Raw genomic sequence first — 141,152 nt, 5'->3', positions numbered from 1 at the left:
GGAGGACAACAAAAATGATTAGGGGTCTGGAACACATGACTTATGAGGAGAGGCTGAGGGAACTGGGATTGTTTAGTCTGCAGAAGAGAAGAATGAGGGGGGATTTGATAGCTGCTTTCAACTACCTGAAAGCGGGTTCCAAAGAGGATGGATCTAGACTGTTCTCAGTGGGAGCTGATGACAGAACAAGGAGTAATGGTCTCAAATTGCAGAGCGGGAGGTTTAGGTTGGATATTAGGTAAAACATTTTCACAAGGAGGGTGGTGAAACACTGAATGCGTTACCTAGAGAGGTGGTGGAATCTCCTTCCATAGGTATTTTTAAGGTCAGGCTTGACAAAGCCCTGGCTGGGATGATTTAGTTGGGGATTGGTCCTGCTTTGAACAAGGGTTTGGACTAGATGACCTCCTGAGGTCCCTTCCAACTCTGATATTCTATGATTCTATGACTCAGGCCTGGCGGCTCTCCTGGTAGCATGGGGAGTTATGTTGCTTTCTACTTGGTTTGGACTTTCAGTGCCCTGGAAGGGGTAGCTCTGTAAGAGGCCTTGCTGGAGGTCTGCGTTTCTGCCACCCAGAAGGCACTGGAGGGTGGGCAGAGCAGTGGAAGACCACCCAGCTGGGAAACTGAGGCTGAATGGTGGCTGCCCTGTGCAGCGCTAGACAGGGGACTCTGGTGGTTAATTGCGACTGCGTTTACAGAGCTGTTCCAGTCCAGCGTGTTAGGCTGAATGTTTTAGCCATTCAGTTGCTGAGGGAAGGGTATTGTGCAAGTCCAGGGGAGAAACAGGCAGCCATTGCCAGTGGGTGCACACTGCCAGTATATATGATCTAAAATCTTCCAACTGGCCACAGCAGCAAAGGGAAGAGTGAAGGCCCCACCCACCCTCACTTGCAGCGTATCTGATCACTTTACAGCCGAAGGGATTGCGCTTTCCCCACAGACGGGAGGAAGGTCAAACCTCCGGTTGGAGCTGTCATGGGACAGGCACTGGCTGTGTTTGAAGCTGGTTTTGGCCACCTGGAGGTGACATCGAGGTTCTCGAAAGGAATTGTCCAAGCAGAGATGCCTTAAGCATGGATGGTGGATTAGACGCATCGTCAAGCGGGGGAGATGTGGCCCATAAGGGTGGGGACAGAAGGTGCTCGAACAAAGCCCCTGCCAAGGCCAGTAGGGAGGGTTGTGCAGGGACAAGCAGTTGACCTGGACAAGCGGTGCACTGGACCCATGACTGCCTGGGCTGTGCCCAGGGTCTGTCTGCACTGCAGTCAGAGGGGTGACTGCAGCACAGGCCGATGGCCCCGAGCTCGCTCCAGGAACGATAGCAGCCGGGGCTGTTCAGCCCTGCCTGGGGCCTGGGTACATATTGACCGTGCTGCTGCAGCTTCACTGAGAGTCCTTGGGGAGAAGGGACCCCTTGCCCCCTGGGAATGAGCAGAGCAGCCCTCCCATGATTCCCCCACTCCAGCCTGGCCCTGCTGTCAGGCCAGCACCACCCGGAAGGACCTGGGCTCAGCCAGGGACTCTAGTCTGGCTGATGAGGATGGTCCCATGCTCTCCTCCATTTATTCTGTTCCACTCCGAGAGCTGAGACGCCCCCTCGCTTGCCTACAGTTCACATATGTGAAGGCTCGGCAGTGGTCCCCAGCCCTGCGCTGAGACGCACACATGGGGCTCAATTCTTCCCTCACGGGTACTTGGGTTACACCGCTGCAGCCCCATTGACTCCAGGGGAGCTACTCCTGGTTGCTGTGTGAGTGAGGAGAAGGTCAGGACACAGCAGTGAGGCCCCCAGGGAATCCTGCTCCTCTGTATGCCACTCCAGGCCCTCTCTGCAGTTCTTACCCGGACCCCTCTGTCTGGAAGTGTTGACACAGCTGGAAAGGACCTTGCCATGCAGTGCCGGGTTTACAATGGTGCCAGTGGCTCCATGGAGCCGGGCCCATGCCCAGAAGGGGCCCCGGCCTGCTCCACTTGCACTGCGCCCCGAGACCCCGCTGGCTCCCCACCACCACGACCTGCTCCTCTTGGCCCGTCTGCCAGCTGGCTGAGGGCTCCTCTCTGCCCTCTGGCCCCACGCGCCGGCTCCTCTGCCCCCTGGCTGGACCCCAGTGCACCTCAGCTCCCGGCAGTCTCTGCTTCCCACCACCTGTGGGGTCCCACCCGTCTTCCTGGAGCTGAGACACCTGGGACTGGTGCAGAAACCTGGCCAGTCTCAGCCAGGAGGTGGGGAGGGGGCAGTCTGGGGGAGGACTTGGCTGGGCCCCTCCAGGCAAGTGGGTCCTGAGGGGGCCAAGCTGGGACAGGCCCTGGCCTGGCTGATTGCACCACTCCCGAGGGGCCAGAGCGATTCCCGGCCCTGGGACCGGCCCTGGCTGCGCTGCCGGCTCAGCCCAGCAGACAGTCACCTCCCAGCAGGGCCAGTGAGTGCAGCCAGGAGGCAGGGCGTGGGGGAGTGGGTCTGTGGGGAATCCGGGGGGTGCTGGGTTGTGAGAGGGTGGGGAAGATCTGTGTGTGTTGGGGCACTAAGGAGTAGCGTTGCCAACTTTCTACTTGCACAAAACTGAACACCCTTGCCCCAACCCCTGCCCCACCCCTTCTCTGAGGCCCCCACCCCCAACTCACTCCATCCCCTCTCCCTCTGTCGCTCGCTCTCCCCACTCTCAATCACTCGCTCATTTTCACCAGGCTGGCTCAGGGGGCTGGGGTGCGGTAGGATGTGAGGGCTCTGGCTGGGGGTGCGGCTCTGGGATGGGGCTGGGGATGAAGGGTGCAGGAGGGTGCTCCGGGCTAGGACTGAGGGCTTCGGAGGGGAATCTGGGCTGGGGCAGGGGGGCTTGGGGGTGCAGGCTCCCAATGGCACTTACCTCAAGCATCTCCTGGAAGCAGCAGCATGTCCCCCCTCCAGCTCCTATGCGGTGGGAAGGCCAGGTGGCTCTGCACGCTGCCCCGTCTGCAAGCACCACCCCCCGCAGCTCCTATTGGCCAGGAATCATAGAATATCTGGGTTGGAAGGGACCTCAGGAGGTCATCTAGTCCAACCCCCTGCTCAAAGGAGGACCAATCCCCAATTTTTGCCCCAGATCCCTAAATGGCCCCCTCAAGGATTGAACTCACAACCCTGGGTTTAGCAGGCCAGTGCTCAAACCACTGAGCTATCCCTCCCCCATTTAGCCAGGGGAGAGTGCAAACACAGTCCCCCAACTACCACAAACTATGTAGTCAATTTTCCTGCATTTGGGGAAATGGCAGGGATCAGCACACCCGCAGTGCAATGGATGAGCCTCACCCTGGGAAAACTACCTTTGTGATCATTGTACCTCCCCGCCAGGTAAGTATCACAGCCAATGGGAGCTGTGGGAGGCGGCGCTTGGGGTGAGGGCAGCGTGTGGTGCCCCCTGGCTACCCCTACACATAGGAGCCAGAGTGGGGACATGCCAGCTGCTACCCAGGAGCTGCGTGGTGTGGAGGCTAGCGGGGAGCCTGCCAGCCCTGCTGCATGGCGCCGCCAACCGGACAGTCAACGGCCCAGTCAGCGATGCTGACAGAGCCACTAGGATCCCTTTTCGACCTGGTGTTCCAGTTGAAAGCCGGATACCTGGTCACCCTACTAGGGAATGAGGGTTCTGTTTGGGGTGCTGAGCAGTTGTGGTGGGGTTGTTGGGAGGGGGCACTAGGCACGGGTGGTGTTGTACAGGGTGTTGTGCATTTGTGGGGAGGATTTGAAGGGGGTGCTGGGCATACTGAGTCTGAGGGGGCTCTGGCCATAGGGAGTCGGAGGGGTGTTGGGCGGGGGGGTTGTGTGGCGCGGCCTGGGCTCACCTCCGAGGGGAAGGGGCACGCTGGCAGCAGAGAGCCGGGCAGGACACTGTGCATCTGGCGGCTGCCGGTTTGTAAATAGTGCCCTCGCACTGGGCTGGGCGGAGCTGGGCTGCCCCAGCCATGCCAGGCCCTTTTGCCCCTGGCCGGCCTCTTGCTCTGCGGACTGACCTCCCTACGTCATGCTCCATTGCCTCCATGGGGGCCCACAAATCTGTTTGGGGCCGGGCCCACAAAAAGGTTAATCTGGCCCTGTTGCCATGCCTGGAGGGGGTTCATTTTCTGGACACCCACCACAGGAAGGGAACAGATTTATCTGCTCCAAAGGCCTAAAAATAGTCTGCCAGCTTGGGAGAGAAACATCCCGATGTGCAACAGGAGAACAAATACTGAACCCCACGAACAAAGGCCAGGGCAGGATCCACACTGGTGCGGGGGACTGGATCCCAGGTGGTTGTGCTCTGATGAGTGGCACGGGGGAAGTGAATATACATTGGTGCTGTAGAGGGCAAGGAGGAGCCAATTCATGGTGGCACCAGCCAGGCTGATTCATCAGTGCCCCTGTCGCTTTCTACAGAGTCTGAGGACCTTCTTCTTTTAAGAAAAAATAAAGATTCTTGGGTGGGATTTTCAAACTGCCCAAGGGGTTTGGCCAGTATTTTTTAATGGAGTTTGAGAATCCAAATCCCTTCAGCAGCTTTGCAAATCCCCTCCCTAGCTCTTCTCACTGCAGGGATCTCGTTCCGATGCAAGGTTCTGTCTGCGGGAGTTACCGTACCTCTGGGCCAAGTGCTGCTCCTCCCTTCCCATTGAGGCTTGGACCACGGAAGCTCCTGAGCACACAGAACCACTGCACAGCCCAGTTGGCTGTGCAAGGCGATTGCACCCAAATAGGAGAGGGGTTTGATAGAGGTGCTGCTGTGCACACCCCAGACCTGGAACCCCACACAGGAAATGTGCAGAGGCCCCAGTGCCACCAAATCCATCGGGCAGTGGGGCAGCAACACAGGTGATAACATGGAGTCGCTGAGCTAGAGGGTGGGAACAGAAGGTATTTGTCCTCTTCAAGGCCCCTTAGATTCTCTGTTCAAAGCTGTTCACTGGGGCTGTGGATGAGGTGGGAGGGAGGGGCCTGTTAGCTTCGAAGACAAGGGCGGACTCCCCCACTCAGCTCAGTAGGGCGTTGGCTGGCAATCAGGGCTCTTTAAATGTCAGGCTGCAGCTGTGCAGCGCTTCTGGCAGTCCTCCCCAAGCCTCATGGGCGTCACTCCCTTTAGCTCCCTTCCACATGGGTCCGCCACCCCCGCGCTTTTGTTGTTATTCCCAGCACAAAAAATGAATCGTGAAACCGAGGTTACAGAAAGAGTCGTTTGCACTAATGTCCCAAATCCCACAGCATCGTAAATGTCATTTCCTGGGGGAAGAGCATAGCAGGCATAATGGTTCAGCTGCAGGCTGCTTATTTAAAGTGACAGAATCTCCATCATTAATTACAAATGTGCTTTTATGCTGAAAAGAAAGTGCTTCCCCTGAGCATCTGGTTGTGTGTACGCGTCTCTTGCCCACTCTCTTTACTTGCATCGCTACAGTTCTGTTATTGGTTGCTATTCTGTTTGCATTGAGGTTGCTACTTCTCATTTCCATGTGGGCTGTGATGTCCGTATTTCACACTAGCAGAGCTCCCTGGCTGGAGGGCAAACCCACATCTTCAAAAGGCAAACACAGAAGAGGTAAAAATACAAGATGAAAAAGTTTGATTTTGGTTTTTAATGAATTGGAAAACTGAGTCCCCTTCTTGTTAATATCTGAGGACTCTGTTAGCAACACACTAAACACTTTGCTGGGCCAGTTTATTATTTACCCTGTAGTGATGGATGGATGGCAGGATTTCCCAGTTAGCAAGACTCTGGGATTTGCAACTCCCAGAATTCCACACTGCTGGAAGCTCTGTCTATGGCAGTGGTGTGCAAACTTTTCCACTCGCGCCCTCCACTTTCCATTAATGGAATCTGTCTGTGCCCTCCTCCATCACTGCACAGCCAAGGCTTCCTCAGCAGCAGAGCATGAGCCGAAGGTGGAGCTGGGGTGGAACTGGGGACGGGGAGGAGCTGGTCTGGGGGCGGAGAGGGAATGAGGGCAGATCTGGCCTGGAGGCGGAGCTGGGCCTGGAGGCAGAGCAGGACTGGGAGCTGAATGGGGTTGGGGTGGAACTGATCTGGGGGCAGAGTGGGGCTGGAAGCATGGCGCTCTGTTGCCGACCCCTGTGGGGGCTGGCCTGGGTCCCACTACACATCCCCTGCAAATGTTCCTCCGTGCCTCTGGTCTATGGACCAGAATGCATGGGGGAGAATAAGAGTGTGTAATAATTAATAATCCTTAGCTCTTATCTAGCATTCTTATCAGTAATCTCTGAGGTGGACGAGGCTTTCTTCCGGCAACTCGCAGAAGTTACTAGATCGCAGGCCCTGGTTCTCATGGGAGACTTCAAACACCCTGATATCTGCTGGGAGAGCAATACAGCGATGCACAGACAATCCAGGAAGTTTTTGGAAAGTGTAGGGGACAATTTCCTGGTGCAAGTGCTGGAGGAACCAACTAGGGGCAGAGCTCTTCTTGACCTGCTGCTTACAAACCGGGAAGAATTAGTAGGGGAAGCAAAAGTGGATGGGAACCTGGGAGGCAGTGACCATGAAATGGTCGAGTTCAGGATCCTAACACAAGGAAGAAAGGAGAGCAGCAAAATACAGACCTTGGACTTTAGAAAAGCAGACTTTGACTCCCTCCGGGAACTGATGGGCAAGATCCCCTGGGAGAATAACATGAGGGGGAAAGGAGTCCAGGAGAGCTGGCTGTATTTTAAAGAATCCTTATTGAGGTTACAGGGACAAACCATCCTGATGTGTAGAAAGAATAGTAAATATGGCAGGCGACCAGCTTGGCTTAACAGTGAAATCCTTGCTGATCTTAAACACAAAAAAGAAGCTTACAAGAAGTGGAAGATTGGACAAATGACCAGGGATGAGTATAAAAATATTGCTTGGGCTTGCAGGAGTGAAATCAGGAAGGCCAAATCACACCTGGAGTTGCAGCTAGCAAGAGATGTTAAGAGTAACAAGAAGGGTTTCTTCAGGTATGTTAGCAACAAGAAGAAAGTCAAGGAAAGTGTGGGCCCCTTACTAAACGAGGGAGGCAACCTCGTGACAGAGGATGTGGAAAAAGCTAATGTACTCAATGCTTTTTTTTCCTCTGTCTTCACAAACAAGGTCAGCTCCCAGACTACTGCATTCGGCAGCACAGCATGGGGAGGAGGTGACCAGCCCTCTGTGGAGAAAGAAGTGGTTCGGGACTATTTAGAAAAGCTGGACGAGCACAAGTCCATGGGGCTGGATGCGCTGCATCCAAGAGTGCTAAAGGAGTTGGCAGATGTGATTGTAGAGCCATTGGGCATTATCTTTGAAAACTCACGGCGATCGGGGGAGGTCCCAGATGACTGGAAAAAGGCTAATGTAGTGCCCATCTTTAAAAAAGGGAAGAAGGAGGATCCTGGGAACTACAGACCAGTTAGCCTCACCTCAGTCCCTGGAAAAATCATGGAGCAGGTCCTCAAGGAATTAATGCTGAAGCACTTAGAGGAGAGGAAAGTGATCAGGAACAGTCAACATGGATTCACCAAGGGCAAGTCATGCCTGACTAATCTAATTGCCTTCTATGATGAGATAACTGGCTCTGTGGATGAAGGGAAAGCAGTGGACGTGTTCCTTGACTTTAGCAAAGCTTTTGAAATGGTCTCCCACAGTATTCTTGCCAGCAAATTAAAGAAGTATGGGCTGGATGAATGGACTATAAGGTGGATAGAAAGTTGGCTAGATTGTTGGGCTCAACGGGTAGTGATCAATGGCTCCATGTCTAGTTGGCAGCCGGTATCAAAAGTGGAGTGCCCCAGGGATCGGTCCTCGGGCCGGTTTTGTTCAATATCTTCATAAATGATCTGCAGGATGGTGTGGATTGCACCCTCAGCAAGTTGAATGGCTCGGCAGCAGTTCTGCACAAAAGGACCTAGAGGTTACAGTGGACAAGAAGTTGGATATGAGTCAACAGTGTGCCCTTGTTGCCAAGAAGGCCAATGGCATTTTGGGATGTATAAGTAGGGGCATTGCCAGCAGATCGAGAGACGTGATCATTCCCCTCTATTCGACATTGGTTTAGGCCTCATCTGGAGTACTGCGTCCAGTTTTGGGCCCCACACTACAAGAAGGATGTGGAAAAATTGGAAAGAGTCCAGCGGAGGACAACAAAAATGATTAGGGGACTGGAACACATGACTTATGAGGAGAGGCTGAGGGAACTGGGGATGTTTAGTCTTCAGAAGAGAAGAATGAGGGGGGATTTGATAGCTGCTTTCAACTACGTGAAAGGGGGTTCCAAAGAGGATGGCTCTAGACTGTTCTCAGTGGTAGCAGATGACAGAACAAGGAGTAATGTTCTCAAGTTGCAGTGGGGGAGATTTAGGTTGGATATTAGGAAAAACTTTTTTACTGGGAGGGTGGTGAAACACTGGAATGGGTTACCTAGGGAGGTGGTGGAATCTCCTTCCCTAGAAGTTTTTAAGGTCAGGCTTGACAAAGCCCTGGCTGGGATGATTTAGTCGGGGATCAGTCCTGCTTTGAGCAGGGGGTTGGACTAGATGACCTCCTGAGGTCCCTTCCAAATGCTCTAGCTCCCCCATGCTTTGGAGCAGGTACTGGACCTTTGGCAAAGGAGAAGCCTTTGGACTAAAGATAGGCCTTCTGCTGTGTCTGTGAAAACCTGCCCAGATTGGTCCAAGTTATAAGCCTTTGAACAATTGCAGTTTGCACATACTCAGTAGAGACTTGAAAGAGCTCAGCAGTTAAAACCACTGAAGATTCCATCTTCACTGAGCATGCTGAGCTCTGAGCTGCTGCAGGCCATTCCTGGTCCACATGGGTGGTAGGTATCATAGGCCAGGGAAGGCTAACCCTTCCCTGACCCAGGCCATGGCCCTTTCCATGTTGCTTCCCAAGGCCCCGCCCTCCCTCTCTACATGATGCAGATGGGACACCGGGGGCTCAGCTCCAGCCGGCAGTAGGGTTGCCAGGCATCTGGTCAAAAAGGGACCCTGGCGGCTCTGTCAAAAGTCCGGTCAGTGACGCAGCAGTGCTAAGGCAAGTGCCCTGCCTGCCCTGGCTCTGCGCAGCTCCCAGAGGTGGCCGGCATGTCCCTGTGGTGCAAATGCAATCAGAGAAGCTCCACAAGCTGCCTCCACAGCTCCCGTTGTCCGGGAACCACGCCAATGGGAGCTGCAGGGGCAGCGCCTCCAGGCGCGGACAGCACGCACTACACAGAGCCACCTGTCCGTGCCTCCGCCTAGGGGGCGGACATGGCGGCTGCTTCTGGGAGCAGCGCAGAGCCAGGGCAAGCAGGGAGCCTGCCTTAGCCCCGCTGCGCCACTGACTGGGAGCCGCATGAGGAAAGCACTGCCGAACCAGAGAATTCCTGAACAAGGAAACTGCCTGAAATTGTTTGTTCCTATTGTGTGCAGGGGAAGATTACTCTGGGCACATTCTTTGTAAATAAATAGGATTGCACCAGAGAATGACCTGACTCATCATCATATCACTTCCTAAGGGAAAGAGTCCTGCAAAGCCCCAAGTATTGACTAACCGCTCGGGCCAATGGGACAACACTACTTATGTAGTCCCCATTACCACAGTATCTGAGTGACTCACTGTCATTAATAAAAAGAAAAGGAGTACTTGTGCTCTCTAAGGTGCCACAAGTCCTCCTTTTCTTTTTGCGGATACAGACTAACACGGCTGCTACTCTGAAAACTGTCATTAATGTGTGTGGAAAAGCCCCTTACCTGGAGATTGTGCCCAGCTTTAAGATGGTTTGTAATATGTTTTAACTATCAAGGTGACTGAGCTCCATCACTATGGATACAGTTACTAGAGTAACCAAGTCAGGAAGGACTAGCCTGTATGCACTTTCTTCCCATGAGACTCCCGTCTCCACTCACTGTGCTTCATCCTCCTCCCACAAGAAAACAGCCTTAGAGAAGCAAAATCCAAGGCTCTGGTTTCTACCTGGGAGTTGGTCAGAACAAGGAATGTTGCCAGACTGCAATTCTTGCCCTGGAGCCTTCTCACATGATCTGTAGTGCAGGGATGAAGGACAAGCTCTCGCACATCTGTCAGGAATCCATCACCAGCGGCTAAGAGTTTGCCAGAGGTGTCTTGCCCAAGTGAAGATAAAAACAGTCTATTGGCTTCCACAGAGAGACTGTTTTCTAGCCAAACAGCCTGGGAATTCAGTCCCTTCAGGAGGTGGATTAGCAGCGCCAGAAGGCCCCAGATGCAGTGGGTAGCAGCAGCATACAGGCCCTGGTGGCAATGCAGGAGGCATAGCCCAGTGGCTTAAGGGCAAAGGTGGCTCTAGACTCCCGTTGTGCCTCCCAAATTCTGGGCCCTGTCCAGCCCCTGTAGCAGCCGCAAAGCTCTTCCCACATGTTGTGATTGTGATGAGTCCCCCCCTGGAGTGCCACCTGGAACTGGAGTACAGTTGAGCCCTCTGTTTTACCAATCTGGGTTCCCTCTCATGCTGTAGTGCTGTTACAAGCTTCAAAGCCCTCCAAGCTTGCCCCAACACAAACATCCACAGGCAGGAGCCACACCCAGCTATGTTCATGAATGCTCTGCCAGGCACTGCATGAATCAACAATAGAAAGGCTCCGGCCAAAATACCCGCGGTGTGTGGAAATCATAACTTGGGGCAGAAAGCTGTTGCATATCTTCCTCCACACTGAGGGAGGGGGCGAATTTCACGAGCTTACGCTGTACAGTTCTCTGTGCAGCGCAAGATGGTATAATTTTGGGTTTACACTCCAGAGGGCGTGCATGCCTTAGAAACTGGGAGGTGCCTTTGGTGAGCCTTCCCATGCAGAGCTGATCTCAGCATGTGTGTAGTTCATAGATTCATAGATACTAAGGTCAGAAGGGACCATTATGACCATCTAGTCTGACCTCCTGCACAACGCAGGCCACAGAATTTCACCCACCACTCCTGCGAAAAACCTCTCACCTATGTCTGAGCTATTGAAGTCCTCAAATCGTGGTTTAAAGACTTCAAGGAGCAGAGAATCCTCCAGCAAGTGACCCATGCCCCATGCTACAGAGGAAAGTGAAAAACCTCCAGGGCCTCTTCCAATCTGACCTGGAGGAAAATTCCTTCCCGACCCCAAATATGGCAATCAGCTAAACCCTGAGCATATGGGCAAGATTCACCAGCCAGATACTACAGAAAATTCTTTTCTGGGTAACTCAGATCCCACCCCATCTAATATCCCATCACAGGCCATTGGGCCTATTTACCATGAATATTTAATTACCAAAACCATGTTATCCCATCATACCATCTCCTCCACAAACTTATCAAGTTTAATCTTAAAGCCAGATAGATCTTTTGCCCCCACTGCTTCCCATGGAAGGCTATTCCAAAACTTCACTCCTCTGATGGTTAGAAACCTTCGTCTAATTTCAAGTCTAAATTTCCTGGTGTCCAGTTTATAACCATTTGTTCTTGTGTCCACATTGGTACTGAGCTTAAATAATTCCTCTCCCTCTCTGGTATATATCCCTCTGATATATTTCATAGAATCATAGAATCATAGAATCATAGAATATCAGGGTTGGAAGGGACCCCTGAAGGTCATCTAGTCCAACCCCCTGCTCGAAGCAGGACCAATTCCCAGTTAAATCATCCCAGCCAGGGCTTTGTCAAGCCTGACCTTAAAAACCTCTAAGGAAGGAGATTCTACCACCTCCCTAGGTAATGCATTCCAGTGTTTCACCACCCTCTTAGTGAAAAAGTTTTTCCTAATATCCAATCTAAACCTCCCCCACTGCAACTTGAGACCATTACTCCTCGTTCTGTCATCTGCTACCATTGAGAACAGTCTAGAGCCATCCTCTTTGGACCCCCCTTTCAGGTAGTTGAAAGCAGCTATCAAATCCCCCCTCATTCTTCTCTTCTGCAGGCTAAACAATCCCAGCTCCCTCAGCCTCTCCTCATAAAGTCATGTGTTCTAGACCCCTAATAATTTTTGTTGCCCTTCGCTGGACTCTCTCCAATTTATCCACATCCTTCTTGTAGTATGGGGCCCAAAACTGGACACAGTACTCCAGATGAGGCCTCACCAATGTCGAATAGAGAGCAATCATATCTCCCCTCAACCTTCTTTTAGTTAGGCTAAACAAGCCAAGCTCCTTGAGTCTCCTTTCATAAGACAAGTTTTCCATTCCTCAGATCATCCTAGTAGCCCTTCTCTGTACCTGTTCCAGTTCGAATTCATCCTTCTTAAGCATGGGAGACCAGATCTGCAAACAGTATTCCAGGTGAGGTCTCACCAGTGCCTTGTATAACGGTACTAAAACCTCCTTATTCCTACTGGAAATACCTCTCCTGATGCATCCCAAGACCGCATTATCTTTTTTCACGGCCATATCACATTGGCGGCTCATAGTCATCCTATGATCAACCAATACAACAAGGTCCTTCTCCTCCTCCGTTACTTCTAATTGATGCGTCCCCAGTTTATAACTAAAATTCTTGTTATTAATCCCTAAATGCATGACCTTATACTTCTCACTATTAAATTTCATCCTATTACTATTACTCCAGTTTACAAGGTCATCCAGATCCTCCTGTATGATATCCCTGTCCTTCTCTAAATTGGCAATACCTCCCAGCTTTGTATCATCCGCAAACTTTATTAGCACACTCCCACTTTTTGTGCCGAGGTCAGTAATAAAAAGATTAAATAAGATTGGTCCCAAAACCGACCCTTGAGGAACTCCACTGGTAACCTCCCTCCAGCCTGACAGTTCACCTTTCAGTAGGACCCGCTGTAGTCTCCCTTTTAACCAATTCCTTATTCACCTTTCAGTTTTCATATTGATCCCCGTCTTTTCCAATTTAACTAATAATTCCCCATGTGGCACCATATTAAACGCCTTACTGAAATCTAGGTAAATTAGATCCACTGCGTTTCCTTTGTCTAAAAAAACTGTTACTTTCTCAAAGAAGGAGATCAGGTTGGTTTGGCACGATCTACCTTTTGTAAAGCCATGTTGTATTTTGTCCCATTTACCATTGACCTCAATGTCCTTAACTACCTTCTCCTTCAAAATTTTTTCCAAGACCTTGCATACTACAGATGTCAAACTAAAGCTCATGCTCAAATAAATTGGTTAGTCTCTAAGGTGCCACAAGTCCTCCTTCTCTTTTAACAGGCCTGTAGTTACCCGGATCACGTTTTTCCCTTTCCCCAGTTGCAGCTGGGTGTGTCCCTCCCTGTATGTGTGCTGGGGGGGCCTGAGGGGCTGTCACAGAGTACCGTGTAAAGCAGTGTTCTTCATTGCAAGGCCCACAAGCCAGTGGCAGCTCCCATTGACCCTAAGTGCGGCTCCCTGTCAATCGCGATCTCCAACGATCTCTGGCAGTGTAGCGGGGCTGCCGCTAAGGCAGACTCCCTGCCTGCCCCTGCCCCGGCCCCACACCACTCCCAGAAGCGGCCAGTGCACCCCCACGGCCCCGGGGATGGGGGAAAGGGGGAGCAGAGGTCTCCGAGCGCTGCTCCTGCCTGCAAGCACCGTCTCTGCAGCTCCCTTTGGCCAGGAATGGGGAACTGTTGCCAATGGGAGTTGTAGGGGTGGTGCCTGCAGAGAGGGGCAGTGTGCAGAGCCATATGCCACCCCCAGGGGCCACAGGTGTGCACTGGCCCCTTCCGGGTGTGGCAAGAGGCCGGGGCTGTCCCCTTCAATGGGCAGGTTCTGAATGGCTCTGCAGCATTAAGACCAGGAGTAGCATGAGTACAGCAAACCCAGCTATGCTGGACCAGCATTTCTCTTCCACCAGCCCACTGCAGCCTCCCGGGGCCAGCCCCCCATATCCCCTCCTACACCCCAAGCCCCTGCCCTAGCCCTGAGCCCCCTCCCAGAGCCAGCCAAAAAAAAGAGACAGGTACATGCTTTGGAAGATGAAAACCGAAAGTTTCAAGAAAAGTGGACTGATGAGTTTTTCTTTGCACTTTATGAAACATGCATGAGGCCTGTTTGTTTAATTTGTCAGCAGACATGTTCTGCTTTTAAGCGCAGCAATTTAGAATGCCATTACGCAATAGCGCATGCAAATTTCAGCGAAAATTACCCACCTGAAAGTAACCTAAGAAAAAGTAAAATTGAACAACTTGCTGCTTCACTAAAAGGCCAGCAAAAAATAATACAGTGATCGAGGTCCGTTGCAGAATGTTTGACAGGCATCTTTCAAAATCGCATGGATTTTTGCAAGACATAAAAAGGCATTTACTGACAAAGAGATTGTTAAAGAGTGTTTGTGACTTCTGTGGAAATCCTGTATGCTGATTTCAATAACAAAAATGCAATCCTAAAGCAAATAAAAGGGCTGCAACTGTCTGACACAACCATAATGAGAAGGGTGGAGGAAATCGGAAAAGAAATCCGACAACAGTTAATTGCAGATATTGTGGCAGCATGTCCCTCAGGCTCCTAGGTGCAGGGGTGGCCAGGGGGCTTCACGTGCTGCACCTACTCGCAGGCGCCATCCCCGCAGCTCCCATTGGCCGTGGATCCTGGCCAATGGGAACGGCAGAGTCAGCTCTCAGGGTGGTGCCTGTGGGCAGGGGCAGTGTCCACCCCTCTGCTTAGGAGCCCGAGGGACATGTCAGCCACTTTCTGGGAGCCACGCGGAGCTGGGCACGGAGCCTGCCTGCCCTGCTGTGGCCAACCGGGCTTTTAGCAGCCTGGGTCAGCTGTCGAAAATCGGATGCCTGGCAACCCTAGCAGCAAGCTGGCCCCAGCACCAGGCCAAGCTGCTGTCCGCCCTTGCCGGTCCCTCCTCCCCCTGCTGGCCTCAGCGCCACCCCTGGCCACTGGCCGGCTTGAGCTCAGGGCCACCAACTAGGGTTGCCAATTTTCTAATTGCACAAAACCGAATACCCTTGTACCACCCCTTCCCTGAGGCCCCACCCCTGCCCCACCCCTTCTCTGAGGCCCTGCCCTCACTTCAGCCTCCCTCCCACCCTCATTCACTTTCACTGGGCTGGGGCAGGGGGCCCGGGATGCAGAAGAGGGTGAGGGCTCCAACTGGGGGTGCAGGCTTCAGGGTGGGGCCATAAATGAGGGGTTCAGGGTGCAGAAAGGGGCTCCAGGCTGGAGCAGGGGGTTGGAGTGCAGGAGGGGGAGTGTGCTCTTGGAAGCTGCTTGGGTGCAGGAGGGGGTTCCGACCTGGGACAGTGGGTTGACCTCTGGCCAGGCAGTGTGCCCCAAGCAGCTTTATTTCTGTGCTCCATCTCAGGGCCATGCTGGTGATGTCTGCTGGCTTTTTCCTCAACATACGCAGCTTGCCAAACAGTCCCCTACCTCTGCATTTACAACCAGTCACAAAGGAACCACTCAGACCACTCTGCTTATCCTGATCAGGCTTTGCCATGTGGCCCTGTACCTTGGGTGGTACCCTCCTACAATTTCCAGATATCACTACATAAAGGGGCATTTAATTGCTTCTTCCATTTAACCTGAAAGAAGGGTGCTTAGCACATCCATCAGCTTTAACCAGGTCTGTGACTGACTGTAGAGTAAAGATCTCTTTGATGGCATCTTGTGACACTCTGTACCTCAAAGCAGCACCCTGGAACCATCATATTCATCACCATCATATAATTATATGTTTCAAATAAAGTATGCCTTGTGAGGTAACATTTTAAAAGTCTTGATCTGTTGAACATTAATATCCTATTGGATTGTATGTGCTATCACTGGATGTGGAGTTATGAAGTCTTGCCATGTGTGTGTTACTGAAATATGTTGTGATTTTGAAAAAAACACCCTCAACTAGCCTTTGAGGTACAACTATGAGGTAGCCAGATGTGCCAATGGCCCATTAAAGGGAATCCACTCTCCTAACAACCATCCCAGAAGACTTCTCAGAGTGAGCATGTAGACAATGGAGAATGTTTGACCCACGTCATAGCAAAAGATCTTTCCAGCAAGCTGGAAAAAAATATAAAAGAGGGGAAGTGACATCAGGATTTGTCCTCACTCCCCCACACAACTCAACACCTGGAAACACAGCTAGAGGACACAGACTTGGAACTGTAGGAGGGTGGTCTCGGGCTGGAAGGCAGTTCCAGCCTATATATTGAAGATCTGTGACCTGTCTCTACCATCTATCAGGGTGAGACAATGCTTGATTCAAATCCTGTTTAGTTTATAGGACTCAGACTGTGAATTTACTTTTATTTCTTAGGTAACCAACTTTGATCTCTACACTCACTACTTATAATTACTTAAAATCTATCTGTCTGTAGATAATAAATCTGTTTTATATGTTACCTAAAACAGTGCCTTTCAGTTGAAGTGATTGGGAAATCTCATCTCAGTTTACAAAGGCTAGTGTGTGTCCTCTCCATATCGAGGGAGGGGCAGATGGGTAATGGATTTACGCTGCTCAGGCTTCTGACCAGGGCAAGACAGTACAGTTCTGGGGTGTAAGGCTGGGCAGCTGGGGCGAATTGACTGGAGCCTCTCAGTTGCTGGTTCATGCGTGGTTGGAAGAAGCACTCATCTAACTCAACTGGGTGTGTCCCTGCTTGTGGATGTCTGTGTAAGTGCCTGCCAGTTGTTTGTAGCTTGGCAACAGCATCCCAGGGTGAGAGGGAGCTCAGGTTGGTGGGACAGAGGGCTCAGCCGTCCCACAGCCCAGGTTGCACCCCAAGGACCCTGTCACACAGCTATTAACACCTGCCAGCATAACAGCACCTGAGAGGAAGAAAGGGCTGGGTATGAATGGAGGTTCGATAGTTTGCACAATGCTGCAGTGTTGGAGTGCAGACCCAGCAGGGGAAGAGTCTCCTGAATCCTTGCTCACGTAGGTGGCATCATTGTTCTAGGGGACACCAGAGCTAAGACTGGGGCCCTTTTTCACACCCAGGGACTGCATTCAGCAGCAGGTGGAGCAGAAATGAGGGGAGAAGAGCCAGGAAGATGAGGGGGGTGCGGAGGGTTGGAGGGTGTTTGGGTCTCTCCTGCCCCGTCAAAGGGAATATGGCGCTTGATGCACCACAGATGTGGGGGGGTGTCTGTCGCTCAGGTGCCACTCGGCCGAGAGGGAGATTCCTGGCTGCCAGCAGTGGGTCTGGGGCGCTGGAGGTGGTGGGTTTGGGGGGGATGTGGGTCTGGGGCGCTGGAGGTGGTGGGTTTGGGGGGGATGTGGGTCTGGGGCGCTGGAGGTGGTGGGTTTGGGGGGATGTGGGTCTGGGGGCCTTTGGGTGGTGGGTTTCGGGGGGGCTGGGTGATTACATTACTGACCCCAGGGTCACCCCATGCTGTTGGTTACAATGTCTGCCTCCTTGCCATGGGGCTCATTCCCTGCCCTGAGCTGGGCTGCTGTGGGGAATGACGTGTGCTGGGCAGCAGGAAAGGTGAAATGTTGGCCCCACTAATTAACCCAGAGTGGGCTCAATGGAGCATTGTCTGCTGAATTGTTCCTGCAATGCCCTGGAGTTGGACTTACTGGCATGAAAACTGGGGATTCACTATTTGCAGCCTAAAGCCCATGTTAAAGCAGCAGTTGTTTGGATGGCCTATGGCTCAGGAGGTGGGGGAACAGTCCATGGCGAGGAGGCAAACACTGCATCCAGTGGGACAGGGTGAGCCTAGGGTCCATAACGGGGCCACCCTGTGTTGTTTGTGCAGTCACTGCCTGGCTGTTTTTAGGGCATTGGCCACTGGGGGGCTGGTGAAGCACCAGGACCATGGAGCACTCTGCACTTGGGGGCTTTGCACCTGTGAAGGAAAACTGGGTGCATGTGGGGAGGAGCAGGCCCAGCTGCTGTCCAGGGAAGGTTACTGTGCAGGAGGGATTGGGAAGACAGGCTCACACTGTAACCATTCCATTCTGGGGGATGCTCCCACCTCTCCAGGTGCATCCTCAGCTCCACTCTCCGTAGTGTCTGAGCACCAGGTAACTATCCAGGAAGTGACCTGCCCTAGGAAGTGGGGTCTCCACCGCAGAGCCACAGAGCAAGAAGGTCACTTTCCCCACATCACCCAGGGAGTCTGGGGCAGAGCTTGGAATTGAACCCAGCTCTTCTGGGCCTCAATCCCATGCCTCAGCCAGCGCTGTCCGGTGCAGAAGAGGGGCCTTGCCCAGCCCTATGGCAGCCCTGTTTTTGGGAAGTAGGTCCAGGACTGTTTGAAGTCCCTTGACCCCTGCTGGGGAGACCTGTGTGATGTGAAGGCTGGATGATCATGAGGAAGGAAATCATTTGACTCAGGGGCACTGGTTTGTGGGCATTTCCTTGGGCCCCTCCGCTTCCCTTCCTCTTTGGGTGGGGACCGTCTGCCTGGGGATGTTCGGCAGGTGGGTGTTAACCATTTTCACTGTCTTCATGTAAATGCTGCCCCTGGTTTCTTCCCTTGGAGACCGTTTGTCTCTGTCCACATGGCAATGGGTTGGTTTTGAAGGCGTGATTCTCAGCAATGTGACACGTTCCATGAGGAAATTACCGGGCCTTAGGTTCTCTGAGGTGCATTTGTTTGGTGTTAAAACCTGTTCAGCTTTGTTTTAACTGCATTTTATTTGGATTTTTACCTGGTGCTGGCCAACGCAAGTCTGTGGGGCTTTTCATTTCCTGTGGCAACTTTAAAAGTTCATTTTCTATTAAACAATAACAGAGTGGTCAAATGATCAGGCAGGGCTCCTCCCTGATCTGTGAATCCAACCACTAAATGAGACAATCGGTTAGTGGGAAACAGAGCTGAACACTCCGAGGAAAACCCAGGATCTGGAAGAAATGACAAACTCTCTGATGAAGAACAGAATTGTTTGTGCTTTTGACATTCTCTGTTCCGAGAGGTGACTGTGAAGAGATCCAGACTGAATGTTAACACAAGCAATGGGCAGCCTCAGAAACTACTACACAGCACATAACCCCCGGAAAAATCAGACAGAAAATAAAGCAGCAGCTTGAGTGGATTCATCAAAAAGCAACAGCTCTAGAGAGAGTGCATTCCATAAATGCATTTAGCAGAACCAGTGAGCAACTAGGGCAAAAGCTGGGCTGTGGGAAATGCGGTTCTGAGCACTAGAGAAATAAGGCGCCGACACAGTAAACCACTTACATTAAATCCAAACACATGCTTAAATGCTTTGCTGAACAGGGACGAGATGACTCATTTGCTTAATGTTAAGCATGTACCAAAGTGCTTTGCTGAATCAGGGCCTAAGTGTCCTACACTTGGAAATATCTGCAGAGACTGTCCCAGAAAGGCCCGTGATGAAAGAGACATGAAGAAAGAGACGTGCCAGCAGGCACAGATAGGCATGAAGTGAGGAGCATGAGGAATGGAAAGTACCTCTGGAACTGAACAGAGATGCTGGGTGAAGTCTTCAAAAGCACCTAGGTGTCTAAATACCTTTGAGGATCTGGGCCTTAACTCCCATTGAAAGCAAGGGGGGATCTGTGCCTACATGATGTAGGAGTAGGGTGACCAGATGTCCTGATTTTATAGAGACAGTCCCAATATTCGGGGCTTTGTCTTATATGGGCGCCTATTGCTCCCCATCCCTATCCCGATTTTTCACACTTACTACCTGGTCACCCTATGTAGGAGCCTGAGAAGTCAATGGGACATAGGCTCCTAAGTCACTTGAGTGGTTTTGAAAATGTTGCTTGCAGTGGTGGTGTAGCTGTGTTGGTCCCTGGAGATTAGTGAGACAAGGCGGGTGGGGGAATAGCTTTGACTGGCTCTTTGACTGAGAGACAAGCTGTTGAGCTTCTCAGGGCTCTTCTACCTGAAAAAGCTCTATGGAGCTCAAAAGCTCATCTCTTTTCCCAGCAGAAGTTGGTCCAATCACAGATATCACTTCCCCCGCCTTGTCTTTGAAAAGTTCACACTTCAGTGGGTCAGTGTAAGGCAGGAGCTGAAGTCAATGCAGTGCCAGGAAAGCTGGGAATAAATCTGAGCTAAAAAAGCACAAAAGAAATGTGGCTTGAGCAGAGCTCAGGAGGCCATTCCTGAGTAAGGCAAGTGACAAAGTCCGGTGACTACGGTTTGAAGAGGAAGAGGGACACAGCAAAAAAATGGCTGAAGTTTGAAAGTTGAAATTTGGAGTGGAGCCAGATCTCATGGTGGGCTCTGGGCAGCCTCTGACCGGCTGAATGAAGCCAGTTGGAATTGATAAGTTAGGAACATTTGAAAATTGCCTTGGGCCACATTGTGCAACCCTTATGCTGAGGAGTGCTTCTTCATGGGAGCCAATGGAAGAGCACTTGTGAGTGCGTGCTCACCAGCACAGTACAGGTGTGACCGAATGCACCCCTCTTTTCACACCCTCCATGCTAGTGTAATAATCTTTGTACCCAATATGCCTTGTGAGGTATCATTTGAAAACTCACCGCGCAATAATATCATGAGGAAATGCAGCAACATTATATGTAAATGTAAATATATGAATAAATGCAGCAACATTATATTATATGTAAATATATGAATTCCTTCTGTATGGTGTCAGTAGCACATGTTCAAACCCATGTAGCCCTGAGTAAGCAGGAGTGGTTAAGCAGGTCTATCTTAAGCAAAGGAATGTGTGTTTAGCTCAATTTACATATAAGTAGTAAACCGGGTCCTTGAGACAGCAAGGGGGAGACAAGGCAAATCTGCATTTCAGTATACGCAGGGGAGAAGAAAGAGCATGGGGGCAACTTCACCCCAGACTCCACGTTGCCTTTACTGCTTGATTACACTTTGCTTTGGGGTTAATTTTCAGAAGAATCCACTTCAGATGGGGACTGGACTATAAAAGTGAGGGGCAAAACACCCCAGTCTCCCTCTCTCTCTTTCACTGAAGAAGACAAAGGACCCGGACTTTGGGAGGGGTTCCGATCAGAGAATTTGGTCAGCCCTGTTGCTGGGAACATGTGCTAAAGATTTTACCTTGAACCAAGTGTAGTTTGTTAAGCCTAGAAAGAGTTTTCTCTTTATTTCTCTTGTAACCATTTCTGACTTTAATACCTTATACATGTCCTCACTTAAAATCTCTCTCTTTGTAGCTAAATAAACTTGTTTTCTTTTAAAATCAAAACTAATCTGGTGTTGTGTTTAAACTGAATGGTTTGGTAACTCCAATTAAAATAGCAAACTATTGTATATTGACCCCTTATAAGGGCAACTGATCTGTAATATCTGAACTGTCCAGGAGAGTGCAGACAGTGCAGAACACATGTTTTTTGGGGAAATCTGGGACTGGAAGTGTGCTGGGACTACCCTGCAGTTAGTAACCAAGGCTGCTGGAAGCCAGAGTGTGGCTGTTGTGTTGCTGACGGGCTGCTGGAATCAAAACTGCTGGACCACGGTTGCTGCTATACACAGACACTCAGGGTGTGACCGTCATGCTGGTGGGCAGATTGTGGGCAACACAAGTTGAGAGATACAACAGCAAATCATTATGAGATACCCTAGGTGGCAGGGCAAATGGTGTCACAAACCCTCACTGGTCTGTACTGCCTAGAACTGGAGTAGGGGAGGAGAGACCAGGGAACTGGGGCAGGGATGCTGGGCAAACAGGAGAGGAGTATGAAATGGACCCAAGCCACAGCAGCTTACAGTGAGCATTTGGAGGCTGGCATGGGCAGACAATGGATTTGTGGAGCAAACAGCTGTACAGGACAAGGGGGTTCCGGTTGATTCCTGGGGGTGCTAGTGGGACAATCTGTCTACACCAATGCACAGCAAAGAGAAATGCCCCTCCCACAGAATAGGGCCTGAATCGGGGGTCCTGGGCTCTGTGAACAATTCCAGAAGCAGAAGTTCATTTCTCGGATTGAAGGAATTTTCCAGGAATCTCCTTTCACTAGCCAGCTGCTAATGCTTCATCTGCAGCATTGGCAACATTCCCCTGGAGTTACAGGGAAACCAGCCTGGTCACTTCTCCCAGGAAAAAGGGCCAGTTCCTTCAACCTCCCCTTTCCAGGGCTCAGTAACAGGATGCTGGCATTTTCCTTACACTCACTCAGGGTAGGAGTGCAAGGGGCCAGTGCTGAAGAGCACTGAGAGACATAATGCAGAGGGAAGCCCCCAAAGACAAGCTGGAGGCAGGCAGTGGGTTATTAGGGGATGGTGCAGGGGATGGGGTCATAGGAGGGACCTGGCAGCTGAGGAGGCGGAGTTGCGATGGGGACAGGTATAGGAGGGTTTAGAAGCTGCTGCTTGGGGTCATGGGTGCTTATGCCAGGGGTGCAGGATGCTGAGGGAGGGTCCATTTGGTCAGCATGAGTCTTGAAGGAAAGGGAGGGCAGACAAGGTATTCATTGGGGTGCCAGGTGGCCTCCAGCTTCCCTCCCCTTCCTGCCTTTGGACCTGGACCCCACCCCCCAGTAATGTCTCTGGCACTTTAAGGGACTACGGGAGAGCTGCAGGTGGGGAAGGGCTGTGGATGGGGAGGTGGGTCCATGCCCGTGGAGCAGGAGGCACCAGACTATGGAATGTGCCTGTGGTTCTTTGAGATTGACTAATGGCAAGTCCCAGCTGCAGAGCATTAAACATGAACCAAGATCTCGCAGGAAATAGCTTTGATTGCACAGAACCCACATCTCCCCCCTCAGCTCCTGGCTCTTAGAATCATAGAATCATAGAATATCAGGGTTGGAAGGGACCTCAGGAGGTCATCTAGTCCAACCCCCTGCTCACAGCAGGACCAATCCCCAACTAAATCATCCCAGCCAGGGCTTTGTCAAGCCTGACCTTAAAAACTTCTAAGGAAGGAGATTCCACCACCTCCCTAGGTAACGCATTCCAGTGTTTCACCACCCTCTTAGTGAAAAAGTTTTTCCTAATATCCAACCTAAATCTCTCCCACTGCAACTTGAGACCATTACTCCTCGTTCTGTCATCTGCTACCATTGAGAACAGTCTAGAGCCATCCTCTTTGGAACCCCCTTTCAGGTAGTTGAAAGCAGCTATCAAATCCCCCCTCATTCTTCTCTTCCGTGGTTGGAAGAATTGGAAAGAGTTCAGCGGAGGGCAACAAAAATGATTAGGGGACTGGAGCACATGACTTATGAGGAGAGGCTGAGGGAACTGGGGATTAAACATCCCCAGTTCCCTCAGCCTCTCCTCATAAGTCATGTGCTCCAGTCCCCTAATCATTTTTGTTGCCCTCCGCTGGACTCTTTCCAATTTTTTCACATCCTTCTTGAAGTGTGGGGCCCAAAACTGGACACAGTACTCCAGATGAGGCCTCACCAATGTCGAATAGAGGGGAACGATCACGTCCCTCGATCTGCTGGCAATGCCCCTACTTATACATCCTACTTATACATACTATATACTTCTGGGGACTGGAAGGCGGGAGTGAAGAATGGAGGAGTTTGCTGTGTGGGCCACTTCAGGGCACTGACCTTCTGCTGGAGGCAACTCCCTTTAATGAGCAAACAGAGGTCAGGCTGCATTGGAATTGCTCCCCGCTACCAGAACAGCAATTCCAGCTAGTGCCAGAGGGCTGCCAGCAAACAAACAACACGCACAAGAACAGAACATAAGAACGGCCATACTGGGTCAGACCAAAGGTCCATCTAGCCCAGTATCCTGTCTTCTGACAGTGGCCAATGCCAGGTGCCCCAGAGGGAAAGAACAGAACAGGTAATCATCAAGTGATCCATTCCCTGTTACACATTCTCAGCTTCTGGCAAACAGAGGCTAGGGACACCATCCCTTCCCATAATGGCCAATACCAATTGATGGACTCATTCTCCATGAACTTATCTAGTTCTTTTTTGAACCCTGTTATAGTCGTGGCCTTCACAACATCCTTTGGCAAAGAGTTCCACAGGTTGACTGTGCGTTGTGTGAAAAAATACTTTCTTTAGTTTGTTTTAAACCTGCAGCCTATTAATTCCATTTGGTGACCCCTATTTCTTGTGTTATGAGAAGGAGTGAATAACACTTCCTTACTTACTTTCTCTACACCAGTCATGATTTTATAGACCTCTATCATATTCCCCCTTAGTCGTCTCTTTTCCAGGCTGAAAAGTCCCAGTCTTATTAAACTTTCCTCATATGGAAGCCGTTCCATACCCCTAATAATTTTTGTTGTTCTTTTCTGAACCATTTCCAAGTCCAATATCTCTTTTTTGAGATGGGGTGAACACATCTGAATGCAGTATTCAAGATGTGGGCGTACAATGGATTTATATAAAGGCAACATGATATTTTCTGTCTTATTATCTATCCCTTTCTTAATGATTCCCAACATTCTGTTCGCTTTTTTGACTGCCGCTGCACACTGAGTGGATGATTTCAGAGAACTCTCCACAATGACTCCAAGATCTTTCTTGAGTGGTAAGAGCTAATTTAGACCCCAGCATTTTGTCTGTCTAGTTGGGATGATGTTTTCCAATGGTCATTACTTTGCATTTATCAACCTTGAATTTCATCTGCCATTTTGCTGAACAGTCACCCAGTTTTGAGAGATCCTTCTGTAGCTCTTCGCAGTCTGCCTGGGATTTAACTATCTTTAGTGATTTTGTATCATCTACAAATTTTGCCACCTCACGGTTTACCCCTTTTTCCAGATTATTTATGAATATGTTGAATAGGACTGGGCCCAGTACAGACCCCTGGGGGACACCACTATTTACCTCTCTCCATCCTGAAAACTGACCATTTATTTCTACCCTTTGTTCCTATCTTTTAACTAGTTACTGATCCATGAGAGAACCTTCCCTCTTATCCCATGACAAGCAACATCCCACCCCGAGAGAACCCCCGGGCTGGTCCCCAGCACCACACCAAACCCATGCTATGCCCTGCCTGGGGACAGGAGCTCTCTGCCAGCCTCCTGCCCCAGGGAGAGCCACTGTGTCCTGCCCTAACCCAGTTCCCATGGGTTCGTTGGCAGGAGCTACCAATGGCCACATGGCTACACTGCTTGGGCAGAGAAGCCCAGGTCTCTGGAACCGCCCAGCCCACAGTGCCCAAGATTGTTGCTGGGGACAAGGCTTTGGAGATCAGTTCCAAGGGGAGGCCCTGCAGGCTGGGTACAAGCGGAAGGACCAGCTGATCCAGTTCAGGAGCAATGATTGCATTTTGCCTCCCACAGAGCTGTTAGAGGCAGCACCAGGGCGCGCAGCCAATGCTGCCAACAGGCTACAGCCCAGTCAGCTCTGGGAAAATGCCACAGCTGGCAGAGGTGTGTGAGTGCAAAACACTGCACAGGCATTGCACAGGCACTGCACGGCAGTGCACAGGCAGTGCACACACTCTGCACAGGCACTGCACAGGCACTGCACGGCAGTGCACAGGCAGTGTACACACTCTGCACAGGCACTGCACAGGCACTGCACGGCATTGCACAGGCACTGCACGGCAGTGCACAGGCAGTGTACACACTCTGCACAGGCACGGCACAGGCACTGCACAGGCACTGCATGCTCAAGGCAGTGACACCAATGGTTGGTGCAATATCTTTTTGCTCAGTGTAGAGACGCTCAAGTGTCAGCCCCCAAAACTGCTTCAGATTCCTTTGGGTTCTCTCCTGCCACCGGGACAGCCAGCTCCAGCTCCCACCTTCCAAGTCCCTTCATGTTGGGCACATTCTTCCAGCTCCTCTCCCTCTGGTTCTCTCAGTGCCAGGGGGAAATTAGCTGGCTTTTCCCTGGTGCCACTAACACCACGAGTTTGCACCCTGGCCAAGATCTGTACCTGTGCCAGTTGTCACCATCTCAACTTTGCTCCAGCCTCTACCTCCAGGGGAGAGACCCAGAAAGAACGGCTCCACTCTCCAGTCATCTCAGAGAGAGCCCCGCGGCAGGCCCAGAAGCTACCAGGCCCCGCCCCAAGGCATGGCAGTAGCACTCAGAGCACGGCTGGTTGGTTTAATTTGTTGGAGTTGCCCAAATTGAGACCTAATGTTTGCTGCGACTCCTCAGATGTCTTCATGGCATCCTGCAAGCTGGGTCTTGCTCCTGTGAGAAGGTTGACCTGCTCTGCTTGACACGAGGATAATGGTACAGACACACCAAAACCTGACGTGCTAGGCCCCGCTGCGTTCTCTCTACCCAGGGCAGCGCTGTATCCATACACGGCGCAGTGCATGGGGTGGGAATCCTAGGGGCAAAGTGGTGCTGCTAGGCTCTGTGCATTCTGGGTGCTTTTCGCAGTGGATTGTGGGTGCCGACAGGTGTCTAAGGGCATTGTAGGACTCAGCATCAAACTCCCATGACCCCTCCTGCAGTCTCTCAGGATTCAGCAGCGTTTTGCTATCCAGCGCCATTTGCGAACGGCTCCCCGGCGCATGGGGAAGCCCTGCTGAGCGCTGGGACCGACAGAGCAGGTGAGCCTGGGGAGCAGCAGCTGCTTCGCTGAGCAGCTTTGGCAGAGGCAGCAGCAAACCCTCACCAGGACGATTCACATGGGGACAGAGGCTCTTTCCTAGCCACTGCTTCCACCGCGCCAGGCTCGTCCCACGTAGCATGGCTGCGTCACTGCACAGCGCAGAGTCCTCAGGCAGCGCTGGACGATCGGAGGTCAACAGCCAGACTGGACCAAACTTCTCAGAGAGCATCAGTTCCCAGGGACCTTCCCCCCGGATCTCCACAGGATGTGACGCGGGTGCAGCGATGGGGGTGGCTGCAGGAGTTCCTGCTCTTGGCGGCTACTGGCAGCACACCATGTGCTGTGTCTGGGGGCGGCTGGGGGGCCTGTCTCTAGGAAGGCATTTGAACGCCTAATCCTAGGAGAGTAGAATGCCTGGGGCTTGGGAAAAGACACCATTTCTCTCTGGACACTCGCGCTGCCCTCCCAAGACATTTTTAAACTTGAGGGGTGAAATCTTGGCCCTTCTGAAGTCAAAGGAGGATAGGGATAGGGTCCAGTATGACCTAGACAAATTGGAGGATTGGGCCAAAAGAAATCTGATGAGGTTCAACAAGGACAAGTGCAGAGTCCTGCACCTAGGAGGGAAGAATCCCATGCACCGCTACAGACTAGGGACCGAATGGCTCGGCAGCAGTTCTGCAGAAAAGGACCTAGGGGTGACAGTGGACGAGAAGCTGGATATGAGTCAACAGTGTGCCCTTGTTGCCAAGAAGGCCAATGGCATTTTGGGATGTATAAGTAGGGGCATTGCCAGCAGATCGAGGGATGTGATTGATCCCCTCTATTCGACATTGGTGAGGCCTCATCTGGAGTACTGTGTCCAGTTTTCAGCCCCACACTACAGAAGGGATGTGGACAAATTGGAGACAGTCCTGCGGAGGGCAATGAAAATGATCAGGGGGTTGGACTAGGTGACATGACTTATGAGGAAAGGTTGAGGGAACTGGGTTTATTTAGTCTGCAGAAGAGAAGAGTGGGGGGGGATTTGATAGCAGCCTTCAACTGGGGTTTGGGGGGAGGGATAGCTCAGTGGTTTGAGCATTGGCCTGCTAAACCCAGGGTTGTGAGTTCAATCCTTGAGGGGACCATTTGGGATCTGGGGCAAAAATTGGGTATTGGTCCTGCTTTGAGCAGGGGGTTGGACTAGGTGACCTCCTGAGGTCCCTTCCAACCCTGATATTCTATTATTTTATGAACTACCTGAAGGGGGGTTCCAAAGAGGATGGAGCTTGGCTGTTCTCAGTGATGACAGAACAAGAAGCAATGGTCTCAAGTCGCAGTGGGGGAGGTATAGGTTGGATATTAGGAAACACTATTTCACTAGGAGGGTGGAGAAGCACTGGAATGGGTTACCTGGGGAGGTGGTGGAATCTCCTTCCTTAGAAGTTTTTAAGGTCAGGCTTGACAAAGCCCTGGCTGGAATGATTTAGTTGGGGATTGGTCTTGCTTTTAGCAGGGGATTGGACTAGATGACCTCCTGAGGTCTCTTCCAACCCTAAGAGTGTGTGATTCTATGATTCTAATACTCTCCCTCAGCTCCATTACCCTCCCCTATTCAGCCATATAGGTGATTAGCCAGATCATTATACAGGAAACTTCGCTGTCCTTCCCCAGATCCGCCCTCACCAGAGGTGGCAAAAATGCACTGAGCATGGTCAGTAGGTGATCTGAATTCACTCATTGCTCAGTCTGATCAGAGGCAATTTGCTCCAGAACAAAGCTGTGTGCTATTGCTCAGTGAGGGCTACTTCCAAGCCAAATACCAGCATCCAAACCGCAAGCGTCTCAGCTGCAGGCCTCTTCAGAAAAAGGAGGCAAGCGGTTTTTATTTATTCTGTTTTTAACCATTTCTTCTTGTGCTTTCCCAAACCAAGTCTGGAAAATTGCAGCCTGAGAGGTGAAAGTTTTATGAAGGTGAATGAAACGGGGGACTTGGAATGGAAACCACTGTGCAATCGGAACTATTCAGTGTCCCCTGGAATGCAGCTTTCCAAATCCATGCAAGAGACGCTCCCAAGTCTGATCCCATAATATTCTCTTCTCTGCACTAACGTCAGCGCTGGTGCCCAGGCAAGTTCCCTACCTACCGCAGGGCAGCCACAGCTTTGTAGAAACTCTAGGCAGAGAGGTCTCCTGAGAACAGCTGATGCAACAAACCTTATTCCAGGCACTTCTGCCTTTGCCGAGCACTATGAATATTGTAGCAATACTGTTCCTTTCATCTCGGCTTCCTTCCAGGGAGCCCCCAGCCCTTTGCACATTCACTTCCAACTCACTGTTCATCTGAATTATTCAGACTCTCCTTTCTGAAGTGGAGAACCGTCCATTACACTTTCCTCTCTGTGATGCAGCTGGAATCCTGGGGTTTGAAGCATTAATCTACCCCAGAGGTGGGCAAACTGCGGCCCGCGGGCCACATCTGGCTAGGGGTGGGGGCAGGGAAGCGAGAGCAGGAGGGGTGGATGGGGCAGGGGTCCCCGGGGGGCCGTCAGGAAACAGGGGGGGTTGGATGGGGCAGGAATCCTGGGGTGGCTGTCAGAGGGTGAGAAGCAGGGGGCGTTTTGGATGGGGACGGAGGCCAGGCCATGCCTGGCTGTTTGGGGAGGCACAGCCTCCCCTAACCAGCCCTCCATACAATTTCAGAAACCCAATGTGGCCCTCAGGCCAAGAAGTTTGCCCACCCCGATCTACCCTCTTTCCTGACCAGCATGTTCTTCCTATAGATTTAGCACAAAAGACTTCATCCTTCAATATGCACAGCCCAATCCCATTAACAGCCCAGTGCCTTGATTAGTTTTATTTTACATCGGGAGGCAGCCCGTCAAGATCTCAAGGTGTTTAGATTTGGGAAGGATTCATCAGGCTCTCGCAAACCTTATAACCAATCTCTCTGAAACCTGAAGGCACCTAGGATTGGCAGCGAACTCTCAAGTCCATTGGCCCTTGAGAGCCTGAGACAGAGAAGAGTCAACAGGTTGAGCCAAGGGCTGGCAGCCAGGGACTCTTGCATTTGTTCCCAGCTCCACCACGTTATATGGCTGTAGTGCATTGCATGGACACTGCACCTTTCGTCCAGAGCGCTGTGCAAACCTGAAGCAAGGGTCACAACTCCCCCACCCGCTGGAGAGATGCTTTATGAGGGCTGGGTGAGAATTTTCTCTCTGTTTTTTGATGGAAAACTGCGTGTCCCACTAAATGAAATTTTCATGAAAAGTGTCTGCAGAAAATGTTTAATACTCGTTGACCTTTTGGGCCCAAACCTGAAAGCTCTTTAGCTAGAACCCAGTATTGGTTTTTGCCCCAAAGGCTTCCAGTTTGTCAGCAAAAAGTTGAAAGTTTCTTAATGAAATTTTTTCCCCAACCAGCTCTAATTTTAGCCACGTTTTCAGATGCGAAAACTGAGGCCAGGGAGGTGAAGGGATTGGCTCAAGGCCACAGTGAAACCGTTGGGATTAAATCAAAGGCCTTCCCACACCACTAGGCCACACTGCCTCCTGCACAGATCACTTAACCCTTCTGTGCCCTGTTTCTCTGTCGTTAGAGTGGGGCTAATACCTCATGGGGATGAATGAGCTCGTGTGTATTTCTGCGGTTTGACAGTTGGACTGGCTGTACGAATGACTCTGTGACACTCAGCATAGACACAACCTCCCTGCATGGATGGTGCCTGCCAGGGAGCGTTGGGTGGGCAGAGTTATGATTCTTTGGGGTTCCCTGGTGTTGCCTTAACTCCAGTTTTTCCGGTAAGGGGAGTGTAGGACAGTGTTCCAAGGCTTCATGGCAAAGAAGATAGTTCATCCACGGAATGGGATCACCAACAATCAGCTGCCACTGGCAGTGCCTCAGACAGTCTCCAAAGTCTGCAGATTTGTACTGGTCTCCAGATCTCTTGATCCTTCACTTACTGCATGGAGAGCTGACAGATCCCAAGAGCATCTAGGTGCCCCATACAGCATGGCAATAGCCACTCACTGCTGTCTGCTACCTTACTGGTAAGGCCATGCTTCCCGCAGCTTGGGGAGTAGCTTATGGAAGGTGGGAGGAGAGATATTTTAGCGGGGGGATTGGCTCCTGGTTGTTTTCTCTGAGGTGAGGGGGCTTTGCCAAGAGGTATGCCCCATGTTTTGTTCTAGAGGAGGAGGAGGGACATGAGCCCTATGGCAGGGTGCCTGGCTGTCTAGAGCCATCTGTCGGAAGTGCCCTTCCCTGGCTCCCAAGACAGTGCTGGTATCCCGGGGGGGAGGAGCAGACAGAGCTAGCCAGGTCCCAGGCACCGGAAGGGAATCTGGGAGCGGAGAAGGAGCCAGCACAGAGCACACAGTATCAGTGTGGTGTGTTCTTGCCATGGGGCCTGGGTGGGGAGACGATCTGCAGCATCCTGCAGTGGTGGAAGCTCAGCCCTGAGTGGAAGACATTACCGTGGAGACAGGGGCATATGCCCTGTGGCCAGGCCTGTGTCTCTCAGGAGGGCCCGCACGCTGCTTGCCAACAGCAGGTGGAGAAATCCCCATCGGGTCACTGAGGCTATTTGGTGCCTGGCTTCGGGGGTGACTCCAGTAGGACTCACTGTATAAAGAACCATGACATTGCCACGGGCTTTCCGAGCCCCGTCTATGACTGGCACGGGGGGCAGGAGGGCAGGTCCGGTCTGGCTCTGCTCCTGCTCACTAGGAGGAGAGCGTGCCAGGAACTCTACAAGGCTGCAGCCAGTTTGAGATGCACAGAACAATGCAGTGGATTCCAGGTTAGCCAGCTTTTTGGCACAGGAGGAGGGTCTTTTGGTTTCCCTCACAGGAGTAGCTAGACTCGCAGAGAAGGTCCCTCGTGCTTAGGCTTGGCAGCACTAGCTTGGGATCGGTAAATGTTGTTCTCTCCAAACCCACCAAAATAGTTCCATTGATAATAATCAAAATGTGAAGAGAAGCAAAGTAAGGAAAATGCTACTTGAGAACTTAGGAAAGTTTGATTTAAGGCTATTTACTTTGTACATTTTGCCATGTTTTGTGTTTTAGTGGTTACAGGGCTTTAACTTTTTGAATCTCAATGTCTACTGACATTAAATCAGTGCTTAATTTGTGCCAGGGCTTGCCAGGGCTGAGCATCAGCACCTCTGGGCCTGGCAGGTCAGAGCCCGGCACCTCTGGGCCTGGCAGGTCAGAGCCCGGGCACGCCTGGGCCTGGTAGGTCAGAGCCCGGGCACTCCTGGGCTTGCTGCATCAGTAATGAAATTTTTTTAAAAATCACTTGAGCCCTGGCACCTTTTTCCTTATAAATTAACCCCGGCATTAAATAATCATTGTTTTAACTCCCGTTGTCTGACCCACCCATAATTTTGAAAATGTACATTAATAAAAATAGCACAAATGCTTAAAACGAACATTGATATTCTCTGCTGAAATGGCAATAAATAAACACAGAATTCTGCCAAGACTCACACTGTCCATTTCATAGCAAGGCGTCCCTCTGAGTCAGGGCGTGGTTTGATTGCTCAGGAAGCAGCAGACGTTATGTACAAATCAATGCTTGCCCCTCTGAGCATAGGGGGCAGGCACTGCTTTAAGTCCAGTATCACTTGTAATTTGTATGGCACAGACAGGTGAGCAAGCATGAGTGGCGGCACCAGACCATTCCAGTACTTAGAGATAATAACACTGATAAAAAGACCTTGTGGCCTAGTGCTTAGAACATTGGCCTGGGGCTCAGAAGCCCTGGATTCTATTCCTGGCCCTGCCGCTAGCCTGCTGAGTGACCATGGATCAGTCATATCTGCTCTTGTGCGTCAGTTTCTCCATCTGTCTAATGGGGTTAGTGATACTGACCTGCTTTGAGAGCTACAGGTGAAAAGTGCTATGTAAGAGCTAGATGTTATGATTTGTATTGTCATAGGGACAGATTTTAAAAAATATTTAGGCTAGGTGCTATACAAACAGAACAAAAGGTGGTACCTGTCGCATAGAGCTCACAAAGAAAGTAGCTCGCTGGCCCTCCTCCATCCATGCCTTTTTTAAAAAACTACACTGTAAAGGAGCTGCTTAAACAGAAAAGTTACTCGTGCACCTTTGGTCCTAGCGTTCCATAGCCAAGAAGCAAAGCTGTTAGGAGGTGGGAAATTGCTGAAATGCTACATTCCCCGCTGCTCGGATGCTGCACCAACCCTGAAATGACATGGCCAAGAACATTATTTGTCTTCTAACAGAAGCTGCATTTTAACTTGAAGGTTAGATTGACAGAATTGAGCTTCTCCAATGCTTAGTTCAAAGACTTTAGGCTGGAGAATCTGGGAGATCACACTTGTCTGGCTCCTAGGAATAATTGCTTCTTTTCCATCACCAAACACCTTCTCCATCTACACCTGGAATGTGGCCAGGCCACATGACATGGACCTTCAATCGGCACAATGCTCTCGACGTGTTCTCTAGCACCAGGTTCCATTTATTAATACTGCTGTTTCATCTGCTAAAACTAGTGGCACCATGAACCAATCAAGGATCTCTTGTCTAAGGGACACTGGGAAAGCATCGCATTGCACACAAGCCACGAAAACCTACACAAAACTCCGATGACCTCTCTTCAGGCAGAGCTACCTGTGCTGTTCAAAGTGACACAGAGAGTCTAACAAAGTCAGCTTCATTTGGTCCATCAAGACGCGTTGCTGGCATCATGCTTGCCTTGCTGACTGATTGACAGCATTGCTTTTCATACCAGATAGCTCCTCAGTAATCCCCTATATTGTAATACTGTATCTTTATACTCTGATTGAGGCCAGTTCATAGAAAAGCTACTGCCCCAGAAGGGCCCAAAGACTTTCTGGGACAGGCTTCAAACTCCTGACCCTCTCATCACGTCAGATGCGTCAGTACCATTAAACAGCTGCTTTCTTCCCCGCTGAGCTGACGAAGGTCGCTGGGCAGTGGTTATGGGTTAAATATGCATGAGGGGTGGCACAGGAGAAAGCAAAAGGTGCTGGTGGAAAAATGCAACTAATGGGCAATAAAATGTGTCTGGCAAGACTGTAAACTCCCTTATTGCCTGTCAGTAGAAGACAAAGGGTGGGAAGAAAATAGAGGGGACGAGACTTTCCCTGGGTCACCCAAGAGGTGAGTGGCACAACCAGGGATCAAGCCCACATCTCCTGAACCCCAGCCCAGCACCCCATGTACTAGATCACACTGCCTCCCCGGTGAGTCCTTGGGACACATCATACACTCACCTGAATCGTTGTCCTTCCACGGTGTGGGGGGAGGGGAATCTTTTTAGGTCCCATCCCTCCACCATCCCCCAGGCTCTTGCTGAAGTAGGACTCAGCTGCTTGTTCCTCCCAGCCCTGTACATGGGTTTATAGTGCTTGTACTTTTCAGGCACTCTTTGCAAGAAAAAAGGCTAGCACTGGAACAAATGGCAGCTGAACATTTTCCTTCTCAGCCCCGAAGGCAGCGCTGCGGCCACGGGCAGCTCAGCAGAACAGACACAACGTGCATCAACCAAGGAGAAGACCAACAAAATGAGACCCTATTGTTCTGGGGACACAGGGCCCAGTGCCCTGTTGCTGTTACACTTTGTGGCCATGCTAACCCATGGGGCCCAGCTGTGTGTTTGCACAGCACTTAGCACAACAAGGTCCAGGCCCAAGGTAATACAAACGCTGACTAGCAGTAATACCCCCATTAACAGGCACGGCCCAGTCCCCATTACCGTCATCCTGCGTAATCCACCCTAAAACAATGTGGCTCTGTCTCCCCCTAGTGGCTAGTTCATGTATCAAGACTTATGAGGCCGGGGAAGCCCTCGAGACCCTTACTGTATTCTTTAGCTCGGGTAGTCACAGTTTATGTTTTGAGATCCAGAGCTCCTGGGTTCAGTCCCCATGGCCAACGACCCAACCGTGATTCCGTCTCACACCTGTTCCAATGTTCTCCTTCACACCTGTGCAACGTGGGCGTAAAAGGCTCCCTGACCAGCTGGGTGGCATCTTACACTCCCCTTGCTCTGCTGTGAATGACAACACTAGGTCAATTTAAGGGAGGTGGGGCCATAATCTCCAACCTGACCAGGATCACGTTGTACCCAGATGAAGGAGAAACTGCCTTGTGCTGGGGCGCGTCAGCCCCACGTTTCCCTACCTCCCCAGCCGAGGTCATTTCCATGCCTACTGCTAAGTACTAGACTGACAACAACCTTGACAAAATGCTCAGGCAGAAGGGGGTGGCTGGGGACTACCCCATGGGAAGTCCTCGGCAATGGCTGGCAAGCGCCTAAGGCCCAGACCCAGCAACCCCACAGGGTGGGGTGAGATTGCAGGAGCAGCTAAGAGGAGGGGACTGGGCTTCCTGAACCCCACATTGTCAGGCCCCTGGACAGACTGCGACAGGGAGATAAAGAGTGGCAGGCAGAGGCCAGCAAACCAGGAGAATGATGTTTTAAAGGGCCAATACACCCTCAATGGTCTCAGAGCGGGACTGCGCCCCTCACATGATCTCCATAAGGGAATCAGCCAAGGTCCCAGGGTCTGACAAAAGCACTGACAATACCAGCAAGCCACTCCGAATGGGCCTGTTGCAACTCGAGGGGCCACCAGGCAAAGTCAGGGTTTGCCAGCTGTTATTCCCCAGTGGCACCTGAGACCAGATCCTTCCAATCGTCTGAACAGGAAATAATTGCAGCGTGTGAGATTGCACATTCATACGCGGGAGACGTGTTGGTGACAGTTACCACCTGTCACCTCGGTTCGGAGAAGAGCCAGAGCCCACAGTGCTTTGGTCCTGACTGACAAATGAGAGCAAAGCCATGGTCTTCCGCTTAGGTTTGTGTCCCCACCACTGGGCGGCGTAGAGAGACTGAGCCCTGGGCTCCCTACCCCTGCAGCAGGGTGGCTGGCTCTGCTTTGCTCCACAGCACACAGACGAGCCAGTGACTAATCCTGGAGATTTAGAAAATTTGCCATGACCAGTTTGTGTTTCTTGGCAACATGCACCGTGACCAAAGCCTTGCCCTGATCACAGCTAATGGCTTTAGGGCGGGAAGGGGGACGTGCGGGGTGACAGTTCATCTCTCTGGGGGGTAAGGCCTGGGGGGGGTGCATTTTTGAAGACTGATCTCTGCTTGTGACGAGGGGACCCCACCCTGCGCACGTTACAGTGAGACACATTGTCCTCTGGACTGCAGTGCAGCAGGTTCTAAATCAGTAATCAGTGCTCGCTAGTCGCTTTGCACTAGGGCTTGTTACTTAAAAAGATTCTTACACATGAAAAATTCATTGCGTTAAATGATTGATGGCCAGTCCACAGAGGTGCCCTACATTCTGCAGCAGAGCTTGGAGCGCTGGCAGGTTCTCTCTTCCACTCTAAGCTGTCACCCAGAGCTGGATTAAACTTTTGCAGGCCCAGCGCCAAACATATTTGTGGGTCCCCATGGAGGCAACAGAGCATGTCGCGGGGAGGTCAGTCCCCAGAGTGAGAGGCTGGCCAGGGGCAATAGGGCATGGCATGGCAGGGGCAGCCCAGCTCCACCCAGCCCAGTGTGAGGGCACTATTTACAAACCGGCAGCCGCCAGATGCACAGTGGCCTGCCCAGCTCTCTGCTGCCAGCGTGCCCCTTCCCCTCAGAGGTGAGCCCAGGCCGTGCCACACAACCCCCCCGCCCAACACTCCTCCGACTGCCTATGGCCAGAGCCCCCTCAGACTCAGTATGCCCAGCACCCCCTTCAAATCCTCCCCACAAATGCACAACACCCTGTACAACACCACCCGTGCCCAGTGCCCCCTCCCAACAACCCCACCACAACTGCTCAGCACCCCAAACAGAACCCTCATTCCCTAGTAGGGTGACCAGGTATCCGGCTTTCAACTGGAACACCAGGTCGAAAAGGGATCCTAGTGGCTCTGTCAGCATCGCTGACTGGGCCGTTGACTGTCCGGTTGGCGGCGCCATGCAGCAGGGCTGGCAGGCTCCCCGCTAGCCTCCACACCACGCAGCTCCTGGGTAGCAGCTGGCATGTCCCCCTCTGGCTCCTATGTGTAGGGGTAGCCAGGGGGCACCACACGCTGCCCTCACCCCAAGCGCCGCCTCCCACAGCTCCCATTGGCCAGGATTCCTGGTCAATGGGAGCTGCAGGGGCAGTGCCTGCAGACGGGGCAGCGTGCAGAGCCACCTGGCCTTCCCACCGCATAGGAGCTGGAGGGGGGACATGCTGCTGCTTCTGGGAGCTGCTTGAGGTAAGTACCATCGGGAACCTGCACCCCAGAGCCCCCCACACCCCAACCCCCTACCCCAGCCCAGATCCCCCTCCTGCCCTCCGAATCCCTCGGTCCCAGCCCGGAGAACCCTCCTGCACCCCCAACCCCTCATCCCCAGCCCCATCCGAGAGCCGCACCCCCAGCTGGAGCCCTCACATCCTACCGCACCCCAGCCCCCTGAGCCAGCCTGGTGAAAATGAGCGAGTGATTGAGGGTGGGGAGAGCGAGCGACAGAGGGAGAGGGGATGGAGTGAGTGGAGGGTGGGGCCCTCAGAGAAGGGGTGGGGCAGGGGTCGGGGCAAGGGTGTTCAGTTTTGTGCGAGTAGAAAGTTGGCAACCTACTCCCTAGTGCCCCAACACACACAGATCTTCCCCGCCCCCTCACAGCCCAGCACCCCCTCAGACTCCCCCCAGACCCACTCCCCCACGCCCTGCCTCCTGGCTGCACTCACCGGCCCTGTTGGGAGGCGACTGTCTGCTGGGCTGAGCCGGCAGCGCAGCCAGGGCCAGTCCCAGAGCCGGGAATTGCTCCGACCCCTCGGGAGTGGCGCAATCAGCCAGGCCAGGGCCTGTCCCAGCCGGGCCCCCTCAGGACCCACTTGTCTGGAGGGGCCCAGCCAAGCCCCCCCACACTGTTCACCCTCACACCCAGCTGAGACTGGCCAGGCTTCTGCACCAGTCCCAGGCAGCTCAGCTCCAGGGAGACGGGTGGGGACCCACAGGTGGTGGGAAGCAGAGACTGCCCGGAGCCGGAGGTGCACTGGGGTCCGGCCAGGGGGCAGAGGAGCTGGGGGTGGGGCAGGGGGCAGAGAGAAGCAGGGAGGTGGGCAGGGGGCAGAGAGGAGCCCTTGACCAGCCAGTGGGCAGGCCGAGAGGAGCAAGTCGTGGTGGTGGGGAGCCAGTGGGATCTCGGGGCGCAGTGAAAGTGGAGCAGGCCGGGGCCCCTTCTGGGCATGGGCCCAGCTCCATGGAGCCACTGGAACCATTGTAAGCCCGACACTGGCCAGCTAATCTGGGGCCTGGGCTAGAATGAACACAGCTTCTTCCTCCAGAGTGTCAACCCACCCCATGGAAAGCGAGGATGGTCCCATTCACACAAGGAAGAAATCACACAGGCAGGCAAACCCCTACAAAAACACACAGCAATTATTAACATAACCCTATCAAATCTATCTATCTATCTATCCTTTGAAGTATTTCTCATAGTGTGACATATTCATTTCCCCTTCTTCCTCCTCCAACTTCTCTTTTCCTCTCTTCTTTGGAACAGCCATCTTAGAGGGAACAGATATTCTCCCTATGGTTGTGGAGAGATTTCTTATTACCTCTTGTGGCAAAGGCCTCCACCTCTATTCTAGTCTGTTCTGTTCAGGTTCTTGTACGACTCTCATCCCTGCATTAGCGGAGCACCTTCCACTAACAGCGACTAACAGCTATCCCGTGTGGTTCATTCCCTCTCTCTGTCTCATCTTCTCCCCACTAAGCAGGTCCACTAGAAGACCCCAAATCTTTCATAATAATTTGAGCCAGCTGTGGGGGGAAAAGGGAGAAAAGATTTATGAAAATTTTGAGAGTTTTTTCAAAATTTGAAATGTTGAGGTTCAGACCATTTCAACCCACGCCGTAGCGGGCTGAGAAATGGAAATGTTATCCTGGGAACATTCTAGCTCAATTTATCAGAGGGGTTGTCATAAATATAAGGGGAAGGGTAACCACCTTTCTGTCCACAGTGCTATAAAATCCCTCCTGGCCAGAGGCAAAATCCTTTCACCTGTAAAGGGTTAAGAAGCTAAGGTAACCTCGCTGGCACCTGACCAAAATAACCAATGAGGGGACAAGATACTTTCAAATCTGGAGGGGCGGGGAACAAAGGGTTCTGTCTGTCTGTCTGTGTTATGCTTTTGCCAGGAACAGATCATGGATGCAAGCCCTCCAACTCCTGTTAAATTAGTAAGTAATCTAGCTAGAAAATGCGTTACATTTTCTTTGTTTAATGGCTGGTAAAATAAGCTATGCTGGAGGGAATGTATATTCCTGTTTTTGTGTCTTTTTGTAACTTAAGGTTTTGCGTAGAGGGATTCTCTATGTTTTGAATCTGATTACCCTGTAAGGTATTTACCATCCTGATTTTACAGAGGTGGTTCTTTTACCTTTTCTTTAATTAAAATTCTTTTAACATTGTTCTTAAGATCCAAAAGTTTGGGTCTGTGTTCACCTGTACCAATTGGTGAGGATTCTTATCAAGCCTTCCCCAGGAAAGGGGGTGTAGGGCTTGGGGGCATATTTTGGGGGAAGACGTCTCCAAGTGGTCTCTTTCCCTGTTCTTTGTTTAAAACGCTTGGTGGTGACAGCATACGGTTCAAGGACAAGGCAAAGTTTGTACCTTGGGGAAGTTTTTAACCTAAGCTGGTAAGAAAAGCTTAGGGGGTCTTTCATGCAGGTCCCCACATCTGTACCCTAGAGTTCAGAGTGGGGAAGGAACCTTGACAGGGGTAGCCATGTTAGTCTGGACCTGTAAAAGCGGCAAAAAGTCCTGTGGCACCTTGTAAACTAACAGACATATTGGAGCATAAGCTTTCGTGGGTGAATACCCACTTCGTCAGATGCATCCACGAAAGCTTATGCTCCAATACGTCTGTTAGCTCAACTTAATGTGTGAATTTTGAAAGTTCAAATTTCAAAATCTGTTGACCAGCTCCAATAATAACTCTGGAACTCCCAAGCTAAGGTCACACACACACACACACACACTCTTAGTGACCCAGAAAATATTAGCTCTGTCTCTGGATTTGTGTCACTGTACTAGGGCCTGGTCCAAGTACCATTAAAGTCAATGACAGTCTTCCTTTTGCCAATGATGGGAGTTACCCTGGGCCTTATAACATTTGAAAGTGGATAATTCAGTATGGATGCATGTTATTTGCATGGCAGTATCGAAGTGAATGGGCCATTACAAAATGAATACTTTATGTTTTTAATGTAAATGACATTCTGATGATCTGGTGTGAGGCGGGTTACGTTTAAGCTGTGTTCAGGCATTAGCTTTTCCTCTTATGATCTGTACATGGAATTATTTTGCTCACTAGGAGAACATTCCTGTTCGATGATGGATATTGCAGATAAACCTAGCTAGATAGTTTTGAATGTTAACGTAGCCTTGATGTTTTAGGTTGGTTATAATTGTACAAAAAGCCACATTTTGTGTATTTTTGTATGATTGGGAGTAACGCATTAAAGGGCTCATGGAGCCCTCAGGAGAAAGCTGGAAGACTGGGGAAAGCTTCATTTACACTTTGCATTGACTGTGCTTTGTCCCAGGGCAGAGGTAAAGCTGCCCAGTGGGAATGGTTCTGTCCAGTGGCATAGGTGGTGGGGTAAGGCTGGGCTCTGACAGCTCATCTTGCCTGAGCTTGCACTTTCCATAGTTTTTAATGTTTTTGGCTTGTTTTTTACAGCTGTGTTTAGTTCTCCAGCTTCTCTTGAAGTGAGTTTAGTTGGTGAAGCTTCACCTTGGCAGGGCTCATGTTCTAGAATTTCCCATATTTTGTATCATTCCCTGGTTTAGTTGGATGCCGGGGGCAGCTGGGGCTTTGCAGGAAAAACTCTGCAGCCCTGCCTGGAGATCAGCTGAGGAGCGGGTGCAAAGCTTTTCCCGGAGCAATTAGGATTTTTACCAGGTCCCTGGACTTGATCCTGGTACCCAGCAAGTCCAGCTCCACAGACCCTCAGTCTCCAGCTTTGGTTCCCCAGTAGGGTTGCCAACCCTCCCGGATTGGCCAGGAGTCTACCGGAATTGGCATCAATCTCCTGATGACTATTGAAAGCAATCCAGGAGATTTTAATAGACGCAAAAAGTCCGGTCGGCGGCGCAGTAGGGCTGGCAGGCTCCCTACATGCTCTGGCTCTGCATGGCTCCCGGAAGCAACCAGCATGTCCAGCTCCTAGGCAGAGGGACTGCCAGAGAGGCTCCACCTGCTGCCCCCGGCCCAACTCCACAGCTCCCATTGGCCAGGAACCACAGACAATGGGAGCTGCAGGGTGATGCCTGCAGGCGGAGCAGTGCGCAGAGCCTCCTGGCTGCTCCTGAGCCTAGGAGCTGGACATGCCGGTCACTTCCGGGAGCCACCCGGAGCCTGCACCCCAACCCCCACCTGTGCCCCAACCCCCTGCCCCAGCCCTGAGCCCCCTCTTGCACTCCAAACCCCTCATTTCTGGCCCCATCCCAGAGTCTGCACCCTCAGCCAGAGCCCTCACCCCCTCCTGCACTCCAACCCCCTGCCCCAGCCCAGTGAAAGTGCGGGACAGCGGGCGACAGAGGGACAGAGGATGGCGCCTCCAAGAAGGGGCAGGGCAGAGGTGTGGCCTCAGGGAAGAGGCAGGGCTTGTGTGATCAGAAAGTTGGCAACCTTATTCCCCAGCAGCCCAGCTTCTGCTTTCCTTCCCCCATTGTCTCATTCCTTGTCAGTTGCTGGGCTCTTTTTCCCTGGCTTTTCCAGTGGCTGCCCAGTCTCCCCCGCCATTTGTGGGGGTCTCCCTCACCCCACAGTGGCCCCCCATGGATGCAATGTGCTGCTGCTGCTGCACAGCCCCAGGAAGCTGCGGTGCAGGCCTCTCCCTCGGTTGCTGCCCCATGCATGGCACTGAGGGGTTTGGGGGTCAGGGAGCCAGCACAGAGAAGGGGATGAGGAAGCCTTGGCTGGACCCTCAGAAGCCCTGGGAGTAGCCCGTAGTAGCAGAAAGGAGGCACTGGGGGGAAAGCCGAGTGCAGGAAGGGGGCAGGAGTCTGACACATGGGGCGTAACAGCACTTGGGCTGGGTGTGCAATTCCCATCTTGTGGAAACACACCTGTGCTAATTCTTATCGAGCTAGTGTAACACCAGCAGACCCCCAATCTGCGGAGGGGTCAAACCTGGGAATGCTGGAGCTTAATGCATGAGCTTCGAGATACATCTCTCTTGGCCAAGGCAGTAGCAGACTCATCACTGTCTAGCTGCTGCTAGAGGGGGACAGAGTGCCGTACCAAGTAGGCATAAGCTACACTAGCACGCTAAAAACTGAGGGTGGCGGCTCATTGCCCCGGGTTGACCCTATCCTGACCTGGCACTAGGTACGTACTGTGGGCAGCTAGCCCCTTCTACCGCTCGCACCCCGCGGCTACACTACATCGCAATCAGCGAGTGCTAGTCTGTCTCCTCGAGCTGGGCATCGCCTTCAGCTCGAAGTGCAGCCCGACCCGCAGAATCAGGGACCTTGGCAGGCAGGGCTTTACATGCCCTGCAAGAGGAAGGATGGCCTAGTGACTGGGGTGCTCACTTAGGATGTGGAAAACTTGGGTTCAATACTCTGCTCAGCCACAGACTGCCTGCGTGACCTTGGCCAAGTCACTCAGCCCAGCTGGATGTCAGTTCTTCTCTGTACAATAGAGACAACTGCCCTGCCCTGCCCTGCCGCATAGGGGTACCATGAAGTGCTCCTGTATATGGTAATTGGAGTTGTATAAATATCTTGGGTAGACTAGAGCAGTGCTTTGTAGTGAGTATGTGAATTAAATACACCCAGGATGTTGAAAAGGGTTTTCAACGGGCATTGGCTTTTCACAGAAATGTCTGTGTGGCTCAAAAGGCTCAGACTTCTTGAGGGAGCAATTCTGAACCAAAAGGTTTTGTTCCAGCTCCACCCCATTCACGACGAACACTCAGTTCTGTATCTGTAGCTGAAAAATCAGAAAATTCCAGGGGAAAATTTTGTTTCGATTGAAATGATTCATGGAGAAGAATTCCCATTTTTCTAGCAGCCCTGGTGGAAATCTCTTGAGCCAGAAACACTATCTCTGCCGGTGGCACAGGTGAGGCTTGTCCCCACAGAGTACCCTGTTAGGAGCCACTGATGTCTTTCACACCTGGGTCCCCATTGCCAAATCCGGTCTTCCCGCCACACTCTGCTCCCTGTAAGTTATCCGAGCTGCACAGCCACGGTATGCATCCGATGAAGTGAGCTGTAGCTCACGAAAGCTCATGCTCAAATAAATTGGTTAGTCTCTAAGGTGCCACAAGTCATCCTGTTCTTTTTACGGATACAGACTAACACGGCTGTTACTCTGAAGCCTGGAGGCAGTGGCTAGCCCTGTTCCGTGGGTTAGCGCTGCCCTCTGCTGTCTATCCAGCAATTTGCAGTCCTGTTTATTTTCCATTCTCTCGTCCAGCAGCAGTGGCAGGATTTAGAGCAGGGGCGGGCAAACTTTTTGGCCCGAGGGCCACATCTGGGTGGGGAAATTACATGCAGGGCCGTGAATGCAGGGCCAGGGCAGGGGGTTAGGATGCAGGAGGGAGTGTGGGGTATGGGAGGGGGTGCAGTGTGCAGGAAGGGGTTCAGGGCAGGGGGTTGGGGTGCAGGGTGCAGGAGGGGTGAGGCAGGGGGCGCAGGGCAGGGGGTTAGGACACAGGAGGGGTGCGGGGAGTACAAGGGAGCTCAGGGCAGGGGGTTGGGGTGCAGGAGGAGTTTGGGGTGCAGGCTCCGGCCTGGCACCACTTACCTGGAGCAGCTCCGGGGTGGTAGAGACGTGCAGCAGGGCTAAGACAGGCTCCCGCCGGCCCTGGCCCCATGCCACACTGCTCCCAGAAGCGGCCGGCACCACGTCCCTGTGGCTCCTAGGGGAGGGGAGGGCAGAGGGCTCCGCGCGCTGCCCTCCCCTGTGGGTACCTCCCCCGAAGCTTCCATTGGCTGCGGTTCCCCGTTCCCGGCCAATGGGAGCTGCGGGGGGCAGTGCCTGGAGGTGAGGGCTGTGCATGGAGTCCTCTGCCCCCCCTCCCCCAGGGGCCGTAGGGACGTGGTGCCGGCCACTTCCAGAAGTGGCGTGGGGCCTGTGGTGCCACGGGGATGGCAATCCCGTGGGCCAGATTCAAAGCCCTGATGGGCCAGAACCAGCCTGTGGGCTGTAGTTTCCCCACTCCTGATTTAGAGGCTGGGACTGAAATTTGAGGCCAGATGTTAAATACAGATAGAGCCACCTGAATCAAATGCAGTGCCTTTGGCCCACTGCACTGTGTGGTCTCCTAGGCCCCTTTATGCCACTGTGGTTGGAGGACCATAGGAATTACAGCATGAGCTAGAGCAGCCCTGAGGCTGCTATAATTTACACTGTGGGCTAGACAGATGCTCAAACAACCCCAGAATACAGGACAACAAGGTGAAATCAATGATGTAACTCTGATTTACACCAGCTGGGGCACTGGCCAAGGGAGTACAAAGGCGCTATATAGCTACCTTTGTCCTAACTGTCCATCCCCCTGGTCCTGTGCTGCTCCAGGACAGGGCACCTCAGAACTGGGGCCATGGTGACTGGTCACCCCGTGCTGTGGTGTCTAAGTGCTGACATAGCCTAAGAACTTCTCTGCTTTTTCTGCTGCTTCACACTTGAGATCCTGCCAGAACTGAGCAAAATGGCTGAGCTGGCAAACGCCTGCTGGTGTTAAAACCTTCTGTGAGATCTTAATGAAAACAGATTTTTTAACAGTTGTCCTGTACACCTAACAGGAACAATGACCTCAGATGTGTCAGGGATGTACGTGAGGCGGATATATAATGGGTATAGAACCAACTTCTCACTCTCAGGTTAGACTAGCTCTGTTACCATGGGTGGCGGGGATAGGAGGCCAGGGGAGGCTAAGCCTCCCCAAACAGGACACCGCGCTCCTCCCTCTGGACGTGTGCTGGCCCGCTGCCACCGCTAGGGTACTGGGGCCTTGGCCCCACCCACGCTCCACCCTGTGGCCCCACACACGCTGCTTCTCTTCCCACCTCCGCTCCACCTCTTGCCCCCCGATGTGTCCCCACCTTCCATTCACGCCTCTCCACCCCTGGCTGGCAGGGAGGACCTCTGGGGCAAAGAGGAGCGAGCAGTGGGTGGGGGAAGGGAACAAAGAGGCACGAATGGCAGGCGAGGGGCCTTGGGGGAGGAGGCTGAGTGGGGATGGGCCTCGGGGCAGAGCAGGGGTGGAGTGTGGGCTGGGCCTCAGGGGCATGCGACGGAGTTGGGGTGGGCCTTGGGGTGGAGCAGGAGGTGTGGCCCCCCACTTCTAGGGAGCTTCCAACACTTGCTCCCAGCCTCCCCAAATGCAGGAGTCACGTGCTGCCCATGTCCATTATGGGTACAAAGCCAACATCCCACCTCGACTCTGGTTCGGAATTTTTCCTGGAGTGTGTCCCTGGGTTTGTTGCCAGCAGTGTGTGTGCGGGGGGGGAGTGGCCTGAGCACAGCTGCTCTGAGAGCCATGAGATAAGTCTGTTGTTTTATTTAAGTGAAAATGGAAAATCCAACCAGTCTTGATATGACTGTGACGGCTCCCTTTAAAGCTTTGTCTAGACCGGGGGTACTCGCAACAAATGTTTTGGTGGCCTCAGAGTGCGGCCACCAACTCTTGCTGGTGGCCGCACTTACACTTTTTCCTAAAATAATTTATTTTTCCTAAAGTTAATAAAGTAATATGCACATATATACATCCAAATCATTGTCATTTATTTATGTAAGGTTTGGGGGGGTATTTTTAGCAGACTTGGTAATAAAAATCATGCACAGTTCTCTCTATTCTTTACTGGACTTAACAGAAAGACAGACAAATAAGGTGCTTTGCACGTTCTTGTCTTTTTTTATTATTGATTCTTTTGCTTTTTTGGTAAAAGTGGTTGTCTGTATAACAATTCTGAAGTAAATTTTAAAATGCTTTGACATAATAGAAGTCCAAATAATAATGAAAAACATACTTGGGTGGCTTGGGTCTGGGGAGGGGAGGGGAGGAGAAGGGAGGCATGGCTGCGTCTGGCCTGGGGCTCCTCCGGGCAGGTTGGGAGGCTTGGGGGTTCTCCAGGCAGGGGGCTTGTAGCTCCAGGTGCAGGGGGTCTCGGGGTTCCAGCTGCCGGGGGCAGGAGCACAGGCAGAAGGGGTGCAGTCAGGAGCTAGTCTCCCCAAAGTGGGGCTCCCCCTGCTGCCCATGCTCCCCTTCCACAGACACCCCCGTGCCACCCGCAAGAACTCCCACTCACTGATGGCTCACTGCTGACCTCCTCACTGCCCCGCTCACAGCCAGACCCCCCTGCCCACCTCCTCACCCTGCTGCTGGCTCACTGCTCACCTCCTTACTCTTCCCCCAGGGCCCCCTGCCTCCTGAACCCCCCCCTCGCCTCCTCAAACCCCCCCTTGCCTCCTCAACCCCCCCCTCGCCTCCTCACTGCCCCGCTCACAGCCAGACCCCCCTGCCCACCTCCTCACCCTGCTGCTGGCTTGCTGCTCACCTCCTTACTCTTCCCCCAGGGCCTCCTGCCTCCTCACCCCCCCGCACTCACCTCCTCACCCCCCCACACTCGCCTCCTCAAACCCCCCCCCCACCCCTCGCCTCCTGCCTCCTCACCCCAGTGAGATTGTTTTATGTGATGCACAATAGATATGATTTTCTTTTAAAGGGTTAAAGAACTGGCTGAAGACTACTATAGATCTATTAACTAGTCTACTAAGGGGTAAGGAATGGGAACTACTCAGTTGTCAGTCCCCATTCTGCCTTGACAAACTCAATAGTATGATTGTCTGTCCAGAATAGCAACCTCATTTTAAGCCAGACGTGCAGAATAGCCCTTTGATTAGTTTTCAATGGCAGATCTCTGAGATTTCTGCAGGGAGGTACCCATCACCACTTTACTGACCCCTTCTCCAAACCTCCCCCTTTAATAATCAGGGCCCGGCTTTCAGCTGAAAGGGGACCTGGCTGCTCCCGACCCAGGGAGGAGAAGGGCCACTCTGTGTGCAAAGACACATGGCTGTTTTCAGCTTTGTCTGAAATGTCAAAGGAAAGTGGAAAAGCCCGTGACGTAAACCCGAAGCCTCTTCTCAGCTGCAATATGCGGGTGAGTCAGGGTGTGGGGGGGGGGGAGGAGAGGGGGGACTAGAGGTGAAATCATAGCTGAGAGGAATGGATGATGGATAGACTGGGTTGAGGTGGCAGAAATAACTCTCCAGTTCTACCAGTGAATGGATACAGAGACCTGGTTCCTACTGGCGTTGCCTAGTTCTGAAAGGCACTGTATTCTGAGATCCTGGGTGTACAGACTCTAGTTTTGTCATGAATACATGGCCAGAGCTTTTCCTGGCACCTAAAGGAATGATCCTCAGAATGAAAAGGTGTTTCTGAGCAATCATTTATTTTTCCCTCTTGTCCCTCTGGTAGCTACACCCCCAGCTTCAGAAGAGCATCCACAGCAAAGCTCCTGGTGAGGCCAGTCGGGCAGGGATGAGCCCTATGACCACAAACATGAAAGGCAGAACGAAATTTGGGAGAGCCACTCTATCACACAGCCATGTAGCCAGTGAGCGTGTAACACCAGAGACGGGGAAAGTTCAAGCTAGGATCAGGCAGCTGAATCTGGTCTGAGACGGGCAGCCCCATGGCCGGGTAGGAAATGGCAAGACATCAGATAAAGCACTGCCAGGACTTTCACTTCTGGGGAATCCATCTCCAGTGCTCACAACATGCTCATTACCAAGAAGAGCCAGAACCAGTGACCAGCCCTCAAGGGCGGAACCACAGGTTCCAGGGTGATGGGTGGTGCAGTGTAAGAATGGAACAGAGGGAAGGAGGAGCAGAGAAGCTGACCCCACCCCCGGCCGAGCCCCCAGTAGCCCCTCTAATACCCTAATGGGGCTCTGGAGCACCTGGTTGTGTGTGCACACAATTCTGGTACCACACTGATGAGCAAGTCCGACTAATCATTTACGAGTCTAACCCCAGCTATGAGCCAAGGAGGAGCTCTGAAGATCCCAACATGTGAGATGGAGATCAAAGCCATTGCATTAGGGAGATTTTCTGGGTCTGAATGAGGGTTAAAATCACTTGTTCCGCTGCTCATGTGACATGCCATAACCTGTGCTTTGCTGTGTAGGTAATTGGACCATACTGAAGGGCTCATGTTTGATTTCTTGCTGGCAGTCTGGTGAGGATGAAGGGAAATCTTGTTTAACCTCTCATCTGAGTGCCGAGGAGCTTGCGGCTTGAAAGAGCATGAGTCAGTTTGGGCGAGTAAAGTAATGTAGATAGAAGCAGGATCAGATAAGCCCCCACAAGCCCTTTTATTCAAACACCATTTCACTTTGATGTAGGTACTTTTTGCCTCCCAGTACACTCGAATGTGCATTTTATTGTTCTTCATAGCTCAGCTGGAGCCAAAAGCCCAACCGCCAAGGGGGCTGAGGAGCAAAAGCAGAGATTTTCACATGCATGCTCTAGCGTGGCATCTGAAGGCCTCCTCTGCCAGCCAACTTGTGGGGCAAGTGAGCCAAAGTGATGATCCCTTGGGTAGGATTTGCCGCAGCTGGGAATCTGTCTTGTTCCAGGTGAAAGGAGTTTTCTGATGCCTGAAAAAGCTGCTTTTCATTTTCAAGAAAATTTTGAAGCCAAAACAAAAAATGCTCCTGTGTTTATAGACTCTTCAGAATAGGGTGAAACTTTTCCAAGGAAACGTTTTTGGTGGGAAATGTAGATTTGGTGATGCCAAAACATTTTGCGAATTCGTGTGGGTGTCACCCAATGATTTGTTTCATTTTTTTAAAAATTGAAACACTTCCGTTTTTCCCTTCAAAATGACTTTTCATTTAGAAATTTCTCCTGATTTAAAATGTCCTTAATTCTCTCAGCACTGTTTCAAAATGCTTGGAATTGAGACAAAACATTCTGTTCAATCTGAAAAGATTTCTTTGTTTCAACTTTTCAATTCACTGAAAATTTCAAAACATTTTGTTTTTGGTTCAACACAAAATATTTTTTTTCTGGAATTGCCACAAAACTGAACCACCAGTCTCCCAGCTCCTCTTCAGAGCTGGGATTTCATAGCATTTAGTGCCAGAAGGGTCTGTCCTGATCATCTAGTCTGAACCCCTGCAGAACTCAGGACAGAGAACCTCACCTACTGATTCTGCATTGACGCCAACATCTCACGGTTGAACTAGAATTGATCTGCTAGAAAGACCTATCTTGATGTAAAGGCTCCAAGAGATGAAGAATTTACCTTGGCCAGGAAAGTTGTTCCAATGGTTAATTTCTCCCAATGATTAATTGTACTTATTTCTAGTTTGAGTGTACCTAGCCTCAGCTTTCAGCCACTGGATCTTGTTAGGATTATGTCTACTAGGTTTAAGAGCCCTTTAGTATCAGAAAAGTTCTCCCTCTGTTGGTATTTGTACACTCTGACGCAGTCACTTCTTAGCATGCTCTCAGAGAAGCTAAACTGATAAAGTGCCTTAAAAGTCTCTCACAGACAAGCAGGTTTTGCAGACCTCAGATCTTGTGGCCTTTCTCTAAACCCTCTGCAATTTATCGATCAATCGCAATTCTCCAGCACTGACCTTTTCTTTCTTCCTTTTTTTTTTTTATACACAGTTCTAATCAGAGCGCCAGACACCCCGCGGCTCAGGTGCGCACTGAGAACACGCTGGTGCACAGGGAAGCTACTAACATCGAAGGCCTGAATTATTCATAACAGAGACTGGACTTAATCCAGCTCTCGTTAGGCTGCTTCCAGCACCGAAGGAGAGGTAGGACCCCCAGCCATGGGAAGTCTAGTTGTCCTTACATGGCCCCACTCACCACAGTATCTAAGCAGCTGAGACTCTTCCAGTGGTACACCCTGTGAGGGTGATCATCCCCATGGTGCAGATGGGAGATATAAAGCGCAGCAGAACTAAGTGACTTACACTGGGTCACATGGGAAGCCTGTAGCAGAGCAGGGAGATGAACTGGGAGTGGCTCCGTGCTATGGAGAGGCCCTAACCACTGGGCCATCCTTCTACACATCAAAACACAGCTGTGGCTACCCGCAGATGATCTTACTGAACTGTGTGCAGACAGGCACAAGGCTCAGAAAAAGGATCCCAGTAAAGAGGAGCCCTGCAAAGCCTGCATGAAGGGTGTCACTGTCTGGAACGGTTCACAGCTGTGAGTGTCCGCCTCAGGGCAGGCTGTCAGAAAACAGGGCAGACACCCAAGCTGGCAGCGTGTTCTATACTTAGATTTCACCAAACCAGTAACAAATGTGAACTCCTGGTCACTATCCCAGTCTTACCGTGGAGTCACAGACAGTCCCCTTAGGCCCTCCAGCCTATCCTGCCACCCAGACAAACTGAACTTTGTGATAAAAGGTTACTCAAACCTGAAATCACACCCCAGGTTGCTCCCAGGCCCAAGAGACCAGTGGCTTACCCCAGATCAGTTAGTACTCCAGACCTTACTCCAAAGGCAGCCAATTCTATAGTAAACTAACTATACGGTTTATTAGCTGAGAAAAAAGAATGAGAGTTATTGAGCAGTTAAAGAAGATAAAATATAATAACAGGTGTGTCACAGTTTGTGTCAAGGTTCCTCCCCCACTCTGAACTCTAGGGTACAGATGTGGGGACCTGCATGAAAAACCTCCTAAGCTTATCTTTACCAGCTTAGGTCAAAACTTCCCCAAGGTACAAAATATTACCCCCGTTATCCTTGGAATGGCCGCTACCACCACCAAACTAATACTGGTTACTGGGGAAGAGCTGTTTGGACGCGTCCTTCCCCCCAAAATACTTCCCAAAACCTTGCACCCTACTTCCTGGACAAGGTTTGGTAAAAAGCCTCACCAATTCGCCTAGGTGACTACAGACCCAGACCCTTGGATCTTAAGAACAATGAACAATCCTCCCAACACTTGCACTCCCCCTTTCCTGGGAAATGTTGGATAAAAAGCCTCACCAATTTGCATAGGTGACCACAGACCCAAACCCTTGGATCTGAGAACAATGAAAAAGCATTCAGTGTTTTACAAGAAGACTTTTAATAAAAAATAGAAGTAAATAGAAATAAAGAAATCCCCCCTGTAAAATCAGGATGGTAGATATCTTACAGGGTAATTAGATTCAAAAACATAGAGAACCCCTCTAGGCAAAACCTTAAGTTACAAAAAAGATACACAGACAGAAATAGTTATTCTATTCAGCACAATTCTTTTCTCAGCCATTTAAAGAAATCATAATCTAACACATACCTAGCTAGATTACTTACTAAAAGTTCTAAGGCTCCATTCCTGTTCTGTCCCTGGCCAAGACGACTACAGACAGACACACAAACCCTTTGTTTCTCTCCCTCCTCCCAGCTTTTGAAAGTATCTTGTCTCCTCATTGGTCATTTTGGTCAGGTGCCAGCGAGGTTACCTTTAGCTTCTTAACCCTTTACAGGTGAGAGGAGCTTTCCCCTGGCCAGGAGGGATTTCAAAGGGGTTTACCCTTCCCTTTATATTTATGACACGCCCCCCAAATCTCAGCTAGGGTGAAACACTGGCTGGGATTTCTTCCTGGAGCTCTAGGAAAACAGAGTTAATAAGACACATGCATCTCTAAATATACTACCAAGTACATAAAGACTAACAATATTTTCCACATCTCAAGGACGATTTTAACCAGTTGATTCTGGGAAACTTTCACGGGAGAGTGCATCAGCCACTTTGTTAGAAGCTCCTGAGATGTGTTGGATGTCGAAATCAAAATCTTGGAGAGCTAAACTCCACCGAAGAAGTTTTCTGTTAGTTTCTTTGACGGTGTGAAGCCACTTTAGTGCAGCATGGTCGGTTTGCAGGTGGAAACGCCGTCCCCAAACATATGGGCGTAGCTTTTCCAGAGCGTAGACAATGGCATAACATTCTTTTTCAGTGACTGACCAGTTGCTTTCCCTCTCAGACAGTTTTTTGCTGAGAAACACTACAGGGTGGAATTCTTGATCAGGTCCTTTCTGCATTAAAACTGCTCCCACACCACGCTCGGATGCATCTGTGGTTACTAGGAACGGTTTGTCAAAGTCTGGGGCCCTTAGTACAGGGTCAGACATGAGTGTCGCTTTAAGCTTGTTAAAGGCCTTCTGACACCTTCCGGTCCACTGAACAGCATTTGGCTGTTTCTTTTTGGTTAGGTCTGTCAGTGGGGCAGCGATTTGGCTGTAGTGCGGTACAAATCGTCTGTAATAACCGGCCAAGCCTAAGAAGGATTGAACCTGTTTCTTTGACTTTGGGACAGGCCACTTTTGGATAGCATCCACTTTGGCCTGTAGGGGGCTGATAGTTCCTTGACCCACCTGGTGTCCAAGGTAAGTCACTCTGTTTAGGCCTATTTGACACTTCTTAGCCTTAACAGTTAGTCCTGCCTCCCTTATGCGCTCAAGGACTTTTTGTAGATGTTCCAGGTGGTCTGCCCAGGAATCCGAAAATATGGCCACATCGTCAAGGTAGGCGACTGCATATTCTCCTAATCCCGCTAGGAGACCATCTACAAGTCTTTGGAAAGTGGCGGGTGCATTTCGCAGCCCGAAAGGGAGTACATTAAATTCATACAGCCCGAGATGTGTGATGAAGGCTGACCTTTCCTTGGCAGATTCATCTAGCGGTACCTGCCAGTACCCCTTGGTTAAGTCCAAGGTAGAGATGAACTGGGCCCTTCCCAGTTTCTCTAATAGTTCATCTGTGCGTGGCATGGGATAGTTGTCTGGGCGAGTTACAGCATTTAGCTTACGGTAGTCCACGCAAAAACGTATTTCCCCATCTGGTTTGGGAACTAGAACCACTGGAGATGCCCATGCACTTTCAGAGGGGCGGATTACACCCATCTGTAACATATCCTGGATCTCCCGTTCTATAGCAGTTTTAGCTTGAGGAGACACCCGGTAAGGGTGGACCCTAATTGGGTGAGCATTACCTGTGTCAATGGAGTGGTATGCCCGTTCAGTCAGTCCTGGGGTGGCTGAGAACGTTGGCGCGTAGCTAGTGCACAGCTCCTGGATCTGCTGTCGCTGCATACGCCCAAGGGTCATGGAGAGGTTCACCTCTTCCACACCACCAGCACATTTCCCTTCGTAGTAAACACCTTCAGGCCACTCAGCGTCGTCTCCTCCCTGGGCTGTAAACTGACAAACCTTTAATTCTCTGTATCGATTAGAAGAGCTGAGAGGCGGTGGGTTGCTCCGTGCCGCCGTCCAAGCTCTCTGGAGGCTTTCATCTGCTTCCTGTTCGGTCTGGAACTGTTCCCTTGATGCTGGAGACATCAGTTCCTCATGGGATTGTGGACCTAGGCTTGGTCCCTCTGGAAGCGATATAGGGGATGGAGCTGTTTCTGTTGACTGTGAACCGCTCTCCGCTGGTGCACTATGTTGGGATTCAGGCTCCGGCTGAGCCTCTTGTGTAGGGTTATCGGCTGCTGCCAGTTCAGGTTCGGTGGGGCCCTCTGGTGTTGAGGTTGCAAGTACTGGATTCAGTGCTGACACGGGGTCTGGTGTTGGTTGTTCGGCTGGTTCCGGTTCTGGGACTGGTTCCGTCTGGGTCTCTGGGACTGGATCCACTACTGCTGTTGCAGACATTGGCCTGGGGTCCAGGTCCATCACCTCTGACTGGGTCCTGATAGAAGTTTCCGGAACAGAGCTAGGCCTCACGGCTTGTTTAGCCTGGTTGCGGGTGACCATTCCCACCCTCTTGGCCTGCTTCACATGATTGGCCAAGTCTTCCCCCAACAGCATGGGGATGGGATAATCATCATAGACTGCAAAAGTCCACATTCCTGACCAGCCCTTGTACTGGACAGGCAACTTGGCTGTAGGCAAATTGAAAGAGTTGGACTTGAAGGGTTGAATCGTCACTTGGATCTCTGGGTTGATTAAATTGGGGTCCACTAAGGAAGCATGGATAGCTGACACTTGTGCTCCGGTGTCCCTCCACGCGGTGACCTTCTTCCCGCCCACACTCACAGTTTCCCTCCGCTCCAAGGGTATCTGGGAGGTATCTGGGCCTGTGGACCTCTGGTGTGATTCCGGTGCAATGAACTGTAATCTGTTGGGGTTCTTGGGGCAGTTGGCCTTTACATGCCCCAGCTCGTTACACTTAAAACATCGTCCAGCTGACGGGTCACTGGGACGAGGAGGGTTGCTGGAGAACGGGGTGGTGGGACGATAAGGGGTCTGGAGGGTTCTTTGGGAGGTAGGTGGGGCTTTGGGCGGCCCCCGGTAATAGGGTGTGGTCTGGGGTGGTCCCTTCTGGTCTCCGCTCCAACTGCGACCAGTTTTCTTCTTCTCTGCCACCTCCACCCATCTGGCTCCAATCTCTCCTGCCTCGATTACAGTTTTGGGTTTCCCATCTAGGATGTATCTTTCTATTTCCTCAGGAACACCCTCTAAGAATTGTTCCATTTGCATTAGGAAGGGCAAATTTACTGGAGATTCAACACTTGCTCCTGATATCCAGGCATCCCAATGTTTCACAATGTGGTAGGCATGTCGGGTAAATGACATGTCTGGTTTCCACCTTAGGGCTCTGAACCTCCGACGAGACTGCTCGGGTGTTATCCCCATTCTGACTCTCGCCTTGGATTTAAACAGTTCATACTTGTTCATGTGTTCTTTAGGCATTTCAGCTGCCACCTCAGCTAAGGGTCCACTGAGCTGCGGCCTCAGCTCTACCATGTATTGGTCAGTAGAGATGCTGTACCCAAGGCAGGCCCTTTCGAAGTTTTCTAAGAAGGCCTCAGTATCATCACCTGCCTTGTAGGTGGGGAACTTTCTGGGATGGGAAGTGGTACCTGGAGAAGGATTGCTAGGGTTTGTTGGTATATTCTGCTGGGCCTTTATCCTCTCCATCTCCTCCACATGCTTCCTCTCTTTTTCCTTCTCCTCCTCCACATGCTTCCTCTCTTTTTCCTTCTCCTCCTCCACATGCTTCCTTGCCTCCATTTCCCTCTTGTGTGCAGCCTCCTGTACCTCCTTCTCCAGCCGCATGAGTTCTATCTGTCTTTCATGTTCCCTTTGTTTTTCCTCAGCCTGAAATTTGGCTAATTCCAGCTGTAGTCGAGCTGAGGATTTGGTCATTCTAACCTCTCTGTTTTTAACTAACTTTACACCTGAGGTTTAGAAATAAACAAACAAAACTTGGCTGTAAAATTTTGCTGTGCTGGAATAGAATACCTATTCTCTGATAGTGATTGTCAGCCTACAGAAAAAGACAATTCCCTTGTCTCTGCTCTGGGCCCAAATTAAAGCAAAAAACCTCCAACTACTTGGAAACCTGCTTACCCAGCCCAACGAAGAAAAAAAAAAATTTCTTTTCAAACCTGTGCTCCTTGTAAAACAAAAAAAAAAAATCAAAATCCTAAAAAAAACCCTGCCACTTTTGTCTCCAGGCAAATGGGTAGAGCACACACCCCCTATTTACTTTTAGGAAGAAAAGAAAAAAAAAAACAAACCTCTGGGTTGGAAGACTGTGAATTTCCCTGCAGGAGTTAAGTACCCTGCCTCCAGGCAAATGAAACCTGCAATTCACAAGATAATCCCCTTTTGTCTCTGCTTGGCCACAAAGCAGAGAGAAACCAAGCTGCTTTCAGTTTCAAAGCTGCCTTCTGGACTTCCTAAAAATTCCTTTTTAAAATCTGTATTTCTAGTTCAAAAAATCTCAACTGGATCTCAAAATGATTTCAGGTTAATCCCACCGCTGCGCCACCATGTCAAGGTTCCTCCCCCACTCTGAACTCTAGGGTACAGATGTGGGGACCTGCATGAAAAACCTCCTAAGCTTATCTTTACCAGCTTAGGTCAAAACTTCCCCAAGGTACAAAATATTACCCCCGTTATCCTTGGAATGGCCGCTACCACCACCAAACTAATACTGGTTACTGGGGAAGAGCTGTTTGGACGCGTCCTTCCCCCCAAAATACTTCCCAAAACCTTGCACCCTACTTCCTGGACAAGGTTTGGTAAAAAGCCTCACCAATTCGCCTAGGTGACTACAGACCCAGACCCTTGGATCTTAAGAACAATGAACAATCCTCCCAACACTTGCACTCCCCCTTTCCTGGGAAATGTTGGATAAAAAGCCTCACCAATTTGCATAGGTGACCACAGACCCAAACCCTTGGATCTGAGAACAATGAAAAAGCATTCAGTGTTTTACAAGAAGACTTTTAATAAAAAATAGAAGTAAATAGAAATAAAGAAATCCCCCCTGTAAAATCAGGATGGTAGATATCTTACAGGGTAATTAGATTCAAAAACATAGAGAACCCCTCTAGGCAAAACCTTAAGTTACAAAAAAGATACACAGACAGAAATAGTTATTCTATTCAGCACAATTCTTTTCTCAGCCATTTAAAGAAATCATAATCTAACACATACCTAGCTAGATTACTTACTAAAAGTTCTAAGGCTCCATTCCTGTTCTGTCCCTGGCCAAGACGACTACAGACAGACACACAAACCCTTTGTTTCTCTCCCTCCTCCCAGCTTTTGAAAGTATCTTGTCTCCTCATTGGTCATTTTGGTCAGGTGCCAGCGAGGTTACCTTTAGCTTCTTAACCCTTTACAGGTGAGAGGAGCTTTCCCCTGGCCAGGAGGGATTTCAAAGGGGTTTACCCTTCCCTTTATATTTATGACAGTTTGTAATTCCAAATGGTGGCAGTGATGTAATAAATTGCCAGTTTCCCAGGAGTCTTTTCCAGAGCTACCCAGAATAATTCTGGGGATCTACATCTTCTCATTCAGTTATTTTGCCCTGTTAGAATCCAAGCAGTCCAGAGATAAAGGAACTTTCTTTGAGTCCATATTAATAGTATCTTCACACAGAAAGAAAACTGACAGTGTCTGTACCCTTGTGGGTTTTTTCTTTGATGACTGATACTGAGGAATGCACTAAGAGTCCTTGACCAGGATCATCACACACAATGGCCATTTGTTTGGAAATTAGCATTTTTTGTTGAAGACCTTAAGTCCTTCATTAGTATTTCACAAGCTTTCTTTGGTGGGTAATTTAGGTACAGGGTTATACACAAATGTAAATGTTTTCTGTTGCATTATAATAAGACTAGCTAACAATACAAGTAATGATCCATTAGTTTTCGTGAAGTTTAAACATCTGAATACACACTTATACATTAACAATCGCCTTGATCTACACTAACACAAGTGAATTGACCTGTGGCCTGGGACTGACCTAGTTTGCCAGCGTCACAAAGGGTAGGAGCAAAGCACCAGGTCTGGTGAGAAAATGGGTTTTTTTCCCATGGAAAATTTAAACTTCTCATTGAAAAACCAGAACATGTGGGGATGGGACACAGACTTTACAAGTGTGTTACAAGTGCAGAGTCAGAGGCCTTGTCCTTAATTGTTCCATGGTTGGTTACAACTTTGTTAGCCACATTTAACAATCCGAAACACAGAACACGGTCACTACCCCGATATCCCCTGCTCCCAAGAGAAAACACCAGGCCTGACCTTTGGGCTTGCAATGCACTATTGGACTCTTGGCCCTGGCCATCTTGTTGGTCTACAGCTACCAAGTCTCCTCTTGCCCGGCCCAACAGAAAACCCCGTGCCTAACCCCCGGCAAACAAACACCATCACCCCAACTCGGGCTGATTTGTTCCACCCACTCAGCCACCCCCAAGTGGGTGAAAAGTTCTCCCAACTCCTGAGAACGCAGGTGCTGACTGGGGTCCACAATGGCCCTATTGCATTTACTGCGACGGGTGGGGGGGGATGGTGTAATTAGCTGGTGGGTCTTTCCTTTCCTTTCTCATGCAGCTGCTCTGCTAATCATCTGTTTTATCCCCCAGTCCTTCTGCTGGCAGCCACGCTGACATGACAGATACAGTCATAATAGTAAGCTGTCAGGAGGGAGCTCTGGTAGCTGTGACCAAACCTTCCCAGTTTGAGCTGTCTCTCTTCACGGCCCTTGTTCTTTGTGTTGCTGTGTTAATTCTGCAGGCCGAGTGCTCCTGGTGAATGCTGAGTGCTCTCCTCACATTTTGGCTCCTCACATGGTTTAACAGAAATAAATCTGTCAGTATCCAGCTCGTGCCAGCCCCATTCCAGACTCACAAGCTGTTGTGAAACAGAGGAGGGATTTAAGGCAAGTTAGAGGTGGGGACTCACAACGTTATCAGAAGAGAGTTTCCTGCATGGCAAACAACCAGAGAGTTCGGGGACAGGAAGGCAGCAGAGATTCTGCCCATTGGCAAGTTCCAACAGATGCAGAGCCATCATATGGAATCGAGAACAGCTGCCAAATAATCCAAGAGTGTCCCAAGCTGAGTATATGCATCTGCATCATTGAAGGGTGCCCCGGAGGGTTAGCTAGGCAGATGCAACAGATGCAGCGTGCTGGGGAGGGGTTTGTTCTGCAGGGGCAGGCCAAGAGGCTGAAGCAGAAGTGAAAGATGGGAAACCAAAGGCCAACTCACACAATATTTGGTGTTTTTTCTTAAATTCCAGCTTCTGGAGTCCTGTGATTCTGGGAGAATCTAAGTTTTCATTTTAATAAAAAAAATATTTCTAGCCCTTGTGATTGTGGGCGAAAGCCTGAAAACATCGCAGGAGTGTGAAAAGGCCCAAAGAAACATCACCGAACAGCTACTATTTTGTAGAAATCTCATGATTTTGGGGGTTGGTGACTCGTGATTCTGGAACACTTGGGGTTGGGCTACTGGCAATCATGGAGCATGCTCCAGGAACTAGCTCATCCTGTGCCCCCTCCCCAGGCAAAATGTGCCACAGGGACTGTTTGCAGCGTAGTTGTGCTGGTCACAGGCTATTACAGGGACAAAGGGGGTGAGGAAATAGCTCTTACGGGACCACCTTCTGTTGGTGGAAGAGACAAGCTTTCAAGCTCCACAGAGCTCTTCTGCAGGCCCTTAGGTGACCTGGAGCTTGCAAGCTAGTCTCTTCCATCAGCAGAAGGTGGTGGACAAAAGGCATTATCTCACCCACCGTGTCTCTTCCACAAGGCCTGGGCAGTTCAGAGACAGGAAGTGAATGGCCAGCCAACAACAATGTGCTGAGCCTTTAAAGCCTGGAGCGTCACAGCTCAGAAGACCCTCAGAAAGGGAACATTCAGGGTGAAGATAAGGAAGTGGCTCCTGGCAAGGAGTGGTATCAGATGGGAGAATCCCTCCCCAGGGAAAGGAGGGAGGTGCCAAAACTGGACACAACACTCAACAACGTCATGTCGGGGGACAGCTGTGCCTTAGCCCCAAGGAGATGGAGCAGCAGGTCTGATAGGCCTTTTCTGTCCCCCTCTAGTGGGATTCCAGGGCCCTTTCTGAGGAAGTTCAGACAGAAGGAGCTAGGGAGCTTGGATGGCTATGTAAACTTGAGAATTAGCATACGGTATGGAGTCTTTCCTGGGCATGCACAAGCAATAGGGAGTGTCTAACATATTGCCAGCCAAGGCTTGGACCCTGGCACAGCAGGGGCTGAGCGATTGGTCTATTGCTTTTGGGCTCTCTGGCATTGCACGCCCATCATGAAGCCGTGTTTCCCTTGTTTTACATGCAGGCTTTTCCCCACAAGGCTTCGGCGTGTTTATGGCAAATCGATGGCAGGAAGTTGCCCGGGCCAAGGGAGCTGGCGGAGCAGTGCTGACTTTGGGGCTGGAGACTGGCCAAAGTAACACCCTGGACTTGAAAAGCACAGATGGCATTTTTCTCAGATTTGCTCCCTCCAAACTCTTGATAAGGCTGAAATAAAACTTTTCCCAAACAAAGGAGAAGCCTCCAACCTTTCCCATTTGTTGATTGGGAAACTCGCCAAGTGGGCTAAATATTGACTGAGCTAAAAGGCTGCACTCACTCCACTGTGCCAGCAGGAAATGCCACCTGCAGCTGATTAGATCAGTGGGAACTGGAGGGAAGGTAACAAAAGGACAGGGGCTTTCAGCATTGGGACCATATTTCCCGATGCTGAATATGGGAAATTACTCATATTCAAGCGAGTTCAATGGCAATCAATCAGAACTATGCAGTACAAACGTTCAAATTAACATAAAGCTGACTGAGCCCCTGCTAAAAAGAAATACTGTGTAGTTGGATTCTTTTTATTAACCTTCTTATCTTTAAGGCTTTAGGGTTCACACAGAGGGGGATGATACACCACCCGTATCCCCCCCACACACACAGGGAGAGGCGACACACAGACACACGCACACTTCCTTACGCCTCAGTCACACAGGGGGTGACCGACTGACTCGATCCTTCCTGCCCAGTGCTCTCTGTCTTCCATGCCTGGCTGGGCCCCCACGACAGACCCATCTTTCCCGGTACCTGGCACCACATCTTGCCAAGGTAACGTGGGGGGGCACGCAGGGTCACATGCCCTCTCACCCCACCCCACCGCCGATTTCTGCCAGGGTTCACACCAGAATGTGGCCAGCAGCAGCCTTTTGGCACTGTGCGGTTGGGAAGGGACGGGAAGGGATGTCCTGGCCCATGTCTTTGCAGAGCTCAACTCTTCTTCTTCTGCCCCCTCCCCCCGGCTGGAAGCTGCTTGTCCCTTCCTGTCCACACAGTGTCAAAAGGCAGCTAACACCTCCAGGCTGCTGCTGGCCACCCACCTAACTCAGCCGCCTCCTGTGTCCCCCCGCTCCCCACCCCCCAGCTACAGCGCAGGTAGGAAGGGGTTAAGCTCTAAGGATGCATTGTGCACCAGGGCCCAGGGAACCTGACTGCAGGGTCTTCAGCAAACTGGCCAGAGAAGTGGCTCAGCAGGGGAGGGTGCCTAGGGGACGGAGCAGCCCCACACTCCCTGGGGGCAGGACTTCGGGTGGGGGGGGGTGAAGAAGGTGCTACACCCCTGCCCTGGGGGCTGCTGTGCAGCCTGCAGGTTTGGGGCATGAACAGGCTGAAAATCGCTTCCAACCCCCTCCCCCACCCCCTCCCACTGCCACCACTCCAAAGCTTAGCTGAGGGGCGGAGCGGCTTCCCCATGCCAGTGCTGCATGGGGCTTCTGCACAAGCAGGGCTCAGCTCCTCTGGGCCAGCGCCCCGGGCCAGAGGCTCTTGGGCTTTCCCGGGGCACCGGCCCAGCCAGAGGCAGTGGGGGAAGGAAGGAGCCTGCAGGCCAGGCTGCTGGTGAGCTGAGCGCTCTGACCAGGGGCTGGTTCTCCACACAGCGCTTGGAATGGGACATGCCCCACCAGGGGAGATATGGAGGAGCAGTGCAGCTGCGGAGGGCGAAGGGGCAAAGCAGGGCGAGGACAGCGAGAGGGGGAGCACGTAAAGGGCTGATGGGTGGGCGACATGTAACTGGCGGCTGCCTGGCGCCTGCCTGCACCCACCAGCCACCGCAGCTCTCGGAGCACAACCAGTGCCGGCCGGAAATGGGATGTGGGGCAGGGCCCTGCTCGCTAAGAGCCAGCACCAGCGGGGGCTGCGCTGACGGACCGGCGGGGGAGCGGCTGGCTCTGCATGCTGCATCTTTGTCCCGCCACCAGCCTTGCACACCCACCCCCATCGTCAGCCACTGGACCCCCCCCCTCACTGCTGGAGGGAGGGCGGCTGGCAAGCAGGGAACTGTCCAGCAGCAGGATTTGCCAGTACTGATTGGGGGGAGACAGAAAATATGGGACAATTTGCCCGTTTTTAAGAAAAAGCTGGGACACCTGCAGGAGGGCTTAAATACGGGACTGTCCCTTTAAAAACGGGACCTTGGTCACCCTAGTTCAGCAGCTGTGCTAGGGACTGGTGAATTTCATGGTGGGAGCCTTCTGAAGATAGGGGAATATGGTCTGTTTGCAGTAGGTTTGTCCAAATAACTCTAGGGAAATGAGAGGGTGCTTCGACTCCCCCTCCAGCCCTGGCACCAACACCAGTATACAGGAGCAGTCCCACTGTCTCTGTCTGCTCTATATCCCTGCAAATGCTGTGGTAATGCCCTGTTTAGACTGAACACGTGAAGGCACAGAAATCAGGTGGTTCCCACAGTGAGACTAACTGGGCCCCAATGCACATGTTCGTTCAGCGCTTGGTGGGGATGGGGACTGATGCCAGCATTTTCGGAGATGTTCCCTTATAGTGGGAGAGGAGGAATGGGGACCTTGCCTGTGCTGGGGGAGGGGAGAAGGGGCAGTTTATAATAGCCCCATCACCTCGGCACCTGGACTCTTAGCCAAGAGGAAAGAGTTATTATCAAAAACCCAGACACAAGAGCAAGATTCCTAGCCCAGCTCGCTGGAGTTAAACTGATCTCAGAGTCCTGGCTGAACAGCTCTTATACTGAGCCCCGCCATTTCTGAAATGGGGGGCCTGGTCGGTGGGTGGGAGGGAGCGGGATCCAGGGGAGAGGGTCCCTGGCATGGTTACAGGGCTAGCTGCACCTCTCTGGGCTCTCTGGATTCACCCTCTCAGGTCTCAGGCTTCCTGCCTTCCCCTCTCAGGGTGGACTCCTATGATTCTCCCACTCTTGAACCACGCTTATCCATCAGCTTCTACAGGGTTCCTGCAGTTCTTCCCTTCAGAGTCTGCAACCAGAGCACTGCATTGACCCAAAACCATCTTCTGAAAACAAAGCGTTGTTTGTTTAACCATAGGAACAGTGCATAGAATGAGACAAAAAGGTTTTAAAACAACAAAAGGTCTGCAGGCATGTCTACCTTCCCTGGAAGTCGACTTCTATCCTTATCCTAGCCTAGCCCACTGAAGTCTGCATTCTCCCTTTCCTGGGCTGGATCTGCTGCCCAAAACCCCTCTGGGGAGTTCAGCTGGGTGTTGGAGATAGAACTTCACAGCATGTGGCTTTTGCATTGTTCCTGAGTGTCGAGAGCTGCGTGGCTCTCTGAAGCCATTGTCCTCTTTTCTTCCTACATGCAGCCAGCCTCTTCTTGAATTACCCCCACCTTTTCCTACAGCAATCAGAGCAGAGAGTATTCATTACAGGCAGCTGCAGATCCCACACAGCAGCCTCTGAGAATGCCCTAGAGATCTCAGCCCCTGAGGCACGAATCCAGATTGACCCAGTAGCCCGCAACCACCACAGCAGGACACAGGAGAGAGGCAATCTCAGAGGGACCATGGCCTACCCCAGCAATTTACCATCAGCTTCCCACTTTCCTTCTTTTCAAGGGCGGCTGTCCCTCTCTGGGCCCCCAGCTCCTTCAGGCTGACTCTGTAAAGGTCAAAGAGGGGTAGGAGGAATCATCCAGCTCCCAGCAATGCCAGCCTGGCCTGCCCATAGGGAGCTGTCTCTGAAAAGCTTCCCGTCTGAGTTCAGGCCCGTCTGAGTCTCTTGCCCCTGTGCTGTTTTCCTGGGGGAGGCAGGACTGGTCTTGCTCCCTTCTCCCCGCCATGGCCAATAGCTCCTGGGACTCTTCCATCTTCCCCACAGCCTGACGCGCTCCCCAACCAGGCCCCAGAGGGCCGTGGTTTCACTCAGGCCTTGTCTACGCTGCCACCTGACGGTGCTGCCATGTTCTCACTCAGGGCTGTGAAAAAGCACTGGGGGGGGGGGTTACAGCGCTGGGGGGGGGCCTGTCTCCCAGCTCTCTGCTGTGAGGACCCAGCCACGTTCAGGCTCTGCGTTGCTAGTGAAGACACACCCCTGTCTGTGGGAACGAGCTTAGAACTTGCACAGACCCTCTTGTGCTGAATTGGGAGGGGTGAAGAGAAGTATCCGGCAGCTGCCCCAAAGAGCACTGGCATGGCGAATTCCTCTCCCAGGCTTGCGCTGCCGAGACAAGGCCAGAGCTGCCCTCCTGGGCAGCCACGGTCGTCCCTGCACTGTTACCTTGCTGCTTGCTTTGCTCCCTCGTCCCACCTATTAATGGAGACAAGACCAGACCTACCAGCTGGCCCTTGCCAGGGCCCGGCCCTGCCCCCACGGCCTCGCTCGGCCCCCTTCTGTCTGCGAAACCCTCGCAAAGGAGGCCAGACTGCGCTCGGGCTTGGCCCACTTTCATGGGAAGCCTCAGCCCAGCACAGCACCTGCTGTAGTCCCGTGGACTCCGCGGGAGTTACGCCAGCCGGGGAGCTGGCCCGGCACGTTTCGGCGAAGCTCTGGACTGTACCTGCACCCAGACAGTGCAGTGTCTCACCCTGGGGCTTTGGTGGGGAGAGAGTGACCCGTACTCAGCCCGCACGCGGCCACTGGTGCCTGTGTGAGGACAGGGTAACGCCAGATGTCAGACCATCACAGCCAGCGTGTGGGGCGTGGGTACGGGGCGAGGGCTGGTATGTGGAACATTGTGGGGTGGTAGGGACAGATGATCTGGCTGGTGTATGGGGCACTGTGTGGGGGTTGGGTTAGCTGGGGGGCTGGTGCACTGGGTACTGTCTGGGGATTGGGGCAGTTGGGAGGCTGGTGTAAGGTGCATTGTGTGATGGTTGGGGCAGTTTGGGGGCTGGTATATGGGGCACGGTGTGGGGGTTGGGGCAGCTGGGGGGCTGTTGTAAGGTGCATTGTGTGGGGATGCAGGCAGTTTGGGGGCTGGTGCATGGGGCACCGTGTGGGGGTTGGGGAAGTTGGGGGGCTGGTGCATAAAGCACTGTGTGGAGATTAGGGTTGTTGGGGGGCTGGTGTATCTGGCACTGTATGGCGGTTGGGGCAGTTTGGGGGCTGGTGTGTGGGGCACTGTGTGGAGACAGGAGCAGTTGGGTGGCTGGTCTAGGGAACACTGTGGGGGGTGAGGGCAGTTGGGGGGGCTCATGTTTGGGCATGGGTGAAATTAACTGAAAGGACTTACCAGTACACCGGAGTCCTGAGCAGGGGTGTGGGGCCTCACCCAGAAGAGGCGGGGCTTTAAGGATTTAAAGGGCCCGGGGCTCCGGCTGTCATAGTGGCGGCAGGGAGCCCCGGGCCCTTTAAATCACCGCTGGACCCCCCAGTAGCAGTAGCTGCAGCGGTGGCCGGGAGCCCCGGGGCTCGGGCTGAGATTTGAAGGGCCCAGGTCTGCTGCGGTCGCAGTGGCTGGTGCCCCGGGCCCTTTAAATCGCTGCCCGAGCCCGGGGCTCCCGGCTGCGGCTGCTACCCCGGGGCTCTGGCAGCTGGGCTCTGGTGGCGATTTAAAGGGCCGGGGGCTGCGGTGGTTGCCGGGAGCCCTGGGCCCTTTAAATCACTGGCCTGGGGAAGCTGCCCCCTGCCAGTATGGTCGGCTGTGTACCGGCTCTTGCCCGTATGCTGTACCGGACCAGACCAGCTTACTTTCACTTCTGTGAATGGGGCACTGTGTGGAGATTTGGGAAGTTGCGGGGCTGGTTTATGGGGTACTCTGTGGGGGATGGGGCAGTTTTGGGGGCTGGTGTAAGGAGCACTGTGTGCGTTTGGGGCAGTTGGGGGTCTGCTGCATGGGACACTGTGTGGGGGCTGGGATGCTGGTATATGCGGCAGTGTGGGGGTTGGGGTCTGGTACATGGGGCTCTGTGTGGGGGCTGGGGCAGTTGGGGGGCCGGTGCACGGGGCACTGTGCGGGGGTTGGGGCAGTTGGGGGGCCGGTGCATGGGGCACTGGGTGGGGGTTGGGAGGCTGGTATGTGGGGCAATGTGCGGGGGCTGGGGCAGTTTGGAGACTGGTGCACGGGGCACTGTGTGGGGGCTGGGGCAGTTGGGGGTCTGGCGCGTGGGGCACTGGGTGGGGGTTGGGGGGCCGGCGCACGGGGCACTGTGGGGATGAGCTTGTTCAATAACACTGCTCTGCAGCTGGTGTTACATTCCTGAGGGGAGGGATTCGAGGCTGGATGCTGCAGCTCAGGAAACAAGTGTCCCATCCGATGAAGTGAGCTGTAGCTCACGAAAGCTCATGCTCCAATAAATTGGTTAGTCTCTAAGGTGCCACAAGTCCTCCTGTTCTTTTTGCGAATAAAGACTAACACGGCTGCTCCTCTGAAACCGCTCTTTATACAGTCAGTGAGGATGCAGGGTGCCAGGCAGTGAAGAGCCAGTCCCCAAAGGGCTGACAGGCTGGAGGCCCTGGTGGGTGCAGCGCAGCATAAACAATCCCTGATTAGCTCCAACTGCCAGGCAACGACTCAAAGAAGATAACAGACCTCTTTCCAGGTGCACCTTGAATAAACACAGTGCTGTGCCTGGTTCTCTCCTTCAGCTGAGAGAAGCAGGTCAGCTGTCAGGGAACTGGTACCAGCTCCCTGATTCTCTCGGCAGGCCTGTTCTCCTGGGCTCTTCTAACGCATGTCAGCAGCATGTGCAAACACAGTGGAGGCAGCCGTGTTCTTTGGGCATCTGTGGGGGTAGAACCTGGCCTGTAGAACAGTTATTCTGCAAGAAGGAAGGAACCCAGCTTGACTCTCAGGTCCCAGATCTGAGTGCAAAGCTGGCCAGTGCATTTATATGCAAATTACTGAAAGTCAGTAAACATGGACGTAATGATGCCATCATTACAGGGTCACTCTTAAGATGTCTTTTACCCTAGGACAATTTTAAAAACAGTTCAGTGTCCAAAAGCCAACCTTGGCAGGCTGACAGCTGCAACGACCAGTAACTGCGCTGCAGATTTAGACTAAAATATTACTTCTTAAATAACCAAAATACCTGTGTTTAGAAATAACATTGGGAGCTCTGAGTCTATGGCATGGGTGGATGGGGGGATTTGCTTTAGGAAAATTTAAATAGAAATTGAATTTAGGAATTAAGAACACAGAGAGATGGCTTCTATTATTGGCCCTTCTAATTTCCTCACTTTGAAATGAGCAAAGGAGGTTATCTAGTCCAACCCCCCACTCAAAGCAGGACCAATCCCCAATTTTTGCCCCAGATCCCTGAATGGCCCCCTCAAGAATTGAACTCACAACCCTGGGTCTAGGAGGCCAATGCTCAAACCACTGAGCTATCCCTCTAACGTTCATTGACTTTAGCAAAGCTTTTGACACGGTCTCCCACAGTATTCTTGCCAGTAAGTTAAAGAAGTATGGGCTGGATGAATGGATGATAAGGTGGATAGAAAGCTGGCTAGATTGTCGGGCTCAACGGGTAGTGATCAATGGCTCCATGTCTAGTTGCCGGCCGGTATCAAGTGGTGTGCCCCAAGGGTCGGTCCTCGGGCCGGTTTTGTTCAATATCTTCATTAATGATCTGGAGGATGGTGTGGATTGCACTCTCAGCAAATTTGCAGATGACACTAAACTGGGAGGAGAGGTAGATATGCTGGAGGGTAGGGATAGGATACAGAGGGACCTAGACAAATGAGAGGATTGGGCCAAAAAAAATCTGATGAGGTTCAACAAGGACAAGTGCAGAGTCCTGCACTTAGGACGGAAGAATCCCATGCACCGCTACAGACTAGGGACTGAATGGCTCGGCAGCAGTTCTGCAGAAAAGGACCTAGGGGTGACAGTGGACGAGAAGCTGGATTTGAGTCAACAGTGCGCCCTTGTTGCCAAGAAGGCCAATGGCATTTTGGGATGTATAAGTAGGGGCATTGCCAGCAGATCGAGGGATGTGATCGATCCCCTCTATTTGACATTGGTGAGGCCTCATCTGGAGTACTGTGTCCACTTTTGGGCCCCACACTGCAAAAAGGATGTGGAAAAATTGGAAAGAGTCCAGCGGAGGGCAACAAAAATAATTAGGGGACTGGAACACATGACTTATGAGGAGAGGCTGAGGGTACTGGGGATGTTTAGTCTACAGAAGAGAAGAATGAGGGGGGATTTGATAGCTGCTTTCAACTACCTGAAAGGGGGTTCCAAAGAGGATGGATCTAGACTGTTCTCAGTGGTAACTGATGACAGAACCAGGAGTAATGGTCTCAAGTTGCAGTGGGGGAGGTTTAGGTTGGATATTAGGAAAAACTTTTTCACTAGGAGGGTGGTGAAACACTGGAATGCGTTACCAAGGGAGGTGGTGGACTCTCCTTTCTTCGAAGTTTTTAAGGTCAGGCTTGACAAAGCCCTGGCTGGGATGATTTAATTGGGGATTGGTCCTGCTTTGAGCAGGGGGTTGAACTAGATGACCTCCTGAGGTCCCTTCCAACCCTGATATTCTATGATTCTATGAATTTAAGAGTAGGTGCAAAACTGGTGACGTTTGCCTGTGTAATACTATTGGGAGTCACCAGATGGCGCTATCTCAGAAAGTCTTGCTTATTTATAGGAGTTAAAAATTACAGTAATGCTTATCAGTCAGCACTAATGCGGTTCTTCGGAGAAGCATCACATACCACCAGCAACGTCTGTTTTGTCTTAAACTGTCTAACTAAAATTATTCATAGGTACACAGCTGCTGCAAAAACAGTTCGCAGTGCCAGAACATTACCGCTTGGTTTGGACCTCTCTTTTCGTGCCCCCTCATACTAACAATGACAATTCACTCAAAGGATCAAAAAAATGTTGAGATACAAGGGTTCCATCCTTCAGCAGCCACCCATGGTCCTCAACATACCCCCTGGGCTATCTGGGGGGCCCCACGCCTCTACCTCATGTTGTGCCTCTCTCCCTGTACCGTTGCCCCATGTCTCCTTCGGGTAGCAGCAGGTTGCAGAGTTAAGATGAACTGGGCCCTTTATACCTCTTGCAAGCTATTGTTTCAGGCTGTCAGCAGACTCCAGCAGGTATCAATTACACTCAGTTTAGGAAAAAGAACGGGAGTACTTGTGGCACCTTAGAGACTAACAAATTTATTTGAGCATGAGCTTTCGTGAGCTACAGCTCACTTCATCGGATTCAGTGGAAAATACAGTGGGGAGATTTATATACACAGAGAACATGAAACAATGGGTGTTACCATACACACCATAACCAGAGTGATCAGGTAAGGTGAGCTATTACCAGCAGAAGAGCGGGTGGGGGGGACCTTTTGTAGTGGTAATCAAGGTGGGCCATTTCCAGCAGTTGACAAGAAAGGCTTTTCTTTGTATCCATGAGGAGGATTAGAAATATAAAGCTGAGATTCTCATCTCATTGTTTCAGAGTAGCAGCCGTGTTAGTCTGTATTCACAAAAAGAACAGGAGTTCTTGTGGCACCTTAGAGACTAACCAATTTATTTGAGCATGCGCTTTCGTGAGCTACAGCTCACTTCATTGGATGCATAAAGTGGAAAATGCAGTGAGGATGTTTTATACACACAGACCATGAAAAAATGGGTGTTTACCACTTCAAAAGGTTTTCTCTCCTCCCACCCCACTCTCCCGCTGGTAATAGCTTATCTAAAGTGATCACTCTCCCTACAATGTGTATGATAATCAAGGTGGGCCACTTCCAGCACATTGTGTGACTCCAGGAGCTAGAGTCATAGGCATGGGCTAATAGTCTATACTTTAATCAAACCCTGCTACCATGTATCACCCTGGAAGCACAAGACCCAAGAGTGAAACTCCAGCACTGATGAGAATGGGCACTTTCCATTAAAAGAACATCTTTAAATAGGGATGAAAGGGGGCCAAAAGTACAACTGGGTTCAAAAGAGAACTAGGTAAGTTAATGGAGGACCAGTCCATCAATGAACCAGGACTCAATCCCATGGTCTGGGCAACCCTAAACCCTTGACTGCCAGAAGCTGGGAAGGTAAAACAGAGGGGGATCACTCCAGTTTCCCTGTTCTGTGCACTCCTCCTGAATCCGGTACTGGCCTCTTCCAGAGACAGGATACTGGATTAGATGGACCATTGGTCTGACCCAGTATGGCCGTTCTTACATTCATATTTAAAAATTTTATTAAAGTTAATGTTTAAAATCAAATTTACACAAGTTAAGAAGGAAGGTACTGTACATCTGGGGTCAGGCTTGGGTTATGAGGGATTACAAGAGTCCGTTACAAGGTTCACAAGACACATTCATAGTACATAACCAGCATAGACCCAGATTGGGGTGTGGGAGTTTTAAAACGTCAGTGGATAAGTGATCTCAGGTATGCCACCCATTGAATGTATTTAGAGTCCAAGTCGGTGTTGGTGTAGTGAATAAGGACGTGGGTGGGGTGCGTCCCTTGGTTTGTCAGGGAAGGAAGGAAGTGGGTTATTTTCCCTGACTGCCGGTCTCGATTACTCGACCTGGTACTGGCGGGGTCCCGTCATGTGCTCCGTGTATATGTCTCTGGACCACCATGAGCTGTCTCATGAAGCTACACTTGGGCTTTTGCCAGCACAATTATATGGGGTGGGGTGGAAATCCCCTCCATAGCCATGCTGGCACCACTTTTAACTGTAGACAAGGCCTTAGGAAGAATCACTGTGGTGTGTATGCCAACATTTTTATGGCTGATTTAGAACAACGCTTCCTCAGCTCTCGTCCCCTAAAGCCCCTACTCTACTTGCGCTATATTGATGACATCTTCATCATCTGGACCCATGGAAAAGAAGCCCTTGAGGAATTCCACCATGATTTCAACAATTTCCATCCCACCACCAACCTCAGCCTGGTCCAGTCCACACAAGAGATCCACTTCCTGGACACTACAGTGCTAATAAACAATGGTCACATAAACACCACCCTATACCGGAAACCTACTGACCGCTATTCCTACCTGCATGCCTCCAGCTTTCACCCTGACCACACCACACGATCCATCGTCTACAGCCAAGCTCTGCGATACAACCGCATTTGCTCCAACCCCTCAGACAGAGACAAACACCTACAAGATCTCTGTCAAGCTTTCTTACAACTACAATACCCACCTGCAGAAGTAAAGAAACAGATTGATAGAGCCAGAAGAGTTCCCAGAAGTTACCTACTACAGGACAGGCCTAACAAAGAAAATAACAGAACGCCACTAGCCGTCACCTTCAGCCCCCAACTAAAACCCCTCCAACGCATTATTAAGGATCTACAACCTATCCTAAAGGATGACCCAACACTCTCACAAATCTTGGGAGACAGGCCAGTCCTTGCCTACAGACAGCCCCGCAACCTGAAGCAAATACTCACCAACAACCACATACCACACAACAGAACCACTAACCCAGGAACTTATCCTTGCAACAAAGCCCGTTGCCAACTGTGCCCACATATCTATTCAGGGGACACCATCACAGGGCCTAATAACATCAGCCACACTATCAGAGGCTCGTTCACCTGCACATCCACCAATGTGATATATGCCATCATGTGCCAGCAATGCCCCTCTGCCATGTACATTGGTCAAACTGGACAGTCTCTATGTAAAAGAATAAATGGACACAAATCAGATGTCAAGAATTATAACATTCATAAACCAGTCGGAGAACACTTCAATCTCTCTGGTCACGTGATCACAGACATGAAGGTCGCTATCTTAAAACAAAAAAACTTCAAATCCAGACTCCAGCGAGAAACTGCTGAATTGGAATTCATTTGCAAATTGGATACTATTAATTTAGGCTTAAATAGAGACTTGGAGTGGCTAAGTCATTATGCAAGGTAGCCTGTTTCCTCTTGTTTTTTCCTACCCCCCCCCCCCAGATGTTCTGGTTTAACTTGGATTTTAACTTGAAGAGTGGTCAGTTTGGATGAGCTATTACCAGCAGGAGAGTGAGTTTGTGTGTGTATGGGGGTGGGGGGGATGTGAGAACCTGGATTTATGCAGGAAATAGCCCAGCTTGATTGTCATGCACATTGTGTAAAGAGTTGTCACTTTGGATGGGCTATCACCAGCAGGAGAGTGAATTTGTGTGGGGGGGGTGGAGGGTGAGAAAACCTGGATTTGTGCTGGAAATCACTTTAGATAAGCTATTACCAGCAGGACAGTGGGGTGGGAATAGGTATTGTTTCATATTCTCTGTGTATATATAAAGCCTGCCGCAGTTTCCACGATATGCATCTGAGGAAGTGAGCTGTAGCTCAGGAAAGCTTATGCTCTAATAAATTGGTTAGTCTCTAAGGTGCCACAAGTCCTCCTTTTCTTTTTGCGAATACAGACTAACAGGGCTGTTACTCTGAAACCTGTGGTGTGTCCTGCAGCCTGCTGTGTCCCTGCAGCACCTGGAGCAATGGGGGCCTGATCTCACTTGGGGTCCCCTAGGTGTCACCCTAATGCAAATAACAATGAACAGGCGCTGCAAAGTCCCTGCGCCCAGAGCTGACACTCCAGAGGCCCATCGCTGGCTGTCTGGGCAAGGCCAGCCTGGTTCGTACAGCGCCTAGCACAGGCGGCCCCGGCCCCCCGCCGGGCGCTGCTGTAATGCAAACAAAGACCTAATCCCCCGCTGACAAGCCGGGCGGCGGGGAGGCTGCAGCCAGGCAGCGCCGTGGGCGAGCTCCGCGGTAGCTTGCGCGGCTCCCCAGCTTTGCAGGGGTCGCGGGGGCGGCGGCGCCGGCTGCGGGGCAATGCCCAGCGCCCTCCCCCAGCGCCGCTCGGACCCCGGCTCCGCGCCCGGCCCGGCCCGGCGCATTCCTGGCAGGCGGCGCCCCCGGGCGGTCCCACCCCTGGCGCGCAATTGGCCAGATGTGAGCGGAGGGAGCGGCGGGGCCGGCCGAGCCGCAGCCAGTGTCGCGGGGCGCTGCGCGGGGCGCGCCGGGCCGGACGGGCGGCGGCAGCGGCAGGTCAGGAGGGATTTTCTGGGCGGCGCGGAGAGCCGGGGCTCGGGGCAGCTCGCGGCGCGGGGTTCGCGGGGAGCGGGCAGGCCGGGGCCCCGGGCTGCTGGGCGCGGCGCGGCGCGGCGCGGCGCGGCGAGGCGAGGCGGGCGCGGCTCTGGCAGCCGGCGAGCCCCGCGCCGAGCCCAGCCCCGCTTGCACAGGTGCAGCGGGGGCCGGGGACCCGCCGGTGCCTGACTTCGGGGACCGGTCCTGAGGCTGAGCAGGGCCAGGCGCCCCGAGGCGCTGGCCGCTCTGGAGCCGCTGGGCTCCGCTCCCAGCCGGCCCCTGGCGGAGCCCCACGTGGGTCCGTGTCTGAGGTGTGGACGGGCCCCGGGGGGCTGGGAGCCGGGCCCCGGGGGGCTGGGAGCCGGGCCCCGGGGGGCTGGGAGCCGGGCCCCGGGGGGCTGGGAGCCGGGCCCCGGGGGGCTGGGAGCCGGGCCCCTGGCTCCGCGCTCAGACATCGGGGGCTCCGGGCTGCCCGCTCAATGGCCCCCGCTTGGAGCCTCCCTGACTAGCTTAGAAGCCGCCAAGGGGCTTTCCCGGGGGCTGCTTTGGTGAGCGCTGCGGCGGGGGCGCTGGAGCAGAGCCCTGGCTCCATCCCCAAACCCCAGCTCCTGAGAGGAGCCCAGGGCTGGAGGTTTCTCCTCAGGGGCGCTGGGACAATTTTTATAGCGGGGTGCTGAGAGCCATTGAACCAAACTAAACTCTGTATATAATGGAAATGGCTTCAAGCCAGGGGATGCTGCGGCACCCCCCCACCCCCCTAATTCCAGCGCCTAGTTTCCTCCTTCCTTGCCTTTGCTTTGAATGGCTCGGTAATGCTAGCCACAGACCGGGGGTAGTCCCCAAAGAGCAGTCAGCTCTGCTCATGGGGAGCTCCCATCCCTGGCCATGGCTGTGTGGAGCGGGGCAGAGATGAGATCCTGTCTCACACCCAGTTCATAGGGTAGCTCGTTTATGTCCGTGGGGCCTTCACACCACAGCGGTGGGCACTTTTGAAAGGCAGGGAGGAGGAAAGACAGGCAGATAGGTTCTGTCCAGGTTTCACGTGACTGACGTTCCTACGGTACCTTGTACAGAAGTGCCTCGCTGTGTCCAGATTAGCCACTCCATACATGAAGTACGGATGTCAATGAAATACTATCTTAGGCACCATATTTATCTATGGTTCATATAGAAATGCCCTCCCTGCCCTGGGCCAGTGGCTCTGTTAGATGCCTATTGGAATCTTGCCAGAAGGACCCTGTCAGTTGGAGCTCACTCTGGGGTTTGGCAGCTCTGAGTGGTTTTGCAGAGAAAGGTGGAAAGCAAGTTGAAGCTAGACAAAGTCAAAGTGGAAATAAACTGTACATTTTTAATGGGGAGAGTACTTAACCACTGGAACAATTTACCAGGGGTTGTGGTGGATTCTCCATCAATGACCGTTTTTAGATCAAGACTGGACGTTATTCGAAAAGCTCGGTATTAGGAATTATTTTGGGGAAGTTCTGTGGCCTGCGCTATACACACAGCCAGGCTAGATGATCAGTCATCTCTTCAGGGCTTAGGATCTATGAATCTATAAGTGTGGGAATTTGGCAAGGAGCGACTTGATCCCCAGCTTCCTATAACTGCCTAGGTTCCTGCAGCTACAGTCTGAACCTTCTGCTGCTCTGTCCTTTCTTGTCTGTCTGATGCAAACGATACCAGAAAAATGGATTATTTGCAAAGGCTGATGATTTTGTGTCCACTGTTATTAAGCAGTAATAAAAGGAACAAAGTGGAAAGACGGTGAGGGTAAGAATCTGTTCTTCTCCAGTTTTCTGGAAGACCATTTAAAAAGACTACAATGACACGGCCCTAGTGTAAGGGAATGTCCACTGGAAATACCCACCCCAGGAAGGGGGAGATCTTCCCATACTGAACCCAAATGCAAGGCTTGTTAGGTTAGACTTGTGGGGCCATATCCTCCAATGGTGTAACTCACTGTTGCTCTATTGAAGCTAAAGGAGCAATGCTGATTTACACTGTAAATCTGGCCGCTGTGTTTAAGGAAACATATGTAGATTCCAAGAGGCAGAGGAATGGAACAGGCCAGACCCACTTTAAGAGTGAACCCTTTTAGATCCCACAAGGTATCTGAGTTGCAACCAAATTGCTCTGCTTTTCTGTATTGATTTTATCCTCTACAGAGGAGAGAGTTGTTATGGGCTGAATGGCCTCAGCTGTTATGGCTGAACCTGAATTCTGCAGGGTGGACAGGCCGCCATTTCCCCTGTACTAAAGCTCCAATCCTGTTGATTACCTTGTCCCGCCATGAAGGGCCTCTATGTCCCACTGAACCACCTCAGATTCACTTTCCCAGGATAATTGCTCTCCCTGGAGACACGCCAGCTGCCATAAGTGCATACACCTGCCATCGACGCCGTTATTAGTCAGAACGCACACAGCACTGGAGTTCTCAAGGCATTGTACGGACGGCTGCACGAGAGGTACCTGTGAGGTTCCCTACACGAGGTCTCAGATATTGCAGTGGTGCGGCCCATGTCGGTGGCTGCACAGTTCATTGGGCTAAGCCCTTCGTGCCTAATGAGGATACAGGTGGGGAGGGTGCACATCATAGCAAAGGAGAGATTCTCTCACAAAGGCAGGAGAGGTTAGCTAAGGTCCTCCCAGAGCTTTGGGAATGTGCTCAGTAATAGGAAGAGAGAACAAGGGCTTTTATTGTTGCCTGCAGTAGGTTTATTGCTGAAGCACAAACATGTTGTCTCGGACTGTGAAACAGCAGTTAATTTGCCCCACCCTTTCATAAGAATCCTAGGCCAACCACAGTATCAATTCATAACCACTGGGCCTGATTCTTTACCCCTTGCCCCCATTTGACACAGGTTGGACTCCATTGTTCTCAACGAGGCTGCTCCTGATTCTCCCCAGGGTTAGTGAGTTCTGACTCAAGCCTGGTTGTATGAAGTATAATTTAGCAGCAGGGCCATTCAGGGCTGCTGGCAATGCGTGGCTGTGGGGTTTGCTGGCACACTCTTTCTAGTGTCTGATGAAAACCTGCTTGCTGGAAAGCTGCAGCCTAGGAACCTGTTTGAACTTGTACAGTTGTTCCTGGTGGTAGAGTTAAATTATTGGGTATTAAACACAGTTGTAAAGTCTGATGAACGTTCATCCCCAAGGGAAAGAAAAAGGAAAATGAAAACATGGCTGGCAGTTTAGAGTTTATACTGTGCATACAGGCATACAGACACTCCATGTGCCTGGAGACAGAAACACGCACATGTGTCAACCCAGCTTGGGTATGCAAACGTACCTGCATGCGTTCAAAGGAAGTGTGTGCATGTGCAAACGTATATGTGAACCCACGTAGTGATAACTGCAAGCACACCTTTAGACACGTGCCCCGCTGAACCGAGGCATTCTCAGATGAATACAAATACACATACATGTGCCCAGCCCACACATATACAAACGTGCAGGTTTTCACAGATTGTGTGCGCACATTCTGACTCAGGTAATGTAAATCACCAGTCATCCCGGCTGACAGTGTGCGTTTACTCTTTGTAAAATGTAACCATTTCATCTACAGACACTTTACTCCTGACTCTCCCACTGATCTCACGTAGCCTGGGTCACCTGCTGCAAGCCCGTTCATTTGTCTCCCGTCGGTGGGAGATGCTCACTGTGCTTTTGCTGTTGGATTGATTCAGGTTCAAGCCATTGTCTGTTTCGTTATATGTAGATTCCAGGAATTGACAGGAGCCTGCAGAGAGGGGGATGGATGGATGTCCCGTTTTACTGGACCATGTGCATACATAAAACTAAATAACTAGAAATGTTGGGCCAGATCCAAGCTGGTGTAAATCAGCATGCCACTTACACCAGCTGAAGATCTGGCCCAGGTGACACAAGCTCAGGATGGTCCAACCATCCCTTTGCAGCAGAGCCTTTTTTGCAGCAGTGTAAACAGGCCCACTGTCCTGCAGAAGGAAGAGGGTTAGATTGTGATGATGAGAACTCCATAAATCATTATTTCACCCCTGGAATTAGACGACTGAGGGTATTCAAGCTTGCCTCCTTCCCTCCAGTCCTGACTTCAGTGAGTCAGACCAGCTACACCCCTTCCAATGTGGCTCTGGCTCCTGAATGCACTTTGGAATAGTTGAGAACCTTAACAAACATGCCTGGGATGTATATCCCTGGGTTGTCTTGGAGACGACATGTGGGCCTCTGAGACCACTCTTACCTTCCTGCTGTCAGTCAGACAAAGCAGGGAGCATTCCCCTGCAGACTGGTATGTGGTGTGTCAGGCTCACTGGTGGGTCCTGGAGAAGAGGTGAGAAGTGAGGTGCATGGAGAAGGCCATGTGTGGAACCAGCCTCTAAGATGGAACAAGAAACTACTGACAAATGAGCCTGTAACTTCAGCACCAGGTCCAATGCTACCACAGCTGACAAGGCAATTGCTCAGGGAGGCGTTCGGGTCAGAGGTCTGGGCATGACGGAAGGACCTCTCTGCTGCGCACTCAGCATGGTTACTGCTCTCCAGTGGAGTACAATGAATTCTATGGTGAGGGACACACAGGATGTTTCCAGATTACATCATGGGCCTCCAGGTCTGGGGAGTGCACTTTTAAGCCCCAACTAATTGCTGGTGTAAACGACCTTTACACACTTGGGCCCAGTGTTTCCAAGAGTGGCCACTGCTTTGGGGAGCCTAACCATGGAACTGTGCAGACACGAGTCAGAGAGCTTCTGGAGAGTGGCTTGATTCGCAGAGTGCACTGTAAGAGGTCCAGCGGGATGCATGTTTACAGCCAATGGAAGGGGAAGATGATGGCAGGAGAACACGAGGGAGGAAACAATTGTCTTGTGTGGAGGATGTGGTATCCTGGGAGCATCAAAAGGACCATTCATCTCCAAGATTCACAGAGGATAGTACGGGGCTGGCTCACCTGGCTGGGGCCTGGCACTCCCAGCCTTGAGCTGGCAGCTCTTGGTGAGGATTTCTGCCTGCTCACTGGAGAGGAAGCAGCCTGCTTGCTCAGTGGTTAACTCTGGAACAGCCTCAGTGCTGGATCTTCAGAGCTTATCTCCATGACCCAGCTCAAGGGGAAATGTGCTTTGCAAAGATAAATCAGCCTGGGGCTGCTCTGGGCACTGTCCCCCTCACGCTCTTGATGACCTCAATGATTTGGCAGAGAGCGAGGATCAGCTGGAGCCCACTTCTCGGTCACTTATCCCACTCGAAATCACCTAGAGAAGCATTCCCGGGTTCCCAGGAGCAGACTGTGCTGCCGCTGGGAGGAGCAAACATCAGAGTGACCTCTCTGGAAAGTGGCTTAAAGGAATTTGAAGCTTTTACAAAAGCCATATAACCCCACACCCCATCTGACAACACACTCCAGACTCCCCCCAAAACTCACGGAGCCCACCCAGACCTGCTGCAGCCTGGAAAGTCAGATTATTCAGAGTTAAGTTTCCATCTATCACAATGTGCTGAAACATGAGACCGCCTCCTCTTCTCCCACCTGCCAGAGAACCTGCCACTCCATCCCTCAGACAGAGCCCCTGGCATGGCTCCTGTCCCATTGGAGTGGGACAGCCTTGGACCAAGGATGCCTGCTGATCCTGTTGAGCAGGACTGAGTGCTGCTCAGTTTTAAACCCATCCCTGGACCAGGAGTATAACACTGAGCTCGTGCCTTCTCCTTTCCCTCCCACTCACCAGCCCTAGCACGGCTTTATCTCACCTGGTCCTGTGTCAAGCTGGTACCTACAGTTCTCTTCATCCCACTTGCCCAGCCCTGTGCTAAGCTGGGATCTACAGCTCCCATCCCACTGGACATTCTGTACGAGGTCTGTGCTGTCCCCCTGCCATGGCAGCCTCTTTCCGGTGGGCCCATGAGCTCGGAGCCTTCCTGCCATTTAAGGATTCTGCCACTGAGCCTTGGGACGGCTGGTGACAGAGCCGTGGCCCTGCAGGACTCTCTGCTGAAATACGGGGTGTTTCAGCTCTCCCTACCGCACTCCTGGCCCTCCTTCGCAGAAGTGATTTCGGTTTAATCCTGCAGCTGGTGTGAGGCCCCCCCCCTTCAAACGCTTTGTGCTGGCTCACGAACCTTCTGTTTGGACTTACGTTCCACTGTCTATCTGAACTGTGGGTTCTTTAATGCAACTGTGGTGGTGTTGGATGGAATCCTGAATGGTGTGATGCGATCAGAGTTGTTATCTGGTTGTTATGTAGCAAGAGCAAAGTGTGTGTGTGTGTGTGTGTGTGTGTGTGTGCACACGTACATACCATTGACCCCTGCTGGGCTTGGACATACACTGGGCTAGCTTACCAAGAGGATACATACAGGCTCTCATGCTGCTCTCAGCTGGTGTCTCCTGTCTGCATGTGTTTAATGCACAGTGAGATCTAGGTGCTAGTGGAGATTGTCCTGTGGCACGTGATGGAGAGCAGAGAACCCTGCATTCTACTCCCTAGGCTGCCTGGGTGCAGCTTAGCTTGCAGCCTTGGTGTATGCATGCTTGCAGGCAGCCACAGTGATTCTGTCTCACTTACTGAAGGAGGGAGAGGGATGCTTGGAAACCTAGAGAGAGAAACGATGGACAAGCAGGCAGAAGGAGAAGGATGAGAGGCTGAAAGAGAAGGCAAAAAGCCATCAGCCACGGACCCAGCAGCCCAGCCAAGGGCATGGTCACTATTATGTATTATTTATTTGCACTATGCTGGAGTCTCGAGATTCCAGCTGAACTCAAGGACCTTCTTGTGCTAAGCCCTGTACACACACAGTGAGAGAGAGCACCTGCCCTGGTGTGTTTATAGTCCAACTAGAGACTACCCAGCAGAGTCGAATGGAACCAGTCCCAGTATGGCTGATCCCAAATGTTCAAGAACCAGGAGTCAGGCCCTCAAATATGAGAGTGGCTTTGACATCATGAGATTTTTAAAGATTTTTTTTTCTTTTTAGCTTTCTGAGCTTTTAGGTTGCACTGTCTAGGGTCACATGTCCAACTTTACTCCACAGCCAGGAGGGCTAGAAATGTTTTTCATAAATATAAGCTGAGCTTTGCCTGTATTCACCTGGCTCCAGGAGCTGGGGCTTTGCCCCAATATCATGGCACTCGTGATAAAATTGTGAGAGTTGGCAGCACTGCAGTCTGTTTCTGCTAGACAGAAGGTGTGGTGGGGCCAATGTTCCAGGGCCTTGGCCCTCAGCTGACAACAGTAAATCTTCTCAGTCAGGGTTTTGAACAGAGACTCTGAGAACAGCTTCCTTCAGCCTGGCGCCTACCTGATCTTAGTCAAAAAAGGACAGTGGGTGGCTTTGTGCAGCCAAGGTTTGGACCTGGCAAGAAACCAATACAAACCAGTAGGCAGGAGGCAGGCAGGGTGTCAGTTCACACAGTTTCTATGAATGATCCCTGGTTAGGTCTTCATTCTGCTCCAGGAGTTAAGGCTTTTACTGCCATCCCCTGGATGGGCCCGGTACATCTCACCACACATGGTTATGAGTAATGGCCGGTCTTTTCCTTGCAACCCCAACGTGGGAGCCAGCTCCATCTTGGATAGCAACATGGCTGCATTTCAGGGTAGGCTCAGTCCTTCATGTACGGTAACAGGCAATCAGGTGACGTTCTAAGTGCTTTGGGATCCTTGAGGATAAGACACTGTCAGGGCAGCGAGCAAGAGACCAGGCAAGGCAGATGCTGAGGGAGCTGGAGTGGAGGAGAAGGTCTCATTGAGGTCAGTGCCTTTCACATGTAGCTTGATTCTGCAGCTGTGCATGTGGCCACAAGATTCTCCTTATCTTCAAGTGTCTGCAGTAAAGCCACTCGCTGCCCTGTCAATTCCCACAAATGCTCTCGCCTCCTCTCCACCCTGTGCTCTTCTCCTGGGACGCTCTCCTCCTTCCCCCTTAGAAGATCTGCACATGGGCAAAGGGCCTGCAAGGTCTCCTAGAGCATGGCTCCACATTTATTTCTGTCCCTTGGGCAAGGGCTGCTCCCCTGTCCCCTCAGCTGGACACAGGACCTCTCCAGCTGCAGACCTGCCATGGGCTGAGGAGGAGAGTTCTCTGTTCCTGCCACAGCTGCGGAAGGTTCCTGTGAGGCTGTACAAATCCGGGGGGGGGGGGTGCCATATAAAAGTGGGAGCCTGCTGCATAACTTAGGTGCAGTGTGCTGCAAAGGATTTGGGACCTCACTTGTGGCCATTAAAAACACAGCAAGGAACATTCAGAGAAATAAAGACAGAGAACCGGGCCTGGTCTGTCCACAGTGCTTTGTGCCAGTGTCACTAGACTGACTTGGAATCAGGCCCCAGGAGCCCCCAGATTCCTCCACACACCTGCTGCTTACCAGGCGAGAAATGCAGAGTCTGTGTCCAGGCTCTGTTCCACTTGCACATTCCCCAGTCTTGGCTCCCTGGACATTTCCTGCCATTGTACGTGGTTTGGGAATGTGACTCACGGTGGACGTGTTTATGGGAGCTGGGCTGCATTGAATTCTCCGCTGCCTGGCCCGGGAGGGTTTGCAGCGATGCCGTATGGAGCTGGCCCTGCTTCCTGAGCTCTGCACAGACGGCCACAGAGTGTTTTCATTTTTATAGCCAAGGCCAACTGCTCAAGAACAGTCCAGCCCTTTGAACTAAGGGGGGGACGGACTGGAAAATCAGGGGGAGGTCCATGAACTGTCCCCACAAAGGCCAGAGAAGGGCAGCACAGTCCCAGAGCTAGTGACTGCTTGGGCAGCTGATGAGCCCTGTCATTCCCCATCTAAACATCCAAAATGAGGAGAAAGAGCCGAGCAAAGCACATGCTTGTGTCTGGGGGAGCCGGGGGCTCCGTTTCCACCCCTGCATTTAAAAATAACAGCACAGCTTCCTCTCTAGCAGGGTCCATGGGAAGTGCCAAAGAAGGGCTTGGAGGTGACTTAGTGCTGTTGTGTGAGAAACCCCGGAGCAGCAGGAAACTGGAGAACAGACCTGCCCAGCATTCATGGTGATTTCTAGAGAGGAGACGTGCTGAGAGCTAAGGCCAGGAAACTCTTCCAAACCAGGGGTGTTTGTTCAGATGCAGCAGGGGTGGTGGGAAGGGCCAGTGTGTGTGCGCTGAAAGATGAAGGGCCAGATTTTCAAATTCTCATCTCTTGTGTAGGCACCTGAAGACCTGGATGCTAAGCCTTGGAAAGCGTAGCCTAGAACTCTTCCCAGGTGAGAAGGAAGTCTCTGAAATGAGCGAGCCCCTTATATCCCCCCATGCCGATTGAGGCACGGTTCGGTGGCATCCCCTTCCAGTCTATTGTGATGGTGAGAGGCGCTGGTGAGCATGCAGCGACCTCTGTGCTAAGGAATGACCCGGCGAGGCCTCTCAGCAGGGCACTGGTTCTCCTCTTGCTTCTGCTGGGCTAAATGGGGAGTAACTCTGCTGAAGTCAGTTGTGTTCCCCAGTGGGAGTGAGGGACTGAGCCACCTGAGTTACACCTGAGTTACACAAAGAATGTGTATGGGGGTGGGGGGGGGATGTGAGAAAACCTGGATTTGTGCAGGAAATAGCCCAACTTGATTGTCATGCACATTGTGTAAAGAGTTGTCACTTTGGATGGGCTATCACCAGCAGGAGAGTGAATTTGTGTGGGGGGGTGGAGGGTGAGAAAACCTGGATTTGTGCTGGAAATGGCCCACCTGATGATCACTTTAGATAAGCTATTACCAGCAGGACAGTGGGGTGGGAGGAGGTATTGGTTCATATTCTCTGTGTATATATAAAGTCTGCTGCAGTTTCCACGATATGCATCTGAGGAAGTGAGCTGTAGCTCACGAAAGCTTATGCTCTAATAAATTGGTTAGTCTCTAAGGTGCCACAAGTACTCCTTTTCTTTTTGCGAATACAGACTAACACGGCTGTTACTCTGAAACAAAGAATGAGTCACTGGGCTGGCACTCAGGAGACATGGGTTCTAATCCTGGCTCTGCCATTGGCCTTGGGCTTGACCCTGGTGCACTCACTGGCTCTGCTGCCCATCCTGCTGTGTAAACTAGACTGGTCACTGGGGCAGGGATTGTACCATGCAGTGGGGACTGGCTGCTACTGAAACAGAGCTCGAGGATAATAAGGGGAGGTGCCGGGCTGGGCGCGGTCACCCCTCCTCAGAAAAGGCAGCTGCACGGTGGAGAGGGACTTCGCCAGAGCTACTGTCCTGGTTCCATTTTCTTGGCCGTGCTGGTTAATGTTTCACTGGGGCAGCCGATGCCACGTGTCTGACACATGGATCACTGCTCTCCCTGGGGAGGAATCACTCTTTGCAGACAGGCTTGATTGGATTCAGGACTGGAGAGGATGGGGGTCTCTGCCCCAGGTACCGTGCCCACCTGCTGAAATGGCTGGTAGAGGGGCGAGGATCCTGCCTCAGTGACATCTGGCCCCCTTTGGTTTCAGCTCTGTGCACTCTTACTCTGGATTGTTCCTGAATGTGTCATCCAGTCAAAGAAAGGAGCAAACTAAAGAACGGTGGGCCTGGGTTAACACTGCTGCCTCTACAGTGTGATGTGGCTATTGCAGATCATAGAATCATAGACTATCAGGGTTGGAAGGGACCTCAGGAGGTCATCTAGTCCAAGCCCTTGCTCAAAGCAGGACCAATCCCCAACTAAATCATCCCAGCCAGGGCTTTGTAAAGCCTGACCTTAAAAACTTCTAAGGAAGGAGATTCCACCATCTCCCTAGGTAACACATTGCAGTGTTTCACTACTCTCTTAGTGAAAAAGTTTTTCCTAATATCCAACCTAAACCTCCCCCACTGCAACTTGAGACCATTACTCCTTGTTCTGTCATCAGTTACGACTGAGAACAGTCTAGATCCATCCTCTTTGGAACCCCCTTTCACGTAGTTGTAAGCAGCTATCAAATCCCTCCTCATTCTTCTCTTCTGCAGACTAAACAATCCCAGTTCCCTCAGCCTCTCTTCAAAAGTCATGTGTTCCAGTCCCCTAATCATTTTTGTTGCCCTCCTCTGGACTCTTTCCAATTTTTCCACATCCTTCCTGTAGTGTGGGGCCCAAAACTGGACACAGTACTCCAGATGAGGCCTCACCAATGTCGAATAGAGGGGAACGATCACCTCCCTCGATCTGCTGGCAATGCCCCTACTTATACATCCCAAAATGCCATTGGCCTTCTTGGCAACAAGGGGACACTGTTGACTCATATCCAGCTTCTCGTCCACTGTCACCCCTAGGTCCTTTTCCGCAGAACAGCTGCCTAGCCATTCGGTCCCTAGTCTGTAGCGGTGCATTGGGTTCTTCTGTCCTAAGTGCAGGACCCTGCACTTGTCCTTTTTGAATCTCATCAGATTTCTTTTGGCCCAATCCTCCAATTTGTCTAGGTCCCTCTGTATCCTGTCCCTGCCCTCCAGCGTATCTACCACTCCTCCTAGTTTAGTATCATCCGCAAATTTGCTAAGAGTGCAATCCACACCATCCTCCAGATCATTTATGAAGATATTGAACAAAACCGGCCCCAGGACTGACCCTTGGGGCACTCCACTTGATACTGGCTGTCAACTAGACATGGAGCCATTGATCACTACCCGCTGAGCCCGACAATCTAGCCAACTTTCTACCCATCTTCTCATCCATTCATCCTGCCCATACTTCTTTAACTTGCTGGCAAGAATATTGTGGGATACCGTGTCAAAAGCTTTGCTAAAGTCAAGGAACAACACATCCACTGCTTTCCCCTCAACCACAGAGCCAGTTATCTCGTCATAGAAGGCAATTAGATTAGTCAAGCATGACTTGCCCTTGGTGAATCCATGCTGACTGTTCCTGATTACTTTCCTCTCGTGTAAGTGCTTCAGGATTGATTCCTTGAGGACCTGCTCCATGATTTTTCCAGGGACTGAGGTGAGGCTGACTGGCCTGTAGTTCCCAGGATCCTCCTCCTTCCCTTTTTTAAAGATGGGCACTACGTTAGCCTTTTTCCAGTCGTCCGGGACTTCCCCCGATCGTCAGGAGTTTTCAAAGATAATGGCCAATGGCTCTGCAATCACAGCCGCCAATTCCTTTAGCACTCTCGGATGCAGCGCATCCGGCCCCATGGACTTGTGCTCGTCCAGCTTTTCTAAATAGTCCCGAACCACTTCTTTCTCCACAGAGGGCTGGTCACCTCCTCCCCATGCTGTGCTGCCCAGTGCAGTAGTTTGGGAGCTGACCTTGTTCATGAAGACAGAGGCAAAAAAAGCATTGAGTACATTAGCTTTTTCCACATCCTGTGTCACTAGGTTGCCTCCCTCATTCAGTAAGGGGCCTACACTTTCCTTGTCTTTCTTCTTGTTGCCAACATACCTGAAGAAACCCTTCTTGTTACTCTTAACATCTCTTGCTAGCTGCAACTCCAGGTGCGATTTGGCCTTCCTGTATCCCCCAGAACTATGGGGAGGTGATGCTGCCCAGTGGGTAGATCACTGATTGAGACTTGCGAGACCTGAAATTCTGTTTGCAGCTTTGCCACTCTAAATGACCTGCTAAATGACACTGGGCAAGTGACTTCACCACTTTGTGCCTCAGTTTCCCCATCTGTTACAAACTGACTTGTTTGTAAATTGCTTTGAGATTCTCTGATGAAAAGAGCAAGGTTTTATGATTAGATATACCTAGCTTCCTAGCGCATTAGCAGCCACTAAGACCATTCTCACTATCTCCATTTTAAATAGATCTAATCAACTGGTGAAAACCCCTAATGCAAACAGGCTTAAACCAGCTAAACCCTCAGTTCAATTGGTTTAGCTTCATTCAGTAATTTACCCATGCAAGCCAAAGCAATTTAAGAAAGGGTTAAACCTGTCCAAGTGCATCTACATGAGGAGCATGCACTGGTTTAACTAGATTAGTTTTAAAAGATGTAGTTTAACCTTTGCAACTTTTCTACTATAGACAAGCCCTTAGTGACCTAACCAAGAATAGTAACCAGTGTGAGGCCTAAAAAATATGCTTTAGTTCAGTGGTTTTCAGCCTGTGGTCCATGGACCTCTGGGGGGCCAGAAGCTAAGGGCATCGCTACACTTGCAGATGTAGAGCACTTTGAGCTAAACCAGCCTTCGTAGAGCACGCTGACAGCTTCAAGCGCACTGGCGTGGCCACAGTTGTGGCACTTGCAGTGGCATTGGGAGCAGTGCATTATGGGCAGCTATCTCAGCATGCAAGTGGCTGCAACGTGCTTTTCAAATGGAGGGGGTGGAGTGTGACAGGGAGTGTGTTGTGTGTATGTGGGGGGAGAGAGAGTGGGTTTTTGGGGGGCTGAGAGCATGTCAGCATGCTGTCTTGTAAGTTCAGACAGCAGCAGACCCTCCACCCTGCCTCCCTCTCTCTCATGCAGCATTCCACAGTAATGGTTGCTTTGTCCCGGAGCAGATAAGCAGCCAGCTGTCAGAAACAGAGCTTTCAACGGGCATTTCCGCGTTCCTACAGCCGATTCCAAAGAATGATAAGAGTGGCTTGACTTGACTTAAGGGGATTATGGGATGTTTCCGGAAGCTGATCAGGGCGCAGTAATGCAACACCTCGTTCACACTGGCGCCACAGCACTCCAGCGGGGGCGCAGCAAACGTTATTCCACTCTCCAGGTGAAGACCAGCAGCCTTGTAGCCGTGGAGTCAGAGCACTCTACGTGCCTTGCCAGTGTGAACGGGTCGTGAGCTAGGGTGCCCGGGGCTCCTTTATTGCACTGTAACTCGCAAGTGTAGCCAAGCCCAAAGTCTAAGATTTCCAAAGGGGTCACACCTCCATTCGAAAATTTTTAGGGGTCCGCAAATGAAAAAAGGTTGGAAACCACTGGGGTAGTTCAAAAGGGTCTTATCTGGGGGAAGTTCTCTGGTCCAGGTTATGCAGGAGGTCAGACCAGATAATCACAATGGTCCCTTCTCGCTTTATTGTCTATGAAAGTGGCTGAGATGCTGAACTGCTCTTCAGCAAGAGAAATATTGGAGAGACGTTTGGCCAACGAGGTAAGTAATGAGGACCTGGTAAGAGAGAGAGAAAGCACAGAACATCCAGAGAATGATAACTCATTCAAATCCATCTTGATTGTCTGATCCAGAAGATGTGTATCCCAGAACAATGAGGGAATGCGCTAAGAAATGTGGTACTGTACCACTGACGACTGAAAAGTCATGGAATACCACGGAGCTACCAGGAGACTGGAAAAAGCAAACGTGGTTCTGATTTTCAAAAGAAGTCAGATGAGTGATCCTGGTTCTGAGGTCTTGGGAATTTTCTGTAACATTTTCATGAATCCTATGCGTGCCTCAGTTTCCACTATATGCTGTACTGTTATCCAGTGGGTGGGACAGAACTGCTTGTTCTCGGGGCAGGCTAAGAGACATAGGTATGAATGTCGCCCAACTTCTCTGAGCCTGGATGGGTCATTGGAAAAAGACTGGCTGAGGCCAACCCCATATCAGTGGAAAATCTCTGAAGACAATGACAAAGCCAGTCACCAGGACACTGACACCAAGCAATCATGGGGGAGGGGGATCTCCCCACCTCTCATCAGGGAAGCTTGAGAACAAAGGACTGGGAGGGGTGAGGTGGGGGCATCAGAGCTGGCTGCTGGAAGTAGTCAGGGCTCTCAACTGACAGACAGACAGACAGAGTTTGAACAGTGGGGTTCACTGCAGCTTGGCTGGGCTCTGGGCTGACCGGGATGGTCTCTGTTTGGACCTTCACTTCTCTGCTAAGCTAAGGACTCACCGTGCAGCCTTCCAGGTAATGAAAAATCCCGACTGTTTTGACAGCGCTGTGTGTGCGTCACTGCGAATGCTTGGTGAGGTGCAGTAATGCCTGCAGAGTGCACACATCTCACCCGGTCTCAGCTGGACTCGCTGAACAGAGCTCAGGGGGTGACGCAGGAGGGCTGAAGTCCCACAGGTCCAGTCTCAGGAGGGGGTGGCGTGGCTCACTCTGGAGGAAGAGTGACGCCCCTGGGGGTCTGCCACACTGAAGGGTTCCTCCTAGAGACTGTTCCAAAGCTGGGGTCGTAGCCCCAATCCTGTGGATGTGTGACACAGGCCATGATCTTCCAGTCAATTTAACTTCTCCCCAGGGTTGATCGACACATAACAGTGGTATCAGTTTACACCAGCTGGAGTAAACACAACAAGGCTGCCCTCACCGTGTCTGTGGCACAGCAATTCTGCCAGTCTAGCACCCGATTTCTGCTAGCAGCTACCTGGGTAGCTAGGAGAGGGGACCAGGAATCCACCTCCCCCTCGCACCTCTGCACAGGGGCTGACCAGAATCTCCTTTGGGAATGTCGCCATGCCACAGGGGCAGGGAGGGACTGGGTCACAGAGCAGAGTGATGCAGGGGGAGCTAGGATACCTTGCTCATCTGGAGCTTGGCTCCAAGAAGAACAGACTGCTAGGATTCCTCCGGGCAGCTTCATGTGCAGTGCAGTCTCTGACGTGCCAGGACTCCTTGCCCGTGACTGAAAGTGCTGTGAGATGGGACTGGACTCTAGGAGAAGTCCACTCTCCATGGCTGGAGGGCGGGAGGGAGGACAGGGCAGCTGGGATATTTTCAAAGGCAGAGTGGCTGAGCCCTGGATTGTCTCCCAGACAGTTTGTTTGAAGGCTGAAGCTCCTCAGGAAGTCTGGGATGGAGTGCGGAAGGTTTTTCCTGGCATGCTCCCCGCACAGGATAGAGCCAGGTTTCCCAGCGGATGGGAGCTGCTCCACTGTTTCCCTTCTCTCAGGAAGCAGGGTAATTAATTGTGATGCAAGAGATGGCTACATAGCTGTTGGTCTGTCACTGTCCCTTTTCCTCTGGTCTGATTTATTCTGTGTGTGAAACCCCACGGGAGGGTTAGCCTGCCCTGGAGTCTGCTGGAGGAAGAAGTGTTAAGATCTAAGTAGAAGGATGTTAGTGATTTCCCAGCATGCTCTGATGCTTTTAGACTGTAGAAAGAGGGAAACTTTCAAAAGCACCTAAGGAAACTGTGCTCCTAAATCCCTTTGGCTTTTGATGGCATTTGTGCTTCTAAATACCTAAGATGCTTTTGAAAATCACCCCAAAGAGGTTTAAAGCAGGTGTTTCTCTAAAGGCCCGTATGTGGCCAGGTTACTAACAGAAGCACTCGCTCACCATGCCGAGGAGTGCAGTAAAAATGCCTGGAGAGACAGACAGACGTGCCCTTTGGAGGGCAGGGAGCATGGGAACACCAGATGAAGACAACCAGTAAAAAATACAGGGTCATGCTCTGCTTGGAGCCTCAGGGGATGGGGTAGCCCCTTAGGGAGATAGTTACTGCTGCGAGTTTCTCTGCTTGGCCCCAGCACAAGTTAGAGCAACCTGGGAGCTGCTCTAATGCGTGCTGGCCAGTAGTGGTCCCTGAAGAACCATCCACCAAGCTGCGCAAAGCTGGATTGTGATATGCTCCAGCCACTCCTCCTCTCCTCCTGCACCAGGGGCTGCTGGGAGGGAAGCTTAAGAGCTGGCTCTGTCAGCTGGCTCTGTCTGCCTGGCCTCTGAGAGTCAAGCTGGGCCCTCCCAGCCTTCATGTCATCACCAGTAACAGAGATTCTGCAGCCAAGCTAGGCCCCTGGTGACACCTGTGCAATCCCTTTGATGTGGATGGATTTGCACAGGTCAGCAAGTGGAACGTAATAAACCCGTCGCCGGTTGATTTGTTATTAGCTTGGATTTGTAAGAAGCCCTGAAGCCGGGTGATTGCCCCATGCAGGAATAGAGCCCCGCTCGTTCCCCCAGAGCTGGCTTGGCAGAGCTAGCAGGGGTAAGAAGCAGCACACACTTGTTTTGGTCACTCAGGTCGGTGGATGTGGCCCATAGGTGTGGGGAGGCAGCCTTCTGGGGTTATTTTAAGGAGTCACTGTTCAGAGAAGAGCAGCATTTAGTGACAAGTTAGATCACAGGATCTGCTTCATGGGGCCAGAAGACAGACAGAGGGGGAAGGAGCTGCCTGCTTCCCTCCACCCTGAACGTGCTGTCTTGACCTGGAAGCTGTCACGCTGGAGTCGGTGGAGTTCCTCAGCCTTCCTGCACTGCCTTGCTCAGGCTGAACGTCTCCAGGACACAGATTTCCTTGCTTGGAGCAGCTTCCTCTCTGGGATGTTTTCTAAAGGCTGCTGGCTGCATGGAGATGCTGCTGTCCTCAAGCACAGGCCGTGCAGCTCTCTGAAAGGCCTGGATTTACTGTGACTCAAGGGAGGAAAGTCCTGCGGTGTCTGATTCCTCACGGTGCATGCCAGAGCCTGGCGGGGGGCTCTGGCAGATAATGGCACCAGGCTTTTCTGTCTAAGTGAGCAGAGAGACTCAGCTAGTCCTGCCTTCCAGGAGTATGTGATGAGCCAGAGGCTGCCCTCAAGCCACACTCCTGGCAGCAGGAGCCTTTGTGTGAGGGACTGTCAAGGCAGTTCTCCTGGCTTTGGTATGGTCTCTTGGCTGCCGGAGAATGTCTGTCTCCCTCCCCTCCTTTCCCATGCAGTAGATGCAAACAGGGTGAGGTTCACCCCTGGGCATGGGGCCAACCCAAGTCCTGTGCTCCTTGTATGTCCCGCTTGAACCCTCTGAAAGGAACAGAAGCTGTGCACAGGCCCGGTGCAGGGGAGGAGAATTTCACCCAGGGCATTACTCTGCCCATATTTGAAATGCACAGGGCCCCTCCATTCCCAGGATGGGGCCAGAGCAGCACTCTGCATGGGGGTGCCAGGAGACCCCCCCTTCCTCAGATTTATATAACCACCTTCCACTGCATCAGAGTTCGATGCTTTGGGTGGTAATGTCCTCTCAGCCTTCAAACCTGCCAGCATGAGGTGCCAGCTATGGAAATCCATGGCTTCTTTCTCCTGGGAGGAAGGATGGTCGAGATGCTAGACCCTGCTCTGCCACAGACTTCCTATGTGACCTTGGGCAACAAGAAGGGTTTCATCAGGTATGTTGGCAACAAGAAGAAAGTCAAGGGAAGTGTGGGCCCCTGACTGACTGGGGGAAGCAACCTAGGGACAGAGGATGTGGAAAAAGCTTATGTACTCACCTTTTTTTGCCTCCGTCTTCACGAACAAGGTCAGCTCCCAGACTCCTGCACTGGGCAGTACAGCATGGGGAGGAGGTGACCAGCCCTCTGTGGAGAAAGAAGTGGTTCGGGACTATTTAGAAAAGCTGGACAAGCACAAGTCCATGGGGCCGGATGTGCTGCATCCGAGAGTGCAAAAGGAGATGGCGGATGTGATTGCAGAGCCATTGGCCATTATCTTTGAAAACTCATGGCAATCGGGGGAAGTCCCGGATGACTGGAAAAAGGCTAATGTAGTGCCCATCTTTAAAAAAGGGAAGAAGGAGGATCCTGGGAACTACAGGCCAGTCAGCCTCACCTCAGTCCCTGGAAAAATCATGGAGCAGGTCCTCAAGGAATCAATCCTGAAGCACTTACACGAGAGGAAAGTGATCAGGAACAGTCAGTATGGATTCACCAAGGGAAGGTCATGCCTGACTAATCTAATCGCCTTCTATGATGAGATAACTGGTTCTGTGGATGAAGGGAAAGCAGTGGATGTATTGTTTCTTGACTTTAGCAAAGCTTTTGACACAGTCTCCCACAGTATTCTTGTCAGCAAGTTAAAAGAAGTATGGGCTGAATGAATGCACTATAAGGTGGGTAGGAAGTTGGCTAGATTGTCGGGCTCAACGGGTAGTGATCAATGGCTCCATGTCTAGTTGGCAGCCGGTGTCAAGTGGAGTGCCCCAAGGGTCGGTCCTGGGGCCGGTTTTGTTCAATATCTTCATAAATGATCTGGAGGATGGTGTGGATTGCACCCTCAGCAAATTTGCAGATGATACTAAACTGGGAGGAGTGGTAGATACGGTGGCAGGTAGGGTTAGGATACAGAGGGACCTAGACAAATTGGAGGATTGGGTCAAAAGAAATCTGATGAGGTTCAACAAGGACAAGTGCAGGGTCCTGCACTTAGGACGGAAGAATCCAATGCACTGCTATAGACTAGGAACGGAATGGCTAGGCAGCAGTTCTGCAGAAAAGGACCTAGGGGTGACAGTGGACGAGAAGCTGGATATGAGACAGCAGTGTGCCCTTGTTGCCAAGAAGGCCAATGGCATTTTGGGATGTATAAGTAGGGGCATAGCCAGCAGATCGAAGGAGGTGATCGTTCCCCTCTATTCGACATTGGTGAGGGCCTCATCTGGAGTACTGTGTCCAGTTTTGGGCCCCACACTACAAGAAGGATATGGAAAAATTGGAGAGAGTCCAGCGAAGGGTAACTAAAATGATTAGTTTCAGAGTAACAGCCGTGTTAGTCTGTATTCGCAAAAAGAAAAGGAGTACTTGTGGCACCTTAGAGACTAACCAATTTATTAGAGCATAAGCTTTCGTGAGCTACAGCTCACTTCCTCAGATGCATATCGTGGAAACTGCAGCAGACTTTATATTTACACAGAGAATATGAACCAATACCTCCTCCCACCCCACTGTCCTGCTGGTAATAGCTTATCTAAAGTGATCATCAGGTGGGCCATTTCCAGCACAAATCAAGGTTTTCTCACCCTCCACCCCCCCACACAAATTCACTCTCCTGCTGGTGATAGCCCATCCAAAGTGACAACTCTTTACACAATGTGCATGACAATCAAGTTGGGCTATTTCCTGCACAAATCCAGGTTTTCTCACATCCCCTGGATGGCCCACCATAAGTGCCAGATCATGACTGTTACTCGCTATAGAAGCTGTTGTTTTCTCACTGTGTCAATGCAATAATCAGTGTTTTTCTGAAAGAGGAAACTGGGAAACCAGAAGTTTTGTCTTGGGCAGCTGTAAGTTCTCCCCATATGGCCCATCCTTAGTGCTTTGAACACAGGACTTTCAGATCCCCAGACTGCTACCACGTGAGGTGAAGGGGCAACTCATATTCTTTGTGGACTTACCATTAGGATGTGTGTGACATTCCCTTTGCCAGTGGGTTACACAATTATTTGCCAGACAGCAGTAGAATGCATGTGATCGGGAACCTAGGGTAGAGACAGGACAGCCACGCACATAGATCTGGTACAATCAGTCTGGACGGCAGTGTGGGTGAGTGGCAGAAATCTGGGTTCTATTCTGCACTCCGCCAGAAATGATCTTGTGTAACCTCTCATTTAGTGTGTTTATCAAACGAGGGGATGGTACTGCCTAGGACAGGACATGGGGCTTCACCCGATTGCAAGAGCTGGGAAGTGCATAGCAACATGAACAGCAGTCAGTAGCTGTCCTTGCTCCTAGTTCAGTGCGCTTTCCCCTAAGCTGCAGAGCATTCGGATGGTAGGTTGGTCGGTCTGTCCTCTGCAGAACAGGGAACCCAATTGAGCTGCATTGTGGAATGCCCTGCAAAATTTGGGAGCTCCGGCCTTGGTGCAGTTGGACTGTGCTGTCAATCTAGTGTAAATCTAAAGTGACCCATTTGAATTCAGTGGGGATGTTACTGGGAGCAAAATCTAATCCAGTGTGTTTGGGAGCCTGCGTCGCTCAGGAGGACACAAAGTGGGAGAATACTGATGGGCTTTGTTGGCTGCTTGGGGCTGGCTGCGGAAAGCACTGGGATTCTGCAGGGCTGCGTGTAACACAGCCTGACCCGGAGGGCAGGACCAGCTGGAACGAGGCTGCGGAGCTGTGGCAGTGGGAAGGAAAGTGATGTTATTCTCATGGCCACAGTGTTTCCTTGCAGCAGCTGGGGGAAAATCCAGGGTGACTGGTGGGTTTCCGCGCTGGCTGCTCCCCTCAGCCTCCGTCTATCCGGAACAGGCTTGTGTACAAAGCTGGCTGTGGCCTTTCGGCTTTAACTTGTGAACTCGCTGCCTGGCAGTTGGGAGGGGGAAGTGCCTGGCCCAGAGCTCCACGCTGCGTGGTCTGTCTGCACCACACCACTCCTGATAACAGTGGGCCGAGCCCTGCTCAAGCGGCATGCGAGAGCTTTGGGACGGGCTTGGAGGCTGAAGTAGTGACTCTCAGCTCAATGTCGTTCTGCCCTAATCCCAGAAGAGCCTCCCGGAGCTGGCAGCGGTGGTCTCCAGGAGACATCGTGCCAGCTGAGGGTATGATCTGACTCCCGCTGCAGTCAGTGGAGAGACCCGGCGGGATCCGGATCAGGCCCCTGGAGAAGTGGGAACCTGAGCGGCTGCCTGGGTCTCAGACTAGACAAACAGGGCTAATCGACGGGGGGCGGAACAAACCCAGACACAGATTCAGGGGGAGGAGAGGTTCAGGGCTGCCCCACAGGTGTCGCGCCAGGCTGTACCCGTCAGACCTTGGTCTGGCAAAGGTTGTTCCAGCCCTATTGGCTGGGGGCGTCTGACTTCCTGGATACCGATCAGTGTCTGGGCACCTGCCAGGGCAGCAGCATTGCCCAGAGCACTGATTCAGCTGCACCTGGCTAGCCAGTTGTGACCTTTCCTCCTGCAGGCAAGCCCTGGCCCCTGGAGGCTGGATCCCAGCCGTGCACTGTCCGGGGGTTGCACCTCGAAGCCGTTCTGGAGCTGGAGCTGGTGCCAGACGCCGTGTGTGCTTCTCACGGTGACTCGGGGCTGGTTGCCAGGCATTGTAGTTCAGAGGGACAGTGTCCCCAGCCCTGCCTCTGACCTACTCCTTCCATCCCGGCCCCATGTGTGGCTCCCGGTCTCTGCTGGCCCAGACTGGGAGGGCAGGGGATGCTATGCAGATTAGGCTGGAACCCCACCGTCCAGGCAGGACGAGGAGCCCCTTTAGGTACCGATCCCAAGCGAATTTTCCCCTGGCCAAGCGCTGGTGACTTTTGCCATTTCCATGATGTTTGCGTGTGGGGCATGGCTCACTGAGCAGCTGGGAAGGTCAGGGAGAGGTTTAAGGCCCTTTCATCTGTAAAACTGGCAAGTCTGCCATGTGCCAGATGCGTTCGAGGACTTGGGTGGAGTCCAGCAAACATAGCAGATAGCGGCTACTACATTGTGCTTGCAGGTGTGGCTGGAGCACCTGCAGTGCACCTGGGAAGAGCCCCTGGGCTGGAGGACTTTACGAAAAGCTCAGGTGAAGCCCGGAAGGAATATTGGAACAGCTGGAGCAAGCAGGGGCACAGGACTGGAGAATGAATGCCCATGAGCAGCGGTAAGGTTACAAACCTCCTGTCTTTGGCCATAGGTGTCATACCTTCTCTAGGCAGATGGGGCCTATAAACAAGGGAACCCACAAGCTCCAAATGCATGTTCTCTGTGAATGTGACTGATTCCTCGAGGAACTGGCAGGCTGCATTAGGCTGCTGTCTAATGTCTGTAATTAGCCGTGTAATTATAGGGCTTAGAGCAGGGCACTTCATTGTCATCGTGTCTGAAAAAGTATTCTCTGCTGTCGGAGGGAGCTGGTTTGAAGCTCTTCTGCTGGCAATTCCCAAAGCAGGTGTGACTCTGTTAGCTGGCTGTTGTTCCAGAGAGCAAGCCCTCCTCTTCTCTTAGCAGCCCACACCGCAGCTGTGCCGTGTCCACCCACTGGGAGCGCTGAGATCTGGGCTCCCAGGGGCTGCTTAGCTCCCCAGTGACTCATCCTTGTAGGCAGAGGTGTGAGATTTCTGATCAGCAAAAGCAACAGCATCACTGCCCGGCATGGCCCCTGGGTGCAGGCAACCAGACTCAGCACCAAGGTCAGGCACCTTTGAACGGCTAAGAAGCTGGCTATCTGGGCACTGCTACGCCCTCTGCTTTGGGAATTCCTGACCCCCGCTGTGTTCACACACTGCAATGGTTAGTGGCACTAGGAGGCAGGCTAGCCGCAGAGACCCAGCACCTTCATTCATGGCTCGGTCACTCAGATCAGTCTGAGGCTGCTCAGACATCTAGAAACCTGCCCCGATGCTTGCAGAAAACTGCAGGGGGTGATTGACGATGACCCCTGGCTGAGGCTGCTGGTTGGCTTCTTGCTCCCATGAATGGGTCACACAGCTAGTCTGTACTACCGCTCCCTGCTATGATTGTTCCCCCCACCAAGCCTGCTCTTCTTGACCTCTCAGATCTGGTGGCTCTGATCTTTAAGCTCCCTGGGTCAGGAACTGTCACATTTATGCAGCACCTAGCACAAAGGGGCAGGGATTTCCTCTAAAGTACTTACCTGGCTCCATCACCGTAGGAGCTGAGCCCCACACAATCTTTAATGTATTTACCCTGTGCGGTAGGACAGAGCTCTCCGCCCTGGCATAGTCTGGGCAATGGCACCTCTGTTTCCCCCTCGTGGTCCTGCATGGGAACCCACTCTAGGTCCCTGGCTCCTCAGATGACCCCTCTCTTGGGTGGAGAACTGCTTCTGTCTCCTTCCTGACCAAGGTTTTTCCCCGCTGCATTCTTCCCTGCCTACACTGTGTTATTCCACAGCAAGACAGATGGCCTGAACAGGTTTTTGCTCACTCTTTGAAGGCTATGATGACCGGCATAATTACCCACAGGCACAAGTTACCTCACAGCGCTTTCTAAGCATGTACATTTATTCTTAAGGTTAAAGCATTACAGAGAAAACACCACACTGAAAACAATAAGAACCTCCACCCATGCCAGTAAACTTATTCCGAATTCCAGCCAGGCTCTGGCTGGTGACCAGCCCTTTCAACCCCACCCAGGGATTTTTCTGTGGTCACAAGTTCATAACAGCTGCTAGCTCAGAACAAGCCCACCCATGACTCTGCAGACGCCCCTTTATCCAATTTTGTGTGTGTGGTCTGCAGAACCCGTGAATAAGTAACCAGCCAGACAGTGGGTTTCTCTGCAAGGCTTTGCTTTGCAAGAACGGGACCAGAGGTGAGTAATCTTCATTCCCCGTCTCCCAAGTATTTCCTGGGAAACTCACCCAACAACAGTTCAGTCTCGTCTGGCCCATTCTTTTACAAATCGTTTGACGCTCAAAGCACTTCCCAGGGGTTATGTAGTTTTGGCTCCCCCTTAAAGGGGCTACAGACAGTCCCACAATAACATTCAACATTTGCACTGTTAATACAATGACCTAGGAAGACACTTTTCAGAGTAACAGCTGTGTTAGTCTGTATTTGCAAAAAGAAAAGGAGTACTTGTGGCACCTTAGAGACTAACCAATTTATTTGAGCATGAGCTTTCGTGAGCTACAGCTCACTTCATCGGATGCATACCGTGGAAACTGCAGCAGACTTTATATACACACAGAGAATATGAAACAATACCTCCTCCCACCCCACTGTCCTGCACATCCACCAATGTGATATATGCCATCATGTGCCAGCAATGCCCCTCTGCCATTTACATTGGTCAAACTGGACAGTCTCTACGTAAAAGAATAAATGGACACAAATCAGATGTCAAGAATTATAACATTCATAAACCAGTCGGAGAACACTTCAATCTCTCTGGTCACGCAATCACAGACATGAAGGTCGCTATCTTAAAACAAAAAAACTTCAAATCCAGACTCCAGTGAGAAACTGCTGAATTGGAATTCATTTGCAAATTGGATACTATTAATTTAGGCTTAAATAGAGACTGGGAGTGGCTAAGTCATTATGCAAGGTAGCCTATTTCCCCTTGTTTTTTCCTACCACCCCCCCCCAGATGTTCTGGTTTAACTTGGATTTAAACTTGGAGAGTGGTCAGTTTGGATGAGCTATTACCAGCAGGAGAGTGAGTTTGTGTGTGTGGTTTTTGGGAGGGGGGTGAGAGAACCTGGATTTGTGCAGGAAATGGCCCAACTTGATTATCATGCACATTGTGTAAAGAGTTGTCACTTTGGATGGGCTATCACCAGCAGGAGAGTGAATTTGTGGTGGGGGGTGGAGGGTGAGAAAACCTGGATTTGTGCTGGAAATGGCCCAACCTGATGATCACTTTAGATAAGCTATTACCAGCAGGACAGTGGGGTGGGAGGAGGTATTGTTTCATATTCTCTGTGTGTATATAAAGTCTGCTGCAGTTTCCACGGTATGCATCCAATGAAGTGAGCTGTAGCTCACGAAAGCTCATGCTCAAATGAATTGGTTAGTCTCTAAGGTGCCACAAGTCCTCCTTTTCTTTTTAGGAAGACACTGAAACTTACTTTGGTTAGGTTTCTCCAACAGAATGCAGGAAATCGCCATGTCTGTCACAGTCCCCGTTTTACAGAGAGGTGACCAAGTGGCAGAGAGGCCAAGGCCCAGACCTGAAAGGGTATGGAAGGCTCCTAACTCCCATTGGAATCAGTGGCAGTTAAGAGCCAAAATACCTTTGAGGAGCTGGGGTTAAGCAACTTGCCCAGAGCTGCGAATTGAACCTGGGTCTCCTGTGCCCCAGGCTCATGCCCTTGCCCCTGGGGCCAGACTTCCTCTTCCGGGGAGCCCTCTACATGCTTCAGCAGCAGAAGTTATATAGTTGTTCCACAGGTTTGTCCCAGTGATAAGAGTCCCAGATACTGGGCTATTTCTAACCCATTTATTTGAGCATGAGCTTTCATGAGCTACAGCTCACTTCATTGGACGCAGCCGATGCAGTGAGCTGTAGCTCACGAAAGCTCATGCTCAAATAAATGGGTTAGTCTCTAAGGTGCCACAAGTCCTCCTTTTCTTTTTACAGATATAGACTAACACGGCTGCTACTCTGAAACCTGGGCTATTTCTGTGTGTCCGTGACTTTAATAGAGCAGTGTTTCCCAAATGGTGGATTGCTGGCCCAGTGTGAAGAGGAGGGCCCAGGTGGTGGAGGCTGAAGAGCGTGCCTCCCCTGCACTCATCCTGTAGTGGTGGCTGGGACTTGCTTTGGTGTACGGGGTTGCAGCACCACTCAGGTTTGGCCTGGCTGCCCCTCCATCGTGGCCATATATAACACAAGAGAAAGTAACTATTCAAAGAAATTGAAAGATCAGCAAACTGATCAAAGGGAATGCTTTCCCCACCCAATGACCAGTGGAACTCACTGCCACAAGATATCACTTAGAGCAGGATTCAAACTAAGAATTGACATTTCTGTGGATAATGGGCCCATCCATCATCACATTAGGCAGACGGGCTATAAACCTTCCAGCTTCAGGGTATAAGCCAACCACTAAGTGACAGGGAGTAGGAGCAAACATTCCCTTTGAGCAGGATCACCAGGGGGTTCTTGCACCTTTCTCTGAAACACCTGATCCTGGTTGCTGCTGGACACAGGACCCCGGCCTAGCTGGACCCTGCTCTGACCCCATCTGGACCTGGCTGGGGGCACACTAGGTCTGGGCTGGCATGTCCTGTTCTCAGGGGCAGATGCAGAGTCTGGGCCACAGGCCGATGCCAGTCCTGCTGTCAGCAGCTTCCCTGCTCTGATTTTCTTCCTTTCTGATCAGGAGCAGAGTGTGGTGCCCCCTGCTGCCAGCTGCAAGTATTGCAGCTATCAGACAAAACCTGCCTTCTCCCTCCCCAACACTGGGTTTTTCTTGTAAACATACTGCAGAGTGTTTAAAGAATAAACATCTCCTCTGATAATGCTGGAGATCTCTTAGTCCATCCACAACCCGTGCCAGTCCTCCTTGAAGAGAGATTCCCATCCCCTGCCTTGCCCGGGTGGCTGGCGGAGTCTTTCCCTAATGGTCACCCTCATTTTTCCGTTTCTTATTTTTATCCCCTTTTATCCTGGCAGCTCCCAGCCTGCCTTTTGGACCCTTGTATGCCCCACATCACTGCAGGCTCTGAGCACATCACAATCATTAGTCCTCCCCACACTTGGCCAGGCAGGGACGGATCATTGTTGCCATTTCACAAATGGGGGAGCCGAGGGAGGCACAAAGAGATGAAGTGACTTGCCTGAGGTCACACACAGTCTGTGGCTGAGCTGAGAATTAAACCTGGGTCTCTTGTGTCCCAGCTGTAATCACAGGCTTCTCCTCTGGCATGCCGGAGCCCCATGATCTCCACGGGAGACAGGGTGTGCCAGAGCCTAGAGATCTCAGATTTCTGTATGCGTCCATCAGGTGAAACCTGTACGTGCATCAGTCCAAAGATGGCCTGTACCTGCTGAGAATGGGGTGGAGGGGAGGGCCGGAGTAAGGGCAGCGGCTTCAGCAGATGTTACTGAGCATGCTCATGAGCTGCAAATCTGGGGGTGCACATGACCCTGCATGACACACACACCCCCATCGCCTCTGCATTGGTCTCTTATGTCACTGACATGTTTGGCGTGACCATTATTTGGAACAATTCTGCAGTCACTGTGGATAGCAGCACATCCACGTATCCTTGGTGTAGGAAAATGCAGGGGAATCCAAGTAGCTCTGGCATATTCAGGAGACTCTGAAACTGAGGGATATGCTGCCACGTGGCTGTGTTACAACATCTCGTTCCTAGCAAGGGGTTGAAACCAAACCCCAGATCTCAGCATCCCTGGACTTCGGGGAGTCCAAACCTAGCTGCAGATTTCACCCCAAACTCTGGATCGAGCCCCACTGCCCTTTGCGGGAGTCAAAATCCAGAAGTGGAGCCAAGTCTGGTGACTGGTGCTCATCTCCAGGTGTAGCAGGAGGAGGAGGACCCCAGTGGGAAGCTGGGGCTGTGCTATGTTTGAGATACTGCTACATTCACTTTGGATGGGGTTTGTTTCGCATTCTGTGCATGGACTTGTTCTAATCAGCGGCCTGTGGGACGCAGTACATCTCTGTTGTGATTGGCTGAGCGGCTTTCAATGATGTATCACATCTGATAAGAGGGTTGTTTTTGGAGCTGAAGTTTATCATGAGCTGTTGGGGCTGGGGTGCTGGCTGCTCCGATCTGGCCCTGGTTCTGGGAATTACAAACTCCCCTCCCTTTCGCTCCCCAAACTGCGGGGTTGTTTGTTCCAGCAATTTCCCACAAAAGCAAACATCTTTGTTCCTGCAGCGCCGGTGCAGTCGGCCAGCAGATGCAGACAGATGTTCCAGCAGATCAGCGCTGAACAACTGCATGTTCCCTGCTCCCCAGCTAATTAACTCACTTCTTGGAATTCTTTCAAAAACAGATTTTTTCCCCCACATTTCATGGAATTCTCTGACTCGCTTCTGGAGCTCTGCTCAGTTTCACTGCCCTGATCTCTCCCTCTCTCTCTCGTGCTCTTACCCCCTTCCCTCCTCACTCCGTGTTCCCCCGCCGCAGGGAAGGAGGCAAGGCCTTGGCTACAATGTTACTGATCCCCATTTGCTCTCAACTCCAGCCCGCCATGTGCATCTGAACATCGGGTTAGAAAATCTGTCTTTGATCGACTGTGCAGCCCCAGCACTCCCTGCCATGGGCTCAGGGGTGGGATGCTGCTGGGGCCCAGGAGAGCTCAGTCCCATACGACCAGAAATTCCCGTCCTCGCAGATCTGCATGGCCTGAACGCGCTGCTGAAGGAGCCATTCCTGCTGCAGGTCACCTTGGACGCTGCAAGTGGAAAGCCGTTGAACCTGTGGAAACCCTCCTGCTCAGGGGGTGTGGTCACCAGGATATTATTACAGGCTGTGTGCCTCTCGCTCCTTTAGTTTAGCTCACACCAGCCAGACCGCACCCCCTGCAGCTGCCTGGTGGCACGCCCTGAGGTTCCTCCTAGCTGCCCCTGCTCTGGCGCTGGGAGTGTGGTTCTCAACATGTCCTCATGCCATGCATAGTGCTAGCCCGCCCCTCCCAGCCCTGGCAGCCAGGAGCCACTGGGAATGGTCGGACATTGCTTGAGCCACCTTTATCAGTGCAGGATGTTGGAGCAGGTGCTCTAGAAGCTAGTCAGGTGATCTGGTCACATGGGCACGAAAACACAGGAACCCCACCTGAGCCAACAGGGAAGAGACAAGTGGGAGTCTAGTCAGACCCTGCCGAGTCCATTGGACGTTGTGATCTCCCCTGGGGCAGCAGCCTCATCATTGGTCATTTGCATTCTAGCCGCCTCTGGCTGGGTATAAAACAACCTGTCTTGGTCCCAGACAATCATTTCCTTAGCAGCGAGCATGCAAGTTCCATAAAGCCCCAGGCTACACCCTTGGAATCTGCACCCGGCTCTGAGTTTAGCTTCTCTGACCTGAACGAGTTACCCTGATTGTCCTGTGGCTAGCTGGGGAGGGTGACGGAGGCATCTGGGAGGTGTCTCTGGGGCATCTTCTAATGAGCCTTCACTGTGATGGCAATATGCCAAGTACACGGATTAAAAGAAACACTAAAATTGTTCAGCTGTGCACCCCTCCGTGACCCATTTACTTTTCTCTTCCTCTTCTTTTTCTCCTCTCATCCTCTCCCTCTGCTTCTCCTCCCTCCTCATCTTCACGATCTGGCCATGCAAAGGGTGAGAAGAATTCCAGGCCCTCTTGTGGCCTAAGCTCCTCAAAAGTCTGATTTGCTGCTTCTTGCATCCCTGGCTACTGTCCCTTCCCCCTTCCCGTGCACCCTCCCTGGCAATGACTGAGATTAGGCCTCATCTCTGGCACCTCTTGTGTTATCAGGGGAGCAGGGGCAGCGTTCTCTCTCTCTCTTTCTGCACCTAGTATGGAATTGCTCCATGTACAAGCAGCTAATTTTAGCAGGCATGACTCATAGAGCAGCAGCTCAGTGGAGAGCTCATGAACAGCCCCTTGCAACAGAGATAACCAGCGACTGCTGAGTGTGGTGAGACGTGGACAAGGTGAACAGAAAGCCCTCCACACCGACCTCCACATTGACACTTGGAGCAGGGCAGTCTCTGGCTTCTGCTTCAGGCCCAAAGCGACCCACTGGCCACCCTTCCATTTATGGTTCCTGCTCTGAGCCTGTCAGACATCCAGGAAACCTCCATCACTCTTCATGTAACCATAGTTAGGCGCCAACTGTCCTCATGAAGACCCAACCCACAACTGATGGGAGATGCCCTAGATCCAGCAAACCTTGGGAACGAAGCAGGGAGACTAACAGGCTGGAAGTGAAACGTGGGAGATCTTCATTTGCCTGGCAGGATTTCTGGATTGACACTAGATCTCTGGTGCAGGAACCAAGCTACATAATAGGAAGTAGGGATGTAAATATCGGGTTAAAAAGTAAACTGGTTAAATGATTAAAATTATATCATTTAACTGCTTAACCGTTAACTGATGTCACTCTGGCGTGGGGAGGCAGGAGCTGGGGTCCTGCCAGGGCTGGGGTCTTGCCAGCCCGGTGCAGCTGGGGCTGGGCACGGTGCAGCTCACCCAGCAGGGCCGGGGCCACTCCAGCCCGCCCACCACAGCCAGGGATGGTGTCCCGCAGGCACGGCTGGGGCTGGGGTTCTGCCAGCCGGCCAGGCGCGGCCAACCACGGGGGTTAACGGTTAAGGTCCAGTTAACGGTAAGCCTAATGCTTATCAGTTAACCGGTTAACCTTTTACATCCCTAATAGGAAGTCTGCTCTATGCTGCACTGGGGGTGCAAAGCAACCTCAACCCAGCTGGAGACAGCCCAAGATCTGCACCAGCCTCTTCATGCTTCAGTCTGTATTTAGGAGACTGCAGCATTACAATATGTGTGTTGCTGAAGCCCAAAAAGACCAACATTGTGTCCTCTCCAAAGCAGAGAGAATGGAACAGACGCAGGCCTGTTACCTGGGAAGTAAAAGCTGTCTCTTTTGGTGTCCCTCAGTTTGATCACAACAATGCCTCTATAGTAGCCAGAGTGGTATAGAAAACTACAGCCAATTCCGTAACCAGGAACCCAATAGCAGCCAGTTCCCCCTGCCGTGCAGCCGAACCCAGCTGAAACAGAGAGACTCAGCCTGCTACATAAGGCCTTAAAGCAGGGCAAAGGCCCAATACACAAAGCTCGTGCCTCGGCCAGCCCTGCGCCGAACCTCCAAATCACCTTGTCCAAACTGCCCCTCGACACCAATGAGATCCCTTGAGCCCCGCTGCCATCCTGGAGGGGAGGGCTGCTGGAGAGGCCTGGGATATGAGCACACCCTCCCTGAAGTTCTTTCCTAAGCTGTGGGGAGGGAAGTGGCCATGGTGTCCTGGGCCTGAATGTCTCTGTCCATGTGCTGCACGGGACAGGCACAGAGTGAAATGCTCGTAAGGCCCCAGCCCCCACTGTGGGTGAGGGTGTCATCAGCAGTGGAGAGCAAACCTCCCTTTGAGGTGGGAGACAGGCCAAAAAGCCTTTCAAACATTCCAGAAACGGCTTAGAAAACATTCCAGAAATGCACTTACAACCCCAGGCCTTGCAGACAGTTTGATTCTAAAAATGTCCCTCGTGCCCAGGGAGCCAGGCTGCAGTGGGAACTGAGAAGCTGAGAGTGGCCCCTCCATAAGAGCTCATTTCAGTGTGTGCATCATGTCCCACTTCACCGCCCTCTCTCCAGCCAGCCCCAGGCCCTGCTCAGATAGAAACCCCTCCACCTCCATTTTGTTACCTTAACTATGGCCTCAGGGCCTAGTGGCCAGGGTCCTGGTCTGGGACTTGGGAGACCCGTGTTCATAAGACCGGCCATACTGCATCAGACCAATGGTCCATGTAGCCCAGTTTCCTATCTCCAACAATGGCCAGTGCTAGAACTTTTGGGGGAGTGCACAGAACAGGGCAACTATAGAGAGATCCACCCTTGTCTTCCCCTCCCAGCTTCTGGCAGTCAGAGGTTTCAGGACAACCAGAGCATGGGGCTGCATCCCTGGCCATCTGAGCTAATAGCCATTGATGGACCTATCCTCTATGAACTTATCTAGTTCTTTTTTGAACCAGTTATACCTTTGGCCTAGCAATGAGTTCTACAGATTAATTGTGCATTGTGTGAAAAAGTGTTTCCTTCTGTTGTATTAAATCTGCTGTCTATGAATTTCATCGGGTGACCCTTCTTGTTTTTCTATTGTGGGAAATGCTGAATAACTTGCACTTTTTTCACATTATGATTTTATAGACCTCTATCGTATCCCCCCTCAACCATTTCTTTTTCTAACCTGAACAGTCTCTTTAGACTGTCCTCATATGAAAGCCATTTCATATGCTCGATCATCTTTGTGCCCTTCTCTGAACCTTTTCCAGTTCCACTCTGTCCTTTTTGGAATGAGGTGACCAGAACTGGACACAGTATTCAAGGGATGGGCGCACCATAGATCTGTTCCCAGCTCTGCCCCTAACAGCTGTGTGCCCTTGGGTGAGTCATTTCCTCTCTCCGTGTCTCAGATTCCCCTGTACTCCCAGTCTTCAGCAGATAGCGCGGCTCTTGCTCAAGCCTCCTCCTTGTCTCCAGGACGGTTTTCTCCACACACAGATTTTGCATTAGGGATCTTGGGGAAGGTGATCTTTATGGTAAAGCATTTTAATAATCATCTCTACCTCTTATATGGTGCTTTTCATCAATAGATCTCTTTACAGATAAGGTCAGTGTCATTCTCCCCATCTTATAAATGCGGAAACTGAGGCACAGAAAGGTGACATGCACCTATGGTCACCTAGCAGCAGAGCCAGGACTAGAACCCAGGTCTCCTGAGCCTCAGTCCAGTGCTCTCTCCAGCAGCCCTTACACTACTTCAAGGTCTCCAGCTGACAAGTCCTGAGCAGAAGCTGGGGCGTGGCACAGATTGCCCTTTCTCTGATGCAATTGGTTCCTGTTCAGGGTGGAGGGGCCCGAGCAGGGTCTTCTCCTCCTTTACCTTTCAGGTTATATTTTCTTTTCCAAGTTTCCACTTCAGGTCTCCTCCTTCCCTCTGTTCCCCAGAATGCATTGTGGAGTCTAGCTGCAATTTCCCCTAACCCTCCTATGCTGTGCTTTGAGGCAGGTTGCCTAGAGTGTGTGGGGGGTGGCTAAAGACTTCCAGGGCAGGAGCCAAGAGAAATCCTGTGGAATGGAGTTGGGGAAAGGAAGACAGAGGGTGGGAAAGGCAGGCTCCTGGCTCCCGCTGCGTTGAGTGTTCCATGAGGCCGTCTCTGCAGGAGGAGGAACGCTGAGTCTGTCTGGGCACAGAGCTTTGTGAGGGAGGTGGGTTGCACCGTGTGATGTGGCGGGAGGCTGTTTCCTTGTGATTGGGGTTTCTTTGTGATGTTTTGATGTATGAAGTGGAATTGGGGTGTGAAGCTGGGAGGGCAGTTGGGGTGGCATAGATGGGCTTCCTTCCAGTCTGTGCCGCTGAGAGTCACAACCCATCTACCAGGAGGGAATTCACTCCCGCTTGTATTGTCTTTTCAGATTTGCAGTCCGCTGGTCTATGGTTTTGTGATCCCCTAAGAGAAGATGGCACAGCCCATACACCTGAACCAGAATCTCCCAGGTAAAGACACAGGCAGCTCCTACCTAAGGGGTACCAAGATAATGTGTTCTCCTAGTGCTCACCTCTGAATGTAGAGATGGGGCACCCCCTGCCTTCCCACGGAAGGAGATGAAAGGGGGTGACCAACCTCTTCCATGAATGCAAATGGCAGGGGCTGCAGACTAATCAGAGCCGTCTGCACCTCCAAGGCTGCAGCCAGGGCTGGCCTTAGGGAAAATGGCACCCTGGACGAACTTGTATTTTGGCGCCCCACCCCCCATCACTCCTGGCCCCCACAGGCTCCCTGGGCTTTCCCCCGCCCTCTCCCACACATTACCTCTGGGCCCCGCTGCCTCCCCTAGTGTTTAATTTGTATTGAAAGAGACCTCAGCCCTGGCACAAATTAAGCACTGGCAGGGTGGCCTGATACTGGCTGGGCACCCAGCTCTGAAGGCAACGCCGCCACCAGCAGCCATGCAGCGGTAAGGGTGGCCTGGCATATGGTGTATTGCCACCTTTCTGCGCTGCGGTTGTGGCTTGTGGTGCCTGATGCTCGGCATGTGGCTTTGCGCTATCACATGGGGGCTGCATCTTGCCAGAGCCCATGGCCCTTCTGGCTCACCCAGGGCACCATTTCAGATTTGGGGGAGGAAACTATAACCATGATTCCAGGGACTGCAAAATATTCCGAATCCCAAGCCTTGAAGTATCCGTTTTGGAGCTTTAACTTAGATATCAGAAACACACGTTTGATACTTTGTACACTATCTTTATTAGAGATATATGAAAATAAATAAAATCCGCTTAAAATCTGTGTTACTCCCATTATCTGCTGTAGTCAGTTGTTTTTCACTAAAAACATAATTTTAACATATGTGATAAGGGTTTTTTTCTCTTTTATTAAGAAAGAGAATTTAATTTTCTAATTATTTTGGCATTTACGTTTACCAGTCTCAATCATGTGTGTGACTCACTGACATTGGACTCTATCATTGCTACTGGTATCAGAGCTGGAACTGCGTTTATTTTCATGCAAATTTTAAGTTATTTTACAGATATAACTAAAAATACAATTTGAAAATAAGCGACCTTCATCTGCCCAGTGTCTATAGTTCTGTGTTTAGCTAATTTTTTTTAAACGGGCACTGCTAAGGTTAGTACAAGCTAAAGTTACATTCTAGGAGGATACTATTATTGGACTGTACCACTTTAAATAATGACTGACAAAGCACAATATGATAATAACAGTAATAATGATAATTACTCCAGCCAGGACAGGTTAGGCATTTTAGACCTCACTACTCAAAGAATTCAATGAAAGCATAAAGAGAAGAAATAAAATGACGAAATGCACAGACCAGTCAAAACACTAAAATAACAGCACTTTGAAAGAATAAAATGACAGAGAATATATGTGCATTGCAGGAAGTACCAACAAGTAACAACAACAAGATAAGTATGTGTTGGGGGGCGATGAGTGTGAGAGAGACAGCGTGTGTGAGCTGGGGAAGTGTGTGGGAGACCTTTAAGAGAGCGGCACTCATCAGTCTGAAGGTTCCTTCAGACACAGCAGCAGCTGCCAGCAGCTCCGTCCCTCTCTTGGTGAGCCCTGTCCTCAGACACACACCCCGCTCTGTGGAGATGGGGTACATAGGTGGGGGGCAAGGGACACCCTGACATCAGCACCCCTCCTCCCTCCGCCTCGTACAGCAAATGGGAAGCTTCCAGGAACAGTTGCCAGGGGGCAGGAGCTGCGGGGCTGCAGACACCAGCAGAGCAGGAGGGGGAGGGGCATCCCTGCTCAGGAGATGCCCCGTTTATAATGGTACCCTGGGCTTTCTCCCAGTTCACCCCTATGTAAGGCTTCCCCTGGCTGCAGCCGTATCTGTCTGTGGGCTGTTGGTAGAGCTGAGCAAAACCCAGCATTTCTACCCAGCAGGAAATTCCTGTGTGTCAACATTTGTTTTCACACAAATCGGGATGAAAAGTTGAAATTTTGAACTTTTTTGTAAAATGGAAAGTCTGAGAAATTTTGATTTGGAAATGTTGAATCCTTTCACTTTGTTCAAATGACTCGAAATGCTTCTTTCCAGTCATTTTAACATGAAACTGCGTGGACCTGTTGTGGTGCATTGCCTCATGGGATTTCAGGAGCCTGATGCTCCCATTCTCCCTATGAACCAGACTCCCTGTCCAGACTACATCTCCCATGATGCACCACACAGCTTGGGCTGAGGGAAATCTACCCTGCATTATGGGAGATGCAGTCCTCCAGGGAGGTTGGCTCATCAGAGAGAACGCAGGGGGCAGAGGCTGAACTACAAGGCCCTGTGCTTTAGGGAAATGCATTTTAATGTTTTATTGAACAGATTTGAAATGACCTGTTTTGGATCAGTTCAACGAAATGAAATATTCTGATTTGGGTCAAACACAAACAAAATGGAATATTTTATTTTGATTGATCACTGATGGGAAATTGAAAATTTTTGGTAAAATCAAGATTTTCCCACTGAAAACTTCAACTTTGTGGAAACTGCATTTTGTTTCAGAAAATCACTGTGGCAGAAAATTCCCAACAAGCTCTACAATCATTCTAGTCGGGATTCAGAGCTAATCCAGTGGGAGGGTTGCACACCTGAGTCAAGTGGAGAGTGGACCCTGGGGGTCAGACACCCTCGCTGTCTGTCCATTCGTGCTGATGACAGAGGGTTTCCCTCAGATGCTCCGGGGCTGGGCCATACACCTGATTTGACTGGCAGCTGCACCAGGCAGGGATGGGGAGCTGGGCACCACCACCCCCTCGCTGCTCCTCTCTACCTTAACCCCAGAGTGAAGGCCTTTTCATGAAGCATAGACTCCTAACCTCTCTCTGGGTCTGATCCACACCTATTGCCACCACTGCCCTCAATGGGCATTGAATCAGGCCCTAGGTCACTTTGTCTCATGGCTCTGTCCCTGCTGAACGTGCCCCAGTTCAGCATCCTCTGACCATGGACTGACCGGGCTGCTTCCCCTCCCTCTTAAGGACCCTGAATTAATCCTCACCCTCAAATTTGGGTGTGACACTCACATGGGTCCAGAGCAGAGGGCACCTGGGGTTATTCCAGACCCCTGCTTCCCATCTTCTGCCAGGTGAGAAAGCTCCAGGCCTTTTCGTCTAGTCTGGGCACCTACGTGAACTTTCTGTGGCATCAAACACTCGCCCTGCGTCCAGCAGGAAAAGCTGAGAACATGCAGACACATGGGTGCTGGAACAATGTGTGTAGTGGGGGTGCTGAGAGCCATTGAACCGAACTGTAAACTCTGTATGTGATGGAAATCGCTTCAAGCCAGGGAGTGTGGCAGCCCGCCTCCCCCAGCCCCCCTAGTTCTAGCACCTCTGGAGACAGGGACAGGAGATGGGTTTGACGAACTTAGTCTTTCTTGACTGTACCAATGGTTTCCCTTTGGCTTTCCTGACAGATTTAGGTGGCCCCTTCTTGTACAGAGATCAGGATGATGGGGAGAAGAGCTCCTACTCTGTGGAAACCCCCTACGGCTTCCTGCTAGACCTCGATTTTCTGAAATATGTCGATGACATTGAGAGTGGCCAAACTCTCAAGAAGGTGCCATTGTACCGGAAAGCGAAAGGGCCCAAGCAGCAGCCCAGTTCCCTGAGAAGCCCCAGCGGCCACACCAGTGGATGGACCTCCACCGAGTCTCTGGCATCCACGGCCAGCGAGGAGGGAAGGAACGTGCTCCTATTATCTCCACACATCAGAACGCAGTCTGGGTCCTCAGAAATGAGAGAGCCCCTGAGCAAACAGGCTTCCAACCCCGTGTCTCCAACTCCAGTTATAAATCTCCTCCCACCCCCTGCCCCCAAATCCTTCATGCAAAATCCCCAGGTGGAGAAAACCTTGCAAGAGACAAGTAGGAGGTTAGAGCTCGAGCAGCTCCATTTGCTGATTAGTAGAGGTGCCCAGATGACTGGGCCACCCAGCAGTCCCTCTAAAACATGCATCTCCGTCTCCAGTACCGCTTCTTTTCACCAGACACACTCCTCCTCTGCTGTCCCTTCGAATGGAAATGGGGACAGCCAAGCCACACCTCCGACGGGCTCTATGAGAATAAGCCCTTTGAATTCTGGAAGGAGCACCCCAGCCACCAACATCAGCCCAGCGCATTTGCAGCATGTGCGGGAGCAGATGGCTGCTGCCCTCAAACAACTCAAAGAGCTGGAGGAACAAGTCAAGACGATCCCAGTCCTAGAAATGAAAATCTGCAAACTGAAACGGGAGAAGGAGAAGCTGATGGCGGGTTTGCAGGAGCCACCCCTGCCCGAAACGAGCGAGGCTTCTGTTTTCAGCTTTCCACCCAGGTCTCTTGGCGCAGGGGTTGCCAGGGCAAGCCAGGAAGCTCCTGCGGAACTGGAAAGGGAACTAGAGTCAGTGAAGGCTCGAGCGAGTAAAATCACGGAATTAAGGAGACTCACTGAGAAATTGTCTGCTTCGGACAGGAACGTGCGAGCCAGCAGTGCGGCTGCCCGCCCCGCAAGGACCATGGAGAAAGCATGTAAGTCTGTAGGTGTGGGCGATGAGGTGAACATGAAGGAGGCTGTGTTCTACTACCGATCTCAGAAGCCATGCCATGAGATTCCCGTCGGCCAAGAGACTGAGACCAAGGATGCTGCAGTTTGGGTCGTGGAGTCCTTGTTAGGGCTTCCTACGGAAGCAGAGAAGGAAATGGAGCTGCTGCAGCACACGATTGGCCACCAGAGAGAGGTCATCACCATGATGGAAGGGCACTTGAAGGACGCGACTAAGGAGCTTGAGGAGTTAAGAGTAGAGGTTTGTTCTAGAAGGCCAAGAACTTTGATAGATAAGGAAATAATGGCCAAGCCTCAGATGGTAGAAGCACACGCAGAGGCTGCAGTACCAATGCAGAGCCAGGGGGTGGGCAGCCACTTGGAAATGATCGATAAGGGTGTGGATTGCTCATCACTGATGTTGTGCATTGGAGCCAACTGCAATTTGGAAAGTAGAGAAGTTGCTGTAGGTCCAGATTCAACAGCCCAGTACGAAGAGAAGGATACCCAAGCTGATCTAGAGGCAGGAATCGATGCAGCAATGGAAGAAACCGATCAAGGTGTGGCTGGTGATAAGACTGAACAAACCCCCAGTGGAGCCGGAGAAGGCGGAAACCAGATGGACGTTGCTGAGTCTGGCGTCGCCAGTGGCACTAAGACTGCCATGCCTCGGGGAGGGACAGGGACAGTGGAAGTGGAGCAAGGTTCACGTTTAATTCCCCAGGACTCCAGGAAAGGCGTGCACGGGTCTATGTGTGCACCACAGGAAATGCCTTTGGAGAAGGACAATAGCACTCCTCTGAGTCCTGGGCCTGGTGAGTCACTTACGCCAGCATCTGCTGCCTGCTGACAAGTCTCGCCCCTGCTCAGGCCCTGGCAGAACACGCCCATTTGCATTTCTTTTCAAGCAGTAATTGGACAGAAACCAGGCTGTTAGCTGGAGCCTGAACCCCCAGTATCCTGGTTCTCCACTCACTCACACCGGTTTGACACCGTCCCATTAACTTCAGTGGAGCTACTCAGCGGTGTCAGTGAGTGGAGACCCAGGGTCCCTCCTTCCAACCTGAGAGGAGGCTGTGTTGATCAGGCATCTGGGCAGATGAGCTCATCATAGGTCATGTGACAGCGATTCTAGTAACCACGTGCTTCCAGCCCCAGTGAATCAGCCCAGAGGTTTGTGGGGTGAGTGAGGATCTGCAGGCTGGGGAGGGGGAGCGCTGTGTTTGTGCAGAGCAGGACAGGTGGAGCCATTGTGTGGGGGAGGAGGGGTACGAGCGGCAGGGATTGTGCGCTTGTGTTTGGGGGCACAGGACCTGGGCATGGCTAGGAGCTCCCACACCAGGGCAGGCAGCCATTGAGAAATAGAGCCCCGAGTGCTGTGGGTTAGAGCTGCCCTCCTCGGCACATGCAGGACGCCGCCCGAGCCCGGGGCTCTGCTGAAGCTCGGGGTGTCCAGACGGATGGAGCAGCAGATTCCCCTGTGCTTTGTTACTGTCTAGTGAGACAAAGGCAGAACAAATTCCAGGCCTTCGGGGCGGGAGACGGAGCTACAAGTGGCAAATCCCCCAGCCCAGCAGGCTCTGGGCAGGAAGCCTCCTTGCCCAAACCCAGCCGGTTCTCACCCCCAGCCTCTCCTGGACAGCCTCCCGTCCCCACCCAAACTCCTTTCCAGGAACTTGGGGTTGGGGGGGGGTGGAGTAAGACCCTGGTCCTGTGTCTGTGCCGAGGTTGGGCTTTCCGCCGTGTGACTTTCCCATCTCTGTTTCCTCAGGCGCCCTGAAGTCGATCATGAAGAAGCGGGATGGGTTTCCAAAGAGCGAGGCCGAGGGCGGGAGGAAGAGTCTGCAGTTCGTGGGGGTGCTGAACGGGGAGTACGTGCCCTTCATTCCATCTCTTGCCAGGGTGCAAGCTCCAACACTCGCAGATCTCCGTAAACCACGTCCCAGTCCCACAGCAGGGCAAGAAGCTGCCCTGATTGCAACACGCCATGTGTGTGTTGGGGGCAGGGAGCAGCGTGAGCCCAGCTCTCCCTCTGCACAGTACGGGTGCCGTGAGAGAAGGTGGCAGATCTCACTGCAGTGCCCTGACTCTGCTTTCCCTCACGGCAGGTACGAGAGCACGTCCAGTGAGGAGGAGGAGGAGGACAGTGGAGACAGCTCCTCTGAGAAGATTTCACCCACCAGCTCTGACAGCGACGCGGAGGGCGACGCGAACACCTGGGACGAGGAGATTGGTGTGAACGTTGGTGAGACTGCGAGCAGCATGGAGGGTCCAGAGCCAGGCACAGAGCAGAGGAAGAGAAAAGGGGAGCACAAACTGGGGACAGAGAGCGCACCAGCCCTGGACCCCACCGAGGTGAAAGAGAAGTAAGTGCAGGGTAGCCTCTCCAGGGCTGGAATTTCTGCCTGGCACCCACCAGCAGCCAAGCTTCATCAGAAAGGCCCAGTTATATGAGAGCGGTCCAGCCCGAAACCCCCTGGAAACAGAGGGGAATGGGGCTGAAGGAGGAGTTGTCTAGAGCCCCTTCCACAGAAACATCTCCCTCTCAGCAGCGTCCAGGGAATCTGGGCCCAAGCTGGCCAAAAAAGCCAATTTTATTTCTGCGAAAATGTCCAAGAAATGATTTTGTTCTAATTTTGCAATAGAAAATTCCTTCCCTCCCCAGTGAACACCACAAAACAGAGCCACAACATTCATCTCGTTTCTGACTCTTTGTGGCCACAACTGGACCCATTTGGTGAAACATTTGAATTGTATTTTTTTGACAGGAAAAATAATTGAGTTTAAAAAATCCGGCCAGCCCTAATCTCAGCTGAATTGGTTAGTAAATGGATCGGCCATTGAAACTTATCCTCCCACCCTACCCTACCCCACCCCACCCCACCCCAGGGCAAGCCAGCATCTCCCAGCTGGGCGCTGCCTGCAGAGGCTGTTAGAGCCATCACTTGTGGCAACTGGTGAAGCTAAGGTTGCTAAACAGTTTGCATTCTCCCCCCATTTCCACATGCTCCTAGCTTTGTAAAACATTCCCCCTTGGGGGCTGGCATCTGCCCTGGTTGGGTTCTGCTAGAAGGTGAATCTTTCAGGAAATTGGAGCAAAACTCTACCAGCTGTATCTGTGTTATGGGGGGTGCAGGGGGGAATTCTCCCTGCTTGGTGTTTTGAGTAGGGTCTCATTAAAACAGTGGAAAGTTGAAAACAGGCCTGGGTGCAAACTACTCTGGGGACATTGTTCTGTTGGGGGAAAAAACAGATTTCAGTTTAGCAGTCTGCCCCTTTGAAATCTGTGATGAAGCATGCACAAAGAAAGCCTCCTTTGATCTGCAGGTGCGCCCAGTTTGCTAAAGGTGCTGTAACAGCTCCTAGGGCCAGAGGGAGGAAGTGCACTGCCCTTGGCTGAGGCTCCTAGCAAGAAAAGCCATAAGTCCTCCAGGGGCAATCAGGGGAGCATGTGTCCAGGAGAGCCTTGCTGTACTTTTGAGAAGGGGTAGCATGTGTTCCCCCGTGCAGCCCTTCCCCTGAATGACTGGAAAACCATTCATAAATGGCAAGGTGCAAGATATATGTAATTTAGACAGAAAACAAATAAGAGGGAACATGATAAGGGTATAGGAAATAATGAATGGTACAGAAAAGATGGATCGGGCACTACTGAAACAAGAACAAAGACACCTCCAAGGCAGAAAATTTAAAACGGAAATAGGGAGACTTCCTTTTTACACAACTCTCACTGCCTCTGGATATAATTGAGGGCAATTGCGCAGCAGGATTAAAAAATAGATACAACGTTTCTATGAGAACATCCACATTGGCTAGGATTAAAAAACCCACAAAGCTTGGAATGGGTAAAAAACCCCTTGGGCATCAGCCAACCACTAAATGATGAGTTAGGAAGACATTTCTGCTGTGGCCATGTTATACCATAATTGCCCACTTTAGGGTTTTTGCAGCTGAGACTGGCCAGTGTTGGAGACGGGACGCTAACCTAGATGGAGCTTTGGTCTAACCCAGCTGGGCACTCCCTCCATTCCGGTGTCGTTGCTTGCTAGGGCCTGTAGTCATTTCTCTGGGAGCTCCTAGGAAGCAGAGACTGAAACACACGCTCCCTCAGTGCTGCAGTCCGGGAGCCTTTGGGCCCGCGCAGAACACAAATGGGATTCTGAATGATGGAAATAATGGCATAATAATAAGGGCAACCCCCCAGGAAGGCAGGAATCCAGATCGGCCCTTTGACCCGTCTAGCCTGACCCTCCCTGCTGCACTGGATCAGATATTTGTGCCTTTACTCTGGGATCCAGTCTCTGGCTGTTACCAATGTCTGATGTCTCAGAATCCCATGCCCAACACCTGAGTGTTGAGAGCGTCCCTGCTGCAGAAGAGGAAGGATAATCTTGTGGCTCTGGCACTTGCCTAAGACCCAGACATTTTGATTCAATGCCTCACTCTGTTCCATGCTCCCTGTGTGACCCTGGGGGAGCCGTGGGCCCTCCTGTCTGGGCCTCGGTTTCCTGTCTGCAAAGCGGGAAGTAGCAGATGAATCTGTGAATGTTTGTGAGGTGCTGAAATCCGCTGGCAAGGGGAGCCACCGATGCATCTGGCCGGTAGTTGCCAGGGCGTGCGGAGGGAGAGGTCATGGCTGTCTCCACTCATGCCTGGAAGCAGCACATGGATCGTTTTCTTTTCTCCGAACAACCTGTTGAGTCTGTTGCTAATGAATTCCCCCCCGCCCCACACCTCCCATTTTGTGCTTTAATGAGCAACTAACTCAACTGCTGCAACCGCCCCCCCCCCCCCCCAGCCTGTTCTGCCAGAGATTGAAAAGCAGTTCCTGGCTGCTCCTCGCACCCTGAGGCATGGCTAGAAGCTGGCCTGATGTTTATGCACATGTCCGTCAGGAACTCTAGGATCATGTTGTTAGCCAGCATCTGCGCCCACTCGAGGCCTGCCCCTGCTGTTCTGCAGGCCACCTCCTTCTCTGTGGTAACACTGCAGACAACTCGTCCCATTGCTGCTTTTCACAGGTTTGAACTGAGCCCAAGGATGAGAGAGGCCTGCATAATTGTGAAGCACCACCTCAGCCATCCCAGTGCTGTGAAGAGCAAAGAGGTGGTGAGTAGCAGGGGGTGCCGAGAGGTGGAGCAGCTGGGCTTGCCCTAGGTGGTCACTTCTGCGGTGCCCATAATCGGCAACACTGAGCATGAGGAAAAGATCTGTGAGCCAGGACAATGGAAGACTAGTCGTTTCCCTGCATGCCATACGCTGGACGCCCTGCTCGCCCCGGAGCGCCCCTTTGGGTGTTGGGGGGCGTATTTTGCTTTAGTGCAGAAGGAATTGTTCTGGGCAGGTCTCTGGCCTGTGTCATGCAGGAGGTCAGATGAGATGATCACCGTGGGTCCCTTTGGCCTAGGAATCTATGAATCCCACCCCAACCCCTCCCTGTCCTTCTCTGTGCTGCATGCAGCCTTGGAGTCATGGTCTGAGTCACTAACCCCTCCTTCTGGCTGGGCTCAGCCTGACATTCCAGGCATCACAGACCCTGAGAGACTGGAGGCTGAACAGTCTGTGCTCTCTGCATCCCCATAACCCCACGGGATTTATCCAGGGCTCTCTTACCCAGCACACACAATCCCCTCAGCATGCTGGGAAAGCCCTGCGGGCAGTTACAGAGCCAGCTGCTGCCTGCTACCCATGTCTCCAGAAATCTGTGCCTTCCCTCCTGGGGCTTCCTGTCCATGGCCACTCCCAGCCCAGGGAATGCCTAGCGCCATGTGTAGAAGGTTCAGCACTGGCCTGTCCTCCAGGGCCTTGGTGCAGCTCGGATCCATGCCATGTCATCGAGGGGGAGAGGTGTAAGGAATTGCACTGCTTTGCATTTGAGGCAATGGGAGGACTTGGCTGGGGATGGCGCAGCCTAGGGCCACAGCTGCTCGTGGGAACGCTGGCTCCCCAGGCTTTGTGTTAGGGTGAAACTTAGCAGAGGAAGTGTTGAGAGCAGAAAGGGCTTTGGCTGATGAGCACGTTCACTTGGAGATAAGCATTTCCCAGCTTGAGGCCTGCCCTTCTCCTTCCCCAGCTGTCCAGCAGCAGCATCCTCCTCCAGGAGTGGTTCCGAGTATCTAGCCAGAAGTCCTCCGTCCCAGAGATGGTCGCCAACCACCTCCTGGCCTTCACGGAGGTCTCTCCGGGGATGCTGGCCCATGTGGTCAATCTCTCGGATGGGAACGGTAACACAGCTCTCCACTACAGCGTCTCACACTCCAACTTCCAGATCGTGCAGCTGCTCCTGGACACTGGTTAGTAGCCTTCTGCTTACCCCTGGGGCCCTGTGTAATCCTGTTGAGCCGGGAAGTGGGGATGGCTCAGCTGAGGGTTCTGCATTAGGAGACGGGAGCTGAGACCTTGGATCCCTTTCCAACAGCTGCCCTGCTCCCTGGGCTCCCCTTGGCTGCTGCTCCCGAGCCCTCCCAGGAAACACACCCATCTGGGAGACCTGACCCACCACCTCCTCCTGGCAGCCGTACCTTCCTCTCCTAACGCCCCCTAGTGGCCAGGCTCTAGCCCGAGAAACTAGCCTGTGCTCGAGGTGTAGAACGCGTCACTGGCCCGTGCCCTGTGGTTACAGAGACATGTCAGGTGAATTAGGCCTGAAAATGAACCTATTACACAAGCATTTCCCTGCCCTCAGCATCCATCCCAGGGTCCCCCGTTCCTCTGCCAGCAGATTCCTGCGGTGGTCGAATCTGATGCAGGAGAGCTGCCCATGGGCACTGCAGGGCGGGTGCAGTTACAAACACATGGACGGGGTGTTGGTGTCTGTGCTGTGACAAGGGGCCTGATCTCGCTGCCCTCATTCGTGCCCCACCTGCAGTCCAAGGTGCCACCTGAGTACAGAGTGCAAGACGCAGCCCTGGCAGTGGCCATTGCAGGGGCATGTGAAAGTGGGTCCCTGTGCAGAACACTGTTCAGTGCAGCCATTAGGCATTTGTCATGAGCTCAGGTAGCTGAAGTAGCTTCTGCGGCCCCTGACGTGGCCCACCCCTGGCAGGGTGGGGAACAGAACAGGACATTCCATGCAGCAGCAGATCCTCCCGTCCCAGTCTTGCTCCACGCCCTGCATAGAGCCGCGCAGGGCTCCATGCTGCACAGAGCACGTCAAACCTCCTTTGCAGCCCTAGGAACCCAGCACGGGGTTCCCCGCAAGACCGCAGCTGTGGAGGAGGGGGCTGGGTTTGCCTTACGTGCCCAGCAAACATGGACCGTAGGGCAGCGTCAAGGGAACGAGGCCTTTCCAAACGGCAGAGCAGCCCACGGCGAGTGGGTCTGACCCCTCGCCTGGGAAGGGTGGGGCCATGCAGTCTGGTGACTGCGCCATGGCCCAGCAGTGCCAGCGTGAGGTGCTCTGCAGCCAACGCACATGCAGAAAGCAGACGTCCCAGCGCGCAATAGCTCAGCAGCCGCAGGCCTTGACTTGAGACGAGCTCTTGGAATCAGAACCGAGGGCAGTTCTGCTGCTGAGCGTTCTGGCCTGCTGGGGTCTACAGCACTCCCCCACTTCTCTTTCTGCAGGGGTCTGCAACGTTGACCATCAGAATAAAGCCGGCTACACGGCCCTCATGCTGGCCGCTCTGGCCTCGGTGGAACACGAAGACGATATGAACGTGGTCAGGAGACTCTTCAGCATGGGAAACGTCAATGCCAAGGCGAGCCAGGTCAGCGCGAGCAGGGCCGCTCCCTGCAGCCCAGTCACCTCTACTCGAAACCCCCAGATTCAGCCCTGCTGAGCTCCCAGGCCGTGCCACTGTCTTCCACTGTTGGAAAGAACAGCTTGTGAGCAGATGGGCCGGCTCACCTGAGTGGCATGGCTCCTTTCTGTCCCCTGATGGGTTGCCCTAAGTTTTGGAAGCTACTCCTGCTTTGGACCAAAACAAGCTTTGTTTTACCCCGTGATCTCTGGGTGGGACAGGCTGGCTGCAGGCGGCTCCCCACGGGGCCAGGAACACGAGCCAAGCCAGCTTACTGCAGAGTCTCCGAGAGCTTTCCAAATAGCGCTTGTCACTGTCAGCAGCTGCGGACCAGATCCTGCGTGTGCTCTGTGCTGAGCACCCCATGCTCTGTCGCTGGCAGGACCAAGCATGTTCCTTGTTGAGATTTGCCTTCTGTGTGATGCTGCCCCTTTTCCGTGCATGGGGCCCCGAGGGAACCAGGACTTGGGGGGAAGGAGGGTAACCGGCAGACTTGGGGGATGGGCAAAGACATACAGGTCCACGGGGGAGAAGACCCCGGGGAAGTGGAAAGAATCCCTCCTCCCCCTGTGGGGCACATGAGCCATGGCTGAGTAGTCCCCGTCCTCTCCCTGCAGTCGTTACCCCCTCTGGCCTAGTCTGAGTCTGTGGGTCCTGGGGACATGTCTATCTAGGAGAGGTCCAGCTGCTACTAATATCCCCTCTCCCAGCTGGAGGGGACCAGGCCAGGTCTCTTCTGAGTCTCCTCTTGCATTCGGCTCCCCTCACTCTCCCCTTGCTTGCAGGCTGGCCAGACGGCGCTGATGCTGGCAGTCAGCCACGGCAGGCAGGAGATGGTCGAAGCCGTGCTGGCCTGTGGAGCCGACGTCAACCTGCAGGACGAGGAAGGCTCCACAGCCCTGATGTGCGCCTGCGAGCACGGGCGAGTGGAGACCGTGAGGCTGCTCCTGGCCCAGCCAGCTTGTGAAGTCTCCATTGTGGATAACGTAAGTCACTGCCTGCCCCACTCACCCCCAGGGACCACAATGCTGGGTTCTCTCCACTGCTGCATCATGCTGCATACTCTGATGTGCAGCCACCTGTATGACAGAGCTGGGTCAATTGCTCCGGGCTGGGGATTTTCCCCTTTGTTGGCCTGCAAATTATCCACAAACAGGGTTTGATTGTTCCCCGTGTATTTGCTGTCAGTGATTGTTTGACTAACCCTTTTATGTGAACAAACTTCAGCCTGTCGGGAGCTCGCAAACCGCCCACTTGGCCTAGTCACCCGACATGGCATCTGATTGATCATCTCCAGCCTCAGGTAGTGTTTCTGCTGCCTGATGGACTAACCGGGAATAAAGCACAGTGCTTGCCCTTGTTTGCACGTGAAACCAAGGATTGTAAAGATCAGCTGTGCCCCGAACATTCAGATACTGCAAGGCCAGAGGGGCCCATAGTCTGATTTATACAACACAGGCCAGAGAACTGCCCCATGGAAGCACATGGAAACACAAACCCCTTCAAACAAACAGCCCACAACAAGGGGGCCAACCCGACTGAAGCCGGCAGCTGCACTCCATGGCCAGGCCAAAATCAAGAGGGGAGGTGGGTCTGGCAGGCCCTGCTTTTTAAAAGCCATGCCGGTTCCCATTTAGAACCTGTCTCCTATGTCATCACACCATCCTTTATACCGGCCCCCGGACCTTTACCTGGGAGAGAAGTTCAGTAACTTGCCCAGCCTGTCAGGTCCTGGCGTTTGCTGCCTGTTCCAGGGCATTGAAAGCTCCGAATGCTCAGTATTGTGTTACTGAAACTGTACCGCTGTGAGCTCTCTGAGGAACCCTTTTCCTTTTCTTCCCTAGGATGGGAATAACGCCGTGGCCATCGCTCTGGAGGCCGGTCACAGCAACATTGCAGTATTGATTTACGCTCACCTCAACAACTCCAAAGCACAGTCACCCGTGAGTACCCAAAGGCTCCCCCAATGGAAACCATGACAACTTTGGCCCCATCTAGACGGTCCAACGTGCTGTGTAGGAAACAGGTCACCATGCTCACCGGGACCTGCTGAAAGCACAGTCCAGACATTTCCCAAGCTGGCTTTTAAATGCAAATGACTGCTGAACTCTCACTGGGTGATAGGCCAGGGGGGTTAGCAGAGGTCCCAGCATTGGCCCTCTCCAAGCTGGGAGGCTTATGAAAACCTGAGACAACAGCATGGTGAACTGACTACAAATAAATCCAGCCTGGATCTCTCAGGAATTGAACTCTGTGCTGCCATCTTATAAAAGGGAGGGATCTTGCAGGGTGGGGTTCAGGGAGGAATAACAAGAAGTCACCCAATGGATCTGCCCAAAGGCAAGGTTAAGATGGATAGGGACTAACCTTTCCCATCAAGGTTAGTGGTGAGGTCTCCCAAGGGAAGTGGTGAAAGCCCCAGCCTTGGAATTGTTTAACCCTTGAGCAAGACCGAGCTCCAGGGTAGGCTCTGTGCGGACCAGCCTGCCCAGGCTGAGGGAGAATTATTTGTATTGAATATATTAGGAATTGTTAAGCAGGCAAAACAAAAGCTGGGATTTCCCATATGTGCGAGAACTATTCATGAGAACATAAGAATGGCAACACTGGGCCAGACCAAAGGTCCATCTACCCAGTATCCTGTCTTCTGACAGTGGCCAATGCGAGATTCTTCAGAGGGAATTGACAGCACAGGGCAATCGTCAAGTGATCCGCTCTCCAATGTATGTGAAACTGGCTTCTGACACCCAGGAAAGGGGGAATTCGGAAAAGGCATCTTTCAGAATGGCCTCAGAACTATGTGCCATCCACCTCAATGAGTTTGTGCTAAGGTCCCACTTGGTGTTTCATTGGCTTAGTGTGGTGTCACTCAACCACCTGGTGGAGAGACGCGGGGGTGGAGTTCTAAGGAACATCCCAGAAGTTCCTCTCTAGCGCTCAGCTCTTCTGAAATGCAGTTGTTATTTTTTCATCTTGCCTCTAGACTCAGTAATTATTGCTCTCAATCAGAACAGCAGCTCTACGTAGTGCCCCAGTGACATACGCATACAAATGCATGTAAATCACAAGACATAGGAGGAAAGCAGAATCTAGGAAGTAAATGACATTATTATTAAACTGTACGCGATTTTCTGCTGTTTGTGTTGATTGTATTATAAAGTTGGACTAACTGCCAGAGTTTTCAGCATCTGTCCTAGCTGGAGCACTGACACGCGAGGAAGGCTAAGAGCTAGGCTGGTATTTCTCAGGGTGGTTCTTAGCTGGGATGCATATTTTGGGTGAAAGTTTGAAGCAGACAGGTTCAGCCATTAGGGAGTTCTCTGAGTTTGGAAGCGGAGAGGTAATTTCATGCACTCAGATATATTTTCAGATGCTTTTTTTTGCACTTAGTTGACTCTGAAGCAGCATTAAAGTTTTAATTGTGTCCTGTCCCTGGGCCGGGTGTAAGAGCCACTCCGCTGAATTGATTAAATTAGAAGAGATTTTTTTAAAGCCCCGTCCAGGCTACTTCTGCAGTGACTGGCGTTCTTCCCGGGGCTCTCCCAGAGATGCTCAGCTGGGTTACACCCAAAAGAAGGGGTGACTCGTAATATAGATGAAAAATTCTCATAAGGCATCAACAAGGAATTGGCTACTGAGCAGAGCTTATTTGCATGTTCCCCAGACTGACCTACTGGGGCCTGTCCTCCCACTGCCCTAGCTGACCAGCGCATCGGGGCTGGATCGAGAGGATCCCTTTGGTCCCATACACAGGAATGGAGGCTGTTGTTTCTGCATCCTAGAAAAGTTTAGTGACTGATGTTCTCTCTCTCTGCAGCAGGGGACCCCACCGATAGCCTTGAAGAGCTCTAGCAATCTAACGAAGAAGCATTAGAGAAGCCTTCACATCCCAGGCAGCTGGATTCTCCAGGCAGTTACTCTTCATAGTCCTGAAATCGGAAACTCCCCCATAATCTCATCACATCCAAGAACTCGAGCCAGGTCCATATGTTGGATCATCGCCCAAGATTCCGTGTGTTTATATTCCTGTCCAGTGTGACAGGCATCTATTCTCAGCCTAATTAACCCAATCTCCACAGAAGGGAAGCAACTTGCACTAATCTGTGTCATGGGGGCTGCTTGTAGAGTGCAACTGCTTACAGTGAAACAGAGGGTCACTTCCAGCATTTCCTCTCTCCTCCCCACCTTGATGCTTGTCTAGGCTGAACTGGGCACGTTGCCCTACACGGGGCAGCCATGAGCACTGTTTATAACATCATACCGAGAGCTGGTAGAAAAGTTGGGTTTCACCATGGAGATTTTCAGCAAAAATAGGAAAAAATCATCTGCATCTAAATTTTCCACAGAAAATTTCAATTTTTCAGTGGAAATTTGAATCCCAAAATACCTGAGGCTGAAAACAAAACAAAAGGCCAAAAATGAAAAGTTTGATGGGGAAATGCAGCTGTAGTTGCTCAGGTCCCCCTCTCCTCTGCGGGCTGTGTTGTTCTGCTGCTTTACGGCAGGGACACTCTGTCGTGCCAAGAACTCTTATTTAGCATTTGAAACATAACTGGGGGTGGTGGCTGGGCTGCTGGTCACTGCCCTGCTGCCAGTTCCTGCAATGTGTCTGACTGCCACTTCCTGGGTTTGGGCCCTTGTCATGCATATGCATGACTTCATTAGCATACTCCACGTCTTTCCTTTTTTTTTTTCTTTTTTTAACAACTAAACAAACAAACCAATACCCTCATTGTTCATACCATGGGGAGATGTGATTCTGCTGCTGCTCAGTCGCTTTCAATGAGTCTTTCTGGTTTTTTTGACCATTGGATCGTAATGGGCTCTCACCTCCGCTGGGAGTCTTGGAACAGCATCAGTTTCCCTTGGTCAAGGCGGCGTGTCTCCCAGATAACCGACCCAGGTATCCAATGATCTTGTGTCTGATAGGTCCACATCCCTTGCAGTCCCAGCAGGCAGCATCCCTTTGCTCGGTGTTGGTCTTATTATCAGGATGTTTCTAGTTTGGTGTGTAGGACGTTTATCACCGGTACCGGCAAGAGATGCTTATGGCTCTGTCTCAGCAAAAATCCTTCTTTTGATCTCATGTGATCTTGGAGCAACCGGACAAATCACCTCAGCCTTATCCCCCCATGAACCATTATTCCAAATTTTAACTGATTCCCCAGGGCGTAGTTTCCCTCTGGGGCACCGTGGTTTTGTCATAGTAGTACATTTTTATGCCTTCATCTTTCTCTTTCCTTCCATACCTGTTGGTGCCTCTGTTCTTTAGCTGCACCCTGTTTGATCTTAAGCTGAGAAAGTTGATTTCGTACCTAACACCCTGGCACAAGCTCTACAGGCAACTTACCACATTCTAAACACTCTTAATTTTCATGCCCCATTCTACAAGCCCAGGTTCTGAAAGGCAGAAGTTTGAAGCGGTATCTGCCAAAAGGAGAGTTACAAGTACTGTACACAGCCGTGAGCTCTAAGAGATCTAGAAGGGTGAAAATGTTGGCACCTGCTATCTCTCCCAAGATTTCATGTAGGTCCGTCTGTGATAATGCTCCCTTCTTATGTTAGTGTTTAATTCCTTGGGTTTGAGACACAAGTGAAAAATCCAGATTTCTTTTGTACTATCACCAGTGATGCACCCAGTCTGTGGGTTCCTCAGCCCTTTCGGTTACTTCCATGGCTTGGAGACATTGCAGTTCTTCCTGGAGTCTGCCTCTCAGGGCCACAGGTACCTTCCTAGCTGTGTGTTTTAAACAGTTTACATCCTTCTTCAAAGTTATTTTATGCATGACTGCCAATTTTCCCAAGCCTTTGAACACATCTGTATCTACTGAAGTTTTGATGCCTTGTGACAAGTTGTGTCCTGTATTAATCAGCTTGCATATTAGTCCCAACTGTTGACCTGATTCCAGGCCCAATATAGGTGTTCTATGTCCTATAAGAAAGATGTATTTAGTCCTTTCTTATAGGTGAGAATGAGCCAGCATCAGCCCACCACAGGACTACGGAGTCCATTATAAGCTGTCTGGACATTTGCCTGTTTTGTCAGTGGGGTCTTGTATTTTAAAGTTCACACCATTGTGCTGGTTGTACATTGGGGTCCATGCTTGTATCTACATTATATGTGATTTGTGAGCCATTAGTATTACGAGTGATGAACCAATTCTCGTCTACTGGCAGCTTTATGGTATCAGCGTACACTGGCTCCTCACTGGAGCTATCACCATATTCCTGCATTGCATCCACCATTTTCTGTTGGCTGCATTGGTTAGCAAAATGGTTGTTCTTGAGACACACGCTGCACTTCTGTCCAAATGCTGGGCATTGTTTGTACACAAGTTTGGTTCCACATGTCCCACGTTTGTTCGGAATGGCCCTTCCACAGACATTTTTTTTTGCCCTTTCTCATATTGATTGGTGTCAGTTTATCACTTTTGTGTATGTGCGTCTCCTTGTCCTGCTATGCAGTGACCTCCTGTACCATGTCCCTGGTACCCTCTTTGCTTAAAGCCCATATTTACAGTTCTGCCTATTCTGCTGCTTTGCAGGTGTTTATGGCTTTTTCCAAAGTTAAGTCACCGTCTCTCAGTAAAGATTCCTGTAGCATTAGATTATTGCAGCCTAGCTCTAATCAAGGAATTTGTTAGGGGCCCAAAGATGCAAGACTGACTCTTTTATGCTTGAAGTCTGTGACGTAATCCTCAGTGCCTTTGTTTTCCTTTTGCACTCGTGTGGAGAAGATTTAAGTGTCTTTCTTTCTAGGAATGTGATGAGTCTGAAACTGTGTCCTTATCAAAATCTTCACTGTCCTCAGGGGACAGCTAGAAGCTGTTAAAAAGATCTAGAGCTTCCCTTCCAGTTACAGTTAGCAATGAGGCTACTTTTGGGGCTTCCACTCAAGGAGCCTGCACCTATTGCCATCATGTATAGAACAAACAGTGTTTAAACCTCATCCAGGATTCCTCTATGTTCCCCATTAACCTGAGTTCCAGTGGTGGCTTTATGCTATCCTTTTTTTGGTCTGTGTTACAGAGGAGGTGGGTTTACGGAGCAGGGAGAGGGGGGAGCTCCTCTGATGAAGGGCTGCTTGAAACAATCCCTCTTTCCTTAACATGCTGCCTTTAAATGTTCTCCAGACCGTGCTCTCCCCTCTGGCCACTTCTGGTACCACGTGTTGTTCTGCTACTTTATGAAACGGATGCTGTTTTATAGAAAGGATTTTATTTAGCATTTGAAACTTAACTGTGGGTGGTGGCTGTGTTGCTGATCACTGCCCTGTGTTCTGGCTGCACCTGGCGCTCAGGTGCTGCAAGATATCAGGCTACCTCTTCCTGGAGTTGTGCCTCAGCACATAGGCTATGCTCCCTTGTTGGACTACATATCCCATGATGCACCAGTCTCCCCTCTTGGAGAAGTCCACCAGGGTGCATCATGGGAGATGTAGTCCATCTGGTGAGGCAGGCCCATAGAGGATAATGTGGACATGAAGCACCTGAACTACACCTCCCATGAGGCACCATGGCAGTATTTCCAAATCCAAATACTTTGGTTTTCAGGCATTCAGTTTTTCAACAAAAAAATTCTGACATTTCTGTAGGAGAACCTGCACTTTTCATGGAAAAAAATGTATTTTAGTTCCAAAACAGTTTCAATGGAAAATTAATTACTGATTTAATCAGCTTGGCAGGAACTCGCTATTGTGTTTGCTGTAGTGCACTGGTTTGGGAGGTGGATGGAGTACCAGAGTGGGGTAGCCCCATACCCATGAATCCACTCACTCTCCAGCTGGAGCTTTTTTGGAGTTCCCACAGCTGGTACCGCCTCCTCCCACATGGGGCCGGTCCCCTTTTCCCAATGGGGCGGGTGGGGGAGGAGGCAGGGAAATTCCCTTTAAAACTTTTCCCCCCTCTCTTTTAAAGAAACTGGTAGCTTTTAGCTGTGAAGGCAGCTGAAGCTCCTCTTGCCGCTTACTCACCATTCCATCCAGCCCTGCCAGAGACAGCTTGGGGGGAGGAGCAAAAGGGCAGAGGCAGCTGGGAAGGTTACATAAGTGAGCAAAAAGTGGAAGTAGCAGCTGACAGGGCGGCCAAGCTTGTGCTGGGAGGGGAAGAGCTAAAATTATAGGTCCATGGGGATGAATGTGGCCGGGGGCAACAAACACATGGAATGGAACCGCAAATATCTAAACCAGAGCAGGGCTTTCCGGGGACACGTCACTACTGGGCTTTCAGGTTCTGCTGCTCAGCTACAGTGCAAGTGACCCTGCCAGTTTCCAGTAGCCGGAGGCCAGGGGAGCAAAGGGCAAGCATTCCCAGAGCCCTGCCACCTCACTTTACCCCCCCCGCCCTTTCCTTCACTGGGGCAGGAGCTGGACCCAGCCATTGAAAAACATTTAAAAGCTCTATGACCTCCGGAAGCAGCCTGAAAAGCAGGTGGAGAGTCCCCCTCCCTTCCCTTGATCTCCGCACGGGCAGACACACTGTGCGGGCCTCACACCAGCACTGCACCTTTCGCCCACAATCCAATAAATCATAGTCCATGACCTCCCAGTGCCCCTTGCACATGGGATGGGATGGTATCCCTGATTCCAAGAGGGCCTGCTCACTTAGGCTTATATGGGAGCTAGGCACCTAAATTTATTTGAGGACCTGGTCCTTATCCCCTTTTCAGTCCAATTTTTCACTCAGCCCTTCTCGAAGGACTCAGAACCTGTCAATCAGTGTTAAACGCACTGCATGGCTGAACATACTCGGCTTACAGGGGGCGTTACTGGCAACTGCACTGAGAGTTTCACTAACTCCCTGAGGGGGCCTCCCGCCAGCCATAAAAATCAGAATATTGGGTCATGAAAATTTTAAGTGGGTTTGAAAAAGTGATCGCCTCCTCTTGTGGCCAGCAATGCAGTCCAACAGCTCTGTGAGAAACAGGAACCTCCTTTACAATCTTCCCATCACATGGCAGGTGTGTTAGCTCAGAACCACAAAGGCTGAGCCAGGACACACCTACATGTCCTTGAGTTAGTAGACAACGGTGCTGGAGCACCTGGGGCATTTGAGAGCTTACAGCTGGGTTTGTTACCACTGGCTGCTTCTATGTTATCAGTATAGAGCAGTGGTCCCAAAACTTTTCCTCTCCCCCACCCTCACCTCCCACTTACCAGTCATGGGATGTGTCCACATTCCCCCCGCCCCAGCTGGGAGCCAAATCATGGCTAGGGGTGAGGACCAGGGGCTGAGAGTAGGGGCTGAGCCACGGCCAGGAGCAGGGCCAGAGCGGAACTGGGAGCAGAGCGGGGCTGGCCTGGGCAGCCCCTGGACATTCCTCCACGCCCCCAAAGGGAAGCGCACCCCACAGTTTGGGGACCACTGGTGTAGAGCCAGCAGTTCCAGCCTTACTCTCCCAGACCAGTTATTTGTCCCAACCAGACTTTGTCTGAGCCACGTTTATAGAATCTGAGAACTGCTCTTCTGATAAGCAATGGGCAAAAGCCCAGAGCCTCAGAGGTATTTGGGCCTCTAACCCCTATTGATTTCAGTGGAAGTTAGGTGCCTAAATACCTTTAAGGATTTGGGCCGAGGCTCCCATGCTTGTTGCACCAGACCTGTCTGCTATACAGTGAAGTGGATGTAGGATGTTCACAGCAGCTCTCTAGCACTGAAACCCAGCTGATTACACTTGCTTTGTATGTTCCACCCATGAAAATGCTTTCGCCTGGTGTCTCTGTTTGCTCATATTTTAATATGGTTTATTTTTAAAAATATAAATAAAATGTAAAATTAAATATATTTTAAAATCAAGTCAAGGTGCCATCAGCATCCCCTTAACCATTTAAGGCTGCCTCCAACTGAGGTGTCCAGAACCTGAGCTTTACAGAACAAGGTTACCAGCTCATGGTTTCACATGATTTCTTCCAAGTTTCTTATGCATTGGCTGAAGCAATTATGCCTGCTTCCCCCAGGCAGCTTTCCAGAAGGTGTGGGCTGGACATAAGAATCACTGGGTGAAATATTCAGCTGTGTTAGGCAGGTCAGCCTAGCAAAAATGGTCATGTTGGACTTTAAAATCTATGAATTAATTTCTCAGTTGCAATTCCTGGCCCCTTTGCTCTGTCCTAATGTGCTGGTTAGACTAAGGCCCATGTGGTCATATGGGAGGCCAGCCCACGTGCTAGCATCATCTTTGGTATTTGTGCACTCAGCACTCGCTGCTCCTATGAGCAGAGCCCTACCAAATTCACAGCCATGAAAAATGTGTCAAGAGACCGTGAAATCTGGTCTTTTGTGTACTTTTACCCAATGCTCTACAGAGTTCACAGGGGAGACCAGCGGTTCTCAAACTGGGGGTGGGGTCCTCAACCCAAAAGGAGGTTGCAAGGTTATTGTGGGGGGAGGAGCGGGGGATTGTAGTATTTCCACCCTTACTTCCGTGCTGCCCTCGGAGTTAGATGGCTGGAAAGCAGCAACTGCTGGCCAGGTACCCAGCTTTGAAGGCAGCACTCCTCAAGCAGTAGCACAGAAGGGTGGCGATACCCTACCAGGCCATTCTGACTTCTGCGGTGCTGCCTTCAGGGCCGGGCTCCCGGCCAGCAGTCGCCGCTCTCCAACCGCCCAGCTCTGAAGGCAGCAGAGCAGAAGTAAGAGTGCCAATACCGCATGCTGGCTATAATAATCTTGTGACCACGCTGGCCCCACAACCCACAGTTACACAACTCTGAAATTTCAGATTTAAATATCTGAAATCATGAAATTTATTATTTTTAAAATCCTATGATGATGAAATTGACCAAAGTGGATGCTGAATTTGGTAATGCCCTACCTATCAGACCTGCTCAGCCACCTTGGAATGGACTATCACTGCACTGACTAATTCCCACAAACAGAATAGACAAGGGAAATCAGGGGCTGAAGAGGACATTATTACAATTGTTCTTGTTACCGCCGAGGCTGCGGTCTGCCAGATGAACAACCCATGGCTGGGGAACTCCTCCCATGCCCTAGCTCTGGTTAGTGCGTGAGGCCTGGATCCACAAAGGGACTTAGGCAGCACAATGCTCAGTGTAGCAATGCTGAACTTTAAGGCAGCTAGTAAAATCATCAGGAGCGACAGTGGTAGCCACAAGGCTGAGTCAGGCACCTAGGCTCCTGTACAGTGAAGGGCCAGCTAGTGGGCAGTGCCAACCACAGGTGTGGGCTGAGCCCTGCCCCCTCACAGAGCTAAGCACCTGAGTCCAGGGGGCAAGAATGGAAGCCCACAGTGCTACCTGGAGTCAGGCAGCTTCTTGTGGGCCTGGTAGGTGCTTGCCTCACTCCACACAAAACAGCTGGAGGAGCCACCATCCACCTTCCAACTCACCTGGCACTTCAATTCTCCCTTCTGCTAGCAGGGGACAAAGGCTACAAGAGGAGGTCTCCCACATCTCAGGTGAGGGCACTAACCAGAGAGCTATGGGATACTGATACCCCTCAGCCTGGCCTCATGACATTGCTCCACTGTGGATTAAATATTTAGCTAGTCGTTGAGCCAAAAGCAAGACTAAAAAACTGCATGTGAGGCAGAGAATGTAGCCTAGTGATTAGTGCACCCAGGTGGGCAGCCTTGGGTGCAGGCCTCCTGTTCCAGTGAGGCTTATTTTCCCATCGCGGAGCAGCCCCACCAAGGCAGACTGAGGGGAGCTGGACATGCAGCTATCCCATAGCACAGCAGCTACAGCACAGCCGCTGGGAGATCCCTTCTTCAAAGCCTTTCTCCCCCTCCAGCAGGAGGAAGTGAACCTGGTGCTCCCACATCCCAGGCAAGTGCTTGGGTCAGTTATAATGTGGCAGCAGCACCTCCTCCTGCCAGAGTTTGAAGTGGACCCAATCCAAGAGGCAGTCTCTGAGCACACCCACCAGACAGGACCCTGCCCCCAACTCCAGTGGACGAATGTGTCTTCCCCAGCTTTGGGAATTGCTTAAGCAAGGGATAGGCCTTCAGATAGCGAACAGGAGACAGCAGCACACAGCTACAGGCAGGAGCTTAGGCACTGAGGGGACTTTTACCCTGAAAACTTGGGTGCCAAGTAAGGTTACATGCCTACAGTGCGGGGTGGGAGCTTTGTGGATTGGAGTGGACCCAGAAACAGGAGACAGACCCCTTAAGTGCCCAAAAGCAGGATAAGTGTCATAAGGCCACAAAAGATACAGCCCCAGCTCTGATAAGTGACACACAACAGGAGGGGACAAAACAGGGTGGGGGGGGGACACAGCAACAAAATCAGGCAGAGGATCATAGGCTGTGGGCACAACCAGGTGAGATTTGTTTTTATATTACAAATACACTGACAAAGACCCTTGGCTAACTCTTTCTTTATGGATGTTGTAGGAACTTGAGATAAGAGGGAGTGGCCTGATATGCCATCTTAGGGGAAGTATTCTCTGCATATGCTATGCTGAGGGGAAGCCTGCACAGATGGCTGTGAAAATAAACAAATGGGACATCATTAATGAAGCAGGCTGGAGGCACCTCAGTAAGAGATTGGGTAGGTGGGAAGCAGGGACTTGTGTGCCAGAAGCAGCTTGAATTTGATGTAGTGGAGGGGTGAAGGTTATAGGATCAACAGGAGAGTGTTTGACTGGATGGGGCAACGTCTGTCAAGTAAACCAGAAGGGAGGCTACAGTAGCCACAGTGAGAGGTAAGAGGGCCTGCATGCATATTTTGGCTGTAAGAGGCAGATCCAGAAAAGCATACAGACTCTTGATGAGTCAGTCAAGATGCAGGTATTTGTTCCCAGAATGGAGGGGAAAAAATGGCTCAGTGGTTAGGTTTTCTAGTCCTGATAACTCTGGGGTAACCCAGCATACAGGAGGCAGAATGAGCTAGTGAAATGGAAGTCAGGACACCTGGCTTCTTGGCCCAGCTCAGCCGTTGATCTGCTGGGTGACCTTAGCTAAGTCCCCTTATTTTGGCCCTATGAGAAAGTTGCACTAGTTTAACTAACTCACATCCTAAGTTCAACTGGTGCAAGTTACCCATAAACAGAAGCTCTTAGTTTAAGACTGGCACAGGGCAGCTTTAAGGCAGGGACTATCATTCACTAGGTACACATGCAGCACCTAGCACAATGGACCTCTGATCTATGTTGAGGCCTCTAGCTACTACTACATAAAACACAGCTATAATCCTCCCACCAAAAAGGGCATTAGAGCTAAAGCTACAATTTTGTCATGGATATTTTTGAGTAAGTTATGGACAGGTCACGGGCAATTTAAAATAAAAAAAAAATCACAGAAGTCCCTGACTTTTACTAAAAACATCCCATACAAAATGGGGAGGGAGGGTCCAGCACCTTCCCCGACCCCCACCCAGCAGCTGGGAGCTGCAGGGATTCCATTGCCCAGTGGCTGGGAGGTCCCCACTGCCACCCTGCAGGGCTGTGAGCTGCAGAGGACCCCTGCCAGCGCCAAGCAGCTCTAGGGTCCCCTCTGCCACGGGTGGCAGCAGCTAGGCAGCTCAGGGGTCACCACCAACAGCCAGCCAATTACCAGGGTCCTGCCACCCGCAGCTATCCAGCAGAGGCTGGGCTTCTGTGGGGTCCCCTGCTGCCGGCAGCAGCTGGTTAGCCAATGTCACGGAGGTCACGGATTCCATGACTTCCACAGCATAATTTTAGCTTCAATTACAGCAGAAAAGCTTTTGTTACCTCATGCCCAACAGCCCATGGTCTCAAAGCTTTTTTTTGTTCATTAATATTGTCAGTCTTGGTACTGCTGAGGTCCAAGAATATATAGAAAAGCACTGGCTTCCAGCATGAAGTGTCAGCCATCACTAGATGGGATCTTTTGTATGGCAATTCAGCTACAGCACTTGTAATGAGTTTTAAATGAAAGAGAGGGACACAGTAGCTCAGAAGAGGTAGCCTCTGGAAGTAGTTTCAATATTTTCTTCCTATAGAACTTTGTTCTGTTTACATAACCAGCAAACATTTGTTTCTTAAATAACAGAGCAACGAAAAATGTTACTGGAAAAAAATCCTTTATTTTAAGTCTCTGAAACACAACATTCCTCTTCACTAAGTCAAGCGGAGTAGGTATGAACTGTCGCTTCATTACAGGAAATCAGAAATGGTAGTCACATCAGGCTTGCCATCTATAAAGAAATGCAGATCAGAGTCTCACATTATCTTCCAAGGCTTGGGAGGGGAGGCAGGGGAAGAGGGACTAGAGATAACTGAAAAAATGAGAGTTTCATTTTGCTCCTATGGTTAGTTCAGGAGCCAAACAGCCCTAATGTGGTTAATGGGGCATTTGCACGTCACTGCAGTAAGTGGAATTCAGAATTTCACCTGCCTGCTCTCACCCACCATATTTCATCGAAACTTGCCAATTACAGCTTCCTGTGGACAGGAGACCATTACATAAATGGAAATATCCTGGGCCATTTTCAAAATAGTTAATTGCCCAGACACATGCCTGAGCCCCAGAAGTAGAACATTCTACAGAAACAGGCTGCGCTCTCCAGTTTACACATAGGAAAAACCACAGCCAGCAGAACCTGAGCACTCAAACTATTACATACGGCTCCTCTTTGGCCTGAAGTCCAGCCTGGATCAAAGGCTGCACCTGGACAAATCACCTTCAAAAAAGTTTTTTATTTGTATTATCATAACACCTACGTGCTCTAGACATGGACCAGGATCCCATTGTTCCATCTGTTTTTCCAAACCAATATCTTGCTCTATAGCAGCATGAAAAGGCTGCAGAGCAACTCTGGGCAAAAGCTGCAGTAAAGCAATTAGCCCTGTTCTCCCAAGCCTGCAGAGAGGGGCAAGTATCACACTCTCGTGTTGTCCAAACGACAAAAAGTTACTGTATTAGAACAGTTATGAAGAACATCGTTCTATGAAGAACTGGGTTAGATGACAAGTAACGACTACGATTTTCCAGTTACTGTAGACAAAGACAAATTGCGGACAGTTCTTAGGACTGCTACCTCAATTCTTCACAGCTGTGTTCAAACTGTAAACACTGCTGGAGTGCAGACCCAACACATGGAGTGTCACAGTTATATGCAGTAAAGTGATGGGCACCACTCCCAAGAGAGGAAATCTTAGGTTTAACCATATTATGTCTTCAAGACAAATCACAAGACTCAAATATTCAGTTTTAAGGTTGTTATGGCCTCGAAGCAAACACCTGTGAACACTCTACAGAGCAAGGGTCTCAGAACCCAGACACATGCTCTAGGCCTAGACAGACTAATGATTTTCTGGTTTCTTAACCAGAAACTCACTTTAAAAAAAAAAAAATCCTGACTGGGTGTTTAATTTATTCACAGTGAAGGTTAACATCTCAGCTCCAAGAAGGGCCTGATTAGAGCCCAAAAACGAAATGAGTTACCCAGCTGCAGCACAGATCAGCGTAATCGCCTTGCTTCACGCTCGGACTCCAGCAGCGTCAGGACATCCCCCTCGCGGACAGGCCCCTTCACGTTCCGGATGATGGATCGACTGGTGTCGTCCATGAATTCGACACGAACCTGACAGCCACAGCAGAGAACGAACAGAAACGCTCGAAACCCCCATTTTCCTGGGCCACCTGCCGCCGACAGGCCTGCTCAGCTCCCGGGCCCGAGTCCGCTGCGCCCCTGCCCCACGGAGCTGAGCGCTCGGCCCAAGGCCCAGCCCAGACAGCGAGGAGCACACAACGCCGGGGGGCGTCTACAAATGGCAGATGGGCAAAGTCCGTTCCCCCCTCGCAACACGGGGACAAGGGAACCGGCAATTAAGTTACATGGGGGACAAACCAAAGCCGTAAGAGGAAAATAACCTGCGGAACTCTCCGCCACTGGCGAGCCCCAGCGGCCTGGGCACCGGCCCGGCTCCCCGGGGCTCAGTCCAAGGCCTGGGAGGGGAGCCCACGACGCTCCTGAACCGCTCTCGCTAGGGCGGGGCGAGGGGGTCACTCACCTGGGTGCACTGGCCCTGTGAGCCCGTCCGGCCCAGCACCTTGGTGACCTGCGGGGAGACTCGGGTCAGCCAGGCGCAGAGAGAGGCCCCGCCCGGCCCCGCCCGCCGCTAGCCCCCGGCCGGGCCCGGCCCGGCCCGGCCCGGCCCCGCCCCGCCCGCCGCTAGCCCCCGGCCGGGCCCGGCCCGGCCCGGCCCGGCCCCGCCCCGCCCGCCGCTAGCCCCCGGCCGGGCCCGGCCCGGCCCGGCCCCGCCCCGCCCCGCCCGCCGCTAGCCCCCGGCCGGGCCCGGCCCGGCCCGGCCCCGCCCCGCCCGCCGCTAGCCCCCGGCCGGGCCCGGCCCGGCCCGGCCCCGCCCGCCGCTAGCCCCCGGCCGGGCCCGGCCCGCCGCTAACCCCCGGCCCGGCCCGGCCCCGCCCGCCGCTAACCCCCGGCCCGGCCCGGCCCCGCCCGCCGCTAACCCCCGGCCCGGCCCCGCTCTCTCGCACCCGGGCCAGTTTGATGGGCTGCACGCGGCTCGTATCCATGGCGGCTGCTGTAGATGCGGATAGGAGAGGAGGAGCCCCGCCCCCTCGCGCGCTTATATAGCCCCAGCTATCGCGAGACCCAGCGTGCACCGCGCTGTCTCCCCTTCCCGGCATGCGCCGCGCACCGCTGGCGTCCTCTCCTTTCCCGACAAGCGCCGCGCCGCTTCCCAGCTCGCACCGCGGCGGCGCCCTTCACAGCGGCCAAAATGGCGTCCGCCACCCGCCTCATCCAGCGGCTCCGCAACTGGGCGGCGGGGGTAAGGGGCTCGCGCGGGCCTGTCGGAATCCCTGGGGCGCGGTCGGCGGGGCCTAGCACCGCCCGCGTGCTGGGACCAGGGTGGCGCGGCCCGCTCCCCCGGCTCTCCCTACTGCCCTGGGCGTCCTGCCCGCACTTGGACCCCGTCTCCCCTGCCCCCGGGCTCGCACCTCCCTGAGACCCTCTCGTCTTCTTTTACAGCGGGACCTGCAAGCCAAGCTACAGCTTCGGTACACGGAGATCTCCAAGAGGTAAGGCCGGGGAGGTGGGGACAGAGCTGGTCTGCTCCTAGGCAAGCCCTTCTCCTTGTGTTGGTATGCGTGGAAACCCCGCAAGCGCAGCTGAAACTCTCCAACCGCAAAGGGGAAAGGGCGACGCGTACCTGGACCCGAACTGGTTTGAGAGTAGCAGCCGTGTTAGTCTGTAGCTGCAAAAGGAAAAGGAGGACTTGTGGCCCCTTAGAGACTAACATTTGTTTGAGCTTAAGCTTGAATACAGCCATGCGGCTTGGCGTAAGAAGAGAGAAAACAACTGTTCACTAATCTTTCATGCATAGGAACCTTAAATGTAACAGCAGGAGATAAAATAAACTTTAGACAAAATTATCATAATATTTATTAGTAACTTGTTGCTACCAATTTAAATACAAATCTCAGGAGCTGTTAAAGGAGGCCTTCAAAGGTAGAAAAATGGGTTAGTGCTGTTTGCCGAGTTCAGTACATGAAGACCTAAAGTTTCTCCCTGCCCTCTTTCTGCTTATTTTATATTCGAAATGCAAGTCTTGTTTCTCTCTTTTTGGGAGGGAGGGGGAAAAACTCTGAGGCTCTAATAGGGTAATAATATCCAATGCCACACAAGCAAAATTTGATCATGAGGGGAAGTAATTTTTATTCAGTTTACATCTGTAGTTTTAAAAAAAAATATTACAGTTAATTAAAATGCCGGAAAAACATATTGAATTTTTAAGACTGTGCTCCAGCCAATCATTTTTCATTTAGGGAGTGCAAAACCAGACTGGACAGTCCTGATATTTCTAAGGTAAATAACAAAGCTGGGGGGGGGGGGGGGGGACCACAAAGTTTTCAGGTCTCTTTACTTTTCCTAAAGAAGCAATACCTATTTTTTCTTTTTTGTTGATCACACATAAGATTTCAATAGCAAGATTAGCTTTCTCTGTTGCATATAATTGCATGATAGTTACTCTTGAGCCTTGCAAAGAACTCAAAATCCTGTTTCACATAGCCAAATTAATATTGCTGTGGAAATATTAACTTTTTTCCCCCAACTTTTGTATTTAAAGTTACAGCCTCACCATTGCATTGCTTAAAAAGAAAAAGAGGATGCAAACTCACCCACATAATGGCTGATTGGCATCTGATAAGGAAAGAAGTTCAGACCACCACATCTGGGGTCATGGGGAGGATCAGCTCCTCACCTGTGATATCCCAGCTTAGGTCCATTTAGTGTTAATAGGGATGTAGACCCCTGCCTGGTAGGAAATGGAGAGTAAGACTTCTGGTTCATCTCTCCCGAAAGCCAACTGTGTGCAAATGGAAACTTTCATTCGCTCCTCACTTAACTCACCCTGGTTAGTTGCTGATCAGTCAGAGAACATACTTGTTTAAAGTTGTGCAATGCTCCTTTATAAGGTTGTTTGGCAGCCGCCTGCTTTGTCCACTGCTTGCAGAAAGAGCAGCCCGTTGGAGCTAGCTGATGGGGGCTTGGAACCAGGGTGGACCAGCAGCTCCCCTAAGTTCCCTGCATGGCAGCCGCCCAGCAGACTATCAGTCCCCCGCCCCCGAGAGCCTCCTGCTTGCTGTGCAGATGGGGGGAAGAGGGATGCTAATGTCAGGGTGTCCCCCACTCCTTTACCCCATCTCCATAGGGGGGTGCAACAGGGCTCAGGACAGAGGGAGCTTGCTGGCAGCAGTTGCTGTCTCAATTTGCTGACCTACTTAAAAAGGCAATGTACTTAAGAGTGGCATCAGCGTACTTAACGGGGCAATGCGCGTCTCTCACGCACACACTGTGTGTGTGTGTGTCGCGCTCACACACACCTGTGTGTGTGTCTCTCTCTGTGCCATGCTGTGTCTCCTCCCTCCATTCCTGCTGCCTTGTAGAGTGTGAGGCTACACTGTGTAGGGCTCAGCCGAGTGCTAGTTCATCATTTAGCAGTAAGGCATTCCCTGGGAAATATCCCACCCTCTGACTCCACCATCTCAACCAAGCTTCATAATCATCATTGCTGTGTTCAGTATTAAATTGCTTAAAACTTATACTGTGAATATGTATGCATGTATATATAGTTTTTGGCGAAAAATTTTTCCCTGGAACCTAAACCCCCCACTTTACATTAATTCTTATGGGGAAATTGGTTTCACTTAACATCATTTCACTTAAAATAAACATTTTTCAGGAACATAACTATAATGTTAAGCAAGGAGTTACTGTACAAGATATCAGATTCTGCCTCTTCTCACTCTGTTCTCTAAAGGTTTGGTTCCTGGTTTCTGTCTTCTCAGCAGCAGCTATACTCATGTTCTAGTAACTGGAATTAACTTGTTGCTTTCCACCTGTATGTTGGAACCCAGTAATGATGTTTGATTAAGAGATGTATTCTTGTTTGAAGCAGGTCTCTCTGTTTTTAGAATAGTCCTTTAAAGACTACAAAAAGAAAAGGAGTACTTGTGGCACCTTAGAGACTAACCAATTTATTTGAGCATGAGCTTTCGTGAGCTACAGCTCACTTCATCAGATGTTTACCGTGGAAACTGCAGCAGACTTTATATACACACAGAAATCATGAAACAATACCTCCTCCCACAGGTATTGTTTCATGATTTCTGTGTGTATATAAAGTCTGCTGCAGTTTCCACGGTAAACATCTGATGAAGTGAGCTGTAGCTCACGAAAGCTCATGCTCAAATAAATTGGTTAGTCTCTAAGGTGCCACAAGTACTCCTTTTCTTTTTGCGAATACAGACTAACACGGCTGTTCCTCTGAAACCTTAAAGACTACAGAATTCTTCTGAGAGAGTGACAGTTTTCTGGATGTTCTTTTTGTTGCTTGCTCTTTCCTCAGATTTGTTAACATAGTCCAGATATAGGCTACTTCTCTCCTGGTTTGGTACTGGGTAATGATGTTTCCTTAACTTTTAATATACTGCAGGGGAATTAGAACATACATGTTTGGAACTCTACCGTTTTCTATTTCTGTCCCTGAGAGAGATTGGGTTGTTATTCTTTGCCCTGTGAGCCTTTGTTTTCATTAACAGATGCTCTGAATTCATGGCCCCAGTTCTGTATTCGTACCCATGACTGTGTCTAAGGCTTTCTGTGCTCATTCTGAAATCTTGGAAGGTGGCTCAAGATACAATGCTAGCGTGTCCTGTGCATAACACTACAGTGTCTATTTCTCCTAATACTCCACTCAAGAGTAAGACTGAGAATATGGTTCTCACTTAGCATGGTGCGTGCTGATGCTTTCTTTGGGTTCTTTGCTGTTTAGAACTCAACCACCTCCTAAACTTCCACTGGGTCCCAGTCACAAGTTTGCAAATAACTACTACTGTACTCGTGATGGACGCAGAGAGTCCTACCCTCCAGTTATTGTTATGTCTCCGCAGAAATCCCTCGCATCATGCACTCAAGATGCCAGGTAGGTCCTATTGATCCTATGATCAGCAGCCATGCAACATCCGGCTGTGATATTGTGATCTTGCAAGCTAAGCGGAGTCAAGTCTGGTCAGTATTTGGCTGGTGCACCACCATATAATGCATTGCTGATGCAATAAATGATGTTGACTGCTAGTGAGTGAATGCTGAATTAGTGTGCCGTCTCTATGCACCTTCTTTTGAGTAAGAGGGGATGTTAGGGTTGGGAATGGTTTCCCTAAAATGTTCTATGTTACTAACAAACCCTGTATTGCTGTTAAATATGAACTGATTATATAAACTAACAGTTTCTTAAGGCCAGTCTCTGTCTCTCCCCTAGCTCAGAATCTGCAGTAGCAACAACTGAGAAAAAGCCAGTGACACCAGGTGTTTCACTTGAGAAGTGGGAACTATCCAAAGATCAACCTTACCTGTGAGCTGGCCAAATATGAAGAGAAGGCTGAATGAGATTGGACTTGATAGGATTAACTGAAAAGAAGCAGCCTGGCTGGTGATCCAGTGATGGGGTTAACTTCAGTAACACTGTGTAGAATTTATTGTTCTGGAAAAGAGACCATTTTGCTGGGGCATGACTGATTAAACATATTTATCTAATGTATACCTAACGTTCTTTTCAGAATTTTCTTTATTCAAATGAAAGTTCGGAGTAAACTTGTATTTTATGGAAATGAGGGATCGACAATCTCACAAGCTAAACAGATCCAATCCTGGTCACTCCTGAAATGAACCCTCAAAACACAGGCCACGTACAAATTACAGCTGGTGATACTTCCCTCTGAATCATTATTAAAACAGTGGCTCATTATGGTGCCAGAGGGTGCAGTTCTGCAAAAGGTGCCATGGTCAGAATGAGACTTGCAACTCTGAGCTATATGCAGTGTTGTAGCCATGTTGGTCCCAGGATATTAGAGAGAGAAGGTGGGTGAGGTAATATCTTTTATTACTCAGGGCTTGTGTACACTTACAGCGGTGTCGCTGCCCCTGTGCCACTGTAGTGCTTACTGAAGACACTACCTCTGTTGACAAGAAAGCGTCTCGTGTTGGTGCAGGTACTCCACCTCCCCAAGAGGTAGTAGCTATGTCGGCGAAGCCCGACTGTCGACATGGCCCTGTCTAAACCAGGAGTTAGTTCAGTATAAGTACATTGCTCAGGGGAGTGGAAAATCCACCCCCCTGAGCAACATAGTTATACTAACATAATTTTGTAGCGTAAACCAGGGCTCAAAGTGTCACAGCTAAATACAAGATGGAACAGATGTTTAATATAAGTAGTTAACACATTGCAAGGGACCATTCAGTGTCAAATAGCCAGTAAAAATAACTCCAGTCATAGGGAGGAAAGGAAGGAGGTGTGGGGGTTGACTAGAATTTTTTATGTCCAGTGACCTGATTGGTCAAACTCCAGCAGTTTTAACTTGTTACTCACTTCTCCTTTGAAGAATTGTTGTGTCGTATTGCTAGTGTACAGTCTGTTTCATTCTATCCCAGAATAGTCAGGCTGTTTCCTATAGACCAGGGGTTCTCAAATGGGGGTCAGGACCCCTCGGGGTCACAAGGTCATTACACCGGGGGTCGCAAGCTGTCCGCCTCCACCCCAACCCCTGCTTTGCCTCCAGCATTTATAATAGTGTTAAATATATTTAAGTGTTTTTAATGTATAGGGGGGTTCACACTCAGAGGCTTGCTATGTGAAAGGGGTCACCAGCACAAAAGTTTGAGAACCAGTGCTCTAGACACTGTACTGCACTATGGTACCCTAAAGGATGAAGGATATTAATGTGCATAAATGATCATACTTGACCACCGTGCATTCGCCAAGCAGTCCCAGCATTTTTTTCACTTTCCCCAGGGCTGTGAAAAGTGGTTGTTCCACTCACCAGTGCTGGTTGCATCTCAAGGACATGAGAAAAGCTACGGATATGTCTTCATTGCACTTAACTCGGGTGATGGCACCTGGCTTAGCTTAGCCACACTGCAAATACATAATCAAGTCACTGGGTCCACAGTGCTGTTGCACTCACCTGTGTTGGTAGGACCTCTGGAAGACATATCCCATGATTCTTTGTGCTGTAGTAAGCCAAGTTGCTCTGATTCTGTCAGTGAATTATGGGAGAATGTCTGCCCTTTTGGGCAGAAGCGGGGAGGGATTGTGGGAAGGTATTGGAGAACTGTCAGCCCTTGAGTGGCTTAGCCTACGTCCTCCCTGTAAAGTGGGTGGCTTAGCAGCCTGAGTGAAAGCGGCACCAAGGCGAAAAACCCACACTCCCAGCTGGGCAAGCTAGCTTGGGTTGAAAGCACAACCAAACTCAAGTGAGAGGGTATTGTGTGGGGAAAGGAGGGAGTGTTAAGGGCAGCACCCAAGTAAGAGCTGAATTTCTGGACAAATGCACCAAAGAACCAATGATCTACCTGAGAAATTGATATTTTCATCCTCTGGAGAGAGGACCTAAATTCCCTCAGATTTCCACTACATCTTCAACAACCAGAACTTGTCTATCAGACTCTTTGTAGAACTCTGACACGCTAGCATCAACTTCCTGGACACCAGGATCAGCTTCAACAATGGAACCCTATAGACAACTATATACAAGACATCCACAATCACCTTCATATATCTGGTAACCATCTCAAACACACCAAGGTGTCTTTTATCTTCAGGTAAGTACTCAAATACCAGGAACAGGCCACCCAAATAGCTGGAGAGAACCTGAGGGGAGAAAAAACCCACTGACCCTCACACCCCTGGTTGTCACATACCATTCCACACTGGAACCCAGATGGGGTATAATTAAACAATCACAACCCATACTCAATGGAGATCACATCTGAAAATAAATCTTTCCCAAAGCCATTTTCTGGCCTTCAAGCAATCTCCAACTTCACCAAACATCATCAGAAGCAAGCTCCCCACAGACCAGGACGCAGAAACTTAAAATGGCACCAGCCCCTGCCAGAACAGATGCAAAACCTGTAGACTTATCCGCTATGATGATCAGAATCACCACCCCCAACACACCTTTCAAGATCTATGAATCCTACACATGCCTGCAAACCCAGTATGTGGTGTACCTCATCCAGTGCACTAAATGCCCCACTAATGACTATGTGGGTAAAATGAGACAATCACAATGCTCTTGAGTGAACTCTCACAGAAAAATAAGACAAAAATACCATAACATGCTTTTCACAAAGAGATCACTCTATATCTGCAAAAATAACAAGGAGTCCGGTGCCACCTTAAAGATTACCAGATTTATTTGGGCATTCTATATCTGACCTCTCAGTTCTCATCTTCAAGGGCAACTTGCACAACACCTTCAAAAGATGAGTCTGGGAGCTTAAATTCATAACTTTTAGACATGTGTAGTTGCTGGTATTTGCTTCAGGTTGGGGGGGCTGTCTGTAAGCGAGGACTGGTCTATCTCCCAAGGTCTGTGAGAGTCAGAGATCGTCCTTCAGGATAGGTCATAGATCCTTGATG

General features: G+C 51.3%; 3 protein-coding genes and 1 non-coding gene across 6 annotated transcripts; 2 read left to right on the top strand and 2 right to left on the bottom strand.

Annotated features, from left to right (window-relative positions):
• Positions 1-3,175: 3,175 nt before the first annotated feature.
• On the bottom strand, positions 3,176-3,339 carry LOC140903426 (U1 spliceosomal RNA). The gene has a single exon (XR_012156244.1). It is a non-coding gene; the product is annotated as a U1 spliceosomal RNA (small nuclear RNA).
• Positions 3,340-71,714: 68,375 nt separating this feature from the next.
• KANK3 (KN motif and ankyrin repeat domains 3) lies at positions 71,715-127,070 on the top strand. 3 transcript variants are annotated; one of them, XM_073323987.2, is made up of 12 exons: positions 71,726-71,784; positions 93,799-93,945; positions 104,907-104,988; positions 108,430-110,349; positions 111,306-111,405; positions 111,643-111,900; positions 114,556-114,643; positions 115,608-115,827; positions 117,101-117,243; positions 118,062-118,262; positions 119,121-119,219; positions 121,097-127,070. In XM_073323987.2, the coding sequence occupies exons 3-12, from the start codon at positions 104,952-104,954 to the stop codon at positions 121,148-121,150; spliced, it is 3,120 nt and encodes a 1,039-aa protein (XP_073180088.1). In that variant the 5' UTR covers positions 71,726-71,784; positions 93,799-93,945; positions 104,907-104,951; the 3' UTR covers positions 121,151-127,070. The 3 variants fall into 3 exon arrangements, with proteins under 3 accessions (XP_073180087.1, XP_073180088.1, XP_073180086.1); XM_073323985.2 differs by having other exon boundaries at positions 121,094-127,070; XM_073323986.2 differs by lacking the exon at positions 93,799-93,945 and having other exon boundaries at positions 71,715-71,784; positions 121,094-127,070.
• Positions 127,071-131,267: 4,197 nt separating this feature from the next.
• Positions 131,268-133,803, bottom strand: RPS28 (ribosomal protein S28). The gene is made up of 4 exons (XM_073324708.2): positions 133,702-133,803; positions 133,218-133,265; positions 132,649-132,787; positions 131,268-131,398 (listed from the first exon to the last, which is right to left on the bottom strand). The coding sequence occupies exons 1-3, from the start codon at positions 133,738-133,740 to the stop codon at positions 132,665-132,667; spliced, it is 210 nt and encodes a 69-aa protein (XP_073180809.1). The 5' UTR covers positions 133,741-133,803; the 3' UTR covers positions 131,268-131,398; positions 132,649-132,664.
• Positions 133,804-133,861: 58 nt separating this feature from the next.
• NDUFA7 (NADH:ubiquinone oxidoreductase subunit A7) lies at positions 133,862-138,269 on the top strand. The gene is made up of 4 exons (XM_073324707.2): positions 133,862-133,997; positions 134,198-134,247; positions 137,505-137,654; positions 137,991-138,269. Exons 1-4 carry the CDS (start codon positions 133,947-133,949, stop codon positions 138,085-138,087), a joined length of 348 nt encoding a protein of 115 aa, XP_073180808.1. The 5' UTR covers positions 133,862-133,946; the 3' UTR covers positions 138,088-138,269.
• Positions 138,270-141,152: the final 2,883 nt, after the last annotated feature.

The sequence above is a fragment of the Lepidochelys kempii genome, chromosome 25, assembly GCF_965140285.1.
Source record: "Lepidochelys kempii isolate rLepKem1 chromosome 25, rLepKem1.hap1, whole genome shotgun sequence".
NCBI classification, from domain to species: Eukaryota; Metazoa; Chordata; order Testudines; family Cheloniidae; genus Lepidochelys; species Lepidochelys kempii.
Note: the sequence above shows the minus strand (reverse complement) of the source record. Positions and strands in the feature narration are given on the sequence as shown.

Excerpts from the sequence above, each read along its gene's own strand:
- NDUFA7 (XM_073324707.2), top strand. The coding sequence starts at position 133,947 with ATGGCGTCCGCCACCCGCCTCATCCAGCGGCTCCGCAACTGGGCGGCG. Across the intron at positions 133,998-134,197 it reads TCCGCAACTGGGCGGCGGGG|CGGGACCTGCAAGCCAAGCT; the intron begins GTAAGGGGCTCG and ends CTTCTTTTACAG. Across the intron at positions 137,655-137,990 it reads TCATGCACTCAAGATGCCAG|CTCAGAATCTGCAGTAGCAA; the intron begins GTAGGTCCTATT and ends TCTCTCCCCTAG.
- KANK3 (XM_073323986.2), top strand. The coding sequence starts at position 104,952 with ATGGCACAGCCCATACACCTGAACCAGAATCTCCCAG. Across the intron at positions 117,244-118,061 it reads TCAATGCCAAGGCGAGCCAG|GCTGGCCAGACGGCGCTGAT; the intron begins GTCAGCGCGAGC and ends CCTTGCTTGCAG. Across the intron at positions 119,220-121,093 it reads ACTCCAAAGCACAGTCACCC|CAGGGGACCCCACCGATAGC; the intron begins GTGAGTACCCAA and ends CTCTCTCTGCAG.
- RPS28 (XM_073324708.2), bottom strand. The coding sequence starts at position 133,740 with ATGGATACGAGCCGCGTGCAGCCCATCAAACTGGCCCGG. Across the intron at positions 133,266-133,701 it reads AGCCCATCAAACTGGCCCGG|GTCACCAAGGTGCTGGGCCG; the intron begins GTGCGAGAGAGC and ends GTCTCCCCGCAG. Across the intron at positions 132,788-133,217 it reads CACAGGGCCAGTGCACCCAG|GTTCGTGTCGAATTCATGGA; the intron begins GTGAGTGACCCC and ends TGTGGCTGTCAG.